At 45.1% G+C, this 142,378-nt stretch overlaps 6 protein-coding genes across 28 annotated transcripts; 3 read left to right on the plus strand and 3 right to left on the minus strand.

Moving 5' to 3' along the window:
- The first annotated feature begins 2,884 nt into the window (after window positions 1-2,884).
- LOC125288604 (mitogen-activated protein kinase kinase kinase kinase 4-like) lies at window positions 2,885-61,284 on the plus strand. Of its 21 annotated transcripts, none has more exons than XM_048235099.1 (32): window positions 2,885-3,399; window positions 3,753-3,818; window positions 28,519-28,575; window positions 35,600-35,725; window positions 35,832-35,942; window positions 36,383-36,473; window positions 36,957-37,087; window positions 37,419-37,473; window positions 37,848-37,926; window positions 39,654-39,829; window positions 40,579-40,651; window positions 40,842-41,052; window positions 41,936-42,148; window positions 42,428-42,514; window positions 45,826-45,960; window positions 46,853-47,080; window positions 48,512-48,615; window positions 49,571-49,698; window positions 50,326-50,423; window positions 50,780-50,788; window positions 51,563-51,738; window positions 52,201-52,318; window positions 52,953-53,201; window positions 55,713-55,830; window positions 56,363-56,518; window positions 57,551-57,694; window positions 58,912-59,046; window positions 59,170-59,270; window positions 59,446-59,595; window positions 59,757-59,916; window positions 60,069-60,208; window positions 60,712-61,284. In XM_048235099.1, exons 1-32 carry the CDS (start codon window positions 3,343-3,345, stop codon window positions 60,793-60,795), a joined length of 3,966 nt encoding a protein of 1,321 aa, XP_048091056.1. In that variant the 5' UTR covers window positions 2,885-3,342; the 3' UTR covers window positions 60,796-61,284. The 21 variants fall into 21 exon arrangements, with proteins under 21 accessions (XP_048091056.1, XP_048091057.1, XP_048091054.1 ...); XM_048235100.1 differs by having other exon boundaries at window positions 45,829-45,960; window positions 49,568-49,698; XM_048235097.1 differs by having other exon boundaries at window positions 2,886-3,399; window positions 49,568-49,698.
- Window positions 61,285-70,659: 9,375 nt separating this feature from the next.
- On the minus strand, window positions 70,660-88,550 carry ugt1b1 (UDP glucuronosyltransferase 1 family, polypeptide B1). Of its 2 annotated transcripts, none has more exons than XM_048235125.1 (5): window positions 87,522-88,550; window positions 73,379-73,510; window positions 72,441-72,528; window positions 71,777-71,996; window positions 70,660-71,518 (listed from the first exon to the last, which is right to left on the minus strand). In XM_048235125.1, the coding sequence occupies exons 1-5, from the start codon at window positions 88,500-88,502 to the stop codon at window positions 71,239-71,241; spliced, it is 1,701 nt and encodes a 566-aa protein (XP_048091082.1). In that variant the 5' UTR covers window positions 88,503-88,550; the 3' UTR covers window positions 70,660-71,238. The 2 variants fall into 2 exon arrangements, with proteins under 2 accessions (XP_048091082.1, XP_048091083.1); XM_048235126.1 differs by lacking the exon at window positions 87,522-88,550 and adding an exon at window positions 74,889-75,996.
- A 2,291-nt stretch (window positions 88,551-90,841) lies between these two features.
- On the plus strand, window positions 90,842-95,163 carry LOC125288610 (serine/threonine-protein kinase pim-2-like). Its single transcript, XM_048235127.1, has 7 exons — window positions 90,842-91,406; window positions 92,054-92,509; window positions 92,666-92,760; window positions 92,970-93,020; window positions 93,619-93,997; window positions 94,259-94,435; window positions 95,012-95,163. Exons 1-7 carry the CDS (start codon window positions 91,322-91,324, stop codon window positions 95,101-95,103), a joined length of 1,335 nt encoding a protein of 444 aa, XP_048091084.1. The 5' UTR covers window positions 90,842-91,321; the 3' UTR covers window positions 95,104-95,163.
- Window positions 95,164-95,720: 557 nt separating this feature from the next.
- On the plus strand, window positions 95,721-97,626 carry atp5pf (ATP synthase peripheral stalk subunit F6). Its single transcript, XM_048235139.1, has 4 exons — window positions 95,721-95,824; window positions 96,385-96,555; window positions 96,804-96,928; window positions 97,510-97,626. The coding sequence occupies exons 2-4, from the start codon at window positions 96,386-96,388 to the stop codon at window positions 97,536-97,538; spliced, it is 324 nt and encodes a 107-aa protein (XP_048091096.1). The 5' UTR covers window positions 95,721-95,824; window position 96,385; the 3' UTR covers window positions 97,539-97,626.
- Window positions 97,627-97,748: 122 nt separating this feature from the next.
- jam2a (junctional adhesion molecule 2a) lies at window positions 97,749-108,321 on the minus strand. Of its 2 annotated transcripts, XM_048235135.1 has the most exons (11): window positions 108,003-108,321; window positions 103,794-103,859; window positions 103,490-103,612; window positions 102,752-102,901; window positions 102,214-102,395; window positions 101,547-101,649; window positions 100,570-100,677; window positions 99,557-99,569; window positions 99,077-99,148; window positions 98,549-98,579; window positions 97,749-98,381 (listed from the first exon to the last, which is right to left on the minus strand). In XM_048235135.1, exons 1-11 carry the CDS (start codon window positions 108,049-108,051, stop codon window positions 98,340-98,342), a joined length of 939 nt encoding a protein of 312 aa, XP_048091092.1. In that variant the 5' UTR covers window positions 108,052-108,321; the 3' UTR covers window positions 97,749-98,339. The 2 variants fall into 2 exon arrangements, with proteins under 2 accessions (XP_048091092.1, XP_048091094.1); XM_048235137.1 differs by lacking the exon at window positions 99,077-99,148.
- Window positions 108,322-109,825: 1,504 nt separating this feature from the next.
- Window positions 109,826-117,828, minus strand: mrpl39 (mitochondrial ribosomal protein L39). Its single transcript, XM_048235132.1, has 10 exons — window positions 117,661-117,828; window positions 117,094-117,303; window positions 116,847-116,986; window positions 115,817-115,916; window positions 115,196-115,263; window positions 114,602-114,714; window positions 114,400-114,465; window positions 110,804-110,957; window positions 110,149-110,196; window positions 109,826-110,025 (listed from the first exon to the last, which is right to left on the minus strand). Exons 1-10 carry the CDS (start codon window positions 117,695-117,697, stop codon window positions 109,933-109,935), a joined length of 1,029 nt encoding a protein of 342 aa, XP_048091089.1. The 5' UTR covers window positions 117,698-117,828; the 3' UTR covers window positions 109,826-109,932.
- Between the last annotated feature and the right edge of the window lie 24,550 nt (window positions 117,829-142,378).

Consider the following 142,378-nt stretch of genomic DNA (forward strand, 5'->3'; position numbering starts at 1 on the left):
CATTACAACACATAATTCATCACAGTTCGTATCCTTGAGTGGTTAAGGTTTAAAAAAAAAAAAGAACCCTCATCCTTCTGTGCAGTTACGTGCACACGGCTGGTATGAACTCCCTGGTTCCGGATAACCTTGTTACAGTGTTTCCACAACATTTTAGGTCTGTGTGTGTGTGTGTTTCATTTCAGGAGGGCAGTGGCCCATAATCAAAACATGAACAGCAAATGTTTGCTGTTAAATCCCTCCTCTACTGGTATTTGCCACTGAAGAGTGCAGCATTCCAAATAATAATATATCATTTCAATTACATAATTAGAGTACTGCTTAACAACACACACCATAGCATCAAATGTTATGCAGTGTGTATGACATATGAGATAGTTCACAGTACAGTGAACATCACCTTCAGAAGACACATGGGAATCTCCCTTTAGTCATCAGGAATGACAAAATGATGGCCATAAAACATGATGCATTGGCCAATGTCTAAGGTGAGTCTGCTTCAGTTACCAGCTACAAACACAGTTGTGGCCATGATGACATCATCAGGCTGAGACAGTGGCTGTGTACGGTTCCTGGCAATGTTATTTTTGTGAGAATCTGTGTAGGCTACGGTTCCTGTCTATGTTAATGGCCTTTTTGTAGTGTCTGTGAGAATCTGTGTACGGTTCCTGCCAATGTTAATGGCCTTTTTGTAGTGTCTGTTCAGGTATGCAATAAAGAATTCTGCAGAAGTAATTTGCAGACATGGCAAAACACATACAATTTAAGAATATCCAAACAAAGTATTCATAATACAAAATTTCCATAACACACTGATGCATTTTTGCAGTGTTTGTCACTAGTTTCACAGTGTGTGTTATAGTCTCGTTCTCCAGTGACAGTGGTGTGTGAGACAAGACCGAACCCCAGGCCTCATGAATACATCTGATGGATGAAGTGATTGCAGTACTGCGGCAGACACGCCCTGCATGATAAGCCAGCCAACTTGTCCATTATTTTAAGGACAGATTCAGTGTCCTGGCCACTTCTGAGGAGACTGATATCTTACGAAGAGCAGGCTGGAAATGTTTCAGGTGATCAGCCAGTTTCCAAGGCCCAGTTTCAGAGATAGAATACTGGTCAGTTACAACATGTGTGACTTGCTCAGTAAGATTAGATTTGTTTTAATGGAACCATAGGGCTACATTTGAGGCAACCTGTGTCTTTTATGGAAATGATAAGAGTCAGCACATGTATGATTGTAATAAATACCAGATAATATCATTACGAACATTGTCATGTAGACCAAATCTCCACAGACCTGTACAGAATATTGGAAGCTGTTCATTGTTTCCAATACTTTCTCCTGTCTATGCCACTGTGGAGAGATATACAGAGAGAAACAGGGAACTGTATCAGTGAAACTCAAACATGAGCTCATCTGTGAACTTGGTCCTGTCACTGACCCTTTCCCCTGTTCTAACTCTGGCCCTCACCTCATGCTGTCACTGACCCTTTCCCCTGTCCTAACTCTAGCCCTCACCTCATGCTGTCACTGACCCTTTCCCCTGTCCTAACTATGGCCCTCACCTCATGCTGTCACTGGCCCCTACCCCTGTCCTGACTCTGGCCCTCACCTCAGGCTGTCACTGGCCCCTACCCCTGTCCTTACTCTGGCCCCGCTGGTTGGGAGCATGACGGCTGCGATGACGGTATGTGAGTTGATCCTCTAGTCCTGCGGTACATCTCCATGCTGGAGTCACAGAGGGGTTGTGAAACCGCTGTATTTCAGCAAACCCACACATGCAACTCTCCCTGCGGTAGATCAGCTGCACTCAATAACATTTGGCAACATGTTGTGCAATGCAATACGCACGGACACATTAGCCAGAGTTTCCTTGTCCCAGACCCAGTTACCGCTTGATGGTTAATGGATTTCATAAGATGACACATTTCTTTGCAAGGTGTGTTTAAGGTGAGACTCACTTGATGAGAATCAGCACCTCTGTCTAATCTCAATATCCTCTTACGTCATATCCTCTTATTGACTCATTTTGTTAACATGACCTTGTGCTCCAAACAAGCCTATGTTCTAATCTAGGCTGTACTGTTGCCTTCTTGCCAAAGTGTCTTCTATGGTACAGAGATCAAGTGAAGATGACAATAGAAGACAGTGCAATGTATACAAAATTACTTCAGGCCAAGGAGAGAGATTCTGTTTTTTTTCCTCAAATAAAAGATGGTGCTTTGGTTTATTTGTTCTAGTGCAAACTTGACAGTATGGTTCTGACACTAGGCTTATGGGCTGTGTCTGCTCTTCTGAGACGGCCAAACCGGTCTATCCTGACAGGCGGCCAGAGAGTCAGGGACCCACCTTCAACGGTGAAGAGTCAGTTAGTTTTGTAACTGCTATGCCTTGGCTACACACCCCCTGAAGCAGGACTCAACGGATTGCTCACAATCACTGTGTGTGTATAAACAAATAGGCTGTCTTATTTTGGTTTTAACCACAACATGCATATTTGGTAGTATCTATAAAAAAGTGAGAAACTGTTAACTGGACTGGATCGCCTTACAATATAGGCCTAACCACATTCGTCCAGACTCATACAAGATGCAGTCTGCTATATTTATGATCAAAACAGCAGCGACAACAGACTGCCCAGGGAAGCACTGACCACAGACTATAGGCTGGAACGTCAGACACAGTGTAAACTGTCTGTTTGCAGTGTATGTCTAGGTAACAATTATCACCATACACCTGATAGGCTTATACTCTGCTTTTCAGTTTTTCTCCTGTAGGCTATTTGGTGAGGATCCGGTCCGCCTGAAACCATTTGTTCCCTTGCCACACCCAATCATTAGAGCGTCTGATAGAGATAGCCTCACGTGCGCATGTCCGAGAACCTAGCGGCAGCTCGGCTTAACACAACGCGGCGTGGATCTAACTGTTATTTGAGGCCAATTGCTTTGTAGTCTTTTGTGAAGTATGAGTCAAACTAATTCCTAAACTCGTGTCTCCTCTCCACTCTTTGCGTGCTCATGTCTACCCCCCTTCGCTCTGTTGCTACGTTGAGGCCCTGCCCTTTCTGTGTGATTCCGCCGACCGGCTTCCTGTGTTTGCGCGACTCTAAGCTCGATCTGGCGGAGAGAGAATCGGGACCCAAGGCTAGGCTAGCCTGCCACCTCAACATGGAGTAGTTTTGTCTCCTCGACAACAAAAGTAGAGCATTGCCGTGAATTATCATCGGCACTTTTTACACTGCTGAGGGAGCGGCCGCAAATGTGGAGATACGGCTTCGAGGATACCCTGTCACTGTAACGGAAGGATAGACATTGCGATTTTTATTTATTATTAAAAAGATGGCGAACGACTCCCCGGCTAAAAGTCTGGTAGACATAGATCTCTCCTCATTGCGGGTGAGTATTGGAAGAGGGGGTTACAAGGTTTAATTGATATTTATTTATGTGTTGTCTTACGAATCGAATGTTTGTTTACTTAGTTGAAAATTCGAGTGAGTATTGTTTTTTTTATGTCGCTTCAAGCAAGTGTTGGACAATGTATTTCTCACTATTTTGACGAACAGAGTGCTATCGCCGCCGAGTTGTGAGCTTTCCTTTGTTTGCAATGCATTGGCATGTGTATGCGATGAGCGCAACAGCTGCGTTTATCTTCGTCTAGCTTAAGCTCCTCTTGACTGACTAATGATTTGTATTATTCTTTATCTGATTTGAACCATTTTTGACAAATCTGAACATTTCTTTGTTTGCAGGATCCTGCCGGGATTTTTGAATTGGTGGAAGTGGTAGGAAATGGAACCTATGGACAAGTATACAAGGTTGGTTCCTCTTAACCAAGTTTCCCTAGGCTCCGTTTATAATTATTGCCCCATGAAATGTGTTGGAAACAAATAATTTCTGACTATAGTTTCACCTTTCAAATAAACATTTAACTAGTAGGCATTGGCCGTACATGCTCACTCCAAATATGGCATCGAGAGTTTGATTATTTTTCTGTAGCTCGTCATTTCCACCCAAAGCATTGCTGATGATCGCACTTAGTTATTTTTCATAGAACGTGTTCGCATCATTGTCAACAGGCTGGGTATAAGGAGAAGGAATTTAAGTCAGCTGGATTTAGCCTCCCATCTGCTGTGATTTTTTTTTTCTCTGTCTAGTCATATTCTGTCAGTTATTTGTTCTGGTGCTTGATTATGAATTATGTAGCCCAACTCACCAGAGATGAATAAGACACCAAGAATCTCCCGGACTGGATTCTCTGGGTAGCAACGCCTGTGGTACCCTCTCTCGTCATATCCTGTTTTTGAAGCTTGGGAAATGTGTGTTAGGACCAGGAAATATTACTAAACCAAATATGCTTGGCCATGTGCCTTCCCTATGTAGATAAAGGCCAAAGGAAAATGTTAAATTGTCAAGTTGTCCTTACCCAGACGTTTAACCTTACAGTTGAACGTTTGGCTCACATGTAAATGTAAACTCAAATGCATAATTATTGTGCAACCAAGACTAATCACTACTCAAAACATAGAAGAAGAACATGCCTTGTTCTTGAGTGCATTGTTAACAATGCAAGCCTTATTCTCTATGATCAACTGCCCCACCTCATGATCTTGCTCTGTGCAGATAAGAAAGCAGCAGCAGCAGCAACGTCTAATTGTGACTGAAGAAGGCCTCATATTGGCAAGCCAAGCCAGTCAACCTTTTCCATGAAAAGCACTCTTGCTAACTTCAGTTGCACCTCTCCTTGAACGTCTGCCGCTCTGCAGTGCATAGCCCCCCCTTTCCGAAGTTAAGAGGTGGATGTGGACACGGTTGTTTACCTGAAGTTTTTCCACCTCCAAGTTAACTTGAATCAGCTCTGACTATCAGCTGTAACCCCATCATATGCATTGCTCTGTCCCCTTTGTGTTGGCAGCAAGCATTTAGTTGAAGAGTGTCGTGTCCTTTAGAGTGTATCTGAGGAAAGCCATTCTCTCTTGTTGGAGTGATGATTGACATTGCGGGTGGGTAACCTGTGTTGATCCCTCGTCAACAGTAATTATGCAGAAAGGGCTGAAGGCTTTTCTTTTTCTGGGGACTTTTATCGCTGACTAAGACCAAATGAAAGATGTGACTTCTTCTGGCTCTCTAGAATAAGCGATAGAGCACCACTTGTGCCAGAGCAATAGGTCTACTCTACATGACTGCACTGAAGAATAATCATCTTCCTAACGTTTATTCAACTAATCCATCTTCAGAGTACTGGGGACGTGTGACTTGGGTTAAAAATGTCCCCTAATGGAAAACTGGCGTACATGCCATCTCTATCCCTTATGAACAGATGGCCATGTGGACCTGAGCAGAGAATTTCCTTTTTCTCTTTCTCTCTCTCTCTCTCTCTCTCTCTCTCTCTCTCTCCCTCTCCCTCTCCCTCTCCCTCCCTCCGCCTTTTTTTCGTCTTACTCTCTCTTCCCCTCCCATTGCCGAGATAATGACATGGCTTTTGGAATGGGAGCTGCGGCTGAATTGTTTGTAACAGAGAAGAGTAGGCTGTACATTATAGCTATTTATAGATAAATAAGTGCGTTAGCCTTTGCATTTCTTTCAAGCTGAGTTAAACATCTTTCGTGAAGGACCCAGGATGGCTTACTAATGTGTTCATTCAGAGAAATACAGTGTAAGGGATTTATTAGTGGTCATCACTAGTATAGTGAAAATGTGCACTCAAAGCATGACTTCATGCAATGGCGTCCCAAGGCAGCTACTTACATTTTGTCAAAGCAAGTCCATGTTTGTTAGCGATGCACCACTAGCCAGAACTGAATCATAATAGAATAGGATGTTTTCTGATGAGAGACACAATATTTAATTCTTTTGGAAAGGATCTAGGATTTTGACCTGGCAATGTCCCTTAGCTAGAAAGCCACAGTCATTTTTGTTTGACGTTTTCCTAATTGGATCCTTTTTCCTGCGTTGCTGCTAAAAGCTGAAAAGTTGGATGCGCTTGCTGGCAACATGTCCGAGTAAACGACTTTGCCAGAAGAGCTGTTCATTTCAATCAAGAGCCCCCCTCCCCCCGCCCCAATCTTTCTGAGATTGTGTGTTAGTGAAAACAGTGCTTATCTGTCTCAACCTCTTTGATTGGACAGTGCATCTGGTCTCTCCTTGGTCTGACCAATGGTCAGGCAGGACAGTGGCAGGCGGCGCTGGCTGGCTGAGCTGCAGCTGTGGGGTTGGGGGCAGTGGGAGGGGTTCATTACAAAGGTGTTTTTGTTTGGCTTTCTGTGGCGCTTTCGGCCTGGCCACTCGGCCGATGGGAGAGCGAGTGGGGAGGAAGAACGGCCCTGTCTCTGAGTCTTTTTAAATGGGGAAAATTACCCAGTGGGCAGTTCAGGCCTCGACTAACTGAAACACTCTCGATGTCTGTGTGTGGTTGAAAACTTCTTTTCTAGTTTACTGTAGGTATCTGACTTTGTCAGTGTGTATGACCAATGATCATCTATTTTGTTTAAAAATGGAGGTGTACGTGTTTGGTTTCTAAACCAAGTGTAAATTTGCAGTGTAATTTCTTGTCTTGCCAATGGTCTCTCTCTCTCTCTCAGAGAAAGTTTGTTATCCCAGTATACTCAGTGCCTACTGTTCAACTTTGCCTGTTCGAGGACCTTACTAATTCAGATTGTGTGTGTGTGTGTGTGTACATGATAACGTAGAGGACTGTGGTGTAAATGGGCATGATGGTTGCAGTCTGTGTGTTTGGTGCATACTACATAACATGCATAAACATTAGTGCATAACATTAGTGCATAACATTAACTGGTTGAAAGAGGAGTGCAGTTGCTGGTTCCGGGCCAGTAGTGGGCCCGATGTGGGCCGGATCCGTGCCGGGTTGTGGTGGACTGAGCAGAAATGAGTGGGGATGTTGGTGACTGAAAGACTTGGTGAACAAGGGCTCTGCTGCGTGTGGTTTCGGAGGCCTTTGTGTGGGTGAATGAGGACCACACACACAGATTACCTCACCCACACGCGGTCCTTCCCCTTGCCTTTTCCTATCGCTTAAAAAAAGCCCTCCATCAGTTTTTCCATCCCTTCTGTCTCTGCTGGGTTTCAGGGCAGTTTGGAGAAACTTCTTCTCTTTTCTCTCTGGTTCTTTTCTTCCCTCCCTGCCCCTCCGCTCGTCTGTGGGCTTCTGCTTTTGTGTGTTTTGTGTCTCTGTTTCTGCATGACGCATACTGGACATGATCTCCCAACCTGTGGGACCTTGTGATGGTTTTCTGTCGTCGCACACTCTGGCTCCAAATGTATAATTTATTGGCTAACAATTTGGCTGTGAGTTCCTTCAGATCCAATTTTCAGTGAAAAACAACAGCACACACATAGAAGACAATACACCTGTTGATCTGTAGTGTGTCACATGACCAATAAACTCCCCACACAGGTTTCTATCAACCTAACATTTGGCGTCTTCCCTCAGGGATGTAGCAGCTCTTTAGTATTTCAGTCTGGGTGCAACTTCTCAGAGACATCCAGACGTTTTATGTCAAACTGTACATCACCGAGGTTTCGAGCTGTCTTGCCAGCGAGTTTGTAGTGCTGGAGCTGTGCTGAACCAGATTGTCACAGTGCTTTATGTTCATGGCCTGCTGGCAGCTAAAGTCCCATCGCACAGAGGGCAATTAGTTAAACACATAGCCTGGCGTGATGGACAAGGCAATCTTTAATATGGACTATAACTTATCCTAAAATCAGCTCAGACCTCGTTCGGGTGTGTTTGTTGGTTTTGCAGCTGCAGTTTTGGACTGCGTGCACAGCCTCTTAATGATCTTCCTATGAATGCGGGTGCATCAAGTTCCCAAGTGTGTTTCTAATGAAGTGCACTAAGGAGGAGGTCCCAGAAGAGAGCGAGCGTAATGAAACCAGGCTGGAACTCCAGCTCTCCTAAAAAGCCGCTTCCTGGTACTCATTAGGCCTGATCTGAAGGAAATCTGGATCTGCTGGAGCAGTTTGTCTCCCCATCACATCTCGTTCCAAGGGAGTCCTCCGAAATTACTGCCTCTGAGAGAACATCAGTGGGCAGGGTTGCCCTCTTGCTAAGGGTTGCCTGCCTCAAGGAAAAGTTGGCCTGATCCCTCCCACGCACTGTCGGCAGCTTTGGGGCATGTGTGTGTCTGCCCCAGAGTGAGAGATGATTGTGTTCCTTTTGGTGGACGAGGCCTAGTCTGCGCTCTTATTAATATATATCAAAGGTAATGTTCTGATTTTTATTTTCTGTCAAAGGTGGAGTTGGGGTGGCACCGCTTTGTGTTAGTGTAACGGTAGCTAGCTGGTACCATGGCTGTGCAGGGTTTGCGTTAAGTAAAACCTCCCTCTCGACACCTCGAGATGTGCTAGTAAGAGATGTTAGCACTCATGGGTTTTAGCCCCCTTGCTAGGACGCCTGCAACCCAGTCTGAGATGCCGCAAGTTGCAGGCCGATTCTGGGCAGTTGCAGCGCTGAACCACACGGTTGGTCAAACACAACGCAGTTACGTAAGCACTGCTTTTTTTGTTTGTCCTCAGCCTTCCCCCAAGACCCTTGCATTGATTTCTGTACAGTTGTAATGAGCACAAATGCAGAAGCACAGACAGGGTTCCCACGCTCATACAAAACCTGAAAAAGTAATGGAACTGCAGAGGAATTGTAAAATCCCATTTATTCGTCCAGGCCTGGAGAAGTCATAGAATTCAGCAAACGACCCCTGACCTCTAGACTAATCGTTTCATGCGACTTTGCTGCTGTACCTTCCCCTGGTCTGGATGGGGTGCTGGGTGGAGGTTTGGATGGCACGCTGCATCCTCCCCTGGGCGGAGGTTAGGATTGGCATAGGGTGCTGTGCCCTCTCCTGGGCAGAGGTTTGGATGGTCTGCGGCTGGAGAGGCGCCTCGCTGGGCATCAGGGGTGCCTGAGGAGAGACCTGGAGGAGTTCATCACTCTGGCCGTGGACCAGCTGGCAAGAACAGCTGCCAGAAAACAGCCTGATGGCTCAGCAACGAAAAGCAGAGTAATGATTAAATTAACGCGGAATGAATTATTAGGACACGCTGTCTGTCTGTCTCTGTCTGTCTGTCTTTCTGTCTGTCTCTCTTTTCTCTCTCCCTCCCTCTCTCTCGCTGTGGTAAGGGGTTAGTCAGCCGTATTATGGCCTTATATAGCCAGACCAGTGGATTGGACACACACACACACACACACACACAGTCCCTTGCCCTCCCCGGGGTATGCCAGGCTTTTCCCATACACTCTCCCCTCTGGGTCTGAAAGAGCTGCTGGGTGACCAGTAGGGCTGTCACTTTTGTGAAAAGATCCTGTTTGATTTTTGAGACATAAGTGAATCGATTTTTTATGTCTAAAGACATTTCCATTTTCAACTCCAAATATAGGCCAATCCACAAACAACTAACAGGCATTAGGACAAACGTAAAGAGGGCGCTTGTAGACGCAAGCAATATTTCTGAAGTTTCAGCGTGAAGTTTCATGCACAATGACACAATCACAAAGGAGTGCAACATTCTCGAAAAACAATAAGCCGAGTGGACTGCCATTACATCAGTGACAAACATGACTGCAGGCTTCAACGTAGCAGTGTCTGTGTTTACGATTAGACGTAGCACAGTTTGCATAGCCTACCGCTTTGTTAGCCTACCGCTACGTAGCACAGTTTGCATAGCCTACCGCTTTGTTCTTCTCCATAGTTTGATATACCAAAAATCCGAAGTAGGCCTACTTCCACATCGAACTCAAGTTATTAGGGCCTATCACTCGTCTCTACATGTCGCACAGGTTGATCGCGTTGTCCTCCATTTTTTGGCTAAACACGAGCAGCACAGCAGCTCATTGAAACAGCTGTTTCTGGTGCGTAAAATTGTTGGGAATTTTCTTTTTAGCTTTCGCAATGCTTACTGCACTTCGGAATTATTTTATATTCTTATATTCTTGTTTGTGAATTTTGTTACATTTATCTTTTTTATTTGTTTAATTCTTTTAAAATGAATAGTGTACATATTTGGTTAAAATTGATTCCCTATTTTAGTTTTCGAAACTTGTGTTGTTTGGTCCAATCGATTGTGCAATCGATTTTTGAACGTAAAGTGACAGCCCTAGTGACCAGGCGTCCTAACTCTTTATACACACACACACACACACACGCAAGCACTCTGACACTCTGGCATGCATGGGGAAACAAAATATTTCCCACTTTTGTTTCTGATTCCACCTCTTTTTTTGGAATCTCTGCCTTTGTGTGTAGACCCGTCGCACGTGATCTGTCACCACTCTGTTTCCTGTCTGCCATTTTTTTGCCATTTTTGCTTCCTTTCCGTGATGCTGCTTTCTTCCTGGCAGACCCCCGCTTTCCACAATTCCAACTACGCGTGCCTGTCAACTCAGACACTGATTTTATGTAGCCTCAGTATATCTGTGTGTATGTACTACTACTAGATTAGGCTCCAGACTGTGTGTGTGTACTACCAGATTAGGCTTCAGTGTGTGTGTGTGTGTGTGTGTGTGTGTACTACCAGAGTAGACTCGTGTGTGTGTTTGAACTACCAGAGTAGCCCACAGGTCGTGCTGGGTTGGTTGGGTCCTAGCACCTGCCACGTTCCACCCCCACCCCCCTCCCATTCCTGCAGTCTGTACCGGGCACCAGCGGCCTGAATGCTTGCTGAGATGGGGGGCGGGGCCGTTACGGCCGTTACGTTATTCGACAGTTATGGCTGAATTTTCGATGCAAATACACACCGAAATTCGTTAAGTCTCAAATTTTTCATGGTAACAAATTTCGTCCTCGATGTGTGAAGACTAACTGATGTAAACATGTAACCTATATAACCTAGGCCTGATTTGATGCTCCAGTTTAAGACCTACATTTAAGCTAAGAGCTGCGTAGAGGTGCGATATGCGTTTGTTGTTGGTTTCAGTGTGCACAACCTTGTATTGTCAGCTTGCGTTTGTGTGTGTGTGTGTTGGGGAGGGCATTGGCTTCATTCCACACTTAGCCTGTCGTCCCAGTGATCATTAAGAAAAGCCTTTGGCTGCTGTTGAGTTGCTTGGTCCCATGGCAACTAACGAATCAGGAAAGGTACTATATTTGGCCTCTGTGTTGTACTGTGTGTGAGTAGGTGCGTGTGTGTGTGTCCTGATGCCATACGCTGATGTTTTTTTTTAGGCTTTATCTAGATGTATTCAGAGGTGTAGTTTTCTTGCTCAGCCTTTTGTGTAATGTGGCCGTCTGCCCTTAACATCTGGCCTGGGAGCAGATCTTTGCCATTATGAGCAAAGCTTTGAAACCCTTGTCCCCAAACCAGTTATGGAAGAATCTGCTGCTGGACACTAGCTATGTAGCCTTTTACGCAATTATCATTTGTGTATCAAATGTCCCCATAACACCCTCCCTTTCCTCCTCCTGAATCTTTATGAATTGAATGTATACCAGAAATGTCGCCTGCTTCTGACCTGGAGCAGGAAGTGAATGTGGAGCTGAGTGGACAGACCACTGAACAGTGGCAGGAGTCCGACAGCACATAACAGCACACAGAGCCTAGAACAGCACAGCACACAGAGAACAGAGCAAAGAACACTTAACAGAGCACAGAACAGCACATAGAGAACAGAGCACATAGAGAACAGAGCACAGAACAGCACAGAACCTAGAACAGCACAACACAGAACAGCACACAGAGAACAGAGCAAAGAACAGCAGAGAGCACAGAACAGCACAGAACCTAGAACAGCACAACACAGAACAGCACACAAAGAACAGAGCAAAGAACAGCAGAGAACACAGAACAGCACACAGAGAACAGAGCAAAGAACAACACAGAACAGCACACAGAGTACAGATCACAGCACAGCACAGCACAGCACAGGCCCTAGCTAGTTGTGGGCCCCAGCCATCCTCTTAGCACAAGCTGCCTAATGCTGTCTAATACTCCATATGGCCATATGGAGCAGGACTCCCTGGGCGTGGAGGGAGCGGGAGCCCATAGGCTCTGAGAACTGTGTTGGGGGGCTGGGTGTATTCGGAGTTCAGCCTGGGGGGTGGGGGGGTTGGGTCCATTGGCTGGAGAACTGTGTTCGGGGGCTGGGAGAACTCGGAGCTCTGCCTGGCCTGCAGCACAGAGAGCCCAGCAACAAATCGCTGGCCGTGGGCCGTGCTGACTTGGGTTGTTCACATGACTGGTTAGAAAAGCTGTGCCTTTGACACCCTGCACTTTAGTGATCAGTTTAAGATGCTGTCGCATTGTGTTGTTCGATTAAAAACAGACAGATTTAAACCCACTAAACTCGAGATGAGTTGGCCAGAAAACAGAAAGAGAAACCCGATGCCAGGGAAAACAGCGGCTGTAATTGGTGTGGGGGAAAACGGGAAGGTTTTCATTGGCCCAGTTGCATGAGATGGTTTGACTGTGGAAAAGAGGGGGGGTTCTGTTCTGTTTTGTTTTGAACCCAGTGAAACGGGAGAGGAGCAAAAATGGAAGTATGATCTCAGTGCCCTCAGCTACAGTTCCTCAGCCTGAGCCCCCTGAAAACTCGGAGAACACAACATGGGCTTCTCTTTTTTTCCCTTCTCCTAACTGTTTTGTTGGCTTGATGCTAAACACGGCTGTGCTCATCGCTCATAGCAGGCTGGATAACTGGACTCTCGTCTGACTGGCAAGGGCTGGCCTAGCCCTCGTCACCAAATGGCGGTTGAGTCATCTGTTTCTAATCACTCAAAGGTCTCATTTATTGTCTAAGAATGCTCGCCCTCCCTCCCTCCCCCCTCTCTCTATCTCTCTCGCTCTCTCGCTCGCTCTCGCTCTCTCTCTCGCTCTCTCTCTCTCTCCGCCGTTAGCTTCTGCCGTGCCTCCACAGCCCTGGTTGTGCTTTTAACAGGCGTCTCAGTCTCTGCCTCTGTCTGCTCTCTAGGTCGAGAGGGTTGGGTTGGGTCCCCTGGAGGCCATCTGATGTATGACAGTTATCTGCCCCCACCCCCTCGCCAGCAGCAGTCGTTTGCATTTGGGCTGTTTACTTTTGAATCACTTCCTGCACACATGCTCTGTTGGTTAGGCGCCGAGCTGAACCCTCCTGCGCTGTGGTTTACCCTCCCTGCGCCCGTGACAACGCACGAGGGTGTTAAGGATTTAATGATTTACTTGTAAATTGCACTGCATTTTGTTGTCTTACTGCATTTCGTTGTCTGTACTTGTACTCTGCACAATAACAATAAAGTTGAATCTAATCAAATCTAATCTAAATGAAGGCCCAACTCGGGGGGGGGGGGGTCTATACTATAGTCTTATGATGATAGATATTGTTAAGTCTATGGCTCCTGACACTAGTCTTTAAGCAGCTCTTGTCTGGGTTTGACTGGATATTGTCTTGATCCCCACCACCAGACATACCGTGCAGCACTCTGCTGTTGACTTGAACACCTCTTGAACAATATGCATGTGGTTACATAGTCTGAATGGTAGATGTGAAACGAAAGTGTGTGTGTATGTGTGTTAGAGAGAGTATGAAGGAGTGGTGTAAAGGGTTAACTGGCTGAATCTGTGGGTTAAAGTCTATTTTTAGCGCGTGAGCGCTGTGGAACTGGGGTGTGGGTTAGTGTGCTGGGCTGGGCTGTGCTGTAGTGTGCTGTGCTGTGCTGGGTTAGTGTGCTGGGTTTGGAGGCACATGTGAGTTTACTCTGCTGGGCGCTGGGTGACGAGCTCAACCCAAGGCCCTCTCACATTCCACACATTTGCATGCTCTCATTAGCACACATACATTCATACACACGCACGCACACACACACACACACACACACGCTCACAACAGCACACAAGCAACATATCGTAACTCCCCCCATTTCCACCGGTCCCGTATTTCCACCGTCTTGCGTGTATGTGTCACTTAATATCCATTTCTATACAAACCAAGACAGCGGACTCCTATAGAAACGCAACCACGCACAACATAGGTGTATCTAAATTAGCTATGTACCAAAAATGACATTTTACCGTGACTCGAGGAGCTGTAAACAGTGTTGTAAGGCTATGTGTGTCACAAACCGCTTGGATCTCCAGTGGAATTTTAATTTCACGACGAGAAATTCTCGGTCTAACCGTTAATGTGCGTTGAAACGGTGTAAATAGGCGACCCATCAGGCCAGCACTATAACTCGAAATGGTAAACAAAATCGGATATTTCAGGCAGTAAATGCTCCGTTAGGAATCAAACCAGATTTTGTTCAAATCTACACAACTATGGCTACTGAAAAATGTAAGGTTCATTTAGTAAATGTTATTTTGAAGTGTTAAAAAACATCGTTGTTTTAGAATTTCTGAACAAAAGTGGTGATAATTGGGGGTGTTACGATATGTGGGTTTCTTCTCGGCTTAATAGGGCTTCTGTTTCCACACACACACTCTGCACTCACACACTCACACACACACTCACATACATATACACACATGCATACTGTATATACAGTATATATGTCTTGAAGGTGCGCCGCTCAGCTGGGTCGGAGAAGAAGATGAGGGAAACGGTAACGTTCCACTTCGCCCTCTCCACCATTAAGCAGTCTGTGTGTGTGTGTGTGTGTGTGTGTGTGTGTGTGTGTCTGTCTGGTAGATGGATGTTTTTTATTGATCCTTTTGGAAATTCATCTTGCACCACACAGCTCATCAGATAGACTGACAACTAGGGATGTAACGGTATGAAAATGTAACCTCACGGTTATAGTGACCAAAATTATCACGTTTTTTGGTATTATCATGGTATTTTTAAAAGTGTGTTCAATATGTTCAGAAAGCACTGATAGGCCTACACAAGCTGAAATAGTTTCAAAAAGTTTCCCGTTCACTTTTTCATGTTTAATTGGCTATGTGCTTATAGCTTGACTTACCCTACCATGACTTGGAGTTTGCTATTTCTGTTATTTGGATCCAATGAGTGAGACCAAAGTAAGTGTTCAAAATAAAACTTTAGGCTAATGTGTTCTCCTGATAATTTGAGTGGAATGGATTTAATTAGCATGAAAAGATGCAGAGTGGCTAAATGATACAGTGCACGTTTTTGGTGAAAATGTTTAAAATCCTCTTTATGTCTCCTCCTCCTCCTCCTCTCTTTATGTCTCCTCCTCCTCCTGCACCTCCTCTCCTCCTCCTCCTGCACCTCCTCCTCTCCTTTCCCTGCACCTCCTCCTCCTCCTCTCTTTATGTCTCCTCCTCTCCTTTCCCTGCACCTCCCACTCTCCTCTCCCTGCACCTCCCACTCTCCTCCTCCTGCACCTCCCACTCTCCTCTCCTGCACCTCCTCTCCTCCTCCTCCTCTCTTTATGTCTCCTCCTCCTCCTGCACCTCCTCCTCCCTGCACCTCCCACCTCCTCTCCCTGCACCTCCTCCTCCTCCTGCACCTCCTCCTCTCCTTTCCCTGCACCTCCTCTCCTCCTCCTCCTCCTCTCTTTATGTCTCCTCCTCCTCCTCTCTTTATGTCTCCTCCTCCTCCTCTCTTTATGTCTCCTCCTCCTCCTCTCTTTATGTCTCCTCCTCTCCTTTCCCTGCACCTCCTCCTCCTCCTCCCTGCACCTCCTCCTCCCTGCACCTCCTCTTCCTCCTCCTCCTCTCTTTATGTCTCCTCCTCCTCCTCTCTTTATGTCTCCTCCTCCTCCTCTCTTTATGTCTCCTCCTCCTCCTCTCTTTATGTCTCCTCCTCCTCCTCTCTTTATGTCTCCTCCTCCTCCTGCACCTCCTCCTCCTCCCTGCACCTCCTCCTCCTCCTCTCTTTATGTCTCCTCCTCCTCCTCTCTTTATGTCTCCTCCTCCTCCTCTCTTTATGTCTCCTCCTCCTCCTGCACCTCCTCCTCCTCCTCTCTTTATGTCTCCTCCTCCTCCTCTCTTTATGTCTCCTCCTCCTCCTCTCTTTATGTCTCCTCCTCCTCCTCTCTTTATGTCTCCTCCTCTCCTCCTCCTGCACCTCCTCCTCTCCTTTCCCTGCACCTCCTCCTCTCCTTTCCCTGCACCTCCTCCTCCCTGCACCTCCTCCTCCTCCCTGCACCTCCTCCTCTCCTTTCCCTGCACCTCCTCTCCTCCTCCTCCTGCACCTCCTCCTCTCCTTTCCCTGCACCTCCCACTCTCCTCTCCTGCACCTCCTCCTCCTCCTCTCTTTATGTCTCCTCCTCCTCCTGCACCTCCCACCTCCTCTCCCTGCACCTCCCACCTCCTCCTCCTCCTCTCTTTATGTCTCCTCCTCCTCCTCTCTTTATGTCTCCTCCTCCTCCTCTCCTTATGTCTCCTCCTCCTCCTGCACCTCCTCCTCCTCCTTATGTCTCCTCCTCTCCTCCCTCCCTGCACCTCCTCTCCCTGCATCTCCTCCTCTCTCTGCACCTCCTCTCCCTGCACCTCCTCTCCCTGCATCTCCTCCTCTCCCTGCACCCCGTCCTCTCCCTGCACCTCCCACCTCCTCCTCCTCCTCCTGCACCTCCCACTCTCCTCTCCCTGCACCTCCCACTCTCCTCTCCCTGCACCTCCCACTCTCCTCTCCCTGCACCTCCTCTCCCTGCACCTCCCACTCTCCTCTCCCTGCACCTCCTCTCCCTGCACCTCCTCCTCCCTGCACCTCCTCTCCCTGCACCTCCTCTCCTCCTCCCTGCACCTCCTCCTCTCCTCTCCCTGCACCTCCTCCTCCTCCTCCCCAGCTCCTCCTCCCACTCTCCTCCTCCCTGCACCTCCTCTCCTCCTCCCTGCACCTCCCACTCTCCTCTCCCTGCACCTCCCACTCTCTCCTCCTGCCTCCTCTCCTCCTCCCTGCCTCCACTCTCCTCCCTGCCCTGCACCCTGCCTCCCACTCTCCTCTCCCTGCACCTCCTCTCCTCCTCCTCCCTCCTCCTCCTCTCCTCTCCCTGCACCTCCTCCTCCTCCTCCCTGCACCTCCTCTCCTCCTCCCTGCACCTCCTCCTCTCCTTTCCCTGCACCTCCCACTCTCCTCCTCCCTGCACCTCCTCTCCCACCTCCCACTCTCCTTTCCCTGCACCTCCTCTCCTCCTCCCTGCACCTCCTCTCCCTCCTCCTCCTCTCCTTATGTCTCCTCCTCTCCTTTCCCTGCACCTCCTCTCCTCCTCCCTGCACCTCCTCTCCCTCCTCCTCCTCTCTTTATGTCTCCTCCTCTCCTCCTCCCTGCACCTCCTCTCCCTCCTCCTCCTCTCCTTATGTCTCCTCCTCTCCTCCTCCCTGCACCTCCTCTTCCTCCTCCTCCTCTCTTTATGTCTCCTCCTCTCTTCTCCCTGCATCTCCTCCTCTCTCTGCACCTCCTCTCCCTGCATCTCCTCCTATCCCTGCACTCCGTCCTCTCCCTCCACCTCCTCCTCCCCTCCCTGCACCTCCTCCCTTCCATGCTGTCGCTCTCCTTTAGACCTTCTGGCCTGTTAGGTGCACATTACTTTCCCTTCTACTTTGTACTTGACTGTTATTTTTGTGGAGCTGTGTGTGCATGTGTTTTAGTGTGTGCGTGTTTAGTGTGTGTGTGTGTGTGTGTGTGTGTGTGTGCAAGTGTTTAGTGTGTGTGTGTTTAGTTTGTGTGTGTGTGCATGTGATTAGTGTGTGTGTGTGCATGTGATTAGTGTGTGTGTGTGTGTGTGATTAGTGTGTGTGTGTGTGTGTGTGCGTGTGTGCATGTGTTTAGTGTGTGTGTGCATATGTTTAGTGTGCATGTGTGCACTAAGGAAGTGATCCACCCCTTCATCAGGCAGTCTCTATTTATCACAATCTCTGGTTCCTGTGAAGCCCCAGTAGAGGAGTGGAGGCCCTGGATGGGAGAGGTGGTGGAGGCCCTGGATGGGAGAGGTGGTGGAGGCCCTGGATGGGAGGGTGGTGGAGGCCCTGGATGGAAGAGGTGGTGGAGGCCCTGGCTGCTGGGGGGCTCCCCCCACTGGGTCTCTGCCTCTGCCGTGTCACCCAGCCTGGAGTCACTGAGCCGGAAGCCATGTTCGGGCTGGATGATTTGTGACTCTCTTTGGCCATGACTAGTTATCGCTATGCTGCCTTAGAGGGAACCACGCCACAGCTGTTTGGTTGAATATTGACACACAGACAGACAAACTAACCAACAGCTATACAGACTATAGTTGAAGCCTTTTGTTTGGTGCAGGGGGTGCTTTCATTGATGGTGGCTCCAGCATATTCACGTCTGCTATCTACTTTACCTCTGCCCTATCAGTTAAGGGGTTTGGGGCCTGAGACTGCTCTGTCAGTTATGGGGAGACTGCCCTGTCAGTTAAGGGGTTTCCAATGTCTTTGGAAATTACATTTAATTACAAAGTGTTGCATTCATCTCGGTTCTCCCTACAGAAACGCTGTTGCTAGAAGATAGACTTTTAGATTTCGCCATCACGTCTGTTAGTGCCTGAGACTGCACTGTCAGTTATGGGGTTTAGTGCCTGAGACTGCACTGTCAGTTATGGGGTTTAGTGCCTGAGACTGCGGAGTCTCTGACGGGCTTCTCCCCAGACATGGTGGTTTGGCCCGGTCCTGCTGTGTCCACTCCCTCGGGCTGTATGCTCTGCCCGTCACAGAGCCTCTCGGGTTGAACGAGGGCTGCGGAATGCCGCTCTTTGTCCCAGTTCCCATGTGCTCGGCTGGTTTGGGAACTCTGGCCGGGAGACTGCAGGGAGGAGGAGATGAAGTGCCTTAGATGCATCAAAAGGACCCCAGATCTCCCCTAGTCCTCATTACTCAAATGTGCTTAGTCATGAGTGGACCCCAGATCTCCCCTCATCCTCATTACTCAAATGTGCTTAGTCATGAGTGGACCCCAGATCTCCCCTCATCCTCATTACTCAAATGTGCTTAGTCATGAGTGGACCCCAGTTCCCCCATCATCCTCATTATGTGCTTAGTCATGAGTGGGTGCTTGCTTCTGTACAACAGTGTAGTGTGTGTTGATCAATAAGCTCTCCATTATGAAGTGCCGTCTCTCTGCTGCGTGTTCTGGTTGTCCGTTGTCCGCATTTGTCCATTAGGTCTACGTGGACTAGTTTGTTGAGTTTGTGGTCACGTTTGTCAGGCAACTTAGCCTAGCCTACCATTTCTTGTAGCATTTTGTCAGCCATGTCCTGTGTTGCTGTTGCTTCTTCAAGCAGACCCACTGAGGAAAGTTCTTTGTAGTTTTTTTAGTAAGTTTAATGTTCTAATGAGTTTTATATACTCACACTGCGGGAGGGATATTGGAAAATGCTGAACATGAAAAGGTCTAATGTGGCCAAAGATTATCTAAAACAGTTGATGAACAGTCTCTGATGTGGCTTAGTCTTCCAAAACATCAATAAATGATCACCATATGCCGCAGTCTTATGGGTAGGACGTTATCTTACATTAAGCGTTTTTCTCTTTACTAATGCATACTCTAGGCAGACGAGCTTAAAGTACCTTAATGTTCCATTATCAGGGTCAAATGTGGGTCTTAAACACCATCTTGTATCTAAAAGCACTACTGAACTTGGTGGGTGTGCTTAATGAGATGTGTCTGACTTCAACTGATGGTGCTAATGTGCACCCTGACTCAGGCTCCAGATAGCAGCGGAAAGAGACTGCCCACATGGCAGAGGGACTGGCTACGCATTCTATATCCGATTGGCAGGGCATTCGGCCACGCTGTCCATGGTTTTACAGACGTTACCGCCTCTCTCTGCACCCACACCCTCCTTTCACCCCTCTGAACAACACCTCCTCTTTTGAAGGAAAAGTGTGTGTGTGTCGGGGTGGGTGGCTGACTGCTTTTGGAGTCCTAGCAATGGCATTGTTCTTCCAGGGGAAGTATACAAGTGTGTGTGTGTGTGTGTGTGTGTCAAACCGAGCATGCCTCACCAGTAACTACCCTGTGTCACTGTGACTGCCTTTTCTTTTAAACCCTGTGTTCAAGGTCCAAGGTCCAAGTTGCATCTCTTTGACCCGAGAACAGATCCGTCAGCATATGGACTCACCGAGCTGTTTGTCAATAGTGAAGGATTAGTCGTCAGGGATTAACACCTTACAAAAGACCTCTAATGAAGACATTAAGGAAGCCCTGTTCTCACACACCACCAAAAATGGCCGTATGCTGCTTTTAGGCAGCAGGCCGAGTTTTTCATTCAGTTTAAGCGCGTTTTACTCTTCACTCGGTGGGCCAGTGAATGTGATATCCCACCAGTTTTTACTGGCTTGAAACGTGTTCTCCAGGTAGCTCAACTTGGCCATAGTTTTTTACAGGAGTGTTCAACTTGAGCTGCTTGGAAGCTTTGATAGATCCTCTCCTGGTATCATGATTGTTTAGTCTGATGTGCTAGTTAAGCTGTCGCTAGGTGACTAGGTGTGAGTTTGTTTAGTCTGATGTGAGTCTTAAGCCGTCGCTAGGTGACTAGGTGTGAGTTTGTTTAGTCTGATGTGCTAGTTAAGCCGTCGCTAGGCGAGTGTGAGTTTGTTTAGGTGCCGTTTACACGACGCAGGTTTTTGTGAAACCGGTGAGGTTTTGTTAACGGTTACGGCTTGTGTGTACATGACACCGGCAGTTTAGAAGACTGAAACCGATAACTTTTGAAACCGGCTTCGAAGTGGGGAACTTTGAAACCCATGACTAACTTCGCCCGATGTAGGCGCCTGTAGGTCTTGAAGCCGGCAACTTTATGACGACATAGCCCCACACCTCAACTCAGCCACGACACTCGACCACGACGGGCTGCTTGTCAAAGAAACCAAACCAAACCATTTATTTATCATATTAAAATGTTTTTTTTCCCCTGTCGTGATTTATGTGCACAATGTAGCCTATCAGCCTTTAGTGGCTAAATTAGAAGCACACGTTAGCTTAACTTAGTTAAACATTAGCTTACTGCATGTTAGTGTTTTCTCCAGTGGTGCTCAGACCTAATGCAATTTGTTGGGTAAGCATTTGAAATTTCACATAGCAGTCACATACCTTGAAAATGAACTTTATTAGTTTAACAGTTGAATTGAAAACCAAATTCTCTGTAGTCTCCTTATTTCATGCGACTGCTTAACCAGAGCCCTTATTAGACATTCTTTCTCTGGCTTAACAAACTGTTTCAACAATGTTTTCTTCTACGCGATTCACGCGAAATTATGTGAAGCTTCTCCACAGCGGCGCCATCGACTGGTCTGGCATATTCACTACAGCACATTTAGCCGGTTACACATCTGTGTGTACACTCAAGGTTTTTTCTTGCCGGTGTCGTTAAAGGTGTGAAAGCGGTAAGAGAAAATTCACCCGGAGGTTTTGTGTAAACGGCCCCTTAGTCTGATGTGCTAGTTAACCCGTCGCTAGGCGAGTGTGAGTTTGTTTAGTCTGATGTGAGTCTTAAGCCATCGCTAGGTGACTAGGTGTGAGTTTGTTTAGTCTGATGTGCTAGTTAAGCCGTCGCTAGGCGAGTGTGAGTTTGTGTAGTCTGATGTGCTAGTTAAGCCGTCGCTAGGCGAGTGTGAGTTTGTGTAGTCTGATATGCTAGTTAAGCCGTCGCTAGGTGTGAGTTTGTTTAGTCTGATGTGCTAGTTGCCAGCCGCTAAGCGGTGTGGAGTTTATTTTAGTCTGATGTGCTAGTTAAGCCGTCGCTAGGTGTGAGTTTGTTTAGTCTGATGTGAGTCTTAAGCCGTCGCTAGGTGACTAGGTGTGAGTTTGTTTTGTCTTTCTCTGCGTGTATTCACAAATGCGCCTCCTGGCCGTGACGCCATGACCAATCACACACTTCCACCTGCTATGTTCCCATGACACTCCTTCTAGCCTTCTTTTTTCATCTTTTTTTTCCCCCTTTTTGCTTTCTCTCCATTTCTGCTCAAATGTCACCGTCCATCTTTCTCACCTCCGTGCTGGAAGGTAGCCTTCTTGCCCCCCCAGGGGTGGTTTACACCCCCTTTTGCCCCTGCCTCTCGCGCGTTCCTTTGAAATGCCCTTTGATGCCCCAGTCTTAAAGCAGTGGCACAGGGCGTCATGCCTGACTGAGCAGCCAGTAATTACTCAGTGACTCATGCTGTTAACGTCACCCAAGTGAACACGTGATGTCAGCCGTGCTGTGTGCGTGCGTGCGTGCGTGCGTGCGGCTTGACCCATGCCCTGCACCCCTCCGCGTTCAGGCCAGGCGTTCGATACATGTGGTAATGGTGAATGTTCCATTTTTAGGCCTCGCTACATGTTCTCGCAGATGCTTTCGCTTCTCTCTGTTCTCTGTTCTGCGAGGTGTCCTTGGCTGTCAGCACCTGTTTCTTTGTTTCTGTTCCGATGGAGCAGTTTTATCTTTCCGTGCACAAAGACAGAACATTCCTGTAAGAGCCAAAAGGGGAACTAACAGTGTGCTTGTTTTGTAGTGGAGTTTTGTGTTGGAGATGGGCTCGTTTTGTAGTGGAGTTTTGTGTTGGAGATGGGGATCACATCACTTTGGTGGTTAGAACGCTGTGGTGATGCCTCCCGGACTCAGGTAACCCTGCTGGGGTGGGACCTCTTAACTCTTTCTCCACCCCTTTCTCTTTCTCTCTCTTTCTTTCTTTTTCTCTCTATCTCTCTATATATATATATATATATATATATATATATATATATATATATCTATATATCTCTATATATATATAACAACAACTTTTCAACAACAACAACAACTTTCTTTCTTTCAACTTTTCTTTCTCTCTATATATCTCTCTCTCTCTATATATATATATATCTCTCTCTCTCTATATCTATATATATATATATATATATATATATCTCTCTATATATATATCTCTCTCTCTGGTGTCGGAGGGACTGGAGGAAGCTGGGGTTAAGGGATGTCAGGATTGTAGTAGCACTTTTTTGTGTGTGTGGTGTGTTTTTTTTAGATAAAGGGTCAAATATAGTGTAGGCCTGTAATAGTGATGGCCTGTCCTGTACGGTGGTCAGTGCCAGTGTAATGGAGAGATGTTGGGTGAGTGGCAGGTTTGTTGTGCCCGTCATCTCTCCCTGCTTGTGATGCCGCTGCAGGTCAGTGAGTCGTGGAGCTTAGAGGATATCCAGGCACAGGCAGGGGAGGAGTGGAGCCTCTCGGCCATATGTGAACCATCTGTGACCCCCCCTACCTGTCTCCTCGACTCAGTTGCTCTCTCTCTCTCTCTCTCTCTCCTCTCTCTCTCTCTCTCTCTCTCTCTCTCTCTCTCTCTCTCTCTCTCTCTCTCTCTCTCTCCCCTCCTCTCTCTCTCTCTCTCTCTCTCTCTCCCCTCCCTCTCTCTCTCTCTCTCTCTCTCTCTCTCTCTCTCTCTCTCTCTCTCTCTCTCTCTCTCTCTCTCTCTCTCTCTCTCCCTCCCTCTCCCCTCCTCTCTCTCTCTCTCTCTCAGTGCTCAGAGTTCCATTTAAACTGTACTCTGTGCACACCGTTCCATTTTAAACTGTACTCAGTGCACAGTTCCATTTTAAACGGCACACAGTTCCATTTTAAACTGTACTCAGTGCACAGTTCCATTTTAAACGGCACACAGTTCCATTTTAAACTGTAGTCAGTGCACAGTTCCATTTAAACTGTACTCAGTGCACACGGCTCCATTTAAACTGTGCACAGTTCCATTTATTTTCTGTGTTTTTTTTTTATTTGTGTGATCCTTAATAGTGGAAGCTCAGGGAAGATCACCATCTCACCGATCTACTAGTGCAACTAGAGAAGCATGGTAACGTTCCTCTAGCTGAGAGGTTTTCAGCTTTTCTTTGCTGCCCACCACCATGTCCAGAGGATGTGGGGGGGTGATGCACCTGTGACCTATGACCCCAGTTGATTGTGTGTTTTTTACATACGTGTGTGAACTGAGATCCTTTGTGTTTGTCTGTATACAGACAGGGATATCATTTCATGAGCTAAGCATGACAGCTTGCTGATGGTGAATGTGTGTGTTAGTTATGGTCCCTGTAAGAGGAGGTTGGCCCATATGAAAGAGGAATTTTTTTTTTTTTTTTTATCTCTAGCTTCTTGAGAGGTATACTAACTCACAGTTCAGGGAGTGTGGACATTTTGCGCACACACACACACACACACACACACACACACACACACACACACACACAGAGAGAGTAATCCCCTGTGGCTGCTGCTCTTTCTCAGCGGTGGTGCATCAGAGGCCATTAGCTCTTGGCAGACTGAGAGAGCTGAACCATGTGCCACGAGGCTCGCTCACGTGACCTGGGGTGGGGGTTAGGAGCTGCCGTGACGACCACCCCCTACACACGCACACTAGCAGGGACACACGCGCACACACACGCACACACACACACACACACACACACACACACACACACACACACACACACAGCTCCTCCCTATACAGATGTGGTGCATTGAATGGATGCATCAGCACCAGGCCTGGCCTGCTGCATTGTTCTGCTGGATTTGGTCTGCCTCGGCTGGGTCTCCCCAGTCAGTCAGTCAGTCAGTGCTGAATCACAGAAAGCCCCTGCGGTCATCACATTCCTCTGTTGCTGCTCACTAGCCCGCACTCCCAAGGGCCATCCAGCGGTGGGCCCTAGCATGCATGGGATCCATTAGCTTACAGAAGCCTTTGACTGGTTGTCTTTCAGATCAAATCTGTTTTTAGTTTATATTCTCTTGCAGACAGACTAAATTATGCTTAATACTTTAGTGGGATGTCATCTGTATGAGGTCCACTGGTACAGTGCGACAGCCTCATGCATGGCATGTGTTGACCTCACCTGCTACCACTGCAAAGCTGGTTTCAGGTCAGCTTTGACATTTGGCTCTTGTTTGGATTGGTTGAAGAGCGAAGTGGAACAGCTGGTCTCAGGTCACTATGGCGATGGAGCCAGTAAAGTGTGTGATGTGCCTGGGTATTTATAACTGAGCTTTTAAACAGCCTGAGCAGACGCAGCTGAGCATTCTGGGAAAGGCAGCCTCACTGTGAACTGTGACCTACTGATCTGGATTCTGAGTCTCCTCCTCCTCCTCCTCCTCCTTTTTCGCTTGCTCGCTGCCTTGCTGCTTTGTTTTTCTCTCTTCTCCCCCTCTCGCTGGCTCTCTCGCTCGCTCACTCACTCTCACCACCTCACTCATGTTAAAACCATTCCCCATATGCGTCCATTTTGAGTGCAGAGCCCCTGTGGTGGGTGTGTGTGTGTGTGTGTGCGCTTTCCCTCAGTCTCTTGTGTGAGATCATGAGGCTTGTGGAACTGGCTGACTGTTTAAACACGCTTTTTTCCCATCAGTTGGCTTCATGTGCCTTTCATAGAAGGAGTGTGTGTATTTTGTGTGTGTGCGCATGTGGATTTAGATTGGTGTGTGTGTTTTCTCTCTAGCTCTCCAATGCATACAGGACCTTATTCTCTCTCGCTCTCTCGCTCTCTCGCTCTCTCTCTTTGTCCATATGACTCTGCTCTCTTGGCATTTCCTTGGGGAAGTCCAGCGCTCAAGTGTGATGTTATCGAGTGTTGTGCTCCTTTGAGGCTCTGGACAGTACGGGCCAGCGCTTCCTGTGGATCCTCTTCCTCCTCGCTTTTCCTCTCAAACTCATTTTCCTTTTTCTCTTTCGCCCCCTCCCTCTCTCCCTCCCTTTCTTTCTCCTTACCCCCACTATATATATATATATATATCTCTCTATATCTCTCTCTCTCTCTCTCTCTCTCTCTCTATCTCTCTCTCTCTCTCTCTCTCTCTCTCTCTCTCTCTCTCTCTCTCTCTCTCTCCCTTCTATCTCCCTATCTCTCCTTCCTTTTTCTCTCTCTCTCTCTCTTTCTCTTTCTGCCTTATTCTTCCTCTCTGATCTTTTCCTCCTGTCATCATGATAAATGGACACAGACAGACAGACAGAGCCTACATTGGCACTGCCACAGTGATGAGAGGATTATAATGTGGCTGGAGAGCAGCATGGTGGAGTTGGTGGGTTTAGGATAGCTGCTTCCTAGAGGGAGTGCACGGGCAAGGCTTCAAAAACTCCCTGGAGCGCAAATTGTGTGAGCTTCTGTTGGGCATGGCGTGATTTGAGGCACATTCACATTGTCCGCGAGGAATGTTCAGATCAAGCCATTCTCATCACGTCGGTCCTGAACCACGGCACATTTGGCCGAGTGGCCTTTGGTGTCAGTCCAAAAGCAAAGACGAGAGTCTCCTCAGAGCATTTCCCCTGGCTTTGTCCAGCCCCTTGGCTGGAACATGGAGGATTATTTGGTGGTTAAAATGGAAGCGCTGTAAGAATGGCCCGATAGTGGAATAAAAAGCCCTGGTGCAGGATTAGTGCCGCGAGTGGAGCATGTGACCAGCGAGCCGACAGGCTAGCACTTACTGGCCTTGGCCTTTATGGTCTCTAAGTGGGAATGAATGCATGCTAGATGTTCTCATTCCTGTGGCTTTGGCCACAAGTGCAGTTGATCTGGGAGCTGCTTTCATGCTGAGGTCACTGAGTGAGATGTTGAAATCAGAATGGCTGGAAAGGTCGGGTTCCGTTGCAGGTGAGTGTTCTGTGGATGAGGTCATGGCAGCTTTTGGATTTGATAGCCAGCAGGAAATTACTGGTGGTGCTTAGTGTTGTGGTCTGATTGACTAGAATTACTGGGGCTTAGTGTTGTGATTGACTAGAGTCTGATAGACTCACCATAGCTGGAGTACACACACACACACACACACACACAGAGTGTCTGGTTCTGAGAAGTGATGGCCTGAGCCTAAATCCGCAGTATTGCTCAGAGCTACAGAGGTTCCAGTATAAGGTTTGTTTTCTCAGTGTTTTGCATCGCAAGGGGGTTCTTTTGAAGTCGTCTCAGATTAGGCCCCACACTTTGCCCCCCCCTCCCCCCGCTCTAGATTGTCCAGAGTCATCACCGTCATCACCCGTGATGCAACCCTATGGAATTAAATTAGACTCCAACCCCACTACAACACCACTGATTTCCTGGGAAAGTGACCTCAGATGATGAATGAGGAGGCCGTCTGAAGTCACTCCGATTGCAGCTTTGTCTGATCGGTCATCTGTGAGGCTTAGCTCCCCCCCACACGCACACTTCTAAATCTCCACCATACACACACACACACACACACACACACTAATGCACACATATCTTTCGACACAGACACACTCCTCTTTAGCGGTTCCACCGTAAGAGGCTGTGGTGGGCCCGGGGCGGTGTGCCGTGTGGGTCCACCATCATGTGAACGTCTAAACCCCCCACTCACTCACTCACTGCCTGTCCAGACATCATGCGACCCCTCTGAGCGTCCGCCTCCCTGAGGGGCGGTCCTGTGGACTGCACTACACTGGTGGCCTGCGGGCGGGATTTCAGAACAGCCGGGCTACACCAGGTGCGCAACTGAAGCGTCCTGTTTGCAGAGTGTAAAAGTAGTTGTAGAAGACTGGTTGATGTATTTCTTTTCCAAATGTACGCCCCGCCTTCATGTCATAGTGTTTGCGTGTGTGTTTGCGTGTGTGTTTGCGTGTGTGTTTGCGTGTGTCTGTTTGTGTGTGTGTCTGTTTGTGTGTGCGTGTGTGTTTGCGTGTGTGTCTGCGTGTGTGTCTGCGTGTGTGTGTCTGCGTGTGTGTGTGTCTGCGTGTGTGTGTGTCTGCGTGTGTGTGTGTGTTTGTGTGTGTGTGTTTGTGTGTGTGTTTTTGTTTGTGTGTGTGTCTGTTTGTAGTGTTGTAAACAGCATGGAAGCACTATTGTTCTTCTGGCTTCATGTGATCTTGGTTGTGAGTGACTTCTGATGATCCCAAAGCATCTACTCAGGGACGGTGAAGTTGTAATGTGTGATACTGACCCATGATGATAGCGCACACACCCCTGCTGTTTGACCTTCGTCCTCTACTTAAAAAAACTGCTGAATGACTGGGCTATCTGACCGCATTTCTGCCAGGGTCTCTGCTGCTGAATGACTGAGCTATCTGACCGCATTTCTGCCAGGGTCTCTGCTGCGCCTGCGAGTTAGCATGTGCCGTCATGCTCGGGTGTCATGCGCTTGACCCACATAGTACCATCCAGCCTAAAATAACAGCGATCCCCAGACACCTGATAAAAGAGAAGAGGCCGTCTATTTCCGTCTGTTTATATAAGGAGGAGAGCGAAGGGTGAGAGGGTGAGAGGGAGAGAGGGAGAGAGGGAGAGAGAGAGAGAGAGGAAAGTGTGGGAATGTTTATGGAGGGGTGCAGGGGCCGGTCCCCAGACGCCCCCTTCGTCTGCTGTGGACTGCAGTGGTGGGGGGTGGGTTCTGGGGACCGGCCATAATAGCTACATCCTGCATGAGAATTACTCCTCAGACATTCCAATTGCTGTATGTATAAGATTGCCATTGTAACCAATAACCATTGTAGGGCACACTGCACTCCCATGCTTTAACATGCACCACACACACTCGTACAAGTGTACATGTAACCTAAATGTGGGATATAGGCTAGACTTCTGTCCTTGCAACCACACCACACGATCAAATAAACATGTCACACAAACGACCCTAACCCCCCCTCCTCCTCCACCACACACACACACACAGTCTTATCTGTAGGACAGCAGGTGACTGATGCTATTATTGTCTCCTTTCTCCTCAGGGCCGACATGTCAAAACCGGACAGCTCGCCGCCATCAAGGTCATGGACGTCACGGAGGTAAGGTTTTCCCCTGACCCCGACCTGTTTCCGTGGGAAACCCCAGCGCCGTGTCCTATCCCAGGCGTCCACAGTGGCCGCCCACGAGGCCTCTGCCGCGTCCCGCCCTATCCCAGGCGTCCACAGTGGCCGCCCACGAGGCCTCTGTGTACTCTGTGAGCTGGTATGAGAAGAAGATGTAGACGTTGTGCCTTTTCATCCTCCTGACAGGACAACATCAGATTCACCCCCATTTGGCCCCAGTCACTGTCATTTAATTCCGTTGTACTGAATGCTTATTTTAGTAGCCACATGCTTAACTTCAGCAAGGTGGCATCAGAGGAGAACTGGAATGCCTCATGATGGTGAGGGGCAGAACTGACACACCAGGCTCTTTCTCTTGCCCCGGGCCAGTGGTTATGTTGAACCCTGGGACTCTTCTTCTGAATCTGATGTGGTCCTTGGTAAGAAAGCTGTAGTCCAAACCCAGGTGAACTACCGGCTCAAAAGCTGTGTGTGTGCGTGTGATTTTGACTTTTTCTTTTGCTGCATATTTTAGGCATATATGGGCATATTTGCCTGGCTGTAAATGACAGCAGTCTTGTCTGGGTGTGTCAGGCTCACACACACACTCACTTAAGTTTTACCAGGCTGGTTAACAGGCAGGAGGGGCCTCCGCATGCAGGAAATTTGAACTTCATCTTACTTCATCTATGCTACATTTCCACAAGAAAGAGTCTGGCATGCGCACTGTACCTCGCCACATGTAATAAAACAGAATGGCACTTTTTAACAAAAGTATAGAGTACAGAAAACTATTTTTTAGAACTTCAAGCTACATTATGGGGGTCTTCACTATTTAAGAGTACTGTGTCACCAGCCAACTTGTTTAGCTCCTTAAAATGATCATTCCCACCAGCTGCATAGGTCTGTCGGCATGTAATTTTGTTCTCCAGTAAGAACTATTTTTACTGCAAATACTGGTACTTTCCTCAAATGCTTCAGTGAGCAGGTTGGCTAGCTGTGCTGTAGTGAGCAGGTTGGCTAGCTGTGCTGTAGTGAGTAGTGAGCAGGTTGGCTAGCTGTGCTGTAGTGAGCAGGTTGGCTAGCTGTGCTCAGTGCCTGTTGTGCTGTAGTGAGCAGGTTGGCTAACTGTGGTCAGTGCCTGTTGTGCTGTAGTGAGCAGGTTGGCTAACTGTGCTGTAGTGAGCAGGTTGGCTAGCTGCTCAGTGCCTGTTGTGCTGTAGTGAGCAGGTTGGCTAGCTGTGCTGTAGTGAGCAGGTTGGCTAACTGTGCTGTAGTGAGCAGGTTGGCTAGCTGCTCAGTGCCTGTTGTGCTGTAGTGAGCAGGTTGGCTAGCTGTGCTGTAGTGAGCAGGTTGGCTAGCTGTGCTGTAGTGAGCATGTTGGCTAACTGTGCTGTAGTGAGCAGGTTGGCTAGCTGCTCAGTGCCTGTTGTGCTGTAGTGAGCAGGTTGGCTAGCTGTGCTGTAGTGAGCAGGTTGGCTAGCTGTGCTCAGTGCCTGTTGTGCTGTAGTGAGCAGGTTGGCTAGCTGTGCTGTAGTGAGCAGGTTGGCTAGCTGTGCTCAGTGCCTGTTGTGGTGGTGGTGTGTTTGCAAGGTGATTTTTGTTGGCTGTTAGTTAGCTGTGGGCTACGAAGATGATTAATTAACACGAAAATCGTTGCCTGGTGTCCCTTTAAACAATGTGAACAAGCCAGGATTGTATACTGTTGAACAGAGTCAACAGACTTCATAGAGAATTGTCTCTTAAGCACACGTCTGGCTCCTATAGGCTATATATGGACAGAGAGTTTCTTATACACACACACACGCACGCATATAAACAGCATACCATCTCACACACAAGGCAGAGACTCACATGCATGCAAATACATGCGAGCAGTACACACGCTGCACACACCCACACACATAGACAGACACAATGCGCTCTCTTCCTCTGGGCTTGTTCTGTAGGAGCCTGCTGTAGATGCAGTGTGTTTGGCATCGCTCTGAGGGTGTGTAACAACAGCAGGGAGAGGGGCGCAAAGCAGCACAGCGCAGCGCAGCTCCAGCAGGCCGCCATCATTACTTCTAAGCAGGGTTGGGTTTACAGCTGCGTCATAGCACTAACAGGGGAAACCACATGAGAGAACGCACACACACACACACCTGCACGCACGCACACACACGCGCACACACACACACACACACACACACACACACACACACACACACACACACACACACACATCCCTCAGAGCATGTGAGGACACAACAAGAACATCTGAACCCACCTAGAAAACTGCAGGCACGACCACCCACACTCGTGTTAACGAACCCCTTCACCTACACGCGCGCGCGACACACACACACACACACACACACACACACACACACACACACACACACACACACACACACACACACACACACACACACACACACACGCACACAATGGAAACAAGCTAAAGCAATCATAGCTCTCATGCCTGCTTAATGCTAGGCTCTTTAATTGAGCAGTGCGATATGGAGTAGCTGCGCTACACAGTAGGCAGGAAGCGCCCATTCTCCTGAGTATGTGAGGCCTGCCTGAGCCTGCCTGAACCCCTGCCTGACCTACGCAGCTGAACGAGGGAGGCTGGGAGAGAGAGAGTGACGGAGAGAGAGAGAGAGAGAGACAGAGAGAGAGAGAGAGAGAGAGAGAGTGACGGAGAGAGAGAGAGAGAGAGAGAGAGAGTGACAGAGAGAGAGAGAGAGGACAGAGAGAGAGAGAGAGAGAGACAGAGAGAGAGAGAGAGTGACAGAGAGAGAGAGAGACAGAGAGAGAGAGTGACAGAGAGAGAGAGTGACAGAGAGAGAGAGACAGAGAGAGAGAGAGACAGAGAGAGAGAGTGACAGAGAGAGAGAGTGACAGAGAGAGAGAGTGACAGAGAGAGAGAGTGACGGAGAGAGAGAGAGAGAGTGACGGAGACAGAGAGTGACAGAGAGAGAGAGAGAGAGAGAGTGACGGAGGGAGAGAGAGAGTGACGGAGGGAGAGAGAGAGTGACGGAGAGAGGACGGAGAGAGAGAGTGACAGAGAGAGAGAGAGAGAGAGAGTGACGGAGGGAGAGAGAGAGTGACAGAGAGAGAGAGAGAGAGAGAGAGTGACGGAGAGAGAGAGAGAGTGACGGAGAGAGAGAGTGACTGAGAGAGAGAGAGAGACAGAGAGAGAGAGTGAGTGACGGAGAGAGAGAGAGTGAGTGACGGAGAGAGAGAGAGTGAGTGACGGAGAGAGAGAGAGTGAGTGACGGAGAGAGAGAGAGAGAGAGACGGAGAGAGAGAGAGTGAGTGACGGAGAGAGAGTGAGTGAGTGACTGGGAGAGAGAGAGTGAGTGACGGGGAGAGAGAGAGTGAGTGACGGGGAGAGAGAGTGTGAGTGACGGGGAGAGAGAGAGTGACAGAGAGAGAGAGTGACGGAGAGAGAGAGCGAGAGAAAGCCTGTCTGAACTCCTGTCTGACCTCCACAGCGCCGTCTGGGGCAGTAGAATGTCAGAACTCAGCTAGCGCTGGCCACATGTCGGGGGTTGTGTTGAGTCCCTCCTCCGTCCGTGCCAGAGTCCCTCACAATGCGTTTCCCCCTCGTCTGCATTTCACACAGTTGGCCCGTGGTGCTTGGCCCCCCAGCCCACCCCACCCCACCCGACATGTATCCCGAAGAGAAAATAATCATCTTGAGCAATAGGGTCTTCTGAAGCTAAGCCAATCCAAACAGAAGTACTGTCATCCGAGACAAACTAGTCTTGGGAGGACATGGACAAACTGAGGCTCAGTGGCATTATGATTCTCTCGCTCTCTCGCTCTCGCTCTCTCCCTCTCTCTCCCTGAGAGATCTTGAGTGGTCAGCAGCATGAGAACTAGGTCAGGAGAATCAAAAACATTCTTTTTCTGCTCCGTATGTATGTCTGAATCATGCATTAGTTCCAAAATAGGCTTCATATGTAGGCAATAGGCTTTCCCATTGGTTGTTGGAAGCGTCTTTTGTTTGGCATGGGCCCGAGTCAGTGTGAGACCAGCTGGCAGGGTACAACAGTGACTGTGTGTGTGTGTGTGTGCAGGATACAACTGTGACTGTGCGTGCGTGTGTGCGTAGGGTACAAAAATGACTGTGCGCTTGTGTGTGTGTGCGTATAGGGTACAACAGTGACGCTGCACGCTCGCGCGTGTGTGTGTGTTTGTGTGCGTGCAGGGTACAACAGTGATTTTGTGTGTGTGTGCGCGCAGGGTACAGCAGTGACTGTGCGTGTGCAGGGTACAACAGTGACTTTGTGTGTGCGCAGGCAACAACAGCTTTTTTGTGTGTGTGTGTGTGCAGGGTACACAGTGACTTTGTGTGTGTGTGTGTGCGCAGGGTACAACAGTGACTGTGCGGGATGTGCAGGATTGTTGAGCATAGGTGTGTTGTTGTTTACCTCTGCGAGGAGGAAAGGGTGTGTAGCCTGAGGGCTGTCTGCCGCTCCTCGAAAGAGGTGAGTAAGGCCAGCGTGTGTGTGTGCGTGTGCCAGGAACCTGCTCGAGGTTGCACCACCTGAGATTGGAGGGATGTTTTGATGAGTGAACTCACCTCACCTCGCTCCACCCACACTGCTCTTCCTGACCCACATTGAGAGAGAGAGAGATGGGGGGGATTGTTTTCATTCTTTTGCAGACCATCTCTCCTGTGAGCAGTCTTTATGTAAACACACATTCTGTCTTTCTCTTTCATGTGTGACAGACACACACACACACTTTCTAACTTCACGTTTTCCTTTTCTTGAATTGTTGTTCTGAATTGAGTGTTGTGGAATGTATTTGGGTGTGTATGTATGAATGAAGCTTGCGGGGCCTGTAAGAGTGTGTGTGTGTGCGTGGAGCTAGCGGGGCCTGTAAGATGTGTGTGTGTGTGTGTGTGTCTGCGTGCGTGTGTGTGCAAGATGGGCCTCTCATGCCCTTATGGTCCTCACAGACGGCGGGTGGTAACAAGAGGAGGATGACATCATCTCAGCTGCATGATTTTTCCACAAAGCGTATGAGTGGAAAGGCTAAAATAACATTGATGTGTGTGTGTGTGTGTGGAGACACATCCGTGAGTTTGTGCACACACTTGCTGCAGCATTATTAATAAAATCGGGATGCTCACGTTGCCCATCGGCTCAATGGCTCTTTGTCAGACATGTGTAATGTATGTCACATGCTGTTGGAAATGCCTAGTGTGTCGAGTTAAACTCGGTCTGGGAAGTTAATGTCCGTGTGTATGTGTGTGATGTTTGTGTGTGTGAGTGAGTTTGTGTTAATGGTCTACTCCCAGGGGTCTTGTGACTGCTTTTTGTGACCTCTTCTTACAATGGCACTTTCTGTGCGACCACAGCAGGGCCTGTCTCCTGCTCTGTCATTCCATTCTGGGATGGGGTGAAGGGGAGAGATGGGGCTATCCTGGCTGAAGGCCAAATGCCGACTCCCTCCCGTCAGGTTCAGGAACTTCAGCGATACATGCACACCCTGGATGAGACATGCCATAGTCACTAACTTGCTAGCGTACTGGAAGACCGTCTCTTAAATTCCTTATCGGCAGTGACATCGCTCTGACCTGCGACAGACTGAATGGAAGTCACAGACTCTAGAGGGCCCAGTGTAACGATACCCAGCTGGTATAGCTGCGCGGTATGTACGTTAAGTAAAACCTCCCTCCCCGACGCCTTAAGAGATGTGCTAGGAAGAGATGCTAGCACCTATGGGTTTGAGCTCCTTAAGAGACGTGCTAGGAAGAGATGCTAGCACCTGTGGGTTTGAGCTCCTTAAGAGACGTGCTAGGAAGAGATGCTAGCACCTGTGGGTTTGAGCTCCTTAAGAGACGTGCTAGGAAGAGATGCTAGCACCTGTGGGTTTTGGCTCCCTTGCTAGCGCGCCCGCCTCCCAATCCGACGGTGCTGCAAGTTGCAGGTTCGAGCCCGGCCAGATGCAGGGCTTAACTGCGCGGTCGTTCAAACATGACGCTGTAACACTAGCGCCTGAAGGTATTCCGACAGCAGCTATCAGAGTCCCTGAGGCTTGTGTTCCAGACAGGGATTAAGCTCTGGGTCAGGACTACACAAGGGTCTCCCTGACTGATCTGCCTTCCTAGTGGCCTCTGCCCCCCAACTCTGCTCTCAGATGAAACTTAATCTTCCAGGAAACTGGACGCAGAGAGCACACCCACCCGCACATATGTCCACACGGACACTCGGGGGAGTTCTTTTGGGTCAGAGCTTTGAAAGGCCTGTGAAAAGACTCATAACTTTAGGTCATGTGGCGGCAGGGTTTTTTGTTTTCACGCGCGTCATTGAAACCAGTGTTTTACGTGGTATGCGTGTATGTGCTAAGGCAGAAAGGGCTAAGAGGATCATGCATAATTAGGGGAAGCACAGCCATTGGAGCAAGGCTGCCAACATCTGCCCAGGCCATTTCATTTAGCCACAGTTCACGAGCTGAGTCCACTGCCTTTATTGGACTTTTACATGATGCTCTCACTGCAATGGGTAATTAACATGCAATAGTACAGTTCCATTCTGGGCCATAAGCCATCTGGTGGCTTTTAGAAGTGTTGTTGACTGAAGGATGCATGTAGAATGAATTGTATTATTTTTTAAAGGCAAAAAAAAAAAAAAAAAAAAAAGGGGAAAAGTGTGTCAGAGGATTCCCTTCCCGGAATGGCATGGATGAGAGAGAGAGAGAGAGAGAGAGAGAGAGAGAGGGAGGGAGAGAGAGAGAGGGAGGGGAGAGGGGAGGAGAGGGAGAGGGAGAGGGAGGGAGAGGGGAGAGAGGGAGGGAGAGAGAGAGAGGGAGAGGGAGAGGGAGGGAGAGGGAGAGGGAGACAGGTTCTGTTATCTTAATCTGATGCCCTAATCTGCATTTCTTCCACTTTCTTCCCCCAGATTATTTGTCATAGGCTATAAATACATCAATTATTTTAAATACTTTTGGCCAAAGCTACCATTAAGAATTAATACCATTGTGAATTAACCCACTTCATTGTGTGTGTGTGTTACTGCAGGATGAAGAGGAGGAGATTAAGCTGGAGATTAACATGCTGAAGAAGTACTCCCATCACAGAAACATTGCCACCTACTATGGAGCTTTCATCAAGAAGAGTCCACCTGGGAATGATGACCAGCTTTGGGTAGGACACACACACACACACACACACTCTGTGCCTTTTTCAGTGGCTGCAGTTAGTTTTGCTCACATCTACCCCGATATCTCTGTTTGGTTTCACGTGTGTGCAGCTGGTGATGGAGTTCTGTGGAGCTGGCTCCATCACAGACCTGGTGAAGAACACAAAGGGAAACACACTCAAGGAGGACTGGATCGCATATATCTCCAGAGAGATCCTCAGGGTGTGTACAACACGCACGCGCGCACACACACACACACAAAATCATGTGCATTCATAGACACCTTGGCACAATTTTCATTTTTAAAGTCACGATTCCATTTACTATTAATGCATTCCTTATGTCGTTTGCTTTTTTTGGCCTTTTCCTATTCTCTGGGTCTTTTATTTTGAAACCGTTCCAACCGCGAGGTTGTAAACAAAACAAACATTAAACATAGACGTGAACGTAGTGAAATGAAACAATACAGAATGATAATTTGAATGTTTCAGCACACTCAGAGAGACCCAAGATTATTGTTCATGGAATATGCACTTATCAATGTGCATTTTATGCCTTAAAGTAAACTTGGACTGTATCTAGATCATCTTTGCACTTGCACTCGTCCTCATGTTACTCTCTCTTCTAAACGTCGCTGTCTCTGCCTGTCTGCTCCGGCTCAGGGCTTGGCCCATCTGCATGCTCACCATGTCATCCATCGAGATATAAAGGGCCAAAACGTCCTGCTGACGGAGAATGCGGAGGTCAAGCTGGGTAAGAAGCCTTCCTGTCCTGTGGGAATGAACATGGCATTAGTGTTTGATTTTGAAATCACACAGACACAGCCGTGTTTCCCACATAATTGAATTCTATTTGTGGTGGTAGGTTTGCAAAATTAACTTGAATGCAACAGTTTTTAACAAATTGGCACAGCATGGTTATGATGCTAACCAGATTTAAGCACAATATAGTACATCCTGGAAAATCATTGTGTGGTGGTCAATTTTGAAATTGTGGTGGGCCGCCACAAATTAGTCAATGTATGGGAGACACAGACACCTGAATAGCCATGTGGTCCCCGTTTGGTGAGATATAGGAACCAATAACTGATTTACATATTTAGTAAAACTGTGAAATCATGTTGATCTCCTGGTATTTCTCACTTTTAATAATAATGGTAATTGTTGTTAAAATATAAAGAAGAATTTTCTTGTATGTGTGCATGCAAATCCTTATTGTGTGTGTGTGTGCACGCAGTGGACTTCGGTGTGAGCGCCCAACTGGACAGAACAGTGGGCAGAAGGAACACCTTCATTGGCACACCCTACTGGATGGCACCAGAAGTCATCGCCTGCGATGAGAACCCCGACGCCACATACGACTACAGGGTATGCACACACACACTCACAGTAGCGATGAGAACCCCGACGCCACATATGACTACAGGGTATGCACACACACACTCACAGTAGCGATGAGAACCCCGACGCCACATACTGTACGACTACAGGGTATGCACACACACACTCACAGTAGCGATGAGAACCCCGACGCCACATATGACTACAGGGTATGCACACACACTCACAGTAGCACACAGGCACATTAGGGAAAATAATCACGGTTACGCAGGATACGTGTGTGTGTGTGTGTGTGTGTGTGTGTGTGTGTGTGTGTGTGTAGTGTAGTGTAGTGTTTTACTATTCTCTGTCTCCTCAGAGTGACCTGTGGTCCTGTGGCATCACAGCTATTGAGATGGCTGAAGGGGCCCCACGTAAGTGCTACTGTTGACTTGTTTTGTCCTTTAAATACCCAAATTCCTTCTCTTCGCCCTACTGCTGTGTCTGAGCTTTTGTGACTTCTATGTCTGGTTGTCTCTCGCTCTCTTTCTTTCTCTCCCCCTCTCTCATTCTCTCTCTCCCTCTTCTATCCCCCTCCCTCCCTCTCTCTCTCTCTCTCTTTCTTTCTTTCTTTCTTTCTTTCTCATCCAGTAGATAACTTCTTATTTGTTTCTCTTTGTCTCTTCCATTTTGTTATTCACCTCAAGCAAGGGACTGAATTCCTACTTTGTCTCATTACTGATGGATTCAGCATGTTCTTCAGATCTAAATCTGTGTGTGTGTATGCCTTTGGCCTTTGCCCTTGCAGCGCTGTGTGACATGCATCCCATGCGAGCCCTGTTCCTCATTCCCAGAAACCCTCCTCCGAGACTCAAGTCCAAGAAATGGTGAGTCAAAGATGAGCACTCCTGCAACGACAGCCATTAGTAACTCCCACCAGTAACTCCCTCAAAGCCTCTCTGAGATCAGCATGCAGTGCTCAAGCCATTGTTTAATACCTGTGTTTTTGTCAGTTGTCGTCAGTATTTATTTCACTAGCAAATTCCACACAGCCTCTTCTCTTTACCTTAGGGAGCGATGCTCTTGTTTAAATGAATAGCAAGGAACATGGGAATTCCCAGTATGTTACTTGTTTAAATGAATAGCAAGGAACATGGGAATTCCCAGTATGTTACTTGTTTAAATGAATAGCAAGGAACATGGGAATTCCCAGTATGTTACGACTACTTCAGGCAAGTTGAGGCTTTTTTATCCAAAGCGGAAAAAAAAGTGAGCAGTCTGGAGTGCAGCTAAGACATGTTAGTGCAGTAGTAGGTGCTACTCACATAGAACAGAATGGCAGTTCAAGCTAAGTTAAGGGAACGCATGGAGAGGAGTGGTGGTCAGGATGGAGAAGAGTGAGAGGAGTGATGAGTCAGGATGGAGAGGAGTGAGAGGAGTGATGAGTCAGGATGGAGAGGAGTGAGAGGAGTGATGAGTCAGGATGGAGAAGAGTGAGAGGAGTGATGAGTCAGGATGGAGAAGAGTGAGAGGAGTGGTGGTCAGGATGGAGAAGAGTGAGAGGAGTGATGAGTCAGGATGGAGAAGAGTGAGAGGAGTGGTGGTCAGGATGGAGAAGAGTGAGAGGAGTGATGAGTCAGGATGGAGAAGAGTGAGAGGAGTGGTGGTCAGGATGGAGAAGAGTGAGAGGAGTGATGAGTCAGGATGGAGAGGAGGGTGGTGGTGTGAAGGTGTGGTTAGCTCCTCAGCCCTAGTTGCAGTTGTGTGTGTTGCCCGTGTGAATTCCAGTTGTGTGTGTGTGTGTGTATGTTGCCCGTTTGCATGCCCGCTGGCCTGGCATCTGGGGCACATCTGGTCTGGTCTGACCGGCCGTCCCGGGCTGAGATGGGCACAAGACAGAGCGTTTCCATGCCGACCTCATACCTGAGCTCTGACTCTCCTCCACACATCAAAGCAGCTGCTCAGAGTTTCCATGATATCAGCTCAGCAACCAGTCCCCACAATACCGGCCACAATACCGGCTTTCTCTCTCTCTCTTTCTTTCTTTCTTTCTTTCTTTCTTTCTTTCTTTCTTTCTTTCTCTCTCTCTCTTGCTCTCTCTCTTTCTCTCTCTTGCTCTCTCTCGCTCTCTCTCTCCCTCTCTCTGTCTTTCTCTCCTCTTTCTTTCCCTCTCTCCCTGTCTCTCCCTTTCTTTCTTTCTTTCTTTCTTTCTTTCTTTCTTTCTCTCTCTCTCTTGCTCTCTCTCTTTCTCTCTCTTGCTCTCTCTCGCTCTCTCTCTCCCTCTCTCTGTCTTTCTCTCCCTCTTTCTTTCTCTCTCCCTGTCTCTCCCTCACGCTCTCTCTCTCGCTCTCTCTCTCCCTCCTTTCTGTCTCTCTCTTTCTTTTGCTCTTTCTCTCTTTCGCTTGGTTTCTTCCTTTTATTCTCTCTCTCTCCCTCCTTTCTCTCTCTCTCTCTCTCTCTCTCTCTCTCTCTCTCTCTCTCTCTCTCTCTCTCTCTCTCTCTCTCCCACAGATACATATCCACATGTGTCCCACCCCAGACCCATGAGCCCCCCGCTCCCAGTGCCCTGTGGTCACTCAGACCCCTGTCCTGTCACCTTTTATCTCTCTCTCAGGTCTAAGAAGTTCTTCAGCTTCATCGAGGGCTGCCTGGTGAAGAACTACACTCAGCGGCCGCCCACGGACCAGCTGCTGAAGCACCCCTTCATCCGGGACCAGCCCAACGAGAGGCAGGTGCGCATCCAGCTCAAAGACCACATCGACCGCACGCGCAAGAAGAGAGGGGAGAAGGGTGAGTGGCTGACACGTGCACAATTCCACACACATCACACGTGCACAATTCCACACACATCACACACATCACACACACAATTCCACACACATCACACAAACAATTCCACACACATCACACAAACAATTCCACACACATCACACGTGCACAATTCCACACACATCACACGTGCACAATTCCACACACATCACACAAATCACACAAACAATTACACACACACACACACGCACACACACATGCACACACACACATCACACAAACAATTACACACACACACACATCACACAAACAATTACACACACACACACATACATGCACACACACATACATGCACACACATCACACATACATGCACACACTCCCCTAAAAGGCCAAGCTGACCGCAGGGAAACAGATGGGTGTGTGAGAGGCCCCCGTGAACACACACACACTCAAACAAAGCTCTCCTCTGCACACACACACACACTCAAACAGAGCTCTTCTCTGCACACACACACTCAAACAGAGCTCTCCTCTGCACACACACACACTCAAACAGAGCTCTTCTCTGCACACACACACACACTCAAACAGAGCTCTCCTCTGCACACACACACACTCAAACAGAGCTCTTCTCTGCACACACACACACTCAAACAAAGCTCTCCTCTGCACACACATACACTCAAACAGAGCTCTTCTCTGCACACACACACACACACACTCAAACAGAGCTCTTCTCTGCTCCTCATTTTCTCTTGTGCTCCCAGATGAGACTGAGTACGAGTACAGTGGCAGTGAGGAGGAAGAGGAGGATCCCCCTGAAGCAGAGGGAGAGCCCAGGTACCCCATACCAATTAAATCAATTATGTTGTTACAAATTATTTCACTGATATTGATTAATGTAGCACTGAATGAAGCAGCTTACTCTTAGACTGCAGCCCAGTCTGTTGTGGGTTAAGTATACCCTGACAGAGTGACTTCACTTAATGTGTGTGTGTGCGTGTGTGTGTGTGTGTGCGTGTGTGTGTAGCTCGATTGTTAATGTGCCGGGGGAGTCGACCCTGCGGAGGGACTTCATCCGGCTGCAGCAGGAGAACAAGGAGCGCTCAGAGGCGCTGAGACGCCAGCAACTCCTGCAGGAGCAGCAGCTCCGCGAGCAGGAGGAGTACAAGCGCCAACTACTGGCCGAACGGCAGAAGCGCATCGAGCAGCAGAAGGAGCAGAGGAGACGGCTTGAGGAGGTGTGTGTGTGTGTGGTGTGCTGTTGGCTATAGGGCACTAAGGCCTACAGTAGGTGCTGAAGGAAAGAAGCAACCAGCCAACTAGTAGGAACAACCAGCCTAATTAATAGGAAAGCAAGCAACCAGCATAACTAATAGGAAAATACATGAACATTGAGCGTTAATGGGTCAAGTTTAGTGTGTTGCAAGTGATGAACCGCAAAAAACACTTTATTCTGAAGAAGAATTTTTAAAAATGAATCAAATAAAACAATGTTATTACACGGCTCTTCACAATAGTTCTAGCGGTCATTGTTTTCGACTGACCGCTGTTAATGGCAACGTTTGTGCTCCTAATGCAGATCTTTCATATCACCCCGCAACTACTGGAGCTTCATTAAAAAGTGAAAAGCAGATGGTTAATCAGCTGTGTTCTAAAGAATGTTTGATTCAAGTTCAGTTCGTGTGTTGTTGCGAACTATTTGTTTCTCAGCAAAAACCACGATGAACGGTAACAAATAGGCTATAGTCTAGGCTATGTAAACCCTGGTTACTACTGTATGCCAATCAAATCAGATTATATTCAGAACTACAGTCAAGTAAATGGGAGCATAAGAACATGTCTGGACATGCCAGCAGGTGTGTGTGTGTCTGAAACACAGACACTTTTGGTAATGCCTGCTGTCATAAGCTTGTTTTCTTTTGTCAGACTGAAAGGCAACAATCCCGCATTGAATAGGTGCAATTATCTTACTTACCGTACCATTTTATCACAGATGATCGTTGCCTAACCCATACACATTAGAATACCCGTCTCTCTGAGAAGTAATGTTCCAAAGAGCAACAAATGAGCGTGTGAGATGTGGCAATGTGCTCACTCCTGCCCCCTGCTGGTGTACCACAGCAACAGCGGCGTGAACGGGAGATGCGGAGGCAGCAGGAACGGGAGCAGAGGAGGCGCGAGCAGGAGGAGAAGAGGCGCATGGAGGAGATGGAGAGGAGGCGCAAGGAGGAGGACGACCGCAGGAGAGCCGAAGAGGAGAAGAGGAGGAACGACCGCGAGCAGGTGCGTGCGCCACCACAGGTACGCCACGAGCAGGTGCGTGCGCCACCACAGGTACACCATGGGCAAAACTTCTGTGGGACTAGACGGGGCAGCTGGGCATCTTGTCCTGTTGGATGTATAAAAAATTCTAAAAGTGGATAAAGTAAATATTATGAACATAATTTAGACTACGGACATTTCCAAACATTTATTTTTATGCCATACTCTTTTATGCCATACTGTCTTTTCCCTAATATGTGTCTACATTGTTATGTTTTGCGTGACTTCGCCCCTCTGTTGTCCTCCATGTTTGGTGTGTGAGTAAGGTTAGTGGTCTCTCTCTTTCTACAGGAGTATATCCGACGTCAGCTGGAGGAAGAGCAGCGGCACCTGGAGATCCTGCAGCAGCAGCTTCTCCATGAGCAGGCCATGCTACTGGTACGGACTCGTCCCTCACGCTCACACTCGTCCGGTCTTCTCCCCCCCTACTCTCTGTTGTGTCTTTCTCTAGCCTTCTCTGGGAGGCTCAACTCTCTTCTAAGCGTGGGAAACTGTGTGCTGAGTGTGTGAACAAGAATCTTACCTGGGAGGTTAGGCCCTGGCTTTGTGCTAGTGAAGTGTACATGAAGATGTAAGTGAAAGCAGATTTTCCTTGGCATCTAGCCAAAATAACTATTCCCCCCCCCCAGGTCAAGAATTGAGGTAATGAGGTCATCAGGAAATGACTTTTGGGCCAAGCGGAGGTGTCCCACCGTGCCTGCTGGCTGTGTGTTATTGTTCTCCAGGATAAGTCCACTGTAAGAAAAGGCTAGTTTGGAGACATGAGGGAATGCAGAGACCCAGGAAAGAAACTAAGACCTTGACCCTGTGACCCCTTGACCTTGACTCCACTCCGCCCTGCCTCACTGACCTTTTCTCCCCAGTCAGACCTTCTAGTTATGGAATTTGGATCCTCTGCCTTAGACACCCAGGTCTCATGTGAAGCGTAGACTGAAGCTGAGATTAGACTTGAAGTGTGTTGACGTGTTGGTTCCCTTTTAAGGAGTCTATTTTATAGTGCAGAAAGAAAAATAATTTATTTGATCCAGACAAGTCATCTTTTTGTACCTTTTTGATTTCTCATCTTTCTTCTTTATAACCCTTTGTTTTGTTTTATGTTATGTCTTTTTCTCAGGCAACAAAACCCTATCTGTTTTAACCCAACCTGTTTCTCACAGTACTACACCCAAATATCCAGTAATAGCTGAAGTTAAATGAAAGATTTGAATACTCTTTCACTTTTGAGATGTGTTCTCTTCGTAAAAGCAAAAACAATCTTTCAAGCTTTCATCACTCAAATCTTTCACCATGAAAATGCATGATACTAGAGAGAGTATCTTGATTGCTGTCTGCCCTAAAAAGCCCATCTCCAGTGGTCTCCATGTTATTCTTGTGGTGGCGCCCCCTATGGGCTGACTGCTAGTGCTGCGCTCCTCCCTGTACTCCAGGAGTTCAAGTGGAAGGAGCTGGAGGAGCAGCGTAAGGCGGAGCGTCTGAAGAGGCAGCTGCGTCAGGAGCAGGCCTACCTGCTCTCCCTCCAGCAGCAGCAGCAGCAGCCACCAACGCAGCCGCCAACGCAACCGGGCCACGACTGGACCAGAACTCCCGTCACCCGTCTCAAAGATGCGCCCCGACCCCCACAGTCCAATCCCCCAGACGACGCTAGCCTGCCCCCGACCCAGACCCAGACTCAGCCCCCTCTGGCCGAGCAGGCCAAAGCATTAGAGCGACGTCCCTCCTGGGAGCCCTGTCTCCCGCAGATAGCGCCCCCTGTTGGTGCAGATGCCCCGCTAGTGGAGCTGTCGGTGGACGAGGCGATGGGCGAGGCGATGGGCGAGTCCCCGGGTCACGTTGGCACAGAGCCCAGTCCCACACCGCAGGAGCCGCCAGACAGGGCCGCGATGCCCCTACAGACCCCACCCATGAGAGCTCAACAAGCCCACCTCCGCCCCGGCCCAGCGGAGAGGTGAACCACCCCCCTCTCAAAAGACACCCGCTGCCTGCTGCTTCTGGCTGCTCATGTGAAATCACCCCTCCGTTTGGCTGCCGGTTTGGCTCCGCAGTTTGTCTCCTGGTTTGGCCAAATCAGTGGTTGTGTGAGCAGAAGGGTTTTGGTTTTATTTATTATTTATTTATTTATTTATTTATTTTTATTTTTGCGGTATTGTTACTTTATGTACAGTTTTCCATATTGTTTTATGTGTTTCTTTTTACATAATATCCATTTTACATTTATGTTTCATAAATCAGGCCAAGGTGAACCTAGTGTATTCAACAATAAATAATAGAATCCTCAATAGGTGTCTAGAAATGGCAAAGCGCAAACAGTAGGTTTGCAATTGAATTAGTAGCTTTGGGACGTTTGAAACCCACATCTCTCACAACCATCAGTCTGAAAGTGACAGAAGAGACCATGAGAGGTCTTCCTGTGTGCCTCTAATGCTGAATGTTTGCCTCTCCTCCACAGATACTAAACCCTCTCCAGATGAAACATCTCGTCAACTCTAATTAATGTTACGCTTCTTGAAATAATGATAGACAGTGGATGATATTCAAATCAATAATATACAAATGACAGTAATATAGCCTTTCACATAACATTATTTTTGTTTGGTGTTGGATGAGTTTTAATTCCTGGTAGCAAAGTCCCCGAAACATGGTCGGAATTAACATGTTAGTGGTTTACCCCCAGTCATGCAAACAGGGGTTTCATCATCTCATGATCTCTACTTCCCCATTTGGTTATACTAAATGTGTCTCCATCCTGTCTAGTGTCCCTGTAGTATTCATGTTGTAGTCAGTCAGGAGTTGGGCTACAAATAGCTTGTTGCTTTGTCATTTTAGTTTTCTTTTAAACTTAATTACGCTTTTTAGTTGAATTTTTATGTCGATTAACACCCCTGACCTTGTAGAGTATATGATTTGGGATTCTGTGTTAGTAACCAATGTGTTAATATCTCACAAATCCAAAATTGATCTAACAATGTTATAGATGTAATTAACCACAAAAATGTGCCTTTAATGGTAAAAAAACATGTTCCTACTTAATCAGGCTGCACGTTGGAGCTGTTTGGCCTAAAGTAGCGTGTCTGTTGGGTCCACTTGATGTTTCATCTGTAGAGTTCTGTTGCGTCTTTAACACGTCCCGACTATTCCTGTGTTTGTCAGGCATGGAGTCGTGTCATGGAGTCTGTATGTTATGTGTGTTTTCTGCATTGTCTCGAGCCATTTACCTGATGAAAAATATGCAGATGGCCATCCACTTGAGCACGAATAACACACACACACACACACACACACACACACACACACTATACTGGGCCAGTAGTTTCAGCCAAGTTTAGAGACCACTGTGAGGGAACAGTGACACCACTTGGCTCGAGTGCAAGCCACAAACCCTTTCCTAAACGAGAATGAAACTTCCAGCGTATGTCGTCGACTTTCTCGTCCTGGTGGCTGTCCTGCGTCCGAGCCTGGTGTTTTGACATGGAGCATGGCATGGACTGGCTGTCCTGCGTCCCAGCCTGGTGTTTTGACATGGAGCATGGCATGGACTGGCTGTCCTGCGTCCGAGCCTGGTGTTTTGACATGGAGCATGGCATGGACTGGCTCCCCGTCTCCTCGTCCTTCTCCGTGTTCTCTCTCGTCTGGCCCGTCCTCCTCTCCCAGATCCTCAGTGTTCCTTGTGTCTCTTTCCCCCCCCTGTCCAGCAGGACGATCGCTTCCGAAAGACCGCGCAGGGCTCCCCCCAGACCGCCCCACCCAAGCAGCCCCCTGTCCCGCCTCGCTCCGAGCCCTTCTCAAACGGGAACTCCGAGGTCATGCACAGGCCTATGGAACCACAGGTAACCAGGGCAACCCCTCATCCCATCTTATGTTGGTCCCCGAAGTGTCTTTTACTGTGTTTGTCTCTACCTGTTTCCCCTCTATACCCTCCACTAAGCCTTACTTCCTAGGTTGGTGTTTCCCCTCTATACCCTCCACTAAGCCTTACTTAGGTTGGTGTTTCCATGTAATATCAGAACTGAGATTATTGACATTTAGCCAGAATTGGCATAGTCAGATAAATGATAATTTCGACAATGGGTTGTAAACTCAACTAGTTTATAGCGATCTACCAGGCAAATAACCTTTAGCTGTGGGTTATTTTGTGTTAGTCTGATTCTCCTCTATAGCTCGACGAGCCTTGATAGCCTCCCTCTTCACTAAAGCACTTCCTCACCGCCAGCTGCATGATGTGGCCGTCACAGTCTTGTTATCTTCTCTTATCCCGCCCACTCTCTCCTGGATCATTTCTGAGCTGTTTCTCAGCACACTGATACCTTTCAAGCCCTTGTGCTTCATACAACTGAGTATGCAAATGTCTCTTTGTGTAACCTCTGTGAAGCATGTTTTGGTACATTCTGGTGTCTTGTATGTCTGTTGAAATTCCATACATGCATCACCTCTCTTCCTTTGTGTGTGTGTGTGTGTGTGTGTGTGTGTGTCTGGTGCGTGGTGCGTGTGTATGGTTTGTGTCCATACATGCATCACCTCTCTTCCTTTGTGTGTGTGTGTGTGTGTGTGTGTGTGTGTGTGTGTGTGTGTGTGTGTGTCTGGTGCGTGTGTATGGTTTGTGTCCATACATGTATCACCTCTCTTCCTCTGTGTGTGTGTTCATGCTGTGTCTCTCTGTCTGCACCCCCCACACACACTCCCCCTCCCTCTCCTCCATTTTGTTCTCTCCCTGTCCGGAAGGTGCAGTGGTCCCAGCTGGCCGCTCTAAAGAGCAACGCCGCTCCCCCTGTCTCTCGCTCGCACTCGTTCAGCGACCCTATCCCCAGTCTGTCTCACCTCCACCTGCGCTCTCAGGAGCCCCACCACCCCGGCCAGCACCACCAGCAGCACCACCCTGCCCGCACTGACCTCCCGCAGCCCCCCCACGCCCCCCAGCCTCCCCTGGGCCAGGAGGAGGTGCCTCCGAGGGTAAGCAGAGCTGCTGCACTGCTGGAGGGCCCACGCCGTCTCCCGCCACTGGAGGGCTCTCTCTCTCTCTCTCTCTCTCTCTCTCTCTCTCTCTCTCTCTCTCTCTCTCTCTCTCTCTCTCTCTCTCTCTCTCTCTCTCTCTCTCTCTCTCTCTCTCTCTCTCTCTCTCTCTCGGTGGGGCCACAGTGGCGCCATCTAGTGGAAGGGTATTAGTTGGGCTTTCCCTTAGTTTCAGACATGGTAGCATGTGTTAAACAGTATGGTGGCACTGCAGCACCCCTAGTGTTAAACAGTATGGTATTACTGCAGCACCCCTAGTGTTAAACAGTATGGTGGCACTGCAGCACCCCTAGTGTTAAACAGGGGCGCGTTTCCCAAAACCATAGTTGCTAACAAAGTTAGCAACTTTGTTGGTTGCCATGCAAATTCCCATTGCCTAGGTTAGCAACTATGGTTTTGGGAAACTCACCCCAGTATTGTAGCACTGCAGCACCCCTAGTGTTAAACAGTATGGTATTGCTGGTAGCTCTGGGAAGCATATAGGGTTACTCAGTGGCTCTATCTAGTGGAAGGGCTGCCCCCTAGTGTCAGACTGGTAGCACTGCAGTCAGCTAGTGTGTTGAATCATTTGGAAACCTGTTGGGATGGACCTGTCTTGGGCTGTTTGCTCTACTGTTTGTGGATTTCGATTTGGTTGTTGACTTTGTTCTCTCTTCCATTCTGTACAATTGCGCTAAAAATGGAAATGAATAAATACATGAAACTTACTACGGACTGAAAAAGAGAAGAATCTGCAGTTTTCAGCAGTATGCCTTGTTCTTAACTCTCCAGTCCCGATCTGTTATTACGGATGGTAGCTTGACCACAGATATGAGTAGTTCTAGAGGTAGTCCCCAGCCTGTTGCATTCCAGTGACGTTGTCGTTGACAAAATCTCTGAAAAGCACGTAATCTGCTTAAGGCTGCGCTGTTTTGGCTTTAAGTGTCTGTTCAGGTTTGAGCTCGTATTTCGTGTTTGAGCTCATGTTTCTGTTTCTCTTCTGAATGCTCACTCCTACCTCCCTCCTCACACGTCACCCTCTCCCTCTTAACATTAGCCAGTAGTTTCTAATCATGCTGCGTCAAGTCTTATCCAGCCACTTTAGTGTGATCAGACAGAATATGGATGGGGAAAAGATTAGTGTTCAAGTTACAAATATTTCAGATGTCATTGTAATTTGGGTTAACACTTCCTTCTGTAGCTCAGAGAATGTGCTGTTGTGAAGTACAGTATTGAAATTGTGTGATGGACTCTCCTTGGCCATCGCTAGTCACTAACTCATTTCCCTCTTGGGAGCTGAGGGTCTCTGTTAGCTAGATGGGGTCTTTATGCCTCACCTATCTCTTCATTGTTATGTATTGGAACTAACGTGTGTGTGTGTATATCTGGAAGGTTCCTGTGCGGACCACGTCCAGATCTCCAGTGCTGTCACGTAGAGACTCGCCTCACCAGGGCGGCCAGCACCCCAACCAATCAGGACAGAGGACCACTGGAAGGTACCGGAACAGTTCCTTGATTCTTTTCTGAAAGGGTGGGCTGTACTGTTTTCTTAAACGGCATTGCATTGCGTTTTGAAAATGTCATGTAATTTACCAGTGATCTTACTATTCAGAGTGTAGGGTTCACCCAGTCTGAGTTGTGTATTTATTTGCGTTTGTCCTCTAAGATATTTGGGAATGTTGAAGTCTCATGTGTGGAGCAGGAGGAGGCAACATGTTGTCGTTCATACCACTGTGTGCAGGAGATCTGTTATCTAGCTGCAATAAGAAATTAACCGTGTCTGTTTGCGTGTGTGTGTGTGTGTGCGCGCGCGTGTGTGTGTGTGTGCGCGCTTCTGTGTGTGCGTGTGTGTGTGTGTGTGTGCGTGTGTGTGTGTGGCGATGCGTGTGTGTGTCTTGTAGCGTCGCATGCGTGTGTGTCTTGTTGCGTGTGTGTGTGTGTAATGCTTGGTGTGTGTGTGTGTGGCATGGCGTGTGTGTGTGTAATGCGTGTGTGTGTGTGTGTTCTGTGTGAGTGTCGCGGCGTCTGTCTGTGTGTGTCTTGGCGATGTCTGTGTGTGTGTGTATGCGGCGTGTCTGTGTGTGTGTGTCTTGTGGCGTCTATTGTGTGTGCGTGCTGTGTGTCTGTGTGTGTGTGTGTGTGTGTGTGTGTGTGTGTGTGCGTGTGTGTGTGTGTGTCTTGTGTGTGTGTGTGTGTGTGTGCGTGCGTGTGTGTGTGTGTGTGCGTGCGTGTGTGTGTGTGTGTGCGCGTGTGTGTGTGTGTGCGTGTGTGTGTGTGTGTGTGCGTCTGTGTGAGTGTGCGCGCGTCTGTGTGTGTGCGCGTGTCTGTGTGTGTGTGTGCGCGTGTCTGTGTGTGTGTGTGCGCGCGCGTCTGTGTGTGTGTGTGTGTGTGCGTCTGTGTGTGTGTGTGTGTGTGTGTGTGTGTGTGTGTGTGTGTGTGTGTGTGTAGCAGTGCGGAGCCCCGGCTGCTATGGGAGCGTGTGGAGAAGTTGGCCCCTCGGCCGGGCAGTGGCAGCTCCTCTGGCTCGGCCAGCTCCCAGACCGCTCACAATAGCTCAGGAGACAAGTTCAGAGCACGCTGTGAGTGTTACACTACTAATACACACACACACACACACACACACACACACACACACACACACACTCTCTCTCTCTCGTCTGTCTGTCTGTCTGTCTGTCTCTCTGTCTGTCTGTCTGTCTCATAAAGACACACTCTTACTCATATATCCATGTGTGCACACACACACCAGTGTTTCCCACAGAATTGAATTCTATTTGTGGTGGTTGGTTTGCAGAATTAACTTGAATGCAACAGTTTTTAACAAATTAGCGCAGCGTGGTTATGATGCTAACCAGATTTAAGCACAATTTAGCACAACCTGGAAAATCATTGTGTGGTGGTCAATGTTGATATTGTGGTGGGCCGCCACAAATAAGTCAATGTATGGGAAACATTGCGCACACACACACACACACACACACACACACTCACACACTCTCTCTCTCTCTTAAGCACTCGCCACACTCTCTCATGAAGACACATTCTAACTAATGAATCCATATGATCATCACTTTTACACTAATACACAGATACACACTTTCTCTCTCCCTCATGAAGACACACTCTTACTTGTGAAACGTATACCTCCTCCTCTTCTTGTCATGTTAAAGACCCTGTGTGTAATTTTGGTCTGTCTCTGTGTGTAGCGTCCTCCAAGTCTGAGGGTTCTCCCATGCAGCGTCCAGAGCATGCTGGGAAGAAGACTGAGGAGAAGAAGGACTTCGTCCGACCCACTCGCCCGGCGGTGAGTTTCTAAACTAAATTAATTTCCCCATTAATATCAACACAATAGAACAGCTCTAGTTAAGGGTAGGAGTCCTGGATGAAGGAAATAACTAGTATTAGACAATGACAAAAAATACTGTATGTCTAACTTTATTTATGACTATGTGACATGATGTCCTCTGATTAGTATAATGCATATTGTGTGCTCATTAAAAGCCCATTAAAAACAGCCAAGAGCTGAGTAACTAGTTTATGAGCATTTGTGGGATGTCTTTCCTTAACCACAGCCAAGACTGCCTGACATGTGTTTCTTGTGTCATGTTTGCGTGTGTGGATGCCCATCGACCGGTATCGCTGTGTATTTATTTCCTGTAGGGGGATGTGGTAAGCTTGTTTGAACAGAGGACATTATATTTATATATATATGCACTGCCTCTTGAGAGGCACCATAGAAATTCTCCTACTGCATGATCAACAGTTAGCCAGGCTTGTGATGGCCTCCTTCCCCATATCACTGATCCATTCCCTGCACATCCACTGGCTACTCAGGCTTTGTGGTTGCTCGCTGAGACCTTATGTGGTGATTGGCGGCTCTAGAGCCCCGACACACCTCACCTGCACTGCATGACCTCATTCAACGTTCACGGAAACCAGACCTCAGTCAGACAGGTTCTGATCATCTCACTCCAGACGAGTACTGTCAAATTTCATGATTCATTCTGTCATTTAAAAATGGTATTTTTAATGAAACTTGCTCGTGACGAGTGTATTTCTGTACATGCGGACTTAAAATATCTGCAACGAAGCTGTCTGCACTGCTCATGGAATGCTCATCTATTAAGGCACCAACCTGCTAGATTGGATAGTCACATTTGATATAGATTGAGAATGTCACATTCGAATGCCACAAGTGGTAGGCTGGGGACAAGTTGGAAACAATAAGCATTCCATTGCACAAATACAACTGTAACAGTGTGACCCTGCCAAGGCCATGTTCACCAGCCAATGCTTATCTAATGTCTGAATGCTCAGCTGTGCAAACTGCTCCTCCTGGTGTGCATGCGTGTATGTGTGTGTGTGTGTGTGTGTGTGCACGTGCGCTAATGCTTTGGTGTCACACCGTTGATATTTGACCTTCTCCGTGTCTGCGGCGTCCAGGACCTGACGGCGCTGGCGAAGGAGCTGCGAGCGGTGGAGGACGTGCGGCCGCCTCACAAGGTGACCGTGACCGACTACTCCTCCTCCAGCGAGGACTCGGCCACCAGCGAGGAGGAGGAGGTCGACCAGGACCCCGGCGACGAGTCGACGTCCGGCACGGAGGACTCCAGGGCTGGGTACGTCTCCCGCCCACCGCACTGCCCCGCTCTGTAGCGTCCATCGCTCCACTCTCCATTCCATTACAACAACGAGTCACCAGTTGCGCTCTATAGACCCTTTCTAGAGAGTTCCATTATCAGCATCATAGTTGGCCCCACAAGGCTCCCGTTTTAACATTCCATATGTTATCTTAATGCAGAGGAAGTAGATTGGGGCCCAAATAGAACGTTCAAGCATTGTTTTTGTTTTTATTGTTGAAAGGGTCTAGAGAGGAAAAACCATCAGTGGTCTTCTCTGTGGACATAGTTCCATGCTCGTTTTGTACTAGTTTGAATATTTGAGACACAGTAGGACTTGGGTAGGGTTGGGTTCACCAAGGAAGGGTCTGTGGCTGCATCTTAGTCATTAATAAATGGAGCAGGAGAAAATCATTTCTATTGGCTGCTCCTGTTGAAACGCATGTTCTCTTCTCTTTGTAGGTCCTCCAAGCTCAGTAATGGTGAGACAGAATCTGTGAAGACCATGATTGTTCACGACGAGACTGAGAGTGACCCTGCCACCACACCCTGCAAAGATGGCACTTTAATTGTCCGACAGGTAACTGCTCACATCCTTGGTCACTTGGTCTGTTGAATTAATGTCCTTTTATTTTAGTTCATTGTTCACCAGTCTCATGTTTTGCCATTTTGTTCATTCATTTCAAACTTCTGTTTGTATCTCATTTGTAGATTTATCTCATTGTTGTTTTGTTTGACATTGCTGTTCAACCCATTTCTCCTTAGAAAGCACTAGAACCATTTGATTTGGATCCACAACATAAGAGATGGTGCAACTCAGAGTAGATTCTTCTATTTATCTCCAAATAAGGGCCCTGCCATGCCTCACGGCAACACAACGCTGGTCATATTTCAGCACTAACCAAAACATTGTTGTAAAACCTACTGAAGCCTTGGACCACATTAGTCCCTAGAGATTTCTTTCTCTTTATTTCTCTTTCTGCCTCAATTACGGCTTTATTAAGCATTCAGACAACAACTAATTGGGACCAGTGGGGGACGCTTGAGCTGCAGCTGAATAGGAGCTAGCTCAGGCAGGTTTCGGTCCCGTAGCTGTGGTGCGGCCCAGGTCTGGTCAGGCTCCGGGCCAAGTCCGGGCCAGGCTCTGGTTCCAGCACCTCCTGGTTCCACTGGGCCCTGGTTCAGAGCTGCTGTGTGACTCTTCTTGATTCCAGAGCGCGAGCGAGCTCAAGCGGCTGGCTGCGGCCGCCGGCGCCGGTTCTCCCGGGGCTCCGGGCCTGAGCGGCTCGCCTCACGAGCGCAACGGCTACGCGGGCCGCGCCCACCTCCTGCCCGACCTCCTGCAGCAGAGCCACCACTCCCCCAACTCCTCCTCCATGGCCTCCAGCTCCCCCTCCTCCTCCAGCCACGCCAGCCTCTCCATGTCCCCTCTCGCCCCCCTGGATAAGCTGGCTGCCGGCGAGGTATGTCCCCCTGTGCGTGCCGTAGTGACCCCCCTCTCCCTTTCCACCTTCCGCTGCACGGGATGGGTCTTTTCTGGCTAACTGTGTGTGTCCTGTAGCTGCTGGTCTAGGACCAGCTGCAGTCACCTCCCTAACCCTAATCTATCTTGAGCTACAAACATGGAAGCTGACCTCAGATCAGTGGCTTTGGGGTGAAACGGCTTTTTCCTTCTGGCTTTCTGCTCTTGCCTCTGTCTGTTGCTGCTACACTTAACCACCACTCCGCGAGACGTTAGACCAGATGGACTGGGCAGGGGTCCACTGGGGCTGTACTCTCTGCTTGCCCACTGCATCTCTGGGGACGCTAGACTTTGATAGACTTGGAAGAGCTGAAGTATAAACAAGTTAGCTATCTGTGTAATGTGAAGAATCTTAAGACTCTGTGTCTTTGAATTCTGTGTGCGCATTAGTTTGACACTGCTGAAGAATAGAGCTGGAGCAGTACTAGGAAACATTAGTGTGTGTGTGTTAAAACGATTTGCCTGTAATTCCTACCCACCATTTTATCAGCTTGTGGCACATGCTCTGGTGGAAATGAATGGCTGAACTAACCACCGCTTTTCTAACTTTAGAAGTCAACTCAATCCATTTGAGTGCTTTCTTTTAATATCCCGTCGTTGTTCAGCATGCCATTCCATCAATGGAATCCATGGTCCCCATTTCCGCTTGGGGGACCGAATGGACAGATGAAGGGCGATGGAGAGGAGGAGTGTAGGAATGGACAGATGAGGGGCGAGGGAGAGGAGGAGTGTAGGAATGGACAGATGAGGGGCGATGGAGAGGAGGAGTGTAGGAATGGACAGATGAGGAGCGAGGGAGAGGAGGAGTGTAGGAATGGACAGATGAGGGGCGATGGAGAAGAGGAGTGTAGGAATGGACAGATGAGGAGCGATGGAGAGGAGGAGTGTAGGAATGGACAGATGAGGGGCGATGGAGAGGAGGAGTGTAGGAATGGCGGTGTGATCTTGTGAAGCTGGTCTTGAAGGGGTCAAGTGTCAGTATCAGTGGGCCGGGCCAGAGCAGAGCGGCAGATTACACTGCTGTTTCACAGAGTGGCATTATCATCAGGGTGATGTCAGCGCGAGTGGCATTATCATCAGGGTGATGTCAGCGCGAGTGGCATTATCATCAGGGTGATGTCAGCGCGAGTGGGTTTATCATCAGGGTGATGTCAGCGCGAGTGGGTTTATCATCAGGGTGATGTCAGCGCGAGTGGGTTTATCATCAGGGTGATGTCAGCGCGAGTGGCATTATCATCAGGGTGATGTCAGCGCGAGTGGCATTATCATCAGGGTGATGTCAGCGCGAGTGGCATTATCATCAGGGTGATGTCAGCGCGAGTGGCATTATCATCAGGGTGATGTCAGCGCGAGTGGCATTATCATCAGGGTGATGTCAGCGCGAGTGGCATTATCATCAGGGTGATGTCAGCGCGAGTGGGTTTATCATCAGGGTGATGTCAGCGCGAGTGGCATTATCATCAGGGTGATGTCAGCGCGAGTGGCATTATCATCAGGGGTGATGTCAGCCGAAGCGGCATTATCATCAGGGTGATGTCAGCCGAAAGTGGGTTTATCATCAGGGTGATGTCACGCCGAAAGTGGCATTATCATCAGGGGTGATGATCAGCCGAGCGGCATTATCATCAGGGCGACGTCATGTCGAAAGTGGCATTATCATCAGGGTGATGTCAGAGCGAGTGGCATTATCATCAGGGTGATGTCAGAGCGAGTGGGTTTATCATCAGGGTGATGTCAGAGCGAGTGGCATTATCATCAGGGTGATGTCAGAGCGAGTGGGTTTATCATCAGGGTGATGTCAGAGCGAGTGAAGGAATAAAACACAGAGAGAGGAAATGCAGCTCTCAGTTCTGACTAGGGGGATGGCCTGTTCTCCACAACAGTTCTGACCGGGCTGATGACCTGATGGCCTGTTCTCCACAACAGTTCTGACCATAACAGATTAGGCGGCTGGCTTTCTGAGCCCCTTTCATTTATGTCTTTACCTTTTATGTGTTTCATTACCTTATTCTCACATCTTTATTTAACACATCTTCCATGTTTGGGCCTCCTTTATCCTCACAACTCCTTTACATTTGTGTGTGTGTGGGCTCATTTGCTTTAGACTTCTAATTGCCAACCTAGTCTGTGCTTGTTTAGCAGTTTGTTAACGTCCCTATGGACGAGGATCGCCAGATTTGCGTTCACATTTGGGTTTAACAGATTTCAATGGTTCAGAATAAGAATTGTTAGGGGAGTCTATCGAAATAAAAAAAGCTATATAGTCCATTACAGTTCGAGGCCATCCATTACAACTGTGAGAGTGACAGTTCTGTTGCAGTATTAAAATAATAGTACATGATTATACATGACTATAACAGAAGTGACTGTTGGTCGTCCGGGAAGAGCTTGAGGCAAGTTGTCCAGGTGCACCCTCAGGTAAGAGGACTGACCTGTCCCCTGTGCGTTGCAGACCCAGTCGGCCAGTAACACTCTTCAGAAACACAAGTCCTCGTCCTCATTCACCCCCTTCATCGACCCGCGCCTGCTCCAGATCTCGCCCTCTGCTGCCGCCTCGCTCAACAACATGGGTGAGTTCGCTAGACACACACACACACACACACACACACACACACACACACACACACACACACACACACACACACACACACTGTTGAGTTTGCCTTGCTCAACAACATGGGTGAGTTCGCTAGGCACCTCACCGGTGTCCACACACAGGCCCCCACACACACACACACACACACACACACACTGTTGCACACCTTGCTCAACAACATGGGTGAGTTCGCTAGGCACCTCACCGGTGTCCACACACAGGCCCCCCCCCCCCCCCCACACACACACACACACTGTTGCACACCTTGCTCAACAACATGGGTGAGTTCGCTACGTCACCTCACCGGTGTCCACACGTTCAGGCCCTCAGTGGTGTCCAGTCGCAGGCCTCCTATGACTGACTGAAGCACTCTTGAGCTTTCACACAGCGCTCACTCTGTTTATGGGTGCTTTTAGGAGTGATTGGTTGTATTCAGTACTGGATGTGAGTCTTGGTCAAAGCTTTGAAAGCTCTTCTCTGACTTGGTGACCTTTTGACCCCTGCAGTTGGCTTTGTTGGTGACGTCCGACTCCCAGATCCTTCACGCAAGGGCTCCGTGGTCAACGTCAACCCGGTCAACACTCGCCCTCAGAGCGACACGCCCGAGATCCGCAAATACAAGAAGAGGTTCAACTCCGAGATCCTGTGTGCCGCACTGTGGGGTAAGTCCAAAACTCCTACACACACACAGACAACACACAGACGGACAAAACACACACATACATATGTTTACCTAATGTTTATTTTGTGCAGCGAGAGTAGCCTACTTGGGATTTTATGCTGCTACTTTTGTCAAGTATCTGTTCAAGTAGCATTGATGGGACAGTCACGTTTTTTCCTACACGGTATTATATGGAGAGAAAGCATTAGCATTTGAGTATTTTAATAGTCAGTTTAACAAAGAACTATTCTCAAGTAACTCTTTTGTAAATGGACTGAAGTTCGCTCTAAATATCTACGTTTACCGATTATGCTAACCGTTAACATCTCTATGGGACTTCTCATATACATTAGCCATAAGCTAACGCATTAGTTTCTACTGTAACTTGGAATGCTATAGTGCTCTTAAACAAAACATAGAAGGATATAACTGATATGTACTCTGTTGGTCTGCTTAGTTTTACAGTGAATCCTATGTAACGGTTTGAAAGGAACTTCAGCTTCAGACTTTCTCTTGGGAAACTGGGCCTATTCATCTTCTCTAATGTTCTCTAATGTCATTGCCACACACCCATGTGGGGGCAGAATTGGAAATGAGTCAGAGTGACAATGCATTGGTTGATTTGGTTAAAAAGTCACAGGTTAGGTTATTGGTTATTATTGTAATGATGCTATTCATAAATAATGAGCTGTAAAGTAACTCAGACTTTAACAAAAACATTTTTTAAAGGATATCGACTAATTATCGTTATCGTCAAAATCACAAAAAATATCGAGATATTATTTTTTGTCCATATCGCCCACCGCTAACGCACACAGACAGACAACACGCAGACAGACAGACAACACGCACACACACACACACACAGACAGACAGACAACACGCACACAGACAACACAGACATGTACGCTCGCTCTGACTCACTAAGACACAACCTGGACCCAAGACTAAGTCCAGCTGGCTCTTGCAGGCTTGGAACACACACACACACACAGACTCACATCTCACACACCTCCCTCTCTCTCTGTTGTAGGCGTGAACCTGCTGGTGGGCACAGAGTCTGGTCTGATGCTGTTGGACCGCAGTGGTCAGGGGAAGGTCTACCCCCTCATCAACCGACGACGCTTCCAGCAGATGGACGTGCTCGAGGGACTCAACGTCCTCGTAACCATCTCAGGTGAGGCCTCCTCGACCCTTTTTAGCCTACGCGCTGTTATCGCCATCAGGTCACCTCCTCGACCCTTTCTAGCCTACGCTCTGTTATCGTCATCAGGTCACCTCCTCGACCCTTTCTAGCCTACGCGTTGTTATCGTCATCAGGTCACCTCCTCGCCTCTCTGTAGCCCTACGCGCTGTCATCAGAGGTGCGTTCCAATTTGCCGAACAGTGGTGAACAGTTAAATTTGGTGTCAACATTCCATTTTAAACGGTAATTGCATTGTTACCTTTAACAAGCTCTCATCCAGTTCCACACTATGTTTTGCGGAGAACTACCTCCACGGACTGTTTGCGATTGGTCGTAAACGTTGGCTGAAAACTCAAGGCAAATGGAAAAACTGTTCGCAAACGTTGGCCTTATGTTTGCGAATTTGAACGCACCTCAGGTCACCTCCCCGCCTCTCTCTAGCTTACGCGCTGTCATCAGGTCACTGTCCTCGCCTCTCTCTAGCTTACGCGCTGTCATCAGGTCACCTCCTCGCCTCTCTCTAGCTTACGAGCTGTCATCAGGTCACTGTCCTCACCTCTCTCTAGCTTACGCGCTGTCATCAGGTCACTGTCCTCACCTCTCTCTAGCTTACGCGCTGTCATCAGGTCACTGTCCTCACCTCTCTCTAGCTTACGCGCTGTCATCAGGTCCGTGTCCGCTGGTCACATGTTCTGTATTGTGCTGGACGTCATCAGTTATTGTCGTCAGTGTGTAACCTCACTTGACGTTAGTTAGTTTTTGTTTAAAGTTTAAAGTATTTTTACTATTTAGTATTTTAGTATTTTTTATCTTCTACTGTCTTTATTGTGCAGTGGACGTTTTTATATTTATAGACTTGTATTAATTTTTTCTGCTGTAAGTGCATGTTGTTGTGTGATGTCTGTATGCTACTGAGACCTTGAATTTCCCCTTGGGGATCAATAAAGTATCTATCTCTATCTCTCTCTCTCTCTCTCTCTCTCTCTCTCTCTCTCTCTCTCTCTCTCTCTCTCTCTCTCTCTCTCTATCTATATATATATATATATATATATATATATATATATCTCTATCTCTATCTCTATCTCTATCTCTATCTCTATCTCTATCTCTCTCGACGTCCATTGAAATGGATGAATGCTTTAATCTGATGAATGGTTTGTTTGACCTTGTCTTTTCCTCCGCCTCCTCCTTGCTTGTTCCACCAATAGGGAAGAAGAACAAGCTGCGTGTGTACTACCTATCCTGGCTGAGGAACAAAATCCTGCATAATGACCCAGAGGTGGAGAAGAAGCAGGGTTGGGTCAACGTGGGAGACCTGGAGGGCTGTGTGCATTACAAAGTTGGTAAGGACCAATTTGGACTGGAGCATGTCTACTGTCTATGTGTGATAGAGGAATTAAGAAACGTCATTAAAGGACGTTTTTTTGGTGGTAGTTATTTAACTTTATGGTACGTTTTCTCCTCAGTGAAATATGAACGAATCAAGTTCTTGGTTCTTGCCTTGAAGAACGCTGTGGAAGTGTATGCGTGGGCCCCAAAGCCCTACCACAAGTTCATGGCCTTCAAGGTGAGTGGACACGGACACGCTTTTATAGCTCTCTCTCTCTCTCTCTCTCTCTCTCTCTCTCTCTCTCTCTCTCTCACACACACAATGTGCATATTTGATATCAGTAGTCCACACACTGTCCTCTTAGGTCCAGATTCTGATGCCGTGAGTGTTTATGTCTGTCCCCCTCGTCTAGTCCTTTGGTGACCTCGTCCACAAGCCCCTGCTGGTTGACCTGACTGTGGAGGAAGGTCAGAGGTTAAAGGTCATCTATGGCTCCTACTCGGGCTTCCATGCCGTTGATGTGGACTCTGGAGCAGTCTACGACATCTACCTGCCGACACATGTAAGTAGACACACACACACTCACGACATCTACCTGCCGACACATGTAAGTAGATGGAGCATATGAATTACATTAGTGTAGAGTCATCACAGTAATATAGTCTGAATACAATCTCTGATGGCCTCCCTCTCACTCTGCTGGCTTCCTTCTCCCTCCATCAGATCCAGACGAGTATCCAGTCTCACGCCATCATTATCCTGCCCAACACGGACGGCATCGAGCTGCTGGTGTGTTATGAAGACGAGGGCGTCTACGTCAACACCTACGGCCGCATCACCAAAGACGTGGTGCTACAGTGGGGAGAGATGCCCACATCTGTTGGTAGGCCTCTCTCTCCCGCTCATTCATACGCACACACACACACACACACACACACACACACACGTGGACAGACAGTGTCATGCTTATCTGTGCACTAATATATGACAGCCGTAGTTGAAATATCAGTGCTGACTTTGTACTCTGGTGTGCAGCGTACATCCGCTCCAACCAGATCATGGGCTGGGGAGAGAAGGCCATCGAGATCCGCTCGGTGGAGACCGGACACCTGGACGGGGTCTTCATGCACAAGCGTGCCCAGAGACTCAAGTTCCTGTGCGAGCGCAATGACAAGGTGAGAGCCAGCACGCGCACACACACTCACAAACACACACACACACACACACGCACAAACACCACACACAAACAAGCGCACACATACACACACACACACACGCACACAGAAACACCACACACCAACAAGCACACACACGCACAATGACAAGGTGAGAGCCAGCTCGCACACATACACACTCACAAACACACACACACACATGCACAAACACCACACACCAACAAGCACACACACACACATGCACAATGACAAGGTGAGAGCCAGAGGAGTTCTCTCTACAGGTGCCTGTTCATCAGCTGGCCTCTGATTGAGTCATGTTCAGGTGTACGGAGATGTACAGAGAGGTGTTCAGTTCCTAGTGCTGTAGGTCGGGGGTTTTCCACGGCGACCAATCAACAACCAAGCCTATTTACCATCAAAAACAAAATCACCAACAAAGCAAATAACATCACCCGGTAAAGTGAATGTCCTAATGATGAACCTGTGTGTGTGTTGCATTGCAGGTGTTCTTTGCTTCAGTGCGTTCTGGCGGCTCCAGCCAGGTGTACTTCATGACGCTGGGTCGCAGCAACCTGTTGAGTTGGTAGAGCACCACCATCGCCCCAACGGCCCACAAACTGACCTCAACAACCCTGACTACGACCATAACGATGACCACGATTATGATGAAGAATATTCTAGGACTGGAGCTTTGTGCTTGTGCATAGCGGCAGGGCTCGGCACCGTTGGAGGCTGACCCTCATTCAGCCTTTAGAGACAGACAACGGCATTGTCCAATCACAGCTCTGACTCTGGCTTCAGGCCCCACCTCTCTTTAAATCCTGGCCAGTCAGGAGGCTCTTTTTCTAGATATGCTAGTATATATACACGCGTCTTTCACTTGGATTGACAGCTGGTGGCTGGTTTCTGTGTGTCTGAGGTAGATGAGGGAGGGAGAGGGAGGGGTTATCGGGCTCTGTAATCTCCAGTGAGTCCACTCTTACCTGACAGAGCCCAGTCGCGTATCATACTGTATATTCTCCTACAGGGCTAAACGTTATTGTTTTTTTTTTTTTTTTTTTTTGTTTTTTGTTTTTTAACCAGATAGAAGTGTTTATTTGAGCCTCTCTGCTGAAAAGCGCTGCCCATCTTATATATGCGTTGTGGCAGGGCTCCGGGTGAAGAGCGGCACGCCCTCTCCAGTGCCACGCCGCTTGGGGTGTGTGTGATGATCAGTGGGGTTTGGGGGAACGATGGAACGGAAATGAGCGAGCTTGCGAGGGGAAGAGGAAGGTTTGGGTGAACGAGGTGAGTTGGAAGGTTTGGGTGAACGAGTGAGTTAGAGGAAGGTTTGGGTGAACGAGTGAGTTAGAGGAAGGTTTGGGTGAACGAGTGAGTTAGAGGAAGGTTTGGGTGAACGAGTGAGTTAGAGGAAGGTTTGGGTGAACGAGTGAGTTAGAGGAAGGTTTGGGTGAACGAGTGAGTTAGAGGAAGGTTTGGGTGAACGAGTGAGTTAGAGGAAGGTTTGGGTGAACGAGTGAGTTAGAGGAAGGTTTGGGTGAACGAGTGAGTTAGAGGAAGGTTTGGGTGAACGAGTGAGTTAGAGGAAGGTTTGGGTGAGCAGGTGAGTTAGAGGAAGGTTTGGGTGAACGAGTGAGTTAGAGGAAGGTTTGGGTGAACGAGTGAGTTAGAGGAAGGTTTGGGTGAACGAGTGAGTTAGAGGAAGGTTTGGGTGAACGAGTGAGTTAGAGGAAGGTTTGGGTGAACGAGTGAGTTAGAGGAAGGTTTGGGTGAACGAGTGAGTTAGAGGAAGGTGGGATGCTAGTGGGGACTGAACTGAGGAACCAGCTGAGGGAAGAGGAGAGGAAGGTTTGGGTGAACGAGTGAGTTAGAGGAAGGTTTGGGTGGAAGGACAAAGGATGAAGGACATTTAGGTTCAGTTTTATTTTAAAGATGCATTTTTTTAAGTTGTGAAAGGGATGAACAGCTGATCTGGCATGTACATTAGCACCCACAGACACCCCCACAGCGAGCACACGCACACACACACACGCACACATATAAACACAGCGGATTTCCATACTGAGCCATTGTCTTCACAGAAGGCATCCATTTTTTAACTTGCTTGTATAATCTGCCAAATGTAGACTTCAGAACTGCTCTTGATTTTAGAAAGTTTGTTGTTAAGCATAAAAATCTTCATAAAGGAAACATATGCTCTTCTGTCTCCTTCTGTGTGTGTGTTTGTGTGTGTGTTTATCTATGTGTGTGTTGGTAAGCATGCACTTGGCCAATGATATATCCCTCCACGTATGTGTGTGTGTGTGCGCACATCTGGTATTATGTGCGATTGCAGAGACGCATCTTGACCGTTCACATAAGACACACTGACTTAAACTCAAACATTCACATCTGTTTCTGGGGAAATCAGGGGTATCGAAGGGGTCCTTGAAGGCAGTAAACCCAAGACCACTACATCAGCAGAACAACAGTAGCTTGCTATGAAAGCATTTTGTGTTTCTTTTTTTTAACTTATGTAGATTTTGCTTAATTATAGTTTTGTTGTCCTTTCCCATAACCTTGACCACAATTTGACTAAGAAGTGTTTGTTTTTTAAAGAATGCAAGCTATCTTATGAAAATGTTTACAGTATGTAAACTCCAATGGTTACACTAATGTTCTTCAGCATGATGGTTCGCATAGATACATTTCCTCCCTCTGCTTATTATTTTTTTTTTTTTTTTAAGCTCATTTTTTTTGTGTTATCTTTTTAAAATTGTTTGTACAGGAGATAGCCTTTGGCTTCCGTTCACTTTAAACAGGATGACTGGATTCTTTGTGTGAATTTACAGATTTCTTTTGTTTTGTTTTTTTTTGCTGGGATTCACCAGATACAGAAACACATTGCTCAGACTGTTCCTGAGGAAACTGATGCCAAGCCGGGCGTTTCTGCTGCGCTTTGCTAACTTATGTCCTCTGTGTACCCTGGGAACTCTTGTATTTTCTTGAAAGTCTTTTCATTAAATAAACTAAGTAATTTACATGGTTTCTCACTGCTGTCTGTTTTATTAAGTCATCCCCCCTCATGGTCATCTGCCCATGAATGACATCAGCACAGTCGGTTGGCATGGGAGAATGATACGGTCCCAACTTAGGTCCGAACAAGCTACATGACCTCCTCCCACTCTGTTTGAAGTGACCCCAAGAAAAATCGCACCTCTAGTTACTACAACCACAACCACAAGAGGGAACTAGAGAGCAATGAAATTCCCTCAAGTGGAAGAAATTGCAAGAAATATTACGAATGTTTCATTTTTCAGGTTTAGTAATTTAATGTTTTTGTAATTGTTAGAATTGGTCATTCATAAATCTGACAAACACTTTCGGTCTAGCTGACCGCATGCAATACCACAAACTGTTACATGGTTTAGCTGACCACATGCAATACTGTTACATGGTTTAGCTGACCACATGCAATACCACAAACTGTTACATGGTTTAGCTGACCACATGCAATAACACAAACTGTTACATGGTTTAGCTGACCACATGCAATACTGTTACATGGTTTGGCTGACCACATGCAATACCACAAACTGTTACATGGTTTAGCTGACCACATGCAATAACACAAACTGTTACATGGTTTAGCTGACCACATGCAATACCACAAACTGTTACATGGTCTAGCTGACCACATGCAATACTGTTACATGGTTTAGCTGACCACATGCAATACCACAAACCGTTACATGGTCTACCTGACCACATGCAATACCACAAACTATTACATGGTTTAGCTGACCACATGCAATACCACAAACTGTTACATGGTTTAGCTGGACATCTGCTGCGTAACAGGTCATTTCTCAAGCTTCTTGACTTTTTAAAAAATATATATTTTTAAGTGTATTTTTGTGCTTTCTGCATTTATAGGATAGGACTGAAGAAAGGGAGTGGGAGAGTGGGGTTCAAAAAAAAAAAGGCTAAAGGATTCATTTCAATACTGATAAGAGAAAAATCTAAAGTATTTGTAGATTGGCCAACATGTTTGTCCTTCTGTACAACACAACTCAGTATAGCAGACTTGTCAATGTCAAATGAGCATTCAGGTCTGATCATTCAGTGCATTCACTGCAAATCAATGATATCTTACCAAGTGTTATAATCTTATATTAAGATATAAAATCTAGTTAGTATTGTTTTTAGTAAAAAGATACTTACTTCTTAGTTCTCTTGTAAGATATTTGACTTAAATAAGTCAAAATCTTCTTAAATTAAGTAATTTTTTATCTTAATTTAAGATAAGATTGAACATTTAAGACTATTTAAGGTAAATTTACTTACTCCACTGGCAGATACATTTACTTGTTTTTAAAAATCTTACAAGAAAGCTCAAAAGGAAGTATCTTTATACTAAAAACAATACTAAATATATTTTTTTATTTTAATATAAGATTATAACACTTGGTAAGATATCATTTTTTGCAGTGTTTTAATGTTCAGAAGAACTCTGTGCGTGTGGAGGCTGCCCGTCCTCTTTGTCTTCTGTGAACCTCTACAGCACTTCCGTAGACACTGTGCAGCATTTAAAGGTGCAGTCAGTGATTACGCAAGAAGTCACGTTTGTTTATGTTTATATTACAATTTATTAGCAGACGCTTTTGTCCTAAACAGCGTACATTATATCTTAACCAAGGACCAAATGAAACACACCAGAGAGGTACTGTAGCTCACCCCTCCCTTGGGGAACAGGCTACCCCAACTTTGTTCCTTCCAGTTCTCTGAGCCTGCTTACAGAGGCTGTTTTTTTTTTTTACATTGTACTCATGGAATGGGCAGCTAGCGGATCGTCGGGAGATGATTGGTGAATGTGACAAGAAATGTAATGGGCTTGAAATTGTGTACGATCGCTGACTGCACCTTTACTTATCACCATATATTCTCATGCATGCAGGCTGTACTCCACATGCTAAGGGTGTAACCAACATGCTTAGGTCCCTGGTATTTGTTTTTATCCTTTTCCTATTGATCATAATGTCATTTACCTGAGTGTCTCAAAAAGACATAGTGCAAGCCTGCCCTGGTGTCAGACTGTCATCTCCGAGTGACTGGAGTTATGGTTTTGTATTTGTTTTCTCTTGTTTTTGTGAAATGCTTTGCTCTCTGTTTGTGTGGTTTTCTGATTGGTGTAAGAGGTCATGCTATAAGGAAATAGTACCATAAATGCTGTCATTTAAATGAATGATGACTGACTGTTTCTGTGAGCACACTTTCTCTGACAAGAGTTTGAACTCTTATCATGATTTGAAGGGGACAAAGGACAGAAGAGTAATCTAGACCAAAGATCCTTAATATACAAAGATAAAGCAGCACAGGCTTCTACAATGGAATGGAATTGTACACAGTTCCTGCCTCCTAAAAAGGCGTGGTCAGAATGCGCTGACGCTACCTCGTTGATGAAAACGTCAAAGATTTTTTCATTTTTCGCCTCTCTCTTGCTGTGACCAACTGGAGCTGGCCTGGGTGACTGAATTTGGTACATCGTCATTGGCAAGATGCGGTCTGATTTCCAGGTAAGTGGCAGTTTGAAATGTGGCAAGGTATTTGTGATTAGTCTGTGTCTGTGTAACGAGTTATCTATGTAGTAAAATGTCTGCGTAGTTTAGGTAATAACATTATTATTATCTCGTGTCGCCGTCATGAATGTTAGCTCATTGAGGAGTAACGTTAGTTGACGTTAGCTAACCATCTGATACCTATAGCAGAGCTAGCTGAGGCACTAGCTACCAGATTAATTTGGTAGTTAGGCTACAAAGATAATTTACGAACCTGATATTTGCTCTACCTAAATCGGCATCACTATAGCTTGTGGATCAGATCTACTGCAAGTTTACATTGATTTAGCAGTTTTGAAATGTGTTTAGCTGCTAGTAAAAAATGAGTACCGTATGTACACAGTTGTTGGTGCACTGAATTTTATTATCAGCTTAGCGTAGTGAAACATTTAGTTTTATGCCATATTCTCTGTCTGTCCTCGATGACGCGACGATTTTCTCTACTGATCTCTGCCCCGATCCTGCACATTACATATTTTTGTATTAAGTTTGTCTCTGATGGCAAATGTGTAGTCAGGGTGGCTCAACGATTGTGTTGAATAACGTTACATCAGTTCTGAGTAGTTTTTCTCGGATGGTCTTGCACAGACCCTTATCAAGCAGCACTAAAATTAACGTCATGTTTGCTAATTCTCTCCCCAGTTGTTGGACGAGCAGAAGGACGCTATGGATGGTGAGGATGAACCCGCGATGACGGGGAGGAATGAACTTGAACCTGTGTTATTCAGAGGATAAGTCAATGCTATGTACATAGACTGTGTTCTGTAACTGTCCGCTCTTGTGGCCATTCAAATGTATAGGGCAATTCCACGCAAAACTGTAACATCCATAACACCAACACAATGCCATGGTATTTAGTTGGCATTATGGATGTGACAGTTTTGCGTGGAATTGCCCTATACAAGTTACAGACTTTCAAAGTTAAACATATCAAATATAATTTCATATAGGCTACTAACAATCAGACCTGAAGACTTCATGAAACACTACCAAAATAAAGTTGAAACTAATTCTACAAAAGGCACTCCAAGGAAAAGCCTTTTTGGCTGCATTGGCCAACATGTTTCGACCAACAGCCTGTCACTATGAAACTCTGTAACTAGATTTAAAACTTCCCTCTGTATGGAAAAAAAAAGATCTATTATTCAACATTAGTTAACACACTGAGAATGATTGCTGCACTATATGTATTGTTCTCTAGCAACCTGAAGGTCCAAGACTCAATCCACTGAAGGCTCTCCGTAAAGATGGTGGATCTGATGTCTGCTTTGTGGTCCCATAGGACTGACGCCATGGATTGGGGTCAGAGATGCCTGAGAAGTAAGTGTTTGTGTTTGTAATCAAGTGCTGTAATCACAATTTGACTGATGCTAAAACTGGAGTAGGGTATTTGAATGGACATTTATACCGTGAATTTAAGACATCAAAAAGCCTGTTCATGGCCTCAAAGAAGTCAGTCGTAGTATTTGCCTAACTTGGCAGCCTCTCCAGCTGTATCATAGTCTTCAGTCCTATTGTGTTATCACAGCATTTATAGTAGGAAGGATCATATTAAGCAAAGCAATGTGCAGGTGTAGTAACTTAATTTCAAGAACATAAGAACATAATTGTAATTCATGATGTTTTTTTATTTTACTTTGTGTGGTGTTGTCTCTGTTTTAGGTGCTGTAAATGCTGGCCATATGACTTCAACCTTCATCCAACCAAACGAAGAGATCCTGCTTTCCTACACTCCATTCAGGATGTTAGTTAATTCAAAGACAATAACAGTATTTAGTTTTGTAAATGCTTAACTACCACTCAATGCAGGACACATCTACTGGCAGTTGATGGAGGGGTTTAGGACAGTTGTGCTATTCTTTTCCTAGTGGGTAGACTGCAGAATGTGGCTATGTATGCAGGTGTTAAATTGTGGGATTTGTTGAAAATGTGAATTTCAAATAAAACCCTACCATTCAAAGTTAGCCTCACACACTTTATACCCTCCTTTCCTCAGGTTTACTTGTTTGGATCGGATGGACAAGTCGGCACTCCTTATATTAACAAGCTACCTCTTTCTTCTACTAGTTCAATAATATGGTATCTGAAAGAGAAATGCCAGTGTTCATCATATTTTTAGCCTTATGTCAATGAAAAAATAAGTGGTGTAGGCCTATTGTATTTCCATTGTAATTTGCGTGGGTAGTAGGCCTAAAGATATGGCCGTGTGGCTGTGTGGATACATCGATTGGCGCTACTTTATCAAACATCAGAGGTAAGGCTAATTGAGAAAGCAGATGTCTGGTTAGGTGTGCTAGTTAGCAACTTGTTAACCAGGGGCACGTTTCCCATAACCATAGTTGCTAACTAAGTTAGCTACTTTGTTGGTTGCGATGTAAACTATGGTTTTGGGAAACGCACCCCTGGCTGTCCATATTATTATGTGATATAACCTACTTGTTAAACAATAAGATGCAATACTATAGTACAGTGGTTCTCAAATGGGGGTACGTGAGATTTTAAAATATACAAATAATTAGCAATAAATGTAGTCATGGATTATTACAATTTAAAATGTTTGAATTTTGTATGTGTTTATTAGTTCCAAAGTTTAATAAATTAGACACTGATGGCACAGTGCTCTGTTTTAAATCCTTTTTTTCTCAACTAAAAATGCTTTGCGCTGGTTAGGGGGAAGGCTACTTGGCTGAAAAAATATTTCACAGGGGGTACATCACTGAAAAAAGGTTGAGAAACCACTGCCCTAGTTTATGTGTATGGCCGTCTGCTATACAGCCTATTTGAACGCAATCCAGACATCAAAAACGATGCTGATCAGTCAATATGACGGTATGTACATGTCTACGTCCTTAGGGAAAGAAAAGACAGAAAGGTGTCTGTTTATGCACCCAAAGTTTAGGCATTTTCGCGATTGAGTGATCAACATCGAAGTGGTAAGCAACGGTAACTTATTCCAGAGAACCTTCGGCTACTTAGTAGATCGCGTGCCAGTGGGTTACAGAAACAGACAGACAAGTGGCAAACAAAGTCGTTTTTCTCCTTAACTGTTCATCTGAAAAACGCCATGTCGGTGTCAGAATGTAAGGAACACATGTGAATTACAGAAAATGCATTAAAATGTCCAATCTCGAGCTGTATAATTAAGGGCTGGGGCATAATCCGAGAAAAAAATGATTTCTTCCATAGGGCCACAGTGTAAAGAATCTCTCGCTAGTCTCCTAAAAAAGGCGTGGCGCTAGTGAACCATACGTCATAGGGGAACAGGAAGAACCCTTCTGTGAATCGTCTCGCTTTATCAACCGTCTCTGTCTAGACCCTTTCAACAATAAAAACAAAAACAATGCTTGAACGTTCTATTTGGGCCCCAATCTACTTCCTCTGCATAACATATGGAATGTTAAAAAGGAAGCCTTGTGGGGCTAACTATGATGCTGATAATGGAACTCTCTTGAAAGGGTCCATAGAAGTTTATTATACGGCTCTTCACAATGCAAGTAGAATGCTCCATTGACTTGAATGGGATTTCCGAAAGTTCTAGCGGTCATTATTTCTTGGGAAAGGACCTCTGAAAACAAGAATGACCGCTGTCAATGGCAACGGAGTTTGTGCTTGGAACTTCATTCAAAAGTGAAAGCAGACGGTTGATCAGCTGTGTTCTAAAGAATGTTTGATTCAAGTTCAGCGTGTGTTGCGAACTATTTGTTTCTCAGCAAAAGCCACGACGAAACGGTAACAAATAAGTGTAAAGAGACATATCATGGAGTTTATTTTTTCGTTTTGGCAAGTAGCCGTATAATAAGCGGGATAATGTATAGAACGCCGGTCATCATGGGAAAATAAGTCCCTTCAGGGCAAAACAAGACCCCTCCGCTGATGCGTAGGGGTCCGGTTCGCCCTGTCGGGACTTATTTTCCCCATAATGACCGGCGTTCTATACATTATCCCTTACGTAAACATGCAGACATCGAATCTTTTGAGAGGGCAGAGGGCATGGCGTGCAGGACTTGCCTCCAATGAACACCACTTATCTCACGCGATCAGGGACGGCACAGGGGCAGCAACACCAACGTACCTATACTAAGGGTTTTTTGACTTCTGACTTCTGCTGTGCAAAGAAGGTGTCAATGAAGACCAAGTGGATTTTTTAAGCAGGTCAAAGCAATCGAGAAAAACTGTAATATAATACAAAATACTAAATGATTTCTATAGTTCTTTTTCGTAAGGGCTGCCATCGCTGGTGCTAGCCCACTGCTCCAGGTGTGTGTGTGTGTGTGTGTGTGTGTCCACTGCTCCAGGTCGGGTGTGTGTGTGCGCACACTGCTCCTAGCATGTGTCACTACTCACTGTGTGCTCACTGCTCCTAGTGTATATGTGTGTGTGTGTGTGTGTGTGCTTGTGTTCACTAACCAAGAAAAACTAATTAATATGTTTTTAAACAGTATTTGAATTCTATTTATTTACAGTTTATCGTGCCAATAACAATATACATTGTCTCAAGGCTTGTGATGTGAGAAGCTAATTGAATATTGCATGACAGCACTTTTGGCTTGCTAGCCCATGTCATCTGTAGGATATTGCACATATAATAATATGAGCCAAATCAAATTCTGTGATATCACCAAACATGAAGTCATCGCTTTGGCAACAGGTCAGGTGGAAGATGGAAGAATGGGCACAAGCTATATCAGTGTCAGTATGGAAGACAGTGGTGTGACAGTTTTGATTCATTGATTCAATGTCAACAATCATTTATGTGAAGAAAGCTTAATTCAGAAACCAGAGCAGGCTTTAGTGCAAGCTCCTACGCTGCACCCTGTTTGATAAAAAAAAAAAAAAAAATCCATAATCTTAAATATATAGTTTTGGTTTATCTTTCATTTAGTAGCCAGCATAGACATATCATCACATTAAAAACTGATGTCATCCATATGTGATGGGGACCTCCGAAGAGTTGCCAAAAAATGGGGCTGACACCATAGCACTGAGTAGTTGACGAGCTTTAAAGAGAGATATGAATCTTGAGAAAGTAGTAAGTTTAAATTTACATGTATTTATTTAACAGACAAAGCGACTTACATATGCCAATTATATTACAAGGGCCATTCTCCCCAGAGAGACAACTCGGGGTTAAGTCAACGGTTAACATGAAAGCCGGGAATTGAACCCACAACTTTTCCGGTTACTGCCTCCTGAAGGGAGTTAGCAGGTAAAAAGTGTGCACGATATTACATGATATTACACAGCCCGTCTGACATTACATTTGTTGTTTTAAACAGCTAGTCAGTTGTGTGTAATCTCCTCAAATAAACCAGCTATGGCTGACAGGTTTGTATTTCTATGCAACTCAGGCCCAGTAGTAGTCCCACGTGATTGTGAACATCCAGTGCATGTTTTCAGAAGAGCTCTTAATGCTTGTAGAGTCTGTCTGGTCTGTCAATCCTTCTTTGTCTTCTTAGAGCCTCTGCAGCACCTCCGCAGACACACCGCGCAGCACGTAATCATCACCACGACAACAGTTGCTACCACGACCAGCAGAAAGCCAATCACATCCAAAGAGTGGTACTGGATCCAGTTGAGGTGGTGGGCAGCTGGACGCAGATGGTCCGCCCCTTTGTGCCTCATGACGAACTCCGTCCAATGAACAGCGAGGTCCAGGGGTTCTATGGGCCGATCATTGTGTATGGCCGACAGCTTCTGCATGTTCTCCATGTAACTTCAGCCCAGATGGAGGTGAGAAAACGGGGACAGAGAATTGAGTCAGAGTTCAAATGCAACACAAAAATAAATGTGCTTTTAATCCACATGACACATTGGACTAAAGAGAAATCTATCAAGGTCAGTATCAAGTGGTGATCTGAAACTTTGAATGAGAACTTCAGGGCAACCTCATCAAGTCTGCTGTTTACCTCCTTCTGTACCCCTCGCTAGCAGAGCTCTATAGATAAAGCCTTGGCCTGCAGTGGTCCCTTACCTGCTGTCATTGATGACCTTCTCCAGGGCATCTACAAGGGCTTCCGAAGTCACATCAAAGATGCTGAGTACCACGGCCACTCCGCGGTGGGCTACGCGGTGAGCGTTGTCGTTCTGGTCACCAAAGAGTGGCATCATCACCATGGGAACGCCGTTGCAGATTCCCTCGTAGATCCCGTGAGTCCCACCGTGAGTGATGAAGGCCCTGGCCTTGGGATGGGCTGGGCCGTGACCAGAGAAGGACAAAGGGGAGGAGAAATCTCAGGCTCTAGTTGTTATCTGTGGAAAACACTGCTTCTACATGCACTCAGGCTCAGCTCAGAGGGTCCCCTCAACCATTCTGCCATGTCACATATGATCAGTGTACGTTTCTAGATTATTTTCAGTTTGTTATCAAGTAAACCAACCTAAGTTTCAATCAGTGGCTCAGTCTAAGATGACGCCAAACTCTGTAAAGCCTCTTGTAGACTAGAGATCAACCCATCTAGCACCCAACCTGGGGTTCTCATACCCTTTAAAGCATTCTAACAATCAGGTCCCTGGACCATGCAAGAATATTACTTTTCAGGATCAACAATACAAATGGCTCAAGATTTTATTTAGTGTTTTCAAAGAAATCAGGGAAAATGTTACTTGTCACTGTAAGGTCACTGAAGGTCACTTACCTAAAAGGTCATTCTGCGGCAGCCACTTCATCACTTTGACATTTCCTGGGACATGGTCTGGAACAGGCCCGGAGTAGCGCCACAGAACCTGAACAGAAGGTTTACGTGCTCATTCACTCATTAAACTGACCCGGAGCCATTGTAGGTGATCAAGAGTGGTCATTAAACTGACCCGGAGCCATTGTAGGTGATCAAGAGTGGTCATTTATCATCTAAAGCTTATTTCAAAATGATAATAGTGATAGTTCCATAGCACATCTAATATCACACTTCAACATACTGAGCAAAACAAACCGCCTGTGTGTAATTATATTTGGTTATATTTCCTTTTTAAGCCGTGTGTAGATCCTAATCCTCTTAACTCTCTACACACAGAAAAATATCCTGAGTAGCTGGGAGTCCAACTGAATGTTGAGCTTTGAAAACAAAGGCCTTAACTCAAGATGAGTGCTGTGAGAACATGACTTGTCTGCTGCTTCTTGTTGGCAGGCAATCTACGAGGACCGAGGAGTCTAATGGCAACCAGATGTTCCTTAAGGTTTCTGTCTGAGCTTGTTTGAGACGCGTGACTTGTACTCTTTTTACACAGATGTGGCAACAACAAAGCAACACATCATTTGCTGGGAGACAGTCCAAGTTTAAGTGATTATTATGTCTCCAGAAGACAGGACTAATGTTCTTATGCTGTAAAAACAATTTGCAAATGATTGATACTGAACTGCTGGATTCCATGTAGATTTTATATTCTGAAGGTATCAAACATCAATTCTAAACCATATATAAGTTACTTCATAGCACTGTGTGTGTGGAAAAACAAGTCAATTATGGTTCTGAGGTTCACCTAAGCCAAGCCTCTTCATTAAAACCCGCTGAGTATGTTTAATTTGATCTTGTGGGCTTTTAGCCATGTCTCATGCAAGCTTGATTGATCCCCTCACCCTCTGAGGAATCTGGCTGAAGGCTGAGAAGAAGATGGCAGCTTTCTCTGCTGGCATAGACTCCACCATCGAACCCAGGGTAAAGACCACGATGCCATGTTCTCCAGATCCCTCCACAAACTCCTCCAGCTCCTGTAGGTGGCACACGACAGACTGTTACAGGTCCTACTGACACAGACATTCTACATGACAGACTGTTACAGGTCCTACTGACACAGACACTCTACATGACAGACTGTTACAGGTCCTACTGACACAGACATTCTACATGACAGACTGTTACAGGTCCTACTGACACAGACACTCTACATGACAGACTGTTACAGGTCCTACTGACACAGACATTCTACATGACAGACTGTTACATGTCCTACTGATACAAACATTCTACAAAAGCCACTGACTGTTATAGGTCCTACTGACACAGACACTCTATAAGAGACAAAGACTGCACTGGATAATTTGCTGGAATGAACCTACAGTAGAGCAGCACTGTAGATTCAATGCAAGCAACTTGCCAATCGGTCAAGTGTGATTTTCTGGAAATGACGTGTTGTGTTGAAAAACAGAGTATAGTCCAAAGAATGCAAATCTGGAAATGTGATGTAAATTCAAAGCAACATATTTGTGCTTTCGAGACAAATAAAGTCTGGTCTGAATAGTGAGTACACACAGTCTCTAGTCATCCAGTGTGCTTTTCATCTGTTGTGATCCTTTTGAGCTTCACTGATTGGCTGGGAGCACCACTCCCTCTCTGCAGTGGCTGGCGTTGTTGTCCGCTCTCTCTAGGAACTCACTGCCCCGTCAGTCTCCCTACACACACTCCAGTCCAGTGACACCCACTCGTTTTCACATGCTGGCCAGGCTGTGCTGCATCCTGTCCACCATGTTTTCCCTGAGCTTGCTGATCTGACTGCAGATTGTGAAGCAGGGCCCTGAATGCAAATATGAGCACGAAGGAAAGCGCAAAGTCCCGGCACAAAAGACCCCACGGGAGGAAGGAAGGAAGGCCACTTGGAGAGGAAGGCGGCTCGGACTGAGTGAGAGTGCACGTGCCGTTTCCCCAGCAACCCCCCAGTGCTCGGGTCAGTGGGATCAGGTTATGCGTTTCGTTTGAGGCTGTGTAAACAGCAGTGCACGCGAGGGTGGTGGAAACTCACAACACCACGTCGCATGCAACCTGAGCCCAGGTCAATCAGAAACAAAACAAACCCGCAATCTGATAGCCAGCCGGCCAAAAGCACTGTTCAAGAATTAGTGCGACAAGACACCACACCAAACCCCTCCTTCTTCCTTAACAAAACAGAGCAGGCATGCAAGGGGAGACCCTAGAGTGCGCCTGGAGAACACACTGTACTTTCCAAACCAGAAGGACCCCACAGCTTCAGGGAAATATGTACACGTTAGTAGTAACTTTGTGCCATGATATAGCCCAGATGGTGCAAACAGAGCAGTGTGTGTACACGCTGAGAGAGTGGTAAGGAGAGCTCAGGATGTCTCTGGTACTTACCGCCGAGAGGCCGTGGTCCCTCACGCAGTTGATGCCACCGATGAGCACCATGTTTGGCATGAGGGGCCGGGGGTACTCAAGCGTGAAGTCGTAGCGTAGGAGCCAGACGGCGCCCTGACCGAGGAGCTCGCGGTAGGTCACCTGCCGTCCCAGGTAGCGCGCGGCCAGCTCGTCGAAGCTGGCGTACATGACGCCGCACAGCTTCAGCTCCACGCCGCTCATCACAAAGTTCTTGGCGCGCTCCAGGAAGCCCATGCGGTCCGTGTTGTCGGAACGGTAGCGCGGCACGTAGGAGGGCGGCGACGGGCACTGCAGGGCCTGCACGTCCAGACCGCAGGGCATCCCCCGCAGGAAGTAGACGGCGGGCAGCGCCAGGGCGTCGGCGATGATGGAGCCGCAGGGCAGGAAGGGGTCGGTGAGCAGCAGCTGGAAGTCCTGGCCGCGCAGACGCTCCATGAGCGGGCGGTTGTAGAGCAGCGCCTCACAGCCCCTTACCTGCGTGCTGGTGAAGTTGAGCAGCCGCTCCACGTTGGTGGTGATCTCGGCGAGTGGCGGCGTTCGGTAGAAGACGCTCTCGCGGAGCCACTCGGTGCTCTGGGCCAGGCCGGCCGCCGTGTACGGCACGGGAAAGCTCTCGGTGCGGTACGGCTGCTTCTCCGAGCCCTGGATGAGCAGACTGGTCTCGGGTGCCAGCACCAGGACCTCGTGGCCCCTGACTGCCAGCTCCTTGACCAGCAGCTTCATGCTGAGCCAGTGGCTCCCGTCCACAGGCATGGCCAGCACACGGTCTCCTTGCACAGGGCCAGGGAACCCCCCACACACACACAGCCAAAGCCCCAGTCCCCACAACCAGCTGGTCGACAACATGACCACAAGATTCTGAGGGCTTTCGGAGAAAAGGCAGGGAGTGAGTGGGAGGGACACTAGAAAGAGTGAGAGTGAGAGTGAGAGAGAGAGAGAAAGAGAGAGAGAGAGAAAGAGAGAGGCCCTCCTTGTCAGTAGGAGTGGCTGAATTCTTAGGAGAGATACTTTGTATTTGTCAGAGCGTGTTGGACATGAGAGTAGCCAACAGAGAGCAGGATGTCCCTATGCACTCAACAGACCAATACTGAGTGAAATGAGTGGTCATATAAATGCTGTGTGTGTGTGTGTGCGTGTGTGCGTGTGTGTAGCAGGCACGCAATGCATATCCCAGAACTCCTCCGCTCTCCCCTAGCGTGAGAAGAGCAGCCCCTCCCCCATCCAAACACAGATAGCATCAGCTCCCTGCACTCTCACGCACTACCCACTCCTGGACTTCCCCCCTCCACCTCTCAAGGTGAAGAGGTATACAGCGCAGGGGTGAGCGCTTGAACACAGCGCAGAGACTTCTGCGCTTTCTAAGGCGACCGCTCACCTTTTTCACATGTATGAACAATGGACAAATAGAGTGAATAGTTAATTGGTGACTATTATTATTCATTTAATTATACCATTTAATTAATAACTTGTAACCAAGTAACTAGTTTATCAGCTGGAGAGTATGGCGTGGCATATGCTATGAGAATTAGAGATATGAGATAGCGACTGGTGGTTAAAGTAACAATTTATTAGGCATCAGGCCTTAAGGGTAACTGTACTCAATAAACCATAAATTGAATGTAAAAGTAAACTCACATAGTCTACTGTAACAATGTAACAAACTAAGGAAGCTTATCAAAACACAAACTTAAGCTTAACAAAATAACAAGTTAAGAATAACATACAGAGAGAAAGGATAGAGAGAGGAAGACAAAGGAAGACAGAGAAAGAGAGAGAGAGAGAGAGAGAGAGAGAGAGAGAGAGAGAGAGAGAGAGAGAGAGAGAGGCCTCCTGTGTAGTGGAGGAAAGTTTGATCAAAACACAAGCAGATTATAATTTCTCCTTTGATACAAATTCAGAATATTTTCCTGTGGTCCAAGGCAGCCCCAGGATTGAGTTAAGCTCTCAACAGGGTGTCGAGAGCAGAGGCCAAATAGCCACTGTATGGGTGGCCAGCTAAGACAAGAGAGATCAAACACACAGATGTAAATTGACTGCAAAAGGCATTCTTCAGAAATACAAAAGGGTTGGCCAAAAAGACGGGGCTTGCAGTTTGAAGACAGAGAAGGACGTGAATATACCCAGTCTTTCTGGACCCCACAGTCTTTCTGGACCCCACAGTCTTTCTGGACGCCACAGTCTTTCTGGACCCCACAGAAACCCAGAGGAGAGTTCCTTTTTGTCCTTTTTGACCACCACATTTCAGATATTCCGTAATGACAGCCTACAATCTTTATAGTGTTGCCTGACCCTTGTGCTTCCTATGAGCGGTCTTTATAGTGTTGCCTGACCCTTGTGCTTCCTGTGCATGGCTTCTTCAGCCTTAATACCACTACGGAGAAATGAACCCTGTTCCATGAATGTTACGAGCCATTTGCACGAGATCATAATAGCTTCGGTGGTTACCGTGACACCAAGCTACTTTCAGAGTCATTTGGGTATCATTTTCAATTCCACGAGCAGTGCAGAAGATGGAAGATCGCAGTTCCCACCACCCTCATGCAAACTAACAAGTCTGTCTAATAACAAAGTATGAAAGGTATGAGATAAAAAGACAACGGTTATCTAATCAAGGACACATGTACAAGTGAGTCTATGCACCTGCATTATCACACGCACACACTCGCACGCACACACACAGCCATTCTCACTGAGAGAGCCTGTCACGTTTGCAGGTTTTACAGTTTACACTGACAGACTTTGCAAAGATTTGGGAAAGATTTTTGAAAGACTACAGTCTACTATTTACAAGACTGCAACTAGATTCTATTACATTCTTTCCCATTGTGCAATATATATAAACAGGAACTGAAATGATCGCCTACTTATATCAGTCATATTTTCGTGTTTATGCAGCATTAGGGGGATTCGACTTGATGTAGCCGCCTGCTGCCATCTTAAGCTGACTGCATAACATGATTACTTTTGAGATTCTGATACGTTTTTAAACCGGAATTGTGCATATGTCATGGTTGAACCTCGTATCTGAGAAATAATCATGTTATGCAGTCATTTTAAGACGGCTGTAGGTGGTTACATCAAGTCGAATCCCCCTAATGTTTCATGTATGACATCCCTAACCGATATAGAGTTGTTCTGTCACATGGAATAGCTAATAATGTATAAGAAATGAGATGACACATTTTCATATTCATAGACTTCATCAGGTCCCTTACCACAGGTGAATAAAATCAAGCACCTGGATTATGAATGCAGACTGCATGGTGCTTGATTAATGCACCTGTGGTAAGGGGCCTGATGAATTTATTTTACCATAAAACGATGGGAAATTCCATTCTAGGCCTACTAGATTCAAGATTCAAGATTCAATACTTTAATTGCCATACAACAGAAGTTGTTAGGAATTTGCTGCAGTGTGCTCAGTGTACAACAGACAAGACAACACCAAACAAATAGAAGAAGCCAAAGACATAGACATAGACATCAGACATAGTACATTCATCCATGGCTCGTCCCTACATAGGCAAGAGTCAAAAGTGGCAGTTGACATTTTAGTTGAAGTTTACCCAAAGTTCAGGATTTAAGTTCACTTCCAAAAGTGCAAATGTAACAGGGTGATGATGACAATAAATCAAATAAATATACTGTATATTACTGTGGCATATAGCATGAATACAATTTAAAACATATTGCTAAAAAAAAAGATCAAAAACACACTATCCAAGACCTATGCTGGCTTGATCTGCTTCCATAAGGTATTGGTGCAAGGATGGAGAGTTATTTAAAAGTCTGATTACACTACAGTATGTGCTATTTAAAAAGCGGGAGGTCTTTGTGTTAATAGCCCTCAGCCTTCTACCTGATGGGAGGATCTTAAGGAGGTGGTTGGCAGTACTAGTATTGTGAAGAGCCATATAGCCTATAATTACATTTACAGCATATAATATTAACTACTTTATGTAAAGAATAGCTTCACCAAGATTAGTCATTCAATAGCCAACTTGATCAAACCAGTATCGGCATAAAATGGTTGCAGTGAGTGAGTCACCCATCACCTATTTTTACATTTTATCAGGATACATATCAGGTATTTTTTGATAGGCAGTTGGGTGGTTATTTCTTTTTTGACTGGCTGGTGAGCGGTCAGATACTTATGAACCCTGTGAGAAATGCGGACACCTTGGTATCCCTAGTCATCTCTGCGTGAGAAATACTACAGGGTGTGGTGTGTGAGCGTGTGGAACTGGTTGAAATGTAGCCTGTGTCTCACACCCACTGCGTGACTGAGTTTAAGTCAACATGGCAAAAGGCTAATAAGTCATTGAGGCAGTATTGTAATACTACAGTAGCCTAGTATGTGCATTATGTTTGAATTAGCTAATATAGATAGATAGATACTTTATTGATCCCCAGGGGAAATTCAAGGTCACAGTAGCATACAGACAACACACACACATTCACTAACAGCAGAAAAAGTAATTAAAAGTATATCATATAAAAAACACAACTAAGCAATAAGGACAGTAGAAGATAAAGAATATACTAAATATACTAAAATACAAATTATACTAAATAACACTTAATCTAAATCAATTCTAAAAAACAGTATCCACATAGTGGGTGATTAATCAATCAAGATGCGCTTGCAATGACTGAGGCAGGGACTGAGCCTGCGATTCTCTGTGCATAAGGTAAGGTAAGGTAAGGTGCTCTGTGTGAATGAGTGTCATGGTTATGGTGCAAATGAGTTAGTCAGACAGTGCAACAGTGCAAGAATAAAGTCTATATATCTATATAACTATATTAAGAAAGGTATAAGTGGTCACAGTTCGGCTGTGGTATGGAGGGAGGTGTTGTGCATATGTAATATAGCAAATAGTAAGTTTGGTAAGTTGTGACAGTTGTTTTTGTGAGAGAGATGGACCATTGACGTGTACAGTGATTGTGTTCATCTTGACGAAAGCTTGCATGAGATTGACATGGCCCAGGGAAGCATTTACATTAGCCTATACTGGGCTTAAACGGGGCTAAACCAGGAGCCTAAGCCCTAGCAACAAGCCCAGCTCAACGCTCAGGGCCACAAGACTAAGTTTAGGCCATGTCCACTCCATTTTAAAAACAACGTTTTTGTGTGGAAGAAAGGCCGAAAACTCAGTTTCCAGTCACTGAAAACGGATATTTTTTAAAAACTCTGGCCAAATGGAAACTCTTTGGATTGGGACATGTTTTCCCTTTTCTTTAAAATGTTGACAGATCTGCGATCTGTGATTGATGTGTTCTTGACAGCCTTCAACAGCTGTTTTTGCGTTTCTGTGTCGAAGGAGGAAAAAAACACTGTGTGGACACAGCACAATGAATGGTTACTGGTTACATAGATAGATAGATAGATAGATACTTTATTGATCCCCAGGGGAAATTCAAGATGGTTCAACATGGTTACTCCATTCAACATGGTTACTGCGGAATGTTGCAGCAACGTTGCAGTGTCTTCATGCAGATGGATGAATTTTGGCAGTTGGCCCATGATAATGTAAACCAAAGATTCTAGAGCGCTGCGCGTAGCGCTCTAGAATCTTTGATGTAAACATAGCAGGAACTCCAGGACTGATGGGCCACAGTATAAATAAGTCTATTGACTCTGACTGCCAGGCATTTTGAGTGGCCATGGAGAGACCCCTAGTGGACAAATTGCACCTTAGATGGTTTTAAATCTAATTTACAGTTTTTTCACAGACACAGACAAAACACAACTGGCCAAATGGATAATTTTCTTCTCAAAAACAAATTTTGTTAAATATATTACTAACACATCTTTTTCTGCACACACTAACTTTACCAAAACACTGGAAATCTGACTCAAAATGAAATTATTCTGTCAAAGAATAACACTTGTTTTCACTTCACAAGGTACATGCAGTCAATCAAAGTACACCAGGTTTCAAAATACTGGCTATTGTTGACATTACAAAAACTGCATACTGTAGACTTTTATGTTTCAGTTTTACAGGTATTTGCATGCAATTTTTACACTAAATTTCTTGGTTGGGAACTGTATGTCCACATGTTATGTTCACATTCAAAAGCATCCCAGTAAAAAGCAAATCATTTTTTTCCCTTAACTGTTTACTAGGAGATACAATAGAAATACTGTTTACAGTATGATAGAACAGAAAAAGTTTTACAGTATTGCTTACAGTGAACAAAATATCCATGAAACACACAAGAGCATTCTGAACAAAAAAACAACAGCAAAAAGCCCAGATAAAAAGGGGGGAGCTAAAAAAAAGCACAAAATTACTGTATATAATCTCTGATAGTGGCTGACAACTGCAGCCTTTGGAATGCCACCACCATGCATTCTTACACGGATAATTGTAAATGGCGACTTTAATATTCATGTCAATAAGACAACTGATGCTAAAGCCAGTAAGTTCCTTAATGTGTTGGACAGTTTAGAGCTAAAGCAGCATGTTACAGGACCCACCCACAATCTTGGCAACACCCTCGATCTAGTCATTTCTAGAGGGATAGAAGTCACAGACTTATCAGTAAATGATATAAATATGTCTGATCATTATTGTGTATCTTTTAATGTAGTACTACATACTCTTGGACATTAGAGCAGAACAGCAGTTCATAGCTCTTATAGACTCCATAAATTTAGATATTTTACATCATCCCATTGATCAAATGGTAGAGGCTCTCAATCGTGAATTAGGCGCTCTGCTTGACAGAGTGGCACCCTTAAAGACTAAAAAAAGGCCCTGTAGCAAACTGACACCTTGGATGAACGAAAATATCCATGATCTAAAAAGATCATGTAGAAAAGCTGAGAGAACATGGAGAAAAACTAAGTTACAGGTTCACCGTGCCATTCTAAAAGAAATTATAATAGAGCTATTCGGAATGAGAGAAGGAACCACTTCTCTAAGGTAATTTCTGAAAACAGTGGAAACTCTAGGGTGTTGTTCTCTACCATTGATAGGCTATTGCATCAAACACCTTTTGATACACTCAGTCAGGCATCCTCTCGAAGATGCGAAGAATTTGCAGACTTCTTCAAAAACAAAGTCATTTCTATAAGGGAGGCTATTGGTAACACAAGTAATATGTTTGATAGTACACCCAAAAACAGCCCCCCAAAATTAAGGTCCTTTAGCACTATTACTCAATCTGAGCTTGGTAAAATTATAACTCAAACCGGCTCCTCAACACGTGTGTTAGATCCAATCCCTACTAGATTCCTCAAAAAAGTATATGATAGCTTAGCTCCCTTTATTCTCAAGGTAATAAATACCTCATTAGAAACAGGTATATTTCCAACTGCTTTTAAAACCGCTGTTGTGAAACCTTTACTTAAAAAGTCAAATCTTGACCATACCAATCTGAGCAACTACAGGCCTATATCAAATCTACCGTTCCTGAGCAAAGTACTTGAAAAAGTTGTTTGTAATCAGTTAAATACCTTCCTCAACGAAAAAAACAGTATCCTTGAAAAAATTACAATCAGGTTTTAGATCAAATCACAGCACAGAAACGGCTCTAGTAAAAATAGTCAATGATCTCAGACTGGCTACTGACTCAAACAAAGTCTCAATCCTTATTCTTCTGGATTTGAGTGCGGCATTTGACACCATTGATCATAGCATCCTAATTCACCGCCTTGCGAAGTGGGTGGGTCTCTCTGATAATGCTCTAAACTGGTTTCAAACCTACATTACTGGCAGAGATTTTTATATCAGTCTAGGAGATCATGTATCTGAAAACATGACTTGCCTTTTGGTGTGGCCCAGGGAGCTGCCTTGGTCCCCTGCTATTTTCCCTATATATGCTTCAATTGGGAAACGTCATAAGTCAGCATAATGTAAACTTCCACAGCTACGCAGATGATACCCAATTGTATATTTCTGTGGAGCCAACTAACCCAGATGGCCTTTGCTCCCTCACTGCATGCCTAACCTCCATTAATCAGTGGATGAGCAAAACATTTTTGAAACTAAATGATGACAAAACAGAGGTACTTTTGGTTGGACCAAAACTAAAGCGAGATATTGTTCTTAGTAATCTGGGGAACTTGGCGCACCAGGTCAAACCAAAAGTAACAAGCCTCGGTGTCATCTTAGATGCAGAGTTAAGTTTTAAGCCCCATATCAGTAAAGTTACTCAGACAGCCTATTTCCACTTGAGAAACATTGCCAAAGTGCGGCCCTTTTTAACTCAACAAGATGCAGAAAAACTAATTCACGCCTTTATCACTAGCAGGTTAGACTACTGCAATGCACTTTTCACTGGTCTTCCCAAAAAACATCTAAAGAAATTGGCACTCATACAGAACTCTGCGGCTAGACTTTTAACTAAGACTAAGAAGAGAGAACACATCACCCCTGTGTTGGCTGAACTGCACTGGCTCCCTATTTCTTATAGAATTGATTTTAAGGTTATGTTAATTACTTACAAAGCTCTGAATGGCATATCACCTTCATATATCTCTGAGCTTTTAATATCTTATCAACCACAAAGGAAACTTAGATCATCCAATTCTAATCTTTTAATCGTACCCAAAGTGCTCCACAGACAAAGTGGAGAAGCTGCTTTTATCCATTATGCCCCCAAACTATGGAACACCCTGCCTCTGTACATCAAGCAGGTGAGTTCAGTAAATATTTTTAAAAAAGATCTGAAAACATACCTGTACAGGAAAGCTTTTAGTTAACTCATCTTATCCTGTAGACTACTTTTTCAGATTATTCTACATCTGCTGCTATTGGAGGGCACAGCCAGCCAGAAGCAGATGGGCTCCCCCTTAAATCAGGTTCTGCTCAAGGTTTCTTCCTGGAATATGAGAGTTTTTCCTTGCCACAGTTGCCATATGGCGTGCTTGTGGGGGGTAAGAGGGTTAAGGCTGCCAGTCTTATGACATGTCATTTTCTATATTTTTGATATGTTGCTGAGTGGATCATAAACGGCCCCTAGCAATGAAGAAAAGTGATTGATAATGACTGACTGACTATTATTGTGTTACATGCTTCAAATGTAAAGCACTTTGAGCTGCATTCTGTGTATGAAAGGTGCTATACAAATAAAGCTTATTATGTGTATGTCTATTTCTATTTCATTTTTGCCACTTGTGTTTACCTTTATTGATGCATGTGCATTAGAGTGCAGAATGTGTTTTGAGAATGAGAATGTGTTCAAAGTTTTGCTAAAAATTGTAAGTGAGATCTGCAAATTGTGTTTTACTATGTGAAATGGTTTAAGGTGACTACAGACTGAACAATTAGCTTACATTTTTTTCTGATTGCTTAAGCACATTTTTGTAACTATCGTTTTTTTTGCAAAACTCTACACACAAATAGGAAAACCTTTCACCCAATCAGCAAAACATTGTAGTTCTCTTGCAAAAGCTAACACACCTTGCTTAACTCTTCACACCTTCTTAACACCTTCGTAAAAATTGTGTTTTCGTATCAAACAGTAAAAACACACGCCATCACAATAGTAAGCACACAATGTGCCAACTACACACTGTTGGTATGAATAAAAAACACATCTGGCTTTGGCTTTCTCTGTGCACAAGGTAGACTATGTCAGTTTGAGGTTGTCATAGATCTGTTAACATACAGGGATCCAAACATCAAGTATTGGTGTTTATTTACTCACATCAAAACAAACACAAGTGTGTTTTTCCCAGTCAAAACACAAAATAGCAATTTCACTGAGACAAAACTATCAGTCTACATCGGGTCGTCTCTCTCAAAATTTCGTCTACATCACATGCAATGTCCTAGTCCAAGGCACAGGGGAAAATATATTCTGGAAGGCTGTATCTAGGCCTGACATGACAATATCCCCACATGTAGACTGATTTTTTTGCCTGTAAAAGGGCTATTTCTTTCTCTTCTTACCCTTCCTCGTCCTCCTCCTTGTCCTTATCCTCTAACTTCACCTCCTTGTCCTTGTCATCCTCTCCCTCTCACTTCTTCACCTCTGCGTCCTCTTCCTCCTACTTCTTCATCTCCACGTCCTATTCTTCGGCCTCCTCTAATTCTTACTCTTCTCACTCTTCCTGCTCCCTCCATTGTACCCATTGTACATTACCTGTGGCTTATTTATAGTGCTTAGGCTGATTGCAAAGTGAACTAATTATCTAAAACATGAGAAAGTGTGCCAGACAGTTGGCAAAATAGTGTAAATAATATCCATACATGTGTATAGATTTGCTAGGAGTGTGTTGATCATTTGGAAATTGAGTGTAACGCAGTGAGTTGTGTTTACAGTTCCGCAAAAAGAGTGCTGTGCTGTGCAGCAGGGATGTGCACAGGGGGTTGCTCAGGTTGCCCGGGCAACTGCCCATATGCCCTTCTTGACTCATGTTGCCCTTCCAATGGGGAAAATAAATAAATAAATCGTAGGCTACAATGGATGCAGAATTTCACGTAGGCCTAGATAAAAAAAAAAATCGCAAAGCCTCATTCACTTCCATTCGGGCATCGGAAGCGAAAGTCAGTAGGGGAAGGGTAAACTCTGTTGACGTGGCTGCAGCGATGCACCGGACCGGCACCAGAGCAGAGCCTGCATAAGCTGCCCTAGAAGGAGATTGTCGCTGTTGTCATATGAGACGACTCAACGTTGTCGGAAAAGGTGAGTTGGTGATGTATAACAAACAAACGATCATCGTCATCAAGTTTTATGAAATTAATTAAAATCTTCATAAATCCAGGCTGAGTTTGCCACGTTTAGCCTAAATAATCAGACAGATAGCTTGAAGAGAAGCAGCCCGTTATCACATAGCCTATAGCTGCTAGGCTACTATTTTTTTGGTAGGCATTAGGCAAACTAATGGGCTAGTGCAGTGAAGCGTTGGGAAGGTTTGATAAGCCAACTTGAAGTGAATATACACACAGGGGAAATTCTCTTTCTACTCGTGACTGAGCAGCCTGATGATATGGACAGTACCTGCAGGCGCCACTGGTTGCAAGTACAGAGCTGTCAGCTATGTGGCTAGGAGAGAGCTATGTGAGATAGCGGAGAGCTATGTGGCTAAGCTACATGTCTGCTGATAGTTAGTTTCTCACATTTCGTTTTAGCAAGAAGAATGAATGATGGAAGTAATGCATCACATTAATTATTTTATTCAAAATAAATCCGTAAATCCTATCACTAGTATTTTGGGTATTGTTTGAAGCCAAGATTCCCACTGAAAAGAGTCAGATTCAGGAGAGGGAGGGAGGCAGCAATCACTGCAGGGTTGGCTGCGAAAAAGCCAACCAGCAGGTGAGACAGAGACTTTGCACTGTGATAAAGATGACATGACACTGTGTAGACGAATTGATTAATTAATCAGACTCATATTTTAGCCTATTAATGGCAATGTTTCATAATTACATTACATTTAAGGTGAGGAGCATTCACAAGCCCCCAGACTATGTGAAGAAAATGTGGACCAGGAGGAGGCACAGGACAGGAAGGCCTAAGTGATGATCACCTAATATGAGATGAGAGGACCATGCTAGAAAGTACAGGATTAAAGAGCTGCATGCTAAATAATTGTAATCTAAAAAAAACATAGGGTATTTTAGAGGTCATTTCAAAGATCTTGCCTGAGCAGAACATAAATACCACTAAGGGCATTAAAATAATGATAAGTTAAGGTGATTGAGTGCTGTATTTCAGTGTTTTACTTCTGTGTGTATATACGCTGTTATTCTTAGTCCTGCATATAGCCCGTGAGTTTTTTTTTTTTGGGGGTGCCCTTTTTTCAGGTCAGAGCATCTGCCCCTCAAAATTCCTGTGCACGTCCCTGCTGTGCAGTTAATTGTGCCTACAGTTGTGCAAAGTGTGTGTTACAAAATTGCGAACTGAGTGCAAAGCAGTGTTTGTGCTTTTAGTTTTGCGAACTCAGTGAGTGGTTTTGCTATAAGTATTAATAGTTTTAAAAATTGTGCTACAAGAATCACGGTTGTGTTTAAGCATTCAGAAAAAACTGTAATGAGTTCAAGCAGCTGAGAACTTTCTTCAGCCAATGGGTTTTAGTGTTTTAGCAACTGAGAAAAACAGTAAATGGTCTTTGCTTATTTTATTTCATTATTAACACTATAATCACTGCTACCTATTATGTTATTTCATTATTAACACTATAATCACTGCTACCTATTATTTTATTTCATTAACACTATAAATCACTGCTACCTATTATCCCCCCCCCCCCCATCACTTTCAGTTTATTTGACTTTATCTTCTAATATAATCTTTTTTATTATTATTTCTTATGTAGGCACTGGAGGGGTCATTGCAAGATATGTTTTAGCATAAAAAAGTGCACTCATTTTACTACATTGTGCGCACGTTTTACGAAATAGTGCTCTCATTTACATTTTTGTAAAATGAGCGCACAATTCAGTAAAGCGTGCACATGATTTAGTAAATTCTGCGCACGATTTACTAAATTGAGTGCACAATCTAATAAAATGAAACCACAATTTAGTAAAATGAGAGCACAATTTGGTAAAATGAGCACGCAATATACTAAATTGAGCACACAATTTACTAAAATGAGCGCACATTCTCTCAATATATAAGTATGTTGAGATAAGAGTGAGGCGCAGGGCTCACCTTGGTCAGTGGCCTCTTCACAGCGCAGTTGATCCCTCCAATCAGCACCATGTTGGGCATCAGCGGCCTTGGCAGCTCCATGGTAAAATCGTACCTCAGCAGCCACAAGGGGGCACTAGTGAAAATCTCTGCTATGGTAATGTCCTTGTGCATGAAGCGGCTTGCCACGCCATCAAACTCCCAAAACAGGAACTTACAGAAGACAGGCTCCACCATTGCCACCAGGAAGTTGGCCACGCGCTGGACGAAGCTCATGTGGTCTGTGTTGCGTGAGAAATAGCGTGGCACGTACGACGGGGGACTCGGGCACGCCGTCGCCACCAGATCCAGTCCACATGGGATGCCACGGAGGAGGTAGACTGGTGGCACTGAGAAATTGTGTGCCAGGATGGCTCCAGTGGGCATCAAAGGGTCCGTGAGGACCGCGTCGAACTCCTGTTCCCTCAGAAAGGACACCAACTCCTCGTTGAATAGCAGGCTCTCGGCGGTGGCAATCAAGAAGCTTCTCAACCTACTCACCCTTGTCCAGCCCTTTCTGATCTTCTCCAGCAGGGATCCTGTGCTGGGCTGCAGGTTCTGCGCGTGGCCCTCCAGCAGCTCGTTCACCAAGTCCTGGGTGTACGGCACCGGATAGGTGAGGGTCTCGAAGTGTTCGCCTGGGCCCAGCCTCATGCTGACCTCTGGGATAACCACCAGGACGCTGTGGCCCCTGCGGGCCATCTCCTCGGCCACGACCTTTAACCCCACCCAGTGGCTGCCATCCATGGGCACCACCAGCAGCTTGCCAGGCGTCCTGACCTCTCCATCTGACTGGACGGGGCTCTGTGGCGTCCTGGCCTCTACCTCCGGCTGGACGGGGCTCTCTGGCGTCCTGGCCTCTCCCTCTGGCTGGACGGGGCTCTCTGGTGCAGAGTCTAGAGCCGGAGCCAGAGGAGGCACGGCCAGGAGCAGGAGCAAGAGGGGGAAGAGCCCTGAAAACATTCCTGATCCACTAATCTGTCTCCTTGTGATCCAGACAGGCGCTCACAAGCACCTGACCCTCAGCGTCCGGACAAAAGTTCAGTGTGTGTGTGTGTGTGTGTGTGTGTCTGTGGTGTGTGTATGTGGTTGCATAAATTCTTGAGCAGATTACTCAAGCTGCTGAGTGGCAACAATGCGTTGAAAGAGAAAAAGCAAACAAACAATCCACCTCTGAATGTGGCAGCAACGTTCAAAGTTCTCATCTGACAAACTGGTGACACAGAGGATTGGAGGAGGTTTATAGTCATCAGATTCATCTCATTGGCTGACTAATGACACAGGGGATTGGAGGAGGTTTACAGTATGAAGTCTCATCATAGATTCATCTCATTGGCTGAGCTGCTTCAGACATATAATAAGTTAAGGGGGCTTACAAAGTCGTCTTGGTAAAAAGTAACTTCTAAAGTGAAGTGAGATCTGTGACTAGTAAATCCCCCCCCTTTTAAACTTACATTCAGGATATAAAAGCAAACTTGTTCACTGAACTCAATTGACTTTGCCTCTCCTGTAGCATTTGATCAGTGTTTGATCAGTGCTCTTTTTAAGCTGAACTAAGATAGTGCTTAACTGCTGCAACTGTGACTCCTGCCAGGTCACGCAATCATGCAAGATTTTAACTAAAGAATTTGTGTATGTGTGACTATAAGTAGTATTAGGAATTGTATTAAAAAGTCCATGACTATGTGGTTTGGGGATTTTCAGGAAGCTCATCCGTTGGCATAAAGCTTTACCTACTGCAAGTTCATTCTTGTCACTTGAGGTTAATAATGCTACAGAGACTCTTTGCTCTACGCTGGCATCTGAACATGCTGTAGCATGTCCTTGTAGTGAGAAATTCCAGAGTGTATATATTTTAACTTTCCAGAGTGTATGTATTTTAACATTTGTTTTGATCAGCGCCACCCAAGGCCTTTTGTTTAAGCCAACCCAAATCGCATGCATACTGTACTTGACCTTTGTCATGCCACATAATGGGAGCGATTAATCACTGTTGACGAGTTTTTCTCTTTAATGCAATCATTGAAGTGTGCTACTTGCTTTAACATAATGCTGGCGCCACACAAGATCGGAGAGAGAGCTCACGTGAGGTGACGGAAGGGGGATCACTAGAAATGTATTTAAGCTAGACAATTTGTATTTTGTCTTTGAGTTTGGTATGGTTGTGATGCCGGGATGGCCTACATTCTGTATCAACTCCCGGATTCGTTAATAAACCTCGAGGTTTTTGTCTTTGCCACTGCTCGGTTTGGATAGTCTCCACTTTGTTATGTAGGTGGTCACTTTTTACACTACATTCACAAGACCAACTCGTTCTAAACCCGTCACCCATAAACAGTATATGCTCAGTATGAAAGGAACTTAGAGCTTCTGAGAGGAAATGGTGTAAATCCAGAGATGATCTTAGTAACTACCAGTCTTTGCTATCATCTTTTTCTTCCACTGATACACAGGCCTTCTATCAGAGCAAGATTGAGAGTGCCACTGACAGTAGAAAACTTTAATCTACTTTCAAGTCTCTTCTCAATCCTCTACCATCATCTACTTCACCATCAGCAGCATATGACTTTGCAACATTTTTCACTGAGAAAGTTGCTAAAATAAGTGCCTAGTTTGATGAGGCTTTAAGGAGCGCTTTGCCTTGTGTTGGCATGGTGGCATCGTTGGACTCTTTCTCTCCTCTTGATGAAGATGAGGTTTCTCAGCGAAATCGTCCAACATGTTTCTTTTGGATCCTGTCCAAAGCACCTGCTGTTCTGCCGACGGTCACGCATGTGTTTAATACTTCACTCAGTTCTGGAATAGTTCCTTTTTCTTTCAAACAGGCAAGGGTTACACCTTTGCTGAAGAAAAGTACACTTCATCCAACTGACCTGTTCCCCCTTTCTTGTCAAAGGGTTTGGAGAAAGTGGTCTTCAAGCAAGTCTGTGACTTCCTATATAACAGAACAACCTGCTAATAACAAACTATTTCAGAACTGAGTGAAGTATTAAACACATGTGTGACCATCGGCAGAACAGTATGTGCTTTGATTGACTGCAGAAGAGTAGACAGGACAGGATCTAAAGGGCATGTTGTTGGAAGACTTTGCTAAAGCATTAGAGAAACCTCTCCTTAATTAAGAAAGGACAAAGGCAAAGCCTTTATTAAAGGCTCATCAAACTGGGTGCTTTTCTTTTTCAGTGAAAAATGTTGCAAAGTCATTTGCTGGCAGCGAAGTAGATGATGGTGGTGGTGGAGGATAGTGAAGAAAGTTTTATGTAGTCAGTGACACTCTCAGTCTTGCTTTTTAAAACTGTTTCCTGTTCATTTTCAATACTGTATTATTTGAATAGTAAGCAAGTAAATGGACAAAAGTATCCATATTTCCATAACCATACCCATAAGTAATCATCAAGAAACTCATCAGTTGGCATAAAGTAATCATGATCATTTTTCTTTGTGAAGTCAGTGGACTATTCCAGAACACGGTGCTCCACAGCCAATCAAATCTACTGTAGACATTCCATAGTAGCCATGGCACCCTGGGAGCATTGCACTGGGCAGTGAATTTGCCTATTTCACGTCGCCATTTTAATGTGAGATAAGCCTATCTCCTCGGAATTCATCTTGACTGGGCGGCACACCCTCAAAAAACTAAAAAATAAATCTTGCAAGGAGACGAGGGAGCAAAGATTCTAGAACAGTGCTCCGCTCTAGAATCTTTGCTAGAGAGTGAAGGCAGAGGGTATTATGATATCAACTTCAGCGGCATTGTGACATCATCAGTGTGAGAACCCATCATGTGGCCTGTGTTTCTTTGGTTGTGTGAAGCTCTTCTGAGAATGAACTACGGGAGGGACAACACAGCCATGTCATCCTCCAAAGGTACCCTCACTGTACTTTGTTTACATTTTCATAAATTAATAATTATTTTAAAGTTACACCTAACAATTAAGGTTCTTTATTGAAAGAATATGAACTCAAAGAATATGAACTCAAAATAGTGCAGTTTTTTGACCAACCTATATTCCACAATCCATAGCATGTAATTTTGTTCTCCCCTAACAACAAAGTAGCTGTTCCATATCCAAACACATCCATATCCTGAATAGGCCTTTAGGATGCTCCACTTGGGGGCAGCTGTGGCCTACTGGTTAGGGCTTCGGGCTTGTAACCGAAGGGTTGCCGGTTCGATCCCCGACCAGTAGGAAAAATGTGGGCGGGAAAATGGTTGAGCACTGCTCTCCCATGCCCACATCCATGGCTGAAGTGCCCTTGAGCAAGGCACCTAACCCCTCACTGGTCCCAGCGCGCCGCTGTAGCAGGCAGCTCACTGCTCTGGGTTAGTGTGTGCTTCACCTCACTGTGTGTTTCACTAATTCACGGATTGGGATAAATGCAGAGACCAAATTTCCCTCACGGGATCAAAAGAAGTATATATACACTACACACTTTACTGCTGACCCATCTGTGCCGGTTGCCATAGTATTGCTCTGACTGACACCTGATAATGCTCCTCCCTCTCCTCTCAGAAGCTCCTCCCAGCCCCGTGTCTGCGTGTAGGGCCGAGCAGGCCATCAGGAGAAAGAGGCATCTACGTCGGTCAGTGGAGGGGGACAGGAAGCACTGGGACAGAAAGCACTCAGACGGCGTGGACACTAAGAAACAGCGCCAGGAGAAGAGGCCGGCAACACGCTGCCGCTCGGACGACTCGCCAGTCGGGAGCGAGGGGAAGGTGAACGAAGGCAGTGGGTCAGAGGTCACTGATGAGTCGTACGAGCTGGACCGCCACTGCCGGCTGGCGTTTGGCCCGGCACTGGGTACCAGAAGCATGACGCGCTGGCGGGCCGCCAACGGGATCGTGAACCACGCTGAGATCCACAACATCCACTACCGCTCCTACGACAGAAGCCATTCCACAGCCTCTGTCTTTGGAAAGCAGCCCCAGGACCTAGACAAAGCTGATTCCAAAACACTGACTGGAATTGGTATGTCTTGGAGGGCAATTCTTCTGTGCAAGCGCAACTGACATTTTAGATCCTATTTTCAAATTTCTGTGCTTAAGACCCCAAATCTTAACATGACCTGTCTATATGACTGACCCATTAATGACAAACGTACACTGTCTGCAAACTGCATTTCAGAGAGATTTGAGGCCATGTTTAGTAAGGGTGAGTTGATTGGACATGGAGGCTATGGAAGTGTGTATGCTGGATACAGGAAGTCAGACCATTTCCCGGTGAGTAGGCGGCCATGTTGGTTTCTCTGCCTCTGCACCTGTTCAGTATGATGGTCTGGTCAAGCTACTATTCAGGCCATCTGATGGTCCTAGTCAGGGCAAACAAATGTGTGTTGTACAGCAGGCGTTTCAAATAAAATGTTTGGGCTTTCATATAGAATGCCAATATGTGAATTCCATGCTGTATGCTGAGTTGTTATTGTGGACAGGTGGCACTGAAAGTGGTGGACTTGAAGAGGATCAAAATGTGGGCAAAAATGGTGAGTGAACTGATCCTCAAATTGTCTAGAGGGGGCTTCACATTGTACCCGGCATGCGCTGCGCTCACTGCTAGGTTGCTCTTGGTTGAGAGAATTTTGTTGTGGTTGCCGCCGGGCTCAGAGCAAGGACCTATGATTTACAGCGTGCAGCGGTCAAAGTTTAACATGGTTCAACTTTGACCGCGGCACGCGCAAGAGCGGCAAAGTGGCAAAATGCTCAAAGTACTCAGCAGCGCAGTGGCAGGCCAGTTCTTGGGTGTGCAAGCCATTGACAATAATGGATTTCATAGCGCAGCGCTGCCGCTTTTTGTGTACAATGTGAAGGGCCCTTCAGGGGTCCTGAAATGGGTTTGCACTCAAATGAGAGTAGATTGCTCGTTTAGGAGCATATAGTCCGTAAGTGGAGGGGTGGATCTCCCTGGTGTGTGGTTCTGCATACATAGAGAAGAACGTGGATTCATTTCTCATAAGATCTGCATTTCAATTCTAAATATTTCACTTTTGGATCGTTGTTTATGATTCAAATACACTAGTCCTGTCCTCTACCAGTGTAACAGCACAGTGGTGAACACCTCTGGGTACCTCGTTTGTGTGTCAGTCAGAGTTTGACGAGCCCATCCCTCTGGAGATTGCGCTGCTGCGCCAGGTGTGCCGTAACTCCACCTGCAAGGGCATCGCCAAGCTGCTGGACTACGTCGAGCTCCCGGGGGCCTACGTGATGGTGCTGGAGAGGCCCGAGCCATGCCTGGACCTCTTCAACTACATGCAGGAGGGCCAGGGCTACCTGGAGGAGGCCATGTCCAAGCACATGATGCAGCAGCTGGTGCGCGTGCTGCTGCACTGCCACTCGCGAGGGGTGGTCCACCGCGACCTGAAGCCCGAGAACATCCTGGTGGAGATGACCACGCGGCGCATTAGGCTGCTGGACTTTGGCTCCGCCTCTGTGCTGAAGGAGGGACAGTACACAGACATAGCTGGTGAGGGAAAAGGAGGGAGAGGGAGAGGGAAAGAAAGAGAAAGAAAGAGAGAGAAAGAGAGAGAGGGAGAAAGAGAGAAAGGGAGAGATGGGGGGGGGGTTCTTAATACCCATCCTACTCCATGTCAAATACAATTTTTTTCTTGATTGTAACCTTACAGTCCTACCAGTTAAACTATTTCAATTTGATAGAGAGAGTGAGAGAGAGACAGAATAGTCTTATCCTTTATGTTGGTTGCTAAATCATGGTGTTCCTCTGCAGGGACTCCTGAGTACTTCCCACCAGAGACGGTGCTGAGGGGAGAGTACTTTGCCATCCCTGCCACCGTGTGGTCTCTGGGGATCCTGCTCTTTCAGATGCTGTGGGGCGATGTGCCCTTCTACAACCAAGATGCCATTGTGAAGGGAACACTATTCTTCCCACGTGGCATATCAAGAGGTGTGTGTGTGTGAGAGAGAGAGTAAGAGAGAGAGAGAGAGAGAGAGAGAGAGAGAGAGAGTGAGTATGTGTGTGAGTGCTTGGAGAGAGAGTGATATGGAGCCCAGGAGGTCGAGAATGTGCTCTCATTTTACTAAATTGTGGCCTCATTTTGCTAGATTGTGTGCACAATTTAGTATATTGTGTGCTCACTTTACTACATAGTGCTCTCGTTATACTAAATTATGGTCTCATTTTATTACATTGTGCACTCAATTTAGTAAATCGTGCACACATTTTACTAAATTGTACGCACATTTTACTAAATTGTGCAATCATTTTACAAAAATTCCGCTAGCACGTCGTGCCTAACAACGCCCCTTAGCTGTTGTAGAATCAGTGTAGCCTGACTCTGTACAATTTAGTAAAATGAGCGCACGATTTAGTAAAACGTGTGCACAATTTAGTAAAAAATGTCTTGCAATGACCCCTACAGGGTTCCGGAGAGTGAAAGAAAATAAGAGAGAAAAACTGGTGTATGTCTACTGTTATAGTGAATCTTTTCTTTATATGTATATCATTCCTTTGTTTTGACAGAATGCCGCCACCTCATTCGCCTGTGTCTTACTGTCAATCCCAAAGATCGACCAACTCTGGAACAAATACTTGTTCACCCATGGATGTTATAGGAACATATACAGTATACTGAAGTTGCCTACATTTGTTTTAAATAAAGTATATGTAGCATTTGCGCGTCTCTTCTGTGTGGAAAACATCATGGTGCCTTTGTGCAATTGCATTAACTAAGGTTGAATTTTGATAAACTTTCATGGATAACTCCTTGCAAACGATGAAAGGAAAAGACTGTAACTAAGATTATTTTGTATGCACTGTATAGGTAATACACGAGAAAGAACAATGATGACCTACCAGATCCTTGCAAGAAGCAAAGATATTCAACATCTCTCACTGGGGCTTAGTATAAGGCACAGTAGTCCATCATAGACATCTGCAATGTTCACAAAGGGAGATGTTGCACTGTGGAGGGATTGTAGTCCCAGCCCATGGGCCAAATCCGACCCATAAGATAATTTCTTGCATGCATCATACGTAGGCTATAATTATACCACTCCAACTAGGCTAGGTCTGTGTTCTAATGGCGCTTGTTCCCAAGTTTACCATGGGAGTTTGGTGGTAGCATGATTTACTAAAATGATGTGCTAGAGAAAATGTATTTTGGTAGCCTATTTGAATTCTTATTCATGTTTTTTACCATCGCGACCTACCTACACCACTCCAGTTGGTGGCAGTGCATGAGTGGTCAGAAACCGCTGAAGAAGGGAAAGCCTTTCGACGTCATCTATTGGTTGACATCTTTACTTCCCTGTGTAGCGGTACCAGAAACACAAGGTGACTTCTAATCATGTATTTTTTTTTTTATTCATTCTTATGTGCATGCGATTTAACTTTATTCTATTATAATGTCATCATTATTCATTGTTATTTCACTAATAGGAAGTACAGCTACATTGATAATGCTGTTACTAGCGAGGGAACAGTAGGCTACATTTTAGTTACTCGACTTGCAGTGTCAAATCAGGACAGCTAACGTTAACGTTAAACATTAGCAGGCTAACGTGTTTGTGTGGTATGCTTGTTGAATTGTTAGGAAACGTTACCCGCAGCAGGCTGACTAGTTTATTGTAATGGTACCTTGGGGCATGCAACAGTTTTAGAATTAAAATAAGGCTCCTGTTGAGGAAAGTTTGCGTTTATTCACGATAACGCATTTAGCAGTTGCTGCTTGTTGGCTAACGTGCTAGCAGCTAAATTAATAATCCCTGGGTTACCCACGGTCAGTCTGTGAGCAAGTGCTTAGCTAATATTTGGATGTCCCAGCTAACTTAGCCAGATTCAATGTCTTGTGAAGTGATACCTTTTCTTTACCTGTCCGATATTTTCACACACAGCATGGCTCTTCACCGGTTATTCCAGCTGTCCTCTCTCCTCCGCTCGGCGCTGTCCGTGACCCTGCGGAGAAACATTGGGATCTCCGCAGTGCTTTTCAACCGGGCCAAGGACATGGACCCCGTCCAGAAACTGTTCCTTGACAAGATTCGCGATTACACCACCAAGAGCAAGTACGGGCCTGTAATGTAATTGTGTAATTCTGAGTATGGTGTTTGTTTAGGGAGCCGTTGGTTGAAATGTGAAGACGTTTTTGTCCATTCTGTTTCATTCTCCCTCCGCGGGATTGTAGACTGACGCGTGTTAGACAGTGAAGCTACCAGTTAATGTTATTCGTCTTTCCACCGAATAGGCGCATTCTCCTTTGCCTTATTTCTGGTCTTTATCTCACATGTGTTTGATTTGATGGCCTCATTTCCAGGGCCGCAGGTGGAGTGGTAGATGGTGGGCCAGTCTACCAGAAAAATGTGTCTGAGGAGGTCACCAAACTACAGAGGCTATATGGAGGTGGAGACCTCACCAAATTCCCAGAATTCAAGTTCCCTGGTGAGTCTCCAGTTTTGTGTGCGATGTCGCAGCAAAAAATGTGGTAAATGTGGTGGTAACTTGGTAGTTATTGCATTAGATGTAGGATAATTGTAAATACACGTTGGGGGCTTTGATCAACTGCCACATGAATGAATGAACGCTTCTGTATATTTCAGAGACTGATCTGTAAGCCTTTGGTTAAATAATTTAACATGGTTGAAATTAAAAGTTGCTTGTGGTGGTGTGTGGTGAAAATGACAGCTACTCCTGTCAGTCAGTGGAATACAGGCCACGCCAGAAATAGGGGCTTTCTGGGAAATGCAGAAATCTCATCTTCTAAAGTAATATCTTGAACTCTTTGGGAACTGTTTTGGAAACACATTCCATGTGTTAATGGACCTTTTGTTAAGCTTATTTCAAAGAATCTGTTATGATGTTGTGAAGTACAGTATCAATTCCTCCGACTGTTGACGGAACAGATTGTTGGAGCATACACCTCCTTTAATGCTCACAACTGCATGTTTCACCACTACACACCTCCAACCTTGTAAATGCTTCATTTTGCTCACACCACCCTCCCCACTCTCTTGCCTCCACAGAACCCAAACTGGATGAGGTTGCCAAGTAAAGTCTGTCCACTCTGCACTACTCGTTCCGGTTTCTTTCTGTTCCAACATTAACCAGTTGAATATTTAATAAATGATCTTGAGAACAAGGTTGGTGGTGTCATTGTCTTTTGTGTGTGTCTGGTGTGTGTGTGTGTGTGTGTGTGTAAAATGTGGCAAACTTGGATTCAGATTCATTTTTCTTGGCTATTCGAAAGACAGCAAAAAGTGTGCATGTTTTTACAAAATCCTTTAATAACAACAATAGTGTGCAGAAACAAACAAACAAACAAAACAATCCTTACATTCACACATCCATACAAATCTCCAAAGAAAAATAGCATACAAATTCTCTTTATGGCAAAGAAACTCACAATTATTTACATAACTGATACACAGACCACTCCAGACAAACTAAGGCACCATGAATGTGTTCACTGAAAGCTGTTATTAATTTAAGCTGTGTGGAGCATCACTCCGCTCCATCTATTTGCACTGTATGTACACTGGCAGAGAAGCGAGATCCTCAAAAGTATGGCACCTGTATGCACTTTTCAAGTCTTTCTGAACGAAGGACTGGCCACCACTAGAGGGCGTTAAGGAGTGTAAGACACATTACCATGTGTTTGGCCAGTGGAGAAGTAAGAAAAAAAAAGCCACACAAGTGGAATTGATGAGTTCAAAAATCTTTTGGCCACTTTTGATGTCCATCTACGTACGCTGGCACCGAATCTGTGGATCCTTCCGTACGATAAACCTCCGTACAATACGGATGTGAGTGAGCGACTGAGTGAGTTTATCCTCGCTTGAAGGCATTGGCTCCATTACAGCATGAAAGAGTGAGTGTGCTTGAAGTCCTGCTGTTTCTGAAAAGGTTAAAAATGAAAAATGAAGCCAAGTAGTAAGTAGTACATTTTCAGTTCTGCTAACCATAACAACCCATGTCCCAGATGCCTTGTTGCTATACAACCAAACTACATGGGGCTGTGAGAGAAGTGAACACACGACTGAAGAGAAAAGAGAAATGGCGCACCTCTTCAGGAGGGGGGCTGTACCGTGTGTTCCTGTAAAAGGGAGAGAGAGAGGAATTCATTTATTACTTATAGCAGTTTGAAGAACACAAGGTTTACTTGCCTGAGTCTGTGTGTGTGTGTGTGTGTGGTTTCTGGACTTCATCTGATTTAAGGATGCACTTAAATACACCCACAGACACCCTTTAACACACTTCGACTTCTTTATATTTGTTCTATATGCCCGTTAAGGGGAAACACTGACCGCTGTGAAAGTAAGGGGAAGGTTTTCAGAGCGAACTGAAGAGCCATATACAACTCAACTGATAAATGAAACTGCACAGGACAACTCAAAGCCATTTTGGGCATATGAGCACAGCACAGTGGAATCCACCTCGTGCTTCAACCCGAGACTGAAGCAAGCAGCAAACAGTTCCCTGCTGATGTCTGCTCAGTGTCCTTGCACCATCACACCAGTAACAGGCCTAGAGCTGCAGCTGGATTTGTGTTCTGAGCTGCAACTGGGCTCGTGTTCTCTGTCTCTGACTCACATATCTTCAGTTCTGTTGAGGTTCTGCCTGCTGATGTGGGCGGCGCCCTGGCACTGGGTGATCCAGAATGACCTGTAAGAAGGGGCCATGTTGGTTTGGGAAAGTCAGAAGTTGTGACGGGGGGTTGAAAAAATTGTTTCTGTGCACACCATGCAAGGATCAAACGAGCCCAAACGGGACAAGGGACAACCAGATAAGCTGCCCTGTCAGCTCTAGTATTTTGACTGTGAGTAGAAACAAATTAAATTTGAGTCTATGACAGGATGGTAAGTCAGCAGATTATGACATTTGTTAATGGGCACATAGGAATCCTTGTCAGGATAATCATCCAAGTCCTACAAACAGTTTGTGTACTCATCTAGTTTAACTGCCATAAACCACATAGACACACACACACACACACAACAAAATGTAGTATTTCAAAGCTTAGTACGAAAGAGCACGTCATGGCATATGTGGAGGCGGTGCAACATTAATTACCTTCCTCTGTGTCCTGTACATACAAACAAAGAAAAGAGGATCCATGAAAAACAATTCCTTGATGTTCAAAAAACACTGACAATTTATTAGTTTTGGATGCATATAAGTAACTAGTACTAACATCATCTTAAAATCAACTTCAGTGTGGATATGAAGACATGTGAGAGATAGATGAGCAGAGCTGACATTCTCACGAGGCACCTGGGCTTTGTACTAAACAGTTCTGGGGTTTAGGCTGGACTAAAATATAAAATAAAGCTTTGACAGCACTTACTGCATCACCAAAAGACACGAGTCTTATCTAGTCTTGTCTTGTCTCATGAGTCTTATCTAGTCTTGTCTCATGATTCTTATCTATAGTCTATTCTTGTCTCATGAGTCTTATCTAGTCTTGTCTTGTCTCATGAGTCTTATCTACAGTATAGTCTTGTCTTGTCTCATGAGTCTTATCTATAGTCACGTCTTGTCTTGTGAGTCTTATCTAGTCTTGTCTTGTCTCATGAGTCTTATCTATAGTCTCGTCTTGTCTCATGAGTCTTATCTAGTCTTGTCTTGTCTCATGAGTCTTATCCTTTATCAGTGTCAACTGTGTTGCTGTTAGTGCTGAAGAGATGAGCGACACAAGGTTGCCAGAAGTTCTACTTTGTGTCTTTTATGTTTTTTAAATTATTATTTTGTTAAACTATTTAACTATTACTATTAACTTTTAACTATTACTATGTGGGGGCAGCTGTGGCCTACTGGTTAGCGCTTCGGACTTGTAACCGGAGGGTTGCCGGTTCCCCGAGCGCCGCAGTTGTTGCAGGCAGCTCACTGCGCCGGGATTAGTGTGTGTGCTTCACCTCACTGTGTGTTCACTGTGTGCAGTGTGTTTCACTAATTCACAGATTGGGATAAATGCAGAGACCAAATTTCCCTCACGGGATCACATGCGTATGAAATGTGCTATATAAATAAACTTGCTTTGCAGTGCCGAATGTGGTGCGAGGAAAGGTATTGAAACAAATACTCACTGCTGAAAAAGCCATGCCTATGAGCATAGCACGCTCCAAAGACACAGAGAGCAATAACCAGACAGACCACCACCACTCCTGCTATGATCGCTGGGACATTTAGATCATCTACAAGAGAGAGAGATAAAGATGAGAGAGAGAGAGATTTTAGAATGGTTAGTAAGGAATACAGGCAGGAATAGAGCAGACCGTGCTAATTTTGTTACGGTTCCAGTTTGTATTCATTTGTTTGCGTTCTCTTGTACAGCTGTTTCCTGATGTTATTCTTTTCTGGTCATTCCCATGGGTTCATCTCGCTATATATACAATTTTAAAGGGAATTCCACCATGACTCGTTAATGTCATATATAGCTCACTGGAATACAATGGACCAAAAACAATGGAGCTTTGTCTTGTACCAGTAAACTAAAAACACAATGTTTATTCCGTTGCCGGCATGGTGAACTTTCTCCTTTTCCTGAGTAGGCTACTTCACTATTCTTGGAAGGCAGTTATCTGCTCTCTCTGTGGTACAAAAGCATACATAGAGAGAGACGTGTACATGTACACAAAGAGAGAGAGACAGAGAGAGAGAGAGAGTGTGAGTAAGAGAGAGAGAGAGAGAGAAAGTGAGAGAGAGAGCGAGAGAGAGAGAGAGAGACTGCCTTTAAAACCTGCTCTTAAGCAGCTATCTGCTCTCTCTGTGGTACAAAAACCATACATAGAGAGAGACGTGTACATGTACACAAAGAAAGAGAGACAGAGAGAGTGAGTAAGAGAGAGAGAGAGTGAGAGAGAGAGCGAGAGAGAGAATGAGAGTGAGAGAGAGAGCGAGAGAGAGAGACAGAGAGAGAGAGACTGCCTTTAAAACTTGCTCTTAAGCAGCTATCTGCTCTCTCTGTGGTACAAAAGCACACATAGAGAGACGTGTGGGGTATGTGCAGAGAAAGAGAATTTCTATAAAAATTTGTCTCTCACACGCACTCCCTCTGACTCACCTATTTTCACGTGGACTCCCTCGCAGCTTTTGGGCGGTCCTGCCTTATTCCGCGCCTCACAGTGGTACTGCCCAGTGTCTGCCTTTGTGACAGATGTAAACATCTGCAAACATGTTTAACAGCAGGATACACCAGTTGGTATGGACAGGAACATATTTGAGTTAAACAACTCTATGTGTTAGGGTGTGTGTGTGTGTGTGTGTGTGTGTGCAACCACCATGTGGACAAAGCAAGTCAGATGCTAAAACCCTAGCAAAGCAATGCTCCATTTCTGCAATATTAGGTAGTGTATCCATTTAGAGATGATGCCATGTCTACCCCTAAACACTAGTGCAAAAAGTAGCACAAAGCATTCTGTGTTTGACCAGGCCTGTCTAAACCTGTAATATACTTCCATACATTTGTGTGGATCAGTAATTCTTCAAAAAATATCCTAATAAAAACATTAAAATGTATGTGTGTGTGTGTGTGTGTGTGTGTGTGTGTTTGATATAGACATGGTAGTGTATGTGTGTGGTTCTATCAGCTGTGTGTTGGGTGGTGTGTGTAGTGTTGGGTTTTTGGTATTGTGTATGTGTTGTGAGTGGGAGAGTTTTGTGTGTGTGTGTGTGTGTGTGTGTGTGTGTGTGTGTGTGTGTTCACTGTATACTGTATGACTCTCTCTTACCAGCACACCAGTGTGGGGGTTGATGGTGTAGGTGGCGTTGAATGAGGGACGCAGGGCCTTGTTGTCTTTGTACCAGGTGTAGGTGGCCGCGGGCACGCCGTGGGGTTCCCTGCAGTGCATCTCCACCACCGCGCCAGTCAGCACCCTGCTTGGGATCTCACACGAGGGGGTCTGGGGGGGCACTGCCACCGCAACCAACACAACCACAACCACCATGGCGAGGAGAGAGAGAGAGAGAGAGACCGAGAGTCAATGATGTTCTAATTGTTACTGTAAAAATTGCTATGCTGTTTTGCTTGTGCTTTGGCAACACTGTACAGTCATGCTAATAAAGCAACCTTGAATTGAAAATTGAATTGAATTGAGAGCGAGAGAGGAGAGAAAGAGAGGAGAGAGAGACAGAGAGATAGAGCAAGCAACAAAGTGATAATTTGAGAGGTATTCATTTCAGATCTGCTATCATATTCCCCCAATGTTCCCTCACACATACAAACACACACACACACACTCACACTCACACTAGCACACTCCACGGTACCTAACACTATAATGGTGATGTTGGCCTCTCCCAGCTGAACAGTGTCTGTGGCAGCGCTGACTTCACAGCGGTACTCCCCCGCATCCTCCTGAGTCACCCGCTTCAGTTTTATTGTCGCCCCATCCATGTGAGCCCGGCCCTTAAAACTCTCTGAGACAGAAAGAGGGACACGGAGAATGAGAGTGACGGACACACATATACATTTATCAGACGTTTTTTATCCAAAGTGACTAAAGGCCTATTCACACCAAGAACAATAACGATAACTATAACCATAACGATAAAAGTGTTCACACTGAACAACGATAAGTCTCTCCTTGTGTTAATAAATGTGACGGTTAAAATTCGATGGGTTCTGATTGGCTATTAGCTTTTTATCGTTCTGAAAATCGCTCTGAAAGTGATCCCCAACGATATCGTTCTTCATGTCGTTATCGTTATAGTTTATGTGTGAACGTCGTCATTAATATTAACGACAACAATATTTATTTATCGCTATCGTTATCGTTCTTGGTGTGAATGGGCCTTTACTGTAGGCTACATATGTCAGTTATATTACAAGGGTCATTGTCCTTAAGCAACTTGGTGTTAAGTGCCTTGATCAAGGGCACAACGGTGGAAGCTGGGTACTGAACCTACAACTTTTCAGACTACTGCATACTAGCCCAGCTCATTAACCACTACGCTACCACCACCCCACACACAGCGGTTGGAGAAATGATTTCAGATGGCAATTACTTCGGAACTCTCCCTCAAAGTAGACAAAGTCTGGAGAAGAAGAGCGCGTTCCTCTGGTCTTCTTCCATTCAATCCGAGGGTGTTCATCTCTCTCCGTTTTAAACTCACACGACAGCTCTGCATCTGGAAGGACAGAGACATACATGACCGTAAAATACGGCACCAACAGCTCTCTGGAAGGACATAGACAGAAATGACCATCACATACGACACCAACAACAGCTCTCTGGAAGGACATACAGACATGACCGTCACAAATGACACCAACAAAAAGGGATGATACAGAGCCACTTATCGGACTCACCTTTGTTCTCACGAACCTCTACGATAGGTGCAGTGGTGAACACCGACACTGGCACAGAGGGGACGACTAGGAGAGAAAGAGAGAGAGAAGAGGGGAGAGAGAGAAAAAAAGTGAAGAGGATTATTATTTACCTATCATGACCAGCTTAGACAAACTGTGGCCTTCCAGACATCTCAAAGAGTTTCATGTTGTATGTATGTGCTCTTGCATCGAACCCCACTATGGTTCAGAAGGAGTAAATCTGCATTTATAGTCATGTAAGTTTTGCCAGTTTTCAATGAAAGACACTTACATGCTTGACCTCCCATAGGTTTAAGCCACGTCTGTGAAAGGACAGTAATATCTTACAGACTGATAGATCTGAATACTTCTGACTAGTTTATGGACAACATGCTCGATCTGCCACAGGTTATCTATCACACTATCGACATCCTTTGAAGTGCGCCGAGGGAGCCGGGGAACTCCGACTCTGGCCGATAGCAACAAAGGTGACCCGCGGGGCCCTGCTTCCTGAGTGCGGCGCTGACCCACTGCGGATGACATCAGTGGGCACTGGTGAGCGAGCGCAGCCGTCTGTGACTCAAGTTTAACTCTGACTTCCTGCCAGGAACAGGAAATGGGAGCAGCCCTTCCCCATGCTGATTGGTAGGCGAGCTCCATTGTTGATGTCCATCCTGTTTCAGGTTGCCTTGATAACAGTCCTCCATGTAGGGATGTGTTTATGTCTGTATCACTAATGGGCCAGAGGTAGAGTAATCTTCTGAAGGGAAGAGGTTACAACACACTTCATAGGCCACAAAGCATTTCAGTCATTTGACTGCCTTGTGGACTTACAAAATACAGTATGTGTGTCAACATGTAAATGTGACCCCCTCCCTCCCTCCCTCTCCCTCTCTCTCTTCCTCCCTTTCCCTCTCTCTCTCTCTCTCTTCCTCCCTCCCTCTTTCTGTGTGTGGGTGTATGTGTAATTGCTGTGTGCACTCATTACAGAATTCCAGGAAAACTGATGTTTTATCCTGAGGAAGTGAATCTTATCTTGTTTGGATTTTGGGTTACCTTCCTGCTTTAGGACTCACTACTCACAAATCAACATCAAACATCGTCTTAGCTGGTAAACACATCTATCCGGTGACAGTATGCCATCAAAATAAAACAAGTGGTTTTTTTTCAGCCTCAACTAGCATCAAGCAAGTGTGTCCCCCACACCGCGACTAGCACAAACGGCTGTGCTTTATGACAACAGCACAAGCAAAACACCGTAATGAACATGGAAAACACAAAATGCTCTCAAAACACGTGCTGCGTTTTCCCCTTTCGTGAGTGAGGATTACTTGCCTGTTAGATTACTTTATAACTATTATAATATCATATAATATTATAACTATTATATTAGTATAGCAACATTATAGTGCATTTGATCTCAAGTAACAACTGCTGACAACAATGACACTGTAAAAGGCGCGCTGGCAAACACACACACACACACACACACACACACACACACAGGGATCAAATGTACAGTCCCTGGCTCCATCTACAGTGTTGGTAACTGTCCTGATTGTCTTGTCTGTTATTACAATGTAGTGGCCTTGTAACAGATATCGGAGCTTTTCTGGCTGCGTTTTGCTGAGCTAGTCTCAACAGCGTTATCAGCCAGCTGTGTGTTGGGCCATGGCCTTGGTAGCCTAAGGATGGGAGTAGGGGAGAAGAGAGAGGGAGGGAGAGAGAGAGAGAGAGAAAGGGAAAGAGAGAGAGAGAGAGGGAGAGAGAGAGAGAAAGGGAAAGAGAGAGAGGGAGAAAGAAAGAGAGAGAAATAGAGGGAAAGAGAGAGAGAAAGGGAAAGAGAGGGAGAAAGAGAGAGAAATAGAGGGAAAGAGAGGGAGAAAGAGAGAAATAGAGGAAAAGAAAGAGAGAAAGGGAAAGAGAGAGAGGGAAAGAGAGAGAGGGAGGGAAAGAGAGAGAGGGAGAGAGAAAGAGGGAGAAAGAGAGAGAGAGAGGGAAAGAGAGAGCTAGAGAGGGAGAGAAGAAAAAGAAGAAAGAGAGCAGTGTTCTGGCATCAGGCAGAAGATGGAGGGGACGCTCTGAACGGACACACTGTGTATTCTTTGGCACACGGCAGCTATGGGAGCCGTGTTAAAGCGATAAGAAGCAACAACCCTAACGTGCGCACAACGTGCCGTGTTTAAACTCACTCCTCACTCCCCCTCACATACCATCAGCATCATCAACCCAAACTAGCACCCTGACTCAGACACACACACACACACACACACAAGGGCACTGATGTCAAATCAGAATATCCTTTCTATGAAGGGGGGAAGCACAAACAATAAAGAAGCCGGCACATTTCAAAGGCTGTGGATGAAGAGGAGTTCAGCTGTAACCTCCTTTGGCAGCGTCAAATTGAAATGAATTGAGCCTGGTTCTACAAGTGTCCTTAGAGCATGGAGTTTATGGTGCTTTACGACCGTAACACGGGGATCGCTCAGTCTGTGTGTGTACACGAGGGTGTTGATGGTTGAATGTGGACATATGTAAGAGTGCGAATATATCCGAGGGTGTGTGTGTGTGTGTGTGTGTGTGTGTGTGTGTGTGTGTGTGTGTGTGTGTGAGAACAAAGGCTCTCTGTATAAGCGTAACCCTGCCCTGCTCTGGGGCAACAGCTGGCTCTCTCTGCCGAGTGTCTGACCAGGGCCATAGAGCCCCACCTTCCCCCCGCAGAGCCCTACAAAGTCATCACACTCACACACACACACGCATGCACACACACGCATGCACGCACACACACACACACACACAGAGAGAGAGAGAGAGAGAGAGCAAATCACCAATATTGCACAGATAATAAAAACTCTTGAAACATTCTGATTGGACCCAACAAGTTGGTCTGAGTATCAGAAGCTGCTCAATCCCCATGAATTTTCAATTTCTTTATTAAGGGATAACCCCTTGAGATGAGACATCTCGTTTTCGAGGGGGTCCCAAAAACACCAAACAAATGAAAACAAGCAAAACAACCACCCTTGCCCTTAGACCAACTCATCCCCTCCCTCTCTGTTTCTCTCTCTCTCTCTCTCTCTCTCTCTCACACACACACACACACACACACACACACACAATTTGGTTACACCATCAGCAATGACATGTGTATTTTCAAACCTGTCACCACACACTACTGTCAAGGCACATAGAACAATCAATGAAAAAGGACACATGAATGACATTTTTGCAGAATTGCAAACCCCACTGAGCAACAGTGTGTGTGTGTGTGTGTGTGTGTGTGTGCATGTGTGTGTGGGTGTAAGAGGAGAGAGAGAGAGAGAGAGAGAGAGAGAGAAAGAAAGATGTGACCTTGAGTCAAATAAGTAATATAAGGAATATTCTTTAGTTATATTCTTGTATTGGGATGCCTATGTGAGCTAGCCTCCATCACTGTTTTATCCTCTTGTGATGGGTATCTTCCAGTCAATCTGAAAACAACAGGTGGGAACAGCTGATCCAACACAGGATGAGTGAGAGTTTGAATGACCTAGAGCACAAAGAGCCCACTACAAATAGCCTGCTTTCACCTGCACCTTTGACCACTGGCAAGTAGCCTATACCTGCCCCAGCCCCACAGGTGTCACCCTTAACCAGTGCTCACTGCTAACGCTAAGCTGACCCAAAGTTAGATCAAGGATCCAGTCACTGAACGCCCATTTCAATGAGTAGGTAATCCTCTCTATTTCTAGCATTAGACCACTCCGTCATGACCGCACAGTCGAATCAAGAGGGCGCGTGTGCTGTTTTTTAAAAGCAGACGCGCACATGACTGAAAAGCAGGCTGTAGGCTATTGTCTTCCCATCTCGAAACAAAAACACATTTTATTCTCAATAGTATAGTTATCAGTAATTAACCTTACAACATAGCTCACTAAATAGCCTACCCACATTCACACTAATTCGACGGTCTCGTTTAATCAAACATTGTAGACTGGGAAATGCTTTGAACAATAGTTTAATTATGCATGACTTTAGTCAGACTTAATCTAATTTATTCAACAGCCACGCAACATTCTAAATGTCAACACGGTAGCATATAAACAACCAACAAAAAATGCACTTTTTCCTGCTCACTGAACGTGCCCTGATGACATCGGACACGCACACTAGGCTACAACAACCTCTAAGAAAACTGACAGTAAGAAAACTAAGGTGTAAACTACTTACTCTGTAAAAGAATGACAAACACAAGTGGGGACGTGAACAAATGCTCCATGCTGACAGCGGAATGTTGAGTGTCCTGTCTTCGGTTTATACGCGCAACGGTCGTCGGTTGGTCCACAAACTCCTATCATGAATTTGAACTTCTACAGAATTCCCTGCTCTCTACTCGTAAACTTCTTTGACGACTCACCGGGAGTTACTGTTTATGATAGCCGGTTTTGTACCCACCGGGAATCCGTTATCAAGGCTTGCGCACACTGCTTGTTGAATGATACGACTATCCTCCCTCCGCGGTTCACTAGCCGTCACCCTCTTCTTCACCCTCCCCCCTGACCCGACTGTGTGTGTGTGTGTGTGTGTGTGTGGGTGTAGAAACGCAGACGCGCTCTGGTGTGTGTGCCAGCGGTGTGTGGCACGATAAACAGCGTTATGTATCTTACCCATCTGTGTTATGGTAATCATTTAGTGACTTCATATTAATGCTGATGCAATTTCAGCCTAGGCTATACTGCGTAGGCCTATAGTTAATAAATAACTGATTTAATTGAATATGTAGGTACATTTCCAAGGATAACTAGCTTATTGTCATAATATGCTTTAGGCTGTTGTCTACTCTGAGCTTCAACAACGTCAACTCGAATGGTGTTGTGGCAGTAGGCTACCCACGGAAAATGTAGGATTACTCTTGTAAAAGACTGGGCAATTGTGTGGCTTCCGCTCAATTTTGTAGGCTACTTATTGCGATTTATTTTTTTTCATGCCAGTTAAGGGTTTTCTCGGTCACAATTGGCCTTTAATCGCCCAACTCTGTTCAAAGAAACCTACATTCACCACATAGTTGGCTACGACCATGAAATTGACGACATATTTGAAAAAGTTTGGCAATAGAAAAGGAATTTTACTCCGGTGGTCTGTTCGGGCACGGACTCAAATATCTCAATCGGATCGAGCCTGAAGGGGAGGCAGTCAGTGTGCATTTGTCTTGAGGGAGGACGGGGTGTGTCCACACTTTGCAGTTTGTTGCACCCAACCAATTTGAGTTATGGCGACAGGTGTTTCTTCCTATCTCTGCTTCTAAAACACGTATTTATTTCTGAATTCAAAAGATTCATATCCCATCCTGAATATTTTCACAATAAAGATCAGCTCACGATTGAAAAAAAAAAACAGAGCTATGTATATCTCATCGATGCACATCTCTTGTGAAGCCTAAAATGCGCAATGAATAGGCCTGCTCGCTCACGCTTTTCTTCAATCTTGACGGGGAGGAGTATTTTTAGCCACCACAACCTGTCTACGGCAGCATGAGTGTCATTCAAGGCACTCTCTCGCATTCTTTCAACATCACTGTCTTCTCAGCACCTGTCGTCATGCCACAGACACACCAGCTGTCGCGACCCCGACACACACACACACACACAACATGGCCTTTGTCTTAGCCACGGGAAAACTGCTGACCGATCACCACACACAAACCTTCTCACCTTCCACTTTCTCACACACAACCCCAGCTGACCAGTTAAAGGCAGACTCAACAGCAGGGCCGTGTTTACACAGTTTGTTTTATCTTGTCAGGTTTTTACATATATTTAGCAAGAACTCAGCAGGTGCAAGGCCAGACAGTGTTATGTGATGGTTCCAACAACACTGATAATCATGATTCCACCAGCATGACCTACAACATAAGAAAACCAATCACAAACCCACTGAAAAAGGTTTCGGTACGGGGTGTAATCTTGCAGGTTACTCACAAATTCTCCTCCCACCCATTCAATGTTATATTATTTTTCCTCAGCAAAAAAGACCAGCAATAAAACTCCTTGGTATACACACAGATTTCAAATATTTATTTAAGGACAAGACACTAAACAATTTTGGGTCTGGAGATTATGGTGTGTGTGTGTGTGTGTGTGTGTGTGTGTGTGTGTGAGTGTCACTGATGGATAGGAAGAGCTGGATCCTGCAGATGACTGGATTCAGAAGGAAGTGCAGCAGTCGGATTGGCTGAGGACGGTGTTACCTCTACCTGAAAAGCAACCAGTAAAAAAGGAGCAAGAATGAATGATCATCATTCACCAAGGTAACGGGCGACGAGCATGAGATCGGGAACTGAGTGTGTGCAGCTGTGGCGCCTGGTGTGCTCTCCTACCAGTTTCATCGCCCTCTTTCGCAGCTTCCTCCAAACTGTGTGATGAGCCTGGAATAACAAACAAGTGGGTTGAACCTTTCATACTATCCACAGAAATACTGTGATGGATAACATATACAAGCGTTTACTATAACAAATACAAGCGCTTACTATATATATATAAAAAAAATCTTACAATAAAAAAAAAATCGTAATTTTAATTAATGAGACTTAATGCATGCACATACTGTACATCTCAGTTGAGATAGACTGTACAATGCAGAAACAATTCAGATCTTGAGGATTTTTGAGAATTAATTTATCAGTAATTGTAACCATTAATAAAGAACTGTTATTTAGCGCCAATGTATTCTCAAAAGCTCTATCAATGTTCTAATGCCATACACCATATTCATAGCCCACAGCTTATGTAAAGCACCTTTGTTGGGTAAAGTGCAGGTTTCAGAGAAAAGTAAGTAAGTAAATAAATAAATAAAAAAAAAAAACGCCCACTGAGTAGGCGTCTCTACCTTTGACTATCCAAATAAATTTATCTGATGTGTGGGGGCCGTTCCAGACCATCAAACGGACTCAGAGCACATGTCCACATGGTGTGTGTGTGTGTGTGTGTGGAGGCAGTTCCAGACCAAAGGGAGAACACATCTCTGTGTAGTACCTGTAGTTGCTGGGGGAGGGAGAGGCCCTGCGCCCTGCGATGGAGACCCCAGGCTCCCTGGCCAAGGCTGTGCAGAGCCGTCACCTCATACTGCATGCACAGTCCTGTTCTGGCCACTAGGGGGCCTCCACTCAACGTAACGTGGTCTCCACATCTACAAAGTGGATAGAAGTCAAACAAGGATCACTAAGTAGATGCCACCTAAGGAAAAGTCTCATATCCCATCACCACAATAAGCCAAACAAAAACTCCTATCACACTGAATCAATGACAGATGAAGAACAGCCATCATGAAGAAGAACAGTCATCATGAAGAAAAAAAGTTGTATGAAGTATGAAAAAAAAAAAAAAAAAAAACATGAAGTAGTCATCATAAAAACATGAAGTAGTCATCATAACCTCTTCATTGTGCAATAATGATAAAAACAAATTCAAGGACAGTGCACCAGCAATACTAGCAATATATGCAGTGCAATATTATATTATATATTAATATTATATTATATTGCACTGGATGAATGTTTAGGCAAATTTATTGTCTGCGGAGAATTCAAGTGTGTGTGTGTGTGTGTGTGTGTGTGTGTGTGTGGGCACGGTATATACAGAAATCCTAAGGTGAAATTCAATACCTTTTAATAATTTTTTATTACCTTCTAAAAAAACCACAGTGATTTTCATTGGTGAAAGCTGTCTTAGCCAATTTTGAAACTGTTATTTTACAGTTTTTCTCAGTCGCTTTGATGCTTTTCTCAGATCAGAATGAACATTTTCATAAGTAATAGATCAACCTCCACAACATTTAGTCATTTGTGCACATCATATTAGCAATTTCTCCTTCCTCTGAACAAATTGCAAATGCTTTTGGACATGTATCAGTTGCTTTCATACAATTCTCTGCTGTTTTATAACTTATGCTTATGTCATGTCAGTCAAAATGAACTATACTTATGGATGCTGAATAGTCATTCCCAATGAAACTAATAGTCTTCATTTCATTGCTTGACATACAAAATTGTTGAACTAATTATCAAATTCTGTCACAATGCTGTAGAATTGCAAAGATCATATACAGTAAAAATGTGAAACGTATGTATTCAGTGTCTTGTACTCACTTACTCGCCTAACTACAGAAATGTGTAACTTTACTGTTGATTTCAAATGGCTGTACAAGTAGTGTATAGTGCTGTCTTGAGCATGTTCAGGTAGTGTCACAGAGTTCTGTCCTTTTGTTTTGCATTGAAAAACACTGAGAGAATAAACTGTCATAATGAAAACATGACAATGCCATTTGACTATCTTGTTCATAAACGATGGTGTCAAGACTTATCATTTTGATGACACTGGCAGCTTCATTGACATGAAGACTTGCTTTTGAGGAATGGACTATCCATTTTGAGCAAGTGACGTGCTTTTGCAGGTTATCCACTAGGTTTTGCAGTTTGCAATAATTGTTTTGAGAAATGCTGTGCAAATGTTAATAGTGATGTGAGAAAAGCACCAAAACGAAGAAAAACTGTAATATATTGATCAGGGGGTATGACATTAATTGTTTTGAATTTCAGTTCATACCCATCTGATCCTATTCAATCGGATCCTATTAGTATAGACTCTGAAGTTCGCCTACAAAAAAGCTATTATCTTTGCCCACATAAGGATATATGGGTAAATACAATATTTTCCTATGGAAAAATAACATGGGGATTTCGAATAATCACACCCGTTAAAACTCTCACGGTGACAAAGAAGTCTGAAATGCGGCAGCCGTGGCCTACTGGTTAGCCCTTCGGACTTGTAACCGGAGGGTTGCCGGTTTGAACCCCGACCAGTAGGCACGGCTGAAGTGTCCTTGAGCAAGGCACCAAACCCCTCACTGCTCCCCGAGCGCCGCTGTTGTTGCAGCCAGCTCACTGCACCGGGATTAGTGTGTGCTTCACCTCACTGTGTGTTCACTGTGTGCTAAGTGTGTTTCACTAATTCACGGATTGGGATAAATGCAGAGACCAAATTTCCCTCACGGGATCAAAAGAGTATATATACTTATACTAAACTAGACATTTTACATTGCACACTTTTGTCATCTGACTTTGAGTGGGTTTTGCGATTTTTTGTACATCAAGATGGGGAACTTTGATATTTGCTAAATGGGAGCTAACTTGCAGTGCAACTTACAATAACTAGTTAGCTTCGGTTATCTCCAGGATCTCCTTATATGGGCAACGATTACAGCTTTGGATCCTTTTTGGAGGCAAATTTCAGAGTCTATTATACCACTTATAGCGCACAAATTGCCCTGTGTGTGTACAAACTGCCAAGGGACTTTTATTTTGAACTGTCATCGGCCTAAAGACACTAAAGTTTCCAGGAACTTTTATTTTGACGCACTGCCTCGGCAAAAACTGTGGCAAAACCGTAGGCCAAACATACAAAAGTGCCTATTTCACTTAGTACATGTTCTGAACACTAATTCACAAATAAACATCATGTGTAAGCAGTTTGTTTAACTTAAATGTCTGCTCTCATGCTAACTAAGACGTGAATAATAGCGTTCATTGTCAAGAGACGTGACTGTTACCATGCACCGACTCGCTTGGGCTACGCAGGCTTTTCTGAATCAGAGTGTTGCGATTGATTATCTAACGTAACCTCTTTGTAGATATCCTGAAGAATGAGAGGGTCTGCGAGGATTTGAACTTAGTTGCTGACAATTTCAAGATGACTGGGTGTTGTACCTTAACAATGTGCAAGTGAAAGTTATTACTTTGCCCGTGATATTAGGCTAGCCTACTAGATAGATAGATAGATAGATACTTTATTGATCCCCAGGGGAAATTCAAGTCAATTTGATCAAGTCAAGATTTTGGGGCGATTTGGATATTCATTGTTTGAAAAATAGGTACGAAATTTAATACCTCGTAAAATCACGATTACTACATTTTAATGGCCTTAATTTCTGCTAAGTTGATTTACTAACTTTTATACTTTTTAAAACCCTGCGGACGCCCTGGGAGGGGTGAAGGTCTGCATATTTGTGTATTCATCTATCTGTATGTTTATATATGTTTAATGTGTGTATCTCTGCACCTTGACCACCTGAATGTCCCTTCTTTGAGATAAGAACATTGACTCTGACTTTGACTTACTGTGCCACTGGTGCTATGAGCTGTTTAACTCACTTGTAAATGCTTACTGTGCCACTGGTGCTATGAGCTGTTTAACTCACTTGTAAATGCTTACTGTGCCACTGGTGCTATGAGCTGTTTAACTCCCCTGTAAATGCTTACTGTGCCACTGGTGCTATGAGCTGTTTAACTCACTTGTAAATGCTTACTGTGCCACTGGTGCTATGAGCTGTTTAACTCCCCTGTAAATGCTTACTGTGCCACTGGTGCTATGAGCTGTTTAACTCACTTGTAAATGCTTACTGTGCCACTGGTGCTATGAGCTGTTTAACTCCCCTGTAAATGCTTACTGTGCCACTGGTGCTATGAGCTGTTTAACTCACCTGTAAATGCTTACTGTGCCACTGGTGCTATGAGCTGTTTAACTCACCGGTAAATGCTTACTGTGCCACTGGTGCTATGAGCTGTTTAACTCACCGGTAAATGCTTACTGTGCCACTGGTGCTATGAGCTGCCAATTCCTCCACCTCTGTCTGCTTACACCTGCAGAACAAATAGTCCAGAGAAGAACAAAATAATAATTATAATAAAAAATATATATATATATTATATAAATATATATATATATATATACAATGTGTAAGATAATCTTTCACCATGAATAATGAGGGGCGTTCACCTGCTGTGGGCAAAGATGTCCAGAGCCACAGGGGGCGCCACTTCCAGGGGCTCCCAGGGCAGATCTCTATGGATAAGCTGCTGAGCATCACGGGTGAGAGAATGCAGCGCCTCCTACAGACACAGACGAGGAAGTGTTAGGTTACTTGTCTCTGTTGCACAGCATGCCAAATATAACGGCTTCTACACACAGTTGCGTTCCGTCAACGCATGCCAGTGGGTTTTCCCGACAGTAGCTATGCAAATGACTTGAAGTATAATCGTAATTTGATTGGTTGGTGCCGTCTGTTGATTGGCTTGATTGGCCGGTGCCGTCTGTCGGTGCAGCAACAGCTGAACTTTTCAACGCGAACGACGGGAGAAACGCGACGCAACGGACCCACAATTCAGTTCGGCAACGGATGACGTGAGCCCATGTAAAGTGAATGGGATGCGTCTCCAGCACTGCAACGCACGCAACTGTGTGTAGGAGCCGTAACTGCTGACAGCAAAAGGGTGCATTTATCTCAGTGAGTAGGCCTACATTTATGGATTTGTTTTCACGTACAATATTTCGCCCAAATACAAATAAGTCTTTTCATGTCTCCACACTAACCTCTGCGGGTGTCCACGAGTCTAACTGAGGGTCCAACACTACATCGCAGCAGAATGCTCCTGATGTCACTACAGGAAAAAGTGGACCAGAGAGTCAAGAAAGATATACAAAGACCTTTAATGAGATCAGAAAGATTCAAATTCTAATGATTGAAGATTTAAAGGAGAATTCCAGTGATTTGTTTCTCGAGGTCACAGAGTACTATCGGTACAAAAAACACAGAAAACAATCGGTTCTAGCTCGAGTTGTTGCAGCCAACAGCTAAAGCTGCCAGGCAGCTACACTGCTAAACTCTGGGTTCATGTTCATGAGCCCCCATGTTCATGCCCCCATGTTGTTAATGCCTCCCATGTTCATGCCTCCCATGTTAATGCCCCCAGAGTGTAGCACTGTAGCTGCATGGCAGCTCTAGCCATTGCCTCAACAACTCGCGCTAGGTAGAACTGGTTGTTTTCATTTTGTTTTTAACAACAGTACTCCATGACGAAACAAAGGTCTATGTGAAAAAACAATTAAATTCTCCTTTAAGGATTATCTTTCAGAACAGAAGTTCTATAGAATGTTTCATGCTAAAAGTCTGTGTGACTTGTGTATGCATTGAACGGTTGGGTAGTTGAATACCTGGAACTTCAGGAGTCTTTAGAAGCTCGACAGTGAAATCATCCTTGAAGGCATTCTGAAGAACCTGACCAAGGAGGGCTGCACAAGACCTCCAATAGGCCTACAGTCAGAAAGAGAGAAATGGATAGACAGGGGACACAGGGCAAGCAGAGACAGACAACGATACAGGGACCCAGGGAAAGGCAGAAAAACAGACAGCAATTTAGTTGCACCAGTCATTTTCACCGAGCCTGGTTTAATGCAGCCAATAAACGGTTTATTGGGAATAAACCGAATATGCTTGAGTCTTGTAAACACCTTATTCTGATTGAAATAAACCGAAAAAGGCCATATTCGGTTTACTAATAAACCTATTGCACACCCTAACATATGCCTGTTTTAAACGGAATATTGGGTCATATTGAATTCGCACAGAATTAGGATAAAATGAACCAATTGTCTCTCACACTCTTTCCTAATCATGGCGAAACAACGCGTACACCTTTGGAAAGACGAGGAGACAAACTTATGTCTTGCAATCATACAAATGTCATGGAGTTCATTGACGGGAGAAAATGTTGTAATAGCGACATTTTTAAAAAGATTTGTTAAAACTTGGCTGGCTATCGACATACACCTGAACAAGTGAAATACAGGTGGAAGACCCTGAAGAGACTGTATTATTCAGCCAAAAGAGGGAATTCCACCAGCTAAGATTTACGTCATGATGTTGGGAGCCTATTTGTGGGCTGCGTCGCTGATTTATTCGGAATAAGGTTGATTGCTATGTAAACAGGAATATGCTCAAAACGTGACATTCTACTTGCATGTAAACAGGTTAAAAAGAATATTGACATAAACTGAATTTGGGCAATAAACTGATCCAAAACTGTTTATTCCCGGCATGAAAACGTGCTCACAGTGGAATTATTTCATCTGGTAATTCAAGTTTGCAGGAGCCATGCATATTTTGGTCTTAATAATGCTCTTTCATGGAAATACCAGAGAGAGACAGAATACCACAATTCCCTGAGAAGTGAGAGTGTGATACCTGGTTGGCTAACAGTGGGTTGGTATCTTTGAAGGTGAGCAGTGTGAGGGCGCAGGAGCGTGTGAGAGGCTTGTGAAGAGGCCATGCCTCCCCATCTACAAGCGCCAGCACTGCACTCTCCAAATGCCATTCACTCAAGTCTGGAAGAGCAAGGCACAGAGAAGAAAGGGTTAGGTTTAAGATGCATCACAATTCAAAGCAACAAGCAACAAAGCAAAAACCTTTAGAAAATGTATTTTGTACTCACGGCGTGCACAGCTATGAGGTGTGGACAGTCCTTTGTTCATGACCAGGAGTGTTCCTTGTAGACCTGGCCCCTGCATTTGAACTTCAATCTTTTCTATGCGTGGATACAGCGCCCGTTGACGCGCCTGCTCCTCTGAAAACAGGGAGCTGCGTCGACTCCGCAGCTCTGCCGACGACAGCCGAGCAGAAGTCGCAGCACTGGACGCCAGACCTAACAATTCATCAACAAAGCGTGACATTCAGTGTGACATCAGGATGCGTAACGTCCATCAGTCATTACTATGTAACAAAACACAGGTCCCACAATTCGTTACTATATAGCTACTTGGATTCAAAGTCACTTCTCTAGCGAGCGTCTGTCACAGCCTCACTTCAATCAACAATAGATTTGTCTTTATGTAAGACACAGTTCCTTATGATTATCAAACATGGTCTCATTGAGTTTTTCCCACTACTTTAGAACCCAAGGTCAGGTAGCTAGGTTATCTGGCTAGCTAGGCTTTTAGTTGCCATTATCCACTGACAGCCCTTGCTACCCCTTATTAAACGTCAAAAAGAGCAAACTCACGCCGCTGTAACATTTGACATGCTGTTCTGCAAGCCATGACTTTTCAGAAAAGGACTCGACCACCAGGTCCACACAGAAAGACACACTAATGCACGCCAAATAGAAACAATTTCAATCCTACATATCAACAACCACTGTAAGTCGCCATGCTTTTCCACTGTTCGTCCGTCAGTGTGTGCGCGTAATCAAAAAGTCCCACAGGAACAAATTCTGTGAATATAAGTTCCGCTTGATACCTGAGGGGTTCCGACATGCAAACAAAGAACAACTCTCAGAAAAGGTCGTATACATACGAATACATCCTATTTTAAATAATGTTAAAATATATTGTCTTAAATACATTGTGCTGTTTAAAGAAACCCAAAGGGCTCATTTGGGCTAGTATCTGAAGCATTTGGATTCGATATGCAAGTTGTCTTTAGAAAGACAGCCTCATCCTTTGAGGTGACAATATGCGTCACACCTAAGAGGCTGGCCAAGAAAACGAGTCTATTAGACTTAGAGACAAGAGAATGGGGAAATGACAAGAGAATAATTAGAAAAAGGGGGTGGGAAATCAAGTTTGGGGTTTTCAGTGATCAGAAAAGTTGTGAATGAAAAGGTGCTCTCAATTAAAGTTTTGTCTGACAGGCAGGAATGTGAGAGCAGTGTTTTTCAACCACTGTGCCGGGGCACACTAGTGTGCCGTGAGAGATCATCAGGTGTGCCGCAGAAAATTACCCAAATGTCACTCACTGGTCCAGAAAAGCAACTGTTGCATCAAAGAATGTATAACCACATGCTCTCATTGATTGTATGATTGCACTATTTGTGGTATGCAGGCATTGTACAACGTGGGCCCCATATCCACAGAATCATCACATATCCAGTTCATAACAACAATTAAATTAGATATAGTCACCTACAAATGAAACAGAGGGTGCTTGTTTTATTGAGCAGGTCTTGCATAGAAGCCATAATAAGGCCATATCTCTGTATTTGAAGTTTTAGGCTATGGTATGTTTATTTTTTCTTCACACAGGATGTTAGTGTGCCGTGGGACATTTTAAGTGTCAAAAGTGTGCCGTGGCACAAAAAAGGTTGAAAAACACTGATCTAGAGAGGTTCTGGTGCTCTTACGCGAAATATTTACAGGTTAAAGGCAACTTAAACAAAGAAGGCTTTTACTCAGTTATCATGGCACTTGGAACCAATCAGGGATTCAATGCACACAAGATAACAGTCAGCTGATAGCCTATTCCCCATCTGTAATCATTTTAACACTTTTGAGTAGGTTAGGTTATGTGTGGTGCAGCACTGCATGAAACTGACTAAAATCTAAAATCATAAAATATGCATATAAAATAGGATTTCTATGCATTTGTCAGGTAGGGTAAATACATATATAAAAGTGTGTTACCTTATCTGTTTTGATGTTACCCACAAAACTATTAGGAAATAGATGGTATGACTAATTAGAAGAAATGGCATGGCATGTTTATGACAACAAAAGAAGGAATTATCCGTCAAATGTTCCTGGATTGGACACTTATTATTATTATTATTATTATTATTATTATTATTAGAAATTGACTATCGAAATTAGAAAAATGGAAATGTGTGAAAATTCATGTATATTATGTAGATGGATTTATTGATCAATTTTTGACAGAGATTAAATGTTGGAATACATTCCAAAACATTCATTAACAACTAGTTGAAGTGTGTATAAGTAAGTAAGTATAAGTATATATACTTTTTTGATCCTGTGAGGGAAATTTGGTCTCTGCATTTATCCCAATCCGTGAATTAGTGAAACACACTCAGCACACAGTGAGGTGAAGCACACACTAATCCCGACGCAGTGAGCTGCCTACAACAACAGCGGTGCTCTCATGGGCAGATTATGAACTTTTGGGCCCCTGGGCCCAGATGTATTAAGGGCCCCCCACTTTTTTTTGGGATTGCCAATACTTTATTCAATCAGATTCATAGCCTACATCCTGATTTGTTGATATTGAGGCAATGATTCCATGCAAAGGCTTGGGCTTCAGGGCCCCCTGACCCCTTGGGCCCCTGGGCCTGGTAGGCCCGTGCAGTAATCCATCCCTGGGCGCTCTGGGAAAATGTGGGACAGCAAGTAGGATTTGCTTTGTATTGTGACCACTCCAGCGTCCATTAGAGGAGATCTCTACAGCTGTCTTATTGAAATTATTGTTACATCAAAGACACTAGATGGCACTTGGCAAGTCTCTGCCTGTGCCATCTCTTTGCTATCTACACCACCTCCTTGGGACAGATTATCCGTTCGCATGGCTTCTCATACCACTGCTATGCAGACGACACACAGCTACTGTATATCTGTCCTTTCCACCTGATGACCCCTTGGTTTCAGCACGGATCTCGGATTGCCTCTCAGACATAGCTACATGGATGAAGGCACACCACCTCCAGCTGAACCTCTCAAAGACTGAACTGCTGGTCCTCCCAGCTAAACCTACCATACACCACGACATCAACATCAAATTTGACTCCCTGTCTGTTTCACCTACCAGGACTGCAAGAAATCTAGGAGTTGTTCTCGACAACCAACTAAACTTCTCAGATCATGTTGCCTCAGTCGCCCGGTCATGCCGTTTCGCACTCTACAACATAATGGAAAATCAGGACTTACTTGACTCAAGATGCTACCCAACTTCTGGTTCAGGCAATAGTCATCTCACGACTCGACTACTGCAACGCCCTCCTGACAGGTCTCCCAGCCTGCGCAGTGAAACCACTTCAGATAATCCAGAACGCGGGCGGCGCCGGGTCTACAACCAACCCAAAGGGCACGTTACCCCGCTGCTCATCCAGCTACACTGGCTACCTATGGCGGCCCGCATCAAATTCTCAAAGGCTCTAACGCTTGCCTACAAAGTAGTCTCTGGTTCTGCTCCCACCTACTTGAATGCCCTCATACAGACATACACTACCTCCAGACCGCTGCGCTCCTCAGACGAACAACGTCTAGCTCTACCACCAGTACGCTCAGGCCAATCCAAACTTTTCTCATCTGTTGTTTCTCGTTGGTGGAACACACTGCCAGTTCCTACAAGGGCAGGGACATCCCTCTCCATTTTCAAAAAACTCCTGAAGACCCAGCTCTTTAGAGAACATCTCCTCTCACAGCAACACTTACAACAAGTCTTGCTGATCCTAGCACTCACCAGCCGTCTTAAACTGACACGTAACTGTTAAAAACAGCGCTCACTGATGCACTTATTTTTTACTGTACTCTAATGTTTTTTAAATTGTCCTAAAATTGTTGAGAATTGCTCTAAAACTTAAACTGTTTACCATGTTGTTAGTCACTTTGGCTAAAAAAGCGTCAGCCAAATGTAATGTAATGTAATCTATACAATTTGTTAAAAGTGAATAGGAATAGCTTGGTGGGCTAGACACTAATCTGCTAAAATAATTCCTAAGTTGACTAAGGTCTCCAAATTCTGTGATGGATGGAAGTCACTGTAATGCCTGCATCAACCTTAATGATGTTTTGTTTGAATGAGGAGGTGTATTTGTACTGTATGTTTGCTCAGATTGCTTCAATCACTGGAGCTACTTGTTCTAAAAGGCTTCAATCTTTTCAAAAGAATTCAAGTGATATGTAAACTGATTTTTAGCTTAACTGTTGGAATAGAAACAGGTGCAGGTAGTATAGTGTCTAAGGAACTCAGTAGCCACAAATAGAAACTAAATATAACAAATAGAACCTAAATTGGAAGATGAACTGTGAAGATATGATGGGTGGGCTGTCAACTGGATATAAGGTTGGTAACACTATCCATTGGTTGTACTTACTTGAATATAATCTCATAAGACAGGGATGGTAAATTATATTTCAGTGAGATGCTTCAGAAATAGGGAGAGCCAGATGAGAAAGGATCCCAAAATTGAACAGATGATATTGCAACCATAAAATTAGTATATTCTGATAAAAATGACTTCACATATGCATGTGATACATATGGGTAAAGAGCTGCTGTGAATCCCAGACACAAAGACAAAACTTTTGATGACTTTTTGTCTTTATTTTACACACACATACAGTATTATACATAATTAATGTCATGTAAACATATACTGTAATGATATAAGTTGTGTTCTTTTAATCGTTGGCCTTTCAGTAGGATTGCCAGACTTTCTTTTTGTGTCTTCAATCATTGATTGGATTTTGGACATGTGAATGCTGCATGCCTTGAGTGAGAATATGCACACAAACTCCAGTCATGACCAGCATTAACATTAACTCTGAGGGCACACACACACACACACACACACACACACACACACACACACACACACACATGAACGAGTGACACTTTTAGTTAGAGGTGGATGGACGGAGACGGGGAGATCTTTAGCGTCCTTTGCTGAGTGTAGCGTAACATTCGATGCTTTCTCCCATCTCTGGGATAATGCTAACTGTATAGGTGTTTGTTTATAAAACAACCCCTATCACGATTAGCATTAACTCTGAGATGAGAGTTCAGTCCAGTTGCTGTGTGTGGGTAGACCTGCATTGCCACAAGTATCCTACAGGGGGAGACAGAGACACAAGGTTTAAACAGAGTCATCCCATCACATCCAGATGAATGACTGTAACTAAAAGCTGATTAGGTGTCAGTCTACAGTATTGCAAACAGACCTGACGTTTCCCCACCTGAGTTGTGCAATGGCATAGTCTCTGCAGTTTTGAACTGTATTTGTTTTACTACACTTGAAGCACAACATTTAAGATTAAATTTCTGACTGACCCTGTCAAGAACAAAGAGAAATGTTTACATTGAATGGTCATGGTTTATAATTAATTGAGAAAGAAGCACTGTAGTCATTCATTCATTCTGCTTAAACAGCATGTGACACAATCTTTGTGTGTTGTTCACAAGAACACATCTGTCTTACAAATCTATAAATAACCTACCGTATACTGTTTCATTTTTTCTTTGCATGAGATCCTTGCCAGAAACTCTGCTTGTGTATCAGCAAGAGCTCTCAGAGGGAATCTCATGGGTCAAAGTTATAGTTTCCCCTGAATTTATTCAACCTGTCAACTATTTACATAATGAATTTCTACCACTGAGTTTCTAACATTATCAAACATTCTCAACATGTCAACCAGAATGGGACTACATGATACAGTTTTGTTTACAAATAACTGACAGAAATCTTTGCAGTAGAATGGGACTACATGATACAGTTTTGTTTACAAATAACTGACAGAAGTCTTTGCAGCAGTCTAAACAATGCAGTACGTGCTGTAAAAGAATCTGTGTGGTCTTCAGGTGCTCTCTTTCTGATAAAGATGCGCCGAAAGTGAGCACTTGAAGACGTTGCAGGTTTTCCAATGTGCCACAGAGTGTTTCTGTGGCTCCGCATACGATACCTGCTCGGGGGCCTACTTCCTTCCTGAGCAGAAAAGTGCTGCTCTCAGACAGAGTATTTCCTCCCTGCGCTCTGAATAATCCTGCACCGGGGTCAGTCACTTCGGCTCTTTCACTTCTCACATCTGTGTTCGCAGTGTTTGGTTACAGACATGTATTAGTTCAGAGTCACCTGTTCAGTTCAGTGGTGCATTACACATCCAGAATAGTGTTCTCCAGTCTTCCATTACAGTCCAACATCTCTCTCTCTCTCTCTCTCTCTCCCTTTCTCTCTCTCTCGTCTGATACAGATAATGCTAGTTTGAGAACAGCAGATCACTGTCAAACGGAGCTTATAAGCGATGATGATGGTGAGTCATACAAATTCCCCATGCCACATGAATGGAAATTTACCAGCACAGGGGAGACTGTGTGAGGTTGTAGGATGGAGATGACATCTATGTAAATCAGAATCCTTTGAGCAAAACACCGTATGGAATTTACAATCAACCAGATGATGCAGGCAGGTGACTGAAAAAAAGGTTATGTTGAAGATTGGTGGCATGTGAACTCTAACATTTTGATGGCATGTAAAGTCAAAATAATATGTATGACATATTTGTACTCATTATTTCACATTATTGTGACAATGACTGACAATGTGCCCATTGAAGCACTTTGTGTGTGTGTGTGTGTTCCCACAACATTAGTATAGCATGTAGGCCTATTGAATTTGCATTGAAAAAAAAGGACCATAATAGTCACGACACACTGGGTCGTTTTAGTGTAAAACCAGTCCTGTCCAAGACTGCTGTATAAAGCTAAAACAAAGTGACAGTGACAACAAAAGCAAGCTAATGATGATGATAATAATTTTGGTAGCCTATCAGTTAGATGTACTTTGTCATGTGTGCACAGCACTTTAAAGCAAGGTTAATGGTTACAGGATGACCACATACAATGATCATATAATTATCAGACAGACAGACAGATAGATAGATAGATAGAGAGAGAATATAAAATAATATGCTTCCAACAGTGGCACAGGTGGTAAGACGGTACTGGGTGTAACACTGGTACAGATATGACAGCTACGGATATGACAGGTACGGATATGACCATTTCTGAGATGACTTCAGACAGAGAAAAATGAATTCTCACATTTGATCAAAATAATTTTATTGAATTACTATGTCTATTCAGTGTGCAAGTAATACATAATATATGATTGTTGGGGTGTTTTTTTTAGTATATCTGAGTCACATAGGGGGTTTTCCCTGAACATCGAAGTGACTATGAACAAGAGTGTGTTTTTTTTTCATGTTGCTATCTTAATATTGCTATTTGTTTGTCATGCCTGTTTCTTGGCTATTCATTGCATTTGACATGAACATAGATAACACACATTACTCAGTGGGACCATGTACAGCATGGTAGAAAGGAAGAGGGGGGTGAGCTAAATGAAGTGTGTGTGTGTGTGTGTGTGTGTGTTGGGGGGTATTTGAGGGGGCTTTCCCTTTGAACTGGAAATTTGTAATTTACAGAAACAGCCTAAGCTGTGTGAACTCTGAACTGTGGCTCCCATTATATATTATATTATATTGCTATTATATTCTTCCCAGGAAGAATAACTCTTTTCGTACTCTCATAATCACTCTTTTCGTACACCTCATACTCATCCCCTATAGACTGAATCATTCTTGCAAAAGAGAGAATTAAAACAAAATCCTTCATTCTTGGTGTTTTCCTAATAACTAAACCAATAGATGTTGACTCTTTTCACATGACTGACTGTTTATTAGGAACACAAATACACATGTAGGACACATTTAATAGCAAGTGCCAGTTTAACTTCCTGCCATCTATGCAGCAATGTAGAGTTGCAGGAGCACACAACACTGGGGCGGGTTAGAGTGTGACGTAACATATGAAGGGGACGCACGCAATCTCTCCCCAACCAGAAAACTGACTCATTCTGGAAGATTTGGCCATACTCATTTAAAGAGGGAGAGTGAAAGACTGAGAGAGCGAGAGAGAGAGAGAGAGAGAGAGAGAGAGAGAGGAAGAGAAAGAGAAAGAAAGAGAGAGTGAGAGAAGAAGAGAAAGAGAGAGAGGGAGAAAGGAAGAGAAAGAGAGAGAGAGAGAGAGACAGACTAACAGACAAAAAACTCTACACTAGACAGTTGGAAACTTGGCATGTCTGTGGTCAGACAAGATACATGAAAGTATTGCAGTTTTGTGGATTTAAGTGTGGATTTTTTTTTCTGTGTGAGAGTGTGGGGCCTTTTGAGATTGGGAGATGCAGCACACAGTTAGGGGAAATTTGTGTGACAGTGGAAACCACCCAAGAGACTGACACTCTGCCGTGACCTTATTTACTCATAAACTACTTTCCGCGACCGCTGTGGTTTGTACTCGTTCTCCCCCTTCCCCGTTCTGTACCGCCACAACCACGCCCGCTACGATTCCAGCACCACGGCAACGGCACACGACGCCAGCACCCACACCTCCAACCCCAACATGGAGGAGTCCAGCAGCCCTCTACATCCCTCTCCATCCCCCGACATGGAGGAGTCCAGCAGCCCTCTACATCCCTCTCTATCCCCCAACATGGAGGAGTCCAACAGCTCTCTACGTTCCCCAATATGGCTTTCCTGCAGCCTTCCAAACATTCAGCTGTTTCCAGAGAGGGGCTGAGAAATCAGACTAAGCACCTGAAGCCCTGTACGTTTAACTGGACCTTACCTGAGTGCGATTACTCCACCTTAGCCCTGTACGTTTAACTGGACTTTACCTGAGTGCGATTACTCCACCTTAGCCCTTCACATTTAACTGGACTTTACCCGTGTGTGAATCCTCCCCCTTAGCCCTGACCCAGCTGGTCTCTAGCAAAACTACTTCTATTCTGGCAAAAACTGCAGTTTATTTCCTGGTTTTGGAACAGATAGCATTCGAACTGCACCGGAGTTCTAACAAACTGTACCCCAGACCACTGTCAGCAAAAATCACAGAACCATCAGTCCAAACGAACTCGGGTCCGGACCAAACGGTCTAGTGTGAATGCCCCCTAAACATAAGTATGTTTAATCAGACACAGCAAATGAAACACTTTCACCTAAAGGTAGGCCCACTCACAGTTGGCTTAAACATGACATTTAATAAGACACAGCACCTGATTCGTAAGCGGCTCCAGTGCCCAAACCACAAGCAGGTCCAGGTGACCGCAGGGACCCAAGTTTGAATCCAACTTGCGGTCACTTCCCAATCCCGCCTCACATCTCTCTCCCACTTGCTTCCTATCACTCTTCACTGTCTTATCTATCTATCTCTAAATTACAGGAACGTCTGTCTGTCTGTCTGTGTTTCAGTGTGTGTGTTAACCGCATATCTGTCCAACCGTTCGCTCTACTGCATCCACTCCCTCTCTCACACAGCACTGTAGACTTGCATATCTGTCAAACCGTTCATCCGATTGATTTCAAACTTGACAGGTGACTTGCTATGGGCATGAGTAAGTGCAGCGCCAAGTTTGATGTTGTTTGCATAAGAAATGCAAAAGATATCTTTAATGTAAAAGAAGCACAAATTGCCTTTCTCCGCTCTACTGTTGCCACTCCCCCTCACACTGAGACAGATCAAAGTCCTTTTAGGCAAGTCCCTCCACTCGGCGGTCATTGCAACACACTTTAAGCTCTTATCGGGCATCTATTTCAGGCAGAACTGCGCGTTCTTAAGGCATCACAGCATCAACCTCGCTCCAGATCACAACACATGATGATGTATTCACAGCACCACATGGTTGGCACAGTGTATTCATATGTCAACTTTTGGCTGCGGAAGGAGCGGGATATGTGTAGACAACTGCCGTGGCATTACAAACTAATTCCATGTCTTTCTATGGATGATTTTTTGAGTGCTGTGTCTCCTCATTAGGAAGTCTATGGACAGAGAGGGTAAGCAGAGTTTTGGCAGCACTGAACCCAGGCACAGCACGGGTCAAGATGCAAGATGTTTGGATGATTATCATGTCTGACCTCAACAATAAATACTCTCTGTATGCGGTTTGTTTGCATAGAATGATTCTGCGGATTTCGCAACAACACACCAACATACATGGGTAGCCTATGCAATGGCTATTCAAAACGACGTAAAATTGACACTTCGAATAGCCCAGGCTACTTTGGACTTGAGACTTTGAATAAACAAATGACAATTCCGACTGCAAGGTCCCAAATTGAAACGAGTGATAGGCTAATGGTCCTGAATATAAGGGCAGTTCAGAATGCCACACAGCTATACAGACAAGTTGTCATGAACTCTCTCTCTGCCTGGTAACACACGCAGATTGAAGTCTGACCTCCACCTGTTCCTGCTCTGCTCTGCCTCACCCTCGTTACCTACCAGCTGCACTGCATTCACCACTCATCATGCCCTGTATATAAAGCCTTGCTTTTCAGTCCACACTTGTCAGATCGTCTGCAACCAGCACCAGTTACCTGCCTGTTTTGGAAAAACGCCTCTGACTCTTTTGCCTGTGATCCCGGACCCGCCGACTACTTCTGTGTTCTCCAGCCCCGTAATCTTGGCCTGCCTTCCGTCCCCTCTTCTCTACTTAATACCGCCTAGTCCTTGACTGTACTGCTGCTTCGTTTCAATTGCTGTTGTGTGTGTGTGTTTCCCCAGGACTTCCCGGATCATCCAGCTCCTGCCATCGCTGTTAGGGCTACTGGGGAACACACACACGCAGACTCTTGAACTCCTGTACCCCTCGAACCCCTGAAACCCCTTAACCCCCAACCCTTAAATAAACTTTTTTGAACGTGACGCTTTTGTGGTCCTCGTCCTGTTTGGTGTTTGACACAAGTGGCAGACAGAGCGACATGTCACTTATGCTACCAAAGACTGTTTTTGAGTAACATCGTTGCAAATATGATGAGGCATCTTTCTACAAAATTGTTTCTCTATCATGAAGTTATTCAATAGGCTTAACAATAAAATATCTAGCCTTAACTCAAAACAGCTGTTTTGATCTGTAAAGAATGTCACATGCAGCCATGCCTTAATTCTGCTCACTGCACATTTATCACAGGCTAATGTATTATAATATATACTTATCTGGAATGATGTTTTCCCCCCCATCATCCTATTTTATAAAGCAGGCATAGCTGCGGGCATGTAATTGGGCTACGGGTTTTCTACAGGAATATGTTTAAACTGCAATAAAGGCCCAAAAAATGTTGGAATGGGGACGACAAAAGTTGTGTAAAGAGTTCAGATATTAAATTCAGAGACATTTTTGTAAACAAGGGACAGGGCTGAAAAATAATATTAGATGGCCTAGAGATCTTTGAGGCCTTAGATGGCATTGCATTAAAAACAATGTTTGTGCTCAGGAAAACATCCAATCATTTTTGACATAACATGAACGCTTCTTTTTGGTCCGCAGTCCTCCACCCTGAGTTTGGGCACATCTGGCCTATGGCATGGAAAGGTAGCTTGACGAGCCAGACCCACATTAAAATGTAGGGTCTGGGCACTCACCGTTCGCAGTGCTCAGTCCGAGAGGCGGGATAATCGGTTGTCTTTCAAATTCCCTCTGCACGCAATACTGTAGGACAGCTCTATGAGTCCCATGCGTTTCACACCAGGAGCTAGTTGGCTAGTTCAAACTTTTGCCAACTTAATAAAAGCTTAACTTCGTCACACTGTTCGCCAACAGCAACATTATCTTATTTGTTTTCAAGTAGCAGGGAATTCAAGCCAAACCGTTGCAACTCTGCCATCAATCATTATGTTAAGCCCGCCTAACGACTCTATACACGATTTGATTGGCCTGATAGAAGTTTAATTTTTCGAGCTCACAAGCCAACGGAGAGTTGCTAGACTAACCCTGGCAGCAAATCTAATTTGCTGCCGCTAGGGTGCGTCTAGATTTCTAGGCTAATGGAAAGGCACAATTAATGCAGAATGTTATACAGGTTTTGAGCAAAATATGCTCATATGCATAATATGCAAATAACATTTTAAAGAAGCCCTATGCAACAATTTTAGCAAAAATGACATTAATTATGCAGGTTGAGAGTCGTTCTGATGGTTCTACAACACATTTTGGGTCGTTTGGTGGGTGCTTCTTCTCCCCCTAGTGCTTCTCCGCAGAAAAAACGAATATGCAACTTTCTGGTCGCGGTCCGAACACATCCGGATGTGACTCAGCGGAAGTATCCAATCGCTCCTCGAAAATGTAGTCAGATTGTAGTTTCTAAGAAGACTGCAAAACGAACTCCGACTTGGCTTTGTTGCTGTTGAAATTGTAAGTAGCCTACCCTTGGGTGAACTTGTAATGTGGTTTGATAGTCTCTTGAACAATGCCCGACCATTTTATTGTGAGCCCTGTATGTGTTTAGCTTGGTTTCTTGATGGCTAGCTCGCTAGCTAGGGGTTTAGCGTAGCAGTCACTTGCAACCGAAGCTGCAGGGGGAGTCTTGAAAAATGCGAGCCCAAATCAGGCGAAAACCCAGAAACAGCGAAGGAATAACCAGACCTGCATAGGGCTTCTTTAAATATTTCAGGTAAACAATGCCAAACTGTATTTTGCACATACCGGTACTAGTCCAGGTGCCTAAATGGCCTGTTTGCTGTCCAGACCTGTCACATTGGATGCATCATGGAACAAAAAACACGACAAAGAAGACCTCAGAGTATTGAGAAATCCTTTATTGGGTAAGAATGGAACTACATTTAATTATCAAAATTCCAGCAACTGGTCTCCTCAGTTCCCAAACAGAATTTACAGACAACGGTTAAAAGGATACAACTCATAGGCTAGTGAACATCACAACTTCATACTTTGACCTATGGAATTTGCTAATTTTGACCATTCCCCATCCCAACTTCATACTATGTCTTATGGAAATCATTATTTTTTTTAGTAAAACACTGATGTCATTACATTCAAGTTTTATCATGGGCTAAACAAAATGGCAATATCAATGTCAATTTATTTATATAGCACATTTAAAAAAAAAAAAACAACAGTTGACCAAAGTGCTGTAAAATAAAATAGTAAAACAATAATAAAAGTAATAATGATAACAATAAGAGTTTATACAAGTATACAAGGCAATATTTAAAAAAAAAGAAAGAAAATATTTAGAGAAGGGGCTAGTCTGATGTGGGGAGGGAGGTTGTTCCAGCGTTTGGGGGCAGTAGCAGCAAATGCACAGTTTCCTCTACATTTAAATTGGGTTTTGGGAACAGCCAGCAGAAGTAAATCAGAAGATATAAGATTTCTTAGAGGGGACTATTTATTATGTATTAGGTCAGGGAGATAGCGGGGGGGGGCTTTGCCATTCAAGCATTTAAACGTTGTTGGCAAAATTTTTAATTTAATCCTAGACAGGAAGCCAGTGAAGGGAAGAGATGGGAGATATGTGTTCTCTTACGGGTACCAGCTAAGAGGCGAGCTGCTGCATTTTAAACCAGTTGCAATCAGGAAAGTGAGGCCTGGTTGAGACCAACATATACGGAGTAACAGTAATCCAGTCTGATTGTTATGAAGGCTTTTTCAACGTCCACAGAAGTCAGGAAAGGCTTGATTTTAGATATGTTTCTTAACGGGAAGAAATTAGCTTTGACTACGGACTTGACCTGTTTGTCAAAAGTAAGATCTCCGTCCATGATTGGAAACAGAGAAACGGTTTAGTCAAGGAAATGCCACCCAAAATAAATAAATACGAACTTAAAATGACTTAACATATGTGGCTAAAGGCTAGTTGCTATAGTTTAATGATTTCTTTGTTCACTCTGTCAAAAAAAAATATTTTATGTTTTGATTCTCCTCAGCCTATGCAAACTTAGACTAAGATTCCAAAGTGGCAGTAGATCTACCACAGCAGCCTAAAGAGGCATTTGTAGAATTTCACTCTGGTTTCATCGACAACCCTGCCCTCATGTTTAGCCTCCTGCATAGCTGTTACCATATGGTTTACCTCATGTAGTAACGTATCATTCCTTTTTTTAAAAGAAAAAAATAATTTTATTGTTTGTTTTATTGTTGTGCTTATCTCTTCCTCTGTCTCCAAGTGCATTATCTTCTTTATTAATTGTTTTGTTTTTAAAATTACCATTAGGAATAAACACCACGGTAATAAATAATATTGTATACAAACTAAGGTTGGTTACTCTTGACGCCCTGATGATTTCTTTTCGATCAGGTGGTGTCAGCCCACGCCACTGACTCTAAAGAAATCATTTCTGGGAAAGGCCCACTGCACGATGCCTGTGTGTGGTTTCATCTCACTTCAGAAGATACCATCTGCTCTTTGGCTTTGAGACCAGCCAGTGGGTGTGTTGCCGTAAACCTGTGAGACAGGAAGAGAAACCTGTGGAAGAGAGAGAGAGAGAGAGAGAGAGAGAGAGAGAGAGAGAGAGCAGTTGAATGCTGAGTGTGTGGTGGGGGTGCAGGACCACTATGATAGATTCATTCCTGTGCTAGAAACAAATTTCACATTTTTCACATAGGGCAGTGTTCTACCAATATTAGTGTCACAGTGTTTGTAGAGAAACTACTGGTAATATCAGAACACACCTGCAGTTCCTGTTGATAGGTCTCCTCTGCTGAGGCACTCATTCATAACGCACGTAGACTTTTATTCTCATCAGAGGCTTGTTCAGGTCAAATAATGAGCCACTGTTCCACTTTAGTCTAACTACAGGCGTTATTCACTTTTGATGAATAAGCCTCAGGTTCCTAGAACAAGACTGCTCTCTAAGCAGTATTGCCATAGTTTCAAAGTGTTTAGAAATGTTCATGAGCGTGTTTTTTTTACGTCTCCTTTTTTAGTATCCTCCTTTAGTATTTTAGTATTGATGGTAATGTTGATACCACTGATGAATAGAGACCCAGTCAGACCAATAGTATGAAATATCAGGAACAGAGTTTTATTTACAATGATGCGCATCAAGGGAGAGACAGCATGACTTCACCTAAAGATCAATCAGCTGCTCTAACTAGGAAATAGTTAGGGTTTAAGAGTCCTTCCAGGCTGACAGGAGATGGCGCTGGTCATCCCATCTCACATGGACTACACTGAATCAGACTCTGATTAGTGGCAGATAGCTACTGACACAGCCATGCAGAACAGTGAAACACTGAAGTCATAATATTCCCACTCTAAATACAGTCACACACAGACATACACAGGGACCGTATACGATATCATCCAGTCCAGCCAGTTACATAGAATTATACTTTTAGTGTCAAAGTGACCCACTAAAGAGAAATGCAGGACATTAAACCACATTAGAATACTGGACATAATGCAGAACATTAAACCACATATTGGAATATTGGACATACTGTAATGTTCTATTCCACTTTCTCTCAGTAGCAGTCCTTAATTGAGAAGTACATATTGGAATATTGGACATACTGTAATGTTCTATTCCACTTTCTCTCAGTAGCAGTCCTTAATTGAGAAGTACATATTGGAATATTGGACATACTGTAATGTTCTATTCCACTTTCTCTCAGTAGCAGTCCTTAATTGAGAAGTACATATTGGAATATTGGACATACTGTAATGTTCTATTCCACTTTCTCTCAGCCACTTTCTCTCAGTAGCAGTCCTTAATTGAGAAGTACATATTGGAATATTGGACATACTGTAATGTTCTATTCCACTTTCTCTCAGTAGCAGTCCTTAATTGAGAAGTACATATTGGAATATTGGACATACTGTAATGTTCTATTCCACTTTCTCTCAGTAGCAGTCCTTAATTGAGAAGTACATATTGGAATATTGGACATACTGTAATGTTCTATTCCACTTTCTCTCAGCCACTTTCTCTCAGTAGCAGTCCTTAATTGAGAAGTACATATTGGAATATTGGACATACTGTTATGTTCTATTCCACTTTCTCTCAGTAGTAGTCCTTAATTGAGAAGTACAGTGAGTGCATTGATTCCGTTTTCTCCGCCTTGTCCACTTTGGATGCTGAAGTTGCTCTAACAAATCCCCCCTCACAGTTTGCTGATTCGAAAGTGAGCTATTCACTGCTCCCTTCCATGAAGAAGACAATCTCCTTATCGCTCTTAGAGATAAACTCCAGGTCTTTCTTGCATTCCTGTGGTAAAAAATAAAAACAAGTTGTTCAAGTAGTTTTCTGTCGGTTATATGACAAATTTGTTTTCAAACAACTTAGGATGTTCTAACTAAAGTTACATAATGTCTGACTTTAAAATATGGCATTACAAACCATAAAGGCTACATCAATGAAGACATATTTAAAATATGGCGTTAGAAACCATAAAGGATATAGACTTATTTAAAATATGGTGTTAGAAACCATAAAGGCCACATCCATGAAGACTTATTTCAAATATGGCATTAGAAACCATAAAGGCTACATCGGTAAATGTTGAAATATGTCAGCTGACAGAAAAGTTTCTTTAAATATGGTTGTCATGACACTTTCCTGTAATGGGCTGGACTTTGACTCCTGTAACAACTGATCATTTACTGCCATAATGCTCATAGTGCTGTATGGGGGATCGGAGCCAATTGAACATTTAAACATGTAAATAGGCCTTCACATGTGTTATCAGCATAATGTCAATGTTCAAGAAATAAATGTTAATGAAGGATGAGAATGGTTGGAATCAGCCTACATGGGACATGGCTTCGATGACTTACCACAACACTCATATTTACACCATCGTCAGTTTTTGAGGAAGGAACTTTTTAGTGCCTGTAAAGTTCAACACAACTGGCATTCCTTTATGTAGTCCGACTTTATCTGACTTGTAGTAGTAGATGGTTATATTTGCTGAGAGGGTAAAGCAAATTCAATGAAATCAGATGAGTATCAAGACATTTCCATAAATTCTAAAAGTAAATATTTGGCAGGCTACATACATTTTCTTGTCTTCAAAATGGCTTTGGGTGTTTTGTGACTTAGAAACACCTGATAATGAATGTTCTCGATGGCCTTGTTCTTTTCCTCTCGGTCTTTTATAAAATCACAGGGCTCCACTGAAAAAATGCATACAAACCACTTATAACTCTGAATGCAATAAGATGTAGTCACCTAATATCTTTCACAAAGAGCATATCAATATATGTTTGTGAGTCAGGACATTATATTGTCTTTTGTGCAAAGGGCCCACAAGCGTTGGAAATGTAGACTGGCAATCTATAGGCCCCGAGCTGTTAATCATATTAATACTGTTGAGTTACACTTGTGCACATGCCATTATAAAGCAGTCGATGCTTTCTTAATGCAAGCACTCTGCACTGGTGAGAAAACATTTCGGCCTACACACATTTTCATTGTTTGAATATTAGCAAAAAACAACAGGCTACTTTGATGCGGGCTTGGCTAAAATATGAATAAATTAGGCTACTGATGATGGCGAGAAGAATAATCATTATATTCAGTTATGACTACACACAGTCTTCACGGATTACCAAGTCTCTAGTTGTTTTTTACAGGCAGGCGTTGGAATCCACTTCGTTGTAGGCTAAATACTAGACTGGGGCGCGTTTCCCAAAACCATAGTTACTAACTACAGTAAGTTAGCAACTTTGTTGGTTGCAATGCAATTTCCCATTGCCAACCAACTAAGTTGCTAACAGGTTAGCAACTGTTTTGGGAAACGCGCCCCTGATTATCTGCAGCTCTACAGGTTGCGGATTCACACGGAGACGCAGACGCGCATTGAGCTCTATGTTGCGCCTCCGCCTTTGATAACACCACATTAACACAACCATGTAGGCCACATTCAATGTGGTCACATCACCACATTAGCCAACCATGTAAGCCTATATCTTGATCGATGTTTTGTTTGTTTTCATTTTCTAATGCTCCGGAACTTCATGACACCATCAATGATTATGAGGCGAGTCACAGAAGCACTGTAGCCTATGCTCCGCTGCCCTTCAGTAGCCTATTCTCGCACTCCCCGTGCCAGTGCTGTGTTCAGGGGGGTATTCCAAGTACATGGTTTAGTGACAAACCTGAATAAGTTAACTCAGAGTAAGTGGTAAACCTCCTAATAGAAGAGCTGTATGGCTTCATTCTCCTGACTAAACAATGCCATAGGGCTCTTGTTGTAGGAGGTTTACCACTTACTCTGAGTTAACTTACCCAGGTTTTTGGAATACCCCCCTGATGTCTGTTGGATATCTTCTCTTCTTACAAGAACATGCAGCCAAGTCTCGCCCTACTCTGGCCCTGGCAGGTCTCATCATCACAGAAATGACAAAAAAAGTTTGAGAACCTATTTTTTTGGTCATTCCCCAGTGTGAGTGAAATGGGGAAAAATGACTCACCTGTGTACCTGTTTGGCTGGTGATCATGTTAACTGGTGATATTTGCACACAAACAGTGACTAATCTAGAGGATTTCTGTTCGATTTACAAGCGCCATCTACAGGATTTTCATCGAAAGTCATCAAATTGAACATCGACAGAAAAAAAATAGATAGTTGACTAAATTGGAGAATAATGAAACCATCAAAACAACAATGATCATGGTTTGAAATCAGTTGCGAGTTTGATTGTCTTCAGTCTTGAACAAAAAAAGGTGAATGAATAAATAGGCTAGTAGGGCCTATAAACTCAAAAAGTGTAGCCGTACCGCATTGTACATAATTCACAGCCAGCCATTACGTGTTCACTTAAATGGTATTGTTGTAGTCACAGCCTGCTTTTACCTGTTGAGTCGTTGTGTACTGTTTACTGTGTCGTGTTCTGATGACGTTCGCTGGCGTGACTTGTGTGGACCTTTAAACTGACATGCGAACTAAGTTTTACGGTGATTAAAGTTTCCACGAGTTTGGGCTTTTAAACCTTTCCGCTGTGTCTGTGTCTCCCCATAGTATCGACTCCTTTACACTGGTGACCCCGACGACTCTTTGGATGGTAATCCTCCAAGTTTTTAATATGACGACTAACGCCATTGCACTTAAACTACCGGAGTTTTGGGAAGGACATGCGGCAGTGTGGTTTGCTCAGGCAGAGGCTCAATTCGCGATCAGAAGGACAACGGACGATGCTACGAAATATTATTATGTGGTCGCGGCCCTGAGTAGCTCAATCACTGTCAGAGTGGTGAGTTTGCTGCAAAATCCTCTGGAGGAAGATAAATAGGACTTTTGCTGGGGACTTTCGAACTGAACGATTCCGAACGAGCCCGACGTTTGCTTTCATTTAGCGGCTTAGGTGACGCAAAGCCATCGGAACTAATGGACCACATGCTGTCTCTCCTCGGCGACCATGGGCCGTGTTTCATCTTCAGGGATCTCTTTCTTCAGCAGCTGCCAGGGTAGGTGAGGTCTGCTCTTGCTGGTTCTCCCATCAAGGACCCCCGCGACCTGGATTAAGAGGCAGATACGTTTCTTTCTGTCATGCAGCACTGCAGGGCAGCGGTGCACCACTGCTGCTGAATCATCGCCACCAGAGGGAGCTCTCTTCGCTGCAGCGCAGCAGGGGAAGCAAGGCCTGTGTTTCTACCATGCTCGTTTCGGACCTAAGGCTACGAAGTGCCGGCCACCCCGCCGTTTCAAGGCATCGGGAAAAGGGGGGGGGGGCGGCGCTCATTTACAGCAATGAGTGTCGGCCATACAGGCGGTTTGCTGTTCATCACCGATGCTGTTTCCGGACGTCGTTTCCTCTGTGACACAGGTGCGCAGGTAAGCGTTTTGCCTGCTACAGACTTGCACATTCAACAGGGTAAACCGGATCCCGTCTTGGAGGACGCAAACGGTAGCTCCATCCAGACTTTTGGTGAGCGCAGTGCCGTGGTGTGTTTCGGTGGACAGCAGTTTAACTGGAACTTTGTGGTGGCAAGAGTGTCCACGCCCCTACTAGGGGCGGATTGTCTTCATGTATTCATGGCCTTCTGGTGGATGTTAAAAATCGACGCCTGGTCAACGCGGAGACCTTTACCTCTCCCCCTTGGAGAGGTAAAGGTCTCTCAGACTGGAACTGCCACACGTAGCAGTTCCAGTCCAGCACCTATGCGGCTGATGAGTTTTCACGCCTCCTGGCCGAATTCCCTGCCCTCACCCAACCTACTTTCTCATCCGGCGTGGTCAGACATGGTGTGGAGCATCACATCACAACGGTGGGTCCTCCGTTTTATGCTTGCGCTAGGCATTTAGATCCTGCAAAGCTCACCATTGCCAAGGCAGAGTTCGAGACGCTGGAGCGCCTCGGCATCATACAGCATTCTAACAGCCCTTGGGCTTCACCACTACATATGGTTCAGAAGCCTGGCGGTGGCTGGCGTCCATGCGATGACTACCGTCGCTTGAATGAGGCCACTACACCCAACCGCTACCCTGTTCCCCATATTCAGGACTTTTCTGCTTGTTTGGCGGGTAAGGTCATTTTTTCAAAGGTGGACCGTATCCGCGGTTATCACCAGGTCCCGCTGCATAGGACGTTCCCAAGACTGCTGTCATCACTCCTTTTGGTTTGTTTGAGTTCCTCCGCATGCCATTTGGGTTAAAAAATGCCACCCTGACATTCCAGCGACTCATGGACAGTGTTCTACGTGACTGCTGTTCGTTTTTGTGTACTTGGATGACATCCTCGTGACTAGTACTTCCAAGGTTGAACACCTGGCGCACCTCAGGGTTCTGTTTCAGCGTCTGGACGATCACAGACTGATCATCAACACAGCGATGTGCCATTTCGGTTTGTCTGCCATTGACTTCCTTGGCCACCATGTCACGACCGAGGGGGCGGCTCCGCTAGCTGCTAAGTTGGAGGCCATTGGCCAGTTCCCGCGACCAGCCACAGTCAGGGCCCTACAGGAATGTCTAGGCATGGTGACTTTCTACCACCGCTTCGTCCCATGTGCAGCTCACCTCATGCGTCCCCTCTACGAGGCGCTTAAGGCGAAGGCTGCTAAACACACCATTGACTGGACAGGGGAACGGACACCAAAGCGGCCTTGGCCAATGCCACCATGCTAGCCCACCCATCCTCAGATGCACCTATCGCCATCACAACTGACGCCTCTGACTATGCGGTAGGTGCCGTCCACGAGCAGCTGGTTGATGGTACTTAGCAGCCTCTGGCCTTTTTCAGCCGGCAGTTGCGCCCAACTGAGAGGAAGTATAGCACATTTGACCAGGAGCTGCTAGGCCTTTTCTTGTCCATACGACGTTTCCTGCTAGAAGGCCGATCATTCATTGCCTTTGTGGACCACAAGCCTTTAACCTTTGCTATGGCCAAGGTTCTGGAGCTGTGGTCTGCCCGGCAGCAGCATCAGCCTTCTTTTATTTCTTATACTTTTATTTCGCGTTCGTGAGTTCACAACAGATATTCGTCATGTGGCAGGAAAGGACAATCAGGTGGGAGACAGCAGGTTTTTGATGCTGTTCACGGCCTTTCCCATCCCAGCAGGTTCATTTGGCATGGACATGGGCCCTTCTTTCAAGATTCTGGTTGGCGTCCGACTAATAGCGTATTTTATTAGCCTATAGCCTGTCAAAATAATCTTAGCATTCACAGCGCATATTAATTTAGTCTATTACGCAGTGGAGAAAGTGACAGCGCACGGCAAGAAAGCAAGTGCATCCAAATTCACCCATTCTTCTCAGTTGAACTACTCGCGAAGTAGCCTACTCATCATACAGACATCACAAGTATCACATCACATGAAAGAGATTTTTCTCAGCTTCTAAATGATGTTCCCAGCTAATTGCTGTGGTGAACGGTTCGCGAGACAAGTAAATAATGTTTTTTGGAATCATAAATTCTAGGTTCTGCGCCTATCTCCCTACCCATTCATCTCGATGGAATACTTCACGAACCCTTCGCTCAACACATGACAAACCATATATCAAAATAAACAGCAGACCTTACCAAACACAAAGGTGTAAAGCAGTCCCCTGTACAGTAAGCCGTTCCAGAGTAATCCGGTTTTGAATTTGCAGCAAATTTCGACATGTATCCAAATTTGGGCTTTAAGTTTCACAGGATATACAGCTGACTTTCAGAGGATATACAGCTGACTAAGAGTTTGTGAAAGTAGCCTTAATGATCACAAAATGCTAAGCATGCATCTAGGCTATTTGAGTTTCTTAAAGCTGAGCTGTGCTTAAATTGTTCAATACATGATTTCATAACAGGCCAAATATAAAATAAATGTTAAATATAGCCTAGATATCTGTAAATATTAGATGATCAAATGATTAACAGTTCTTTGTAATATGTCATGTTTCATGTTTTTGTTTCATAGTGATGCAGGTCTACTGCTGTGAATAGGCTAAATACAACTTTTATAATTTTTATAGCCTACTACTGTAGCCTATAGTTAACTTTGGCCTTGGTGCCCTGACATGTGGCCTTTGTGCCCCCCACCAAATATGCCCAACTGAAGGCCAAGTGGCCTTGCCCCTAAAATGGTAAAAATCCAAGCCTGCCGGTCACTGAAAGCCGCACACACGTCTCTTACGAATGTCTTATGATTTGCCTACTGTTGCCCATGTCTCACTTTAACGTTCTGAAGCGAAAACGAGTGTGGGGATCTACACAAACAGGCACACATAGCTGCATCACATCCACACAACACCTAGGATCACATGATGTCTTGAAGTCACATGACTAATTAGGAAGTGATAAGTGTTTGCTGGCTGCAAGTCAGATTCTTTTTGTGTTGGTGCTGGACACTATTGTGCGAGTTGGGCTCCCTTTTCATGCAGGTACTGTTGGTCATGGTAGAGCATGTTTAATCACTGCCATTTGAATTTTAGTACTTATTTACTTAATTTTATCAGGGTAATTTCTAGAAGGTTGTGTCTACTCTTCACGGAGGACACAGGCTTCAGCATGGAGTGTTAACATTTGTGATCACCTCATTGTGACCTGAGCTGCTGGGCTGCATTGGTAAATTTCTTAATATGCACATTTTCCATTGAATGTTTTATACCTGCATTGGAACATGTCTTAAACTACTTTCTCTGTCCGTAGCGGAACATTCACCTTTTTGCCCTCGTGTCAATGAGCTGTGGACAGTTGAGCATATTGAAAAGTAGGCCTATATTTTCTAGCTATGTTTGAGTGGACTATGCTATGTTGTTTAATGAGGCTGGCAACTAACACGCTTGTTCTCTCCTGAAAAGGGACCAGGCCAGCCACTGTTTTCCTGTAATTAGTATGCATTTCTTTATTGTGTTTGTTCGTTTGGTTATCGGACTTTGCCTCTGGGCCTACTACCCATGTGCCCCGATCATAGTAGCATTGTACAGTAACAAGTGGTGCTATTGATGCTGGTGGTGCTCCTCCCTAACTATGTCCTCTGTTTAGGCTATCGCTGTACAAGGCCGGATCCACACTGATGCTTTGCCCCTTCTTGCCAAGGGACCACATTGGGAGACTGTCTTGGTGTGTACTATAACTACAACACGGTGTGATATTTTGTAGTGGTATCGAAAGACCTTAAGTGTGTAGTGCTTGCTGCAACAGGACACGTGTGACATTTTGTAGTGGTATCTGAAGATCTTGAGTAGTGCTTGCTGTGTTGCATGCTTCGTCTGGTGTTGGGTTGCTGTCTCCTGTTTTTTTCTGTCTCACCAGTGTCCTCCTGAGCAGGGGTTTTGCATTGGCTGATCCAACTTTCCTAGACTGAGGAAAATCCACCAGTTTATAGCAGTATTTTTAAGATTTAGAACTTTTCTACTCCTTTTGTACTAAATTGTAATAAATTTGATTTGAATTGTAATAAACATATCTGCCTCTTGTCTACTGTCCCTTTGCGGGGAACATATAGAATTAGCCACACTACATTCAGGGAAAGATCCGTGGGTCCTCCTGCCCACCATCAGGGGGTGGCGTAGTCAGACTGTAAAGAAGGTATACCGCTTGACGGGTACCACATTTTGGCTAAGGTTGTAATTGCTGTAGCGCTACATCCTGTTACACTGTAGGCTACCACGCACATGAACAGTTACAATTTGTCAAGGAAGAGAAAAATGGCTTGGACAACAAGCCTTGACTCCTTATCAGCATTTACGATGATGGATATTGAAAAGTGGGCTGATGAGGGGAATCGGATCCCAAGATCAGTGATTTTTAAAAGGATATAGCAATTGGATAGAGGGCTAGCTTCTACATCACCGATATTCAAGGTAAGTGAATGATTGGTGTGCTATCAGCTAACGTCAACATTTAGCAACGTGAACGCTAACATTAACTTCGTAATTGATATTTTGATTTTCTATGTTATAGGTTACATTACGTTACTAAAGTAGCCTATTGTAGACACTAAATACTTAAGCAATATAGCACGAGTGAGAGTGGGGTTGGTCATGGATATTCCCACGGGTGTTGTTCGGCCGTAGCCACGAGGCCGGAGGCCGAGTGGTGCAGGCAACAGCCTTGGTTGCTAGGTAACCAGCGTCTTGGTTGCTAGGTAACCAACATTCCAGACCCCTCATTACGGGTCTTTGTGGTTTACATGTCTTGAAAGAAATGTGGAAATCACATTCATATCTAGGTTTGCTGCATGCATGTTACAAGGACACTGGGCCATGTCATGTAAGGGACATGGTACTGCAAAAAAACGGAAACATAGTCTACATTGCAGAACCACTCAACTTTATTAATGTATAGTGAATAAATGTTACACTACTGTGCACAGCCTGATGTGACAATGCTAGCACGTTAGTAGCGGTTAGCTAATTATGCTAACGTTAGTCAAGTCAAGTTTATTTATATAGCACATTTCATACACAGAGGTCATTCAATGTGCTTTACATAAACAAAACCAAACAATAATAACAAATAAAAGCATAAAAGGGCAATATAGTCAAAGAATAGTTAAAAGGTAAAGATCATAATAAAAAGAAAACATAAAACACAAGGTAAAAACATTTAAAAATAAATAATAATTAGTAAGCAAAAACAAAGGCAAAAGTAGTAAAAAAAGTAATAAAAGACAAAGTAGAATAATTATCAAGGCAGATTCAGAATTTGTAACTCGGCACAGTTAGCAGAACGCATCTGAGAACAGTTTGGTCTTAAGTCTAGATTTAAAACTGGCTACAGTTGGGGCCTGTCATCCGAAAGTTGGTTCCACAGCTGAGCGCATAGCAGCTAAAAGCTGCTTCACCATGTTTAGTTCTAACTAGGTTTTACTAGCAGGTTTTTCACCTGGGACCTGAGAGGACGAGAAGGTGTGTAGGCCTACTGCTGAAGCATGTCTGACAGGTATTTAGGTCCTGCTCCATTTACTGATTTATAAACAAGCAATAGTGCTTTAAAGTCAATTCTGTGACTTACTGGAAGCCAGTGCAAGGACTTAAGAATTTGAGTAATGTG

Source organism: Alosa alosa, chromosome 23, assembly GCF_017589495.1.
Source record: "Alosa alosa isolate M-15738 ecotype Scorff River chromosome 23, AALO_Geno_1.1, whole genome shotgun sequence".
In the NCBI taxonomy this organism is placed as follows: domain Eukaryota; kingdom Metazoa; phylum Chordata; class Actinopteri; order Clupeiformes; family Clupeidae; genus Alosa; species Alosa alosa.

What these genes read in the sequence shown, in the direction of transcription:
- LOC125288604 (XM_048235097.1), top strand. Translation starts at nt 3,343, where the DNA reads ATGGCGAACGACTCCCCGGCTAAAAGTCTGGTAGACATAGATCTCTCC. An exon ending in TAGATCTCTCCTCATTGCGG is followed by an intron (nt 3,400 to 3,752) that starts GTGAGTATTGGA and finishes CTTTGTTTGCAG; the next exon opens with GATCCTGCCGGGATTTTTGA. An exon ending in CAAGAAGAGAGGGGAGAAGG is followed by an intron (nt 39,830 to 40,578) that starts GTGAGTGGCTGA and finishes TTGTGCTCCCAG; the next exon opens with ATGAGACTGAGTACGAGTAC.
- ugt1b1 (XM_048235125.1), bottom strand. Translation starts at nt 88,502, where the DNA reads ATGTTTTCAGGGCTCTTCCCCCTCTTGCTCCTGCTCCTGGCCGTGCCT. An exon ending in TCAGCCAGATTCCTCAGAGG is followed by an intron (nt 72,529 to 73,378) that starts GTGAGGGGATCA and finishes CCTTCTGTTCAG; the next exon opens with GTTCTGTGGCGCTACTCCGG. An exon ending in GCCGCAGAATGACCTTTTAG is followed by an intron (nt 71,997 to 72,440) that starts GTAAGTGACCTT and finishes GTCACGGCCCAG; the next exon opens with CCCATCCCAAGGCCAGGGCC.
- LOC125288610 (XM_048235127.1), top strand. Translation starts at nt 91,322, where the DNA reads ATGTGGCCTGTGTTTCTTTGGTTGTGTGAAGCTCTTCTGAGAATGAAC. An exon ending in GGAAGTCAGACCATTTCCCG is followed by an intron (nt 92,761 to 92,969) that starts GTGAGTAGGCGG and finishes TATTGTGGACAG; the next exon opens with GTGGCACTGAAAGTGGTGGA. An exon ending in TCAAAATGTGGGCAAAAATG is followed by an intron (nt 93,021 to 93,618) that starts GTGAGTGAACTG and finishes TTTGTGTGTCAG; the next exon opens with TCAGAGTTTGACGAGCCCAT.
- atp5pf (XM_048235139.1), top strand. Translation starts at nt 96,386, where the DNA reads ATGGCTCTTCACCGGTTATTCCAGCTGTCCTCTCTCCTCCGCTCGGCG. An exon ending in GATTACACCACCAAGAGCAA is followed by an intron (nt 96,556 to 96,803) that starts GTACGGGCCTGT and finishes CCTCATTTCCAG; the next exon opens with GGCCGCAGGTGGAGTGGTAG. An exon ending in CCCAGAATTCAAGTTCCCTG is followed by an intron (nt 96,929 to 97,509) that starts GTGAGTCTCCAG and finishes TTGCCTCCACAG; the next exon opens with AACCCAAACTGGATGAGGTT.
- jam2a (XM_048235135.1), bottom strand. Translation starts at nt 108,051, where the DNA reads ATGGAGCATTTGTTCACGTCCCCACTTGTGTTTGTCATTCTTTTACAG. An exon ending in CATCACCATTATAGTGTTAG is followed by an intron (nt 102,396 to 102,751) that starts GTACCGTGGAGT and finishes TTGCGGTGGCAG; the next exon opens with TGCCCCCCCAGACCCCCTCG. An exon ending in ACCCCCACACTGGTGTGCTG is followed by an intron (nt 101,650 to 102,213) that starts GTAAGAGAGAGT and finishes ACATGTTTGCAG; the next exon opens with ATGTTTACATCTGTCACAAA.
- mrpl39 (XM_048235132.1), bottom strand. Translation starts at nt 117,697, where the DNA reads ATGGCTTGCAGAACAGCATGTCAAATGTTACAGCGGC. An exon ending in ACTCGTGGACACCCGCAGAG is followed by an intron (nt 114,715 to 115,195) that starts GTTAGTGTGGAG and finishes CTGTGTCTGTAG; the next exon opens with GAGGCGCTGCATTCTCTCAC. An exon ending in CCCTCCCCCAGCAACTACAG is followed by an intron (nt 110,197 to 110,803) that starts GTACTACACAGA and finishes TTGTTATTCCAG; the next exon opens with GCTCATCACACAGTTTGGAG.